Raw genomic sequence first — 144,179 nt, forward strand, 5'->3', positions numbered from 1 at the left:
AGAAAGACAAATTCCAAATAATATCCCTAAAGCCATGACAAGTATATATGAAAACAATCAAATACAAATAAGATTAAATCACGAGCTCTCATATACGAGAGAGATAAACCAAGGGGTCCGACAGGGATGTCTCCTCTCAGCATAATATCTGCTTAAATGAAACAATAATAAAATGGAATAAACATTTACATCAAGGAATTAAACTTTCTCCTACAGTAAACTTAAACACTCTCCTCTTTGCCGAAGACCAAATAATAATTACAAATTCTGAAGATAACTTACAGAAAGCTATTTTAGATCTAAATGAGATATCCAAAGATTAGGGTATGAATATCAACAGAAAAATCAAAAACCATGGCCTTTAAAGGACAAGATCCAGCAAGAACTAAAATAGTATTAGATAACAAGATCTTAGAACAGGTGAATTCATTTAACTACCTAGGATGTATGATCACATATGAAAATGAAAAAGATATAAACGTAAAAATTGCAAAATATTTAAAAATAACAGGCGTAATTAACTCTATATTTAAACCAAACCTTGTTCAAAAACAAACCAGACTAAAAGTATACAATACATTAGCCCCACCAGTCTTAATGTATGGAAGCGAAATCTGGACAATAAAACAAAAAGACAAACAATGATTAACAACACCAGAGATGAAGTTTATGAGAAAAACTGCAAAGTATACCCTATTTGATCACAAAAGGAACGAAGAAATAATGGAAGCATTAAACCAAGAACCAGTAATAAAAAAAATTAAAAAATATAAACATAAATGGATGGAACACGTTCAAAGAATGAAAACAGAAAGATTTTCAAAACAAGCCTAAAAGTACAAGCCATTAGGAGGAAGAAAACCAGGACGTCCTCTTAAACGATTCAACGATGACTTCTAAGGCCGGAACAGGTCATGCTAGGCCTAAATCTCCTTGATATGCATCATGAAGAAGAAGAAGAAGAAGAAGAAGAAGAAGAAGAAGAAGAAGAAGAAGAAGAAGAAGAAGAAGAAGATGATGATGATGATGATGATGATGATGATGATGATGATGATGATTAGACGTCTACGTCCAAAGACTCATCGAGGGAGGGCACCTGCTCTACAACTGTCTCCGCCACTCAATCCACCAAATGACCGCAAGTACACCAACGCCATCTACCACCGACCACCACCACCACCACTAGTTTTTCCAAGCTTAAACTGTTTAAAAATAAAATGATTTGCGAACAGCAATGTCCCAAAAAAAATAGGTTGGTCTAGCAACTATGTCGATAGAGGCGGCATTGCTTATAATTTAAATTTAGAAGAACTTATAAACCGTTTTATGGTGCGATATCCCTTAGAATAAACATTTGATTACTATTATTATGTAATCGATTTGCATTAATGTTTCTCTTGTAATAAAAACAAAATAGCAATTGGAGATTTTCTTATATTTTTGTCATATAATCCATCTGGAGCGGTATTCAGTTGTTTGCCTCAGGGCGCGATCTAATCTGGCGACGGCCCTGCGTATGATATACTCATTATTTCTTTAAGTAAAGATGATCATTTGAGATCACGGTGCCATTTTTCCAAAAATACTGCTTTTTTTTTATTATTCTACAAGCACTTTGTGGCCAAAAAAATCCTTCGATGTTGAATTGATAATGTGAAATATAAACTGAACTGCATCGCTAGTATGGATAATAAACTACCGTTTAACTGTTCAAAATTCTGAAATATTTTGATATTAAGAGAGAGAGAGAGAGAGAGAGAGAGAGAGAGAGAGAGAGAGAGAGAGAGAGAGAGAGAGAAGTCCGCTGCTAATAAGAGTGGGCTCTGTTTACACTAAGAGAATGCGATTAATAAAATATGCATTTAACCTTAGGGAACTGCAAATGAAAGGGCGTCTTCTTCAAAGGAATTTGAATATTTTCTTTGAGTTCCATTTCAGTGCAAATGAGACTTGATTTTCTCAAACGATGAATAATTCAGTACAAATACTCACAGTCAGTATTGATAGCTGCCTGTGAATTGCTGTATTCGATATTCTCAGTAATATCGGCATGTGGGTAGTGACTGTTGCCACACACAGCTGGGAGCGTGAAGCTTTTGCCTTTCCGAAGATAAAGTGAGTAATAGGATGCAGAGAAGGTGGACGTCCTTGCTGCTGAAACAACTTCAGACATGGAACTGAAAAAAAGATAGGTATCATCGCACTTGTGAATAGATTTGAGTAAATCGTTAGGGAATAAATGCGAATCTCTGGGAATTCTGAATTAACAATTATACGTAGAAAACAGGGATCAATGAGTGTAGATATTCAGCCTTTCCAAAAACGCATTATGTTTTTCCTACTAAATATCATTAACTATAGTTAGTGCCTGACAAGTTAATGATATATATGTACATATATTTGGGAAATAGCAGAACTACACGTATTACTATTTATAGCTTCATCTTCAGAAGGATGCTTAGATGAACCAGGTTGACCCCTTTTTCTATCTCTCTTTTTTTAGTGGACCAACATTCGTATAAGTGGAAATACTTCTCATCAGCTTTATACTCACTATGGTACATTAATTTTGATATTCAATGTAGTTTGGAAGAAAGAAAGCACAACTGATATTTCCATGAAGAGAAGTCTCACGTTGCATATTTACATAAATTCGATGTTAAATTTCATTACTGAAACTGAAGAACTACTACCAGTGACATCTTCATCGATGACTGTATTTAAGTTAATAGTCACTGTAAGAAAAGAATATACAGCATGCAATATAACTTATATATAACCAGGATAATGATACGTTTTTCGACTTTCAATTTTCATAATGTAAACGATGCCAACAGTAGGCGGAAATAAACTTACAGAACTTTCAATTTCTTTGCTACAAGAAAAAATAGCCCAATTTTGTAGAATTATTCGAAGTTAGTGAATAATTGATCATTGTTTGAAGAAGGAAAAGAAAGACAGGCGTAATATATCGCATTTCTTATATTCTGGGAAAAACTAACGATTAGTATATTGCAAATAATAAAGATGGAACTAATATGAACAAACAAAAGAGTCGTAGATTGGTTATTGTTTCGTCGAGATGTTTGCAGTGATTGCACAATATAAAGATCATCAAGTTTAATACGAGTAGGAAGAAAATTTGTTATTTACATAGGCAAAGTGTAACATAATTATATTGCACTATCATTCTATGATAGTGGTTGTATTCTTATGCATAACAGGAAAAAAAAAAAAAAAAAGCAAAAACCCGTAACAAAAAGGAACGAAGAAACTATTAATAGTTGTCGCTAGTACCTTTACTTTAATTGTGAACATATTTTAATAATGTCGTGTTGTTTTTATGATTACTTTGTATGTGTAATATGTGGCATATATTTTATGAATTTTACTTGAATTGTTTCCTTTTGAAATTCAGTGTTTTCCAAATTTGCCGCCAAATGATTTGTAGTCTTCTGAGTTGGGTTGCATTCGTTCCCACTCTTACATGTGGGGCACTTCGATCACCATGTGACGTCACTTCTGGTATCATTCAATCGTACCGTCCATTAGGTCATGTGATTTCGTTTATATATATATATATATATATATTATGCGAATTCATTTTTACTCGGTTGGAATATTATGAAAAAGTTTTAATGACTGTTACCGAGAGATAAAAAGATTACAAATATATTTAAAAAGATACTACTAGTTTACTAGTTTCGTTGAATAGATTAACATCCTCAGGTATCACAATCAAAGAAATATATACAAAAATTACAGAGACTTAAAATTGTAATAACAGAACAAGTATAAAAAGACAGTAGCGTGTTTGAAAAACAAATGCGAGTATGAGTTCCAAACAAACGTATACTACGCACTATCGCGAGTGCGCCAGTACTGAACAGAAGCAACGTATGCATCAGAGAGATTGTAACTCAAGCTGTTGTTGATATGAAAGGAATCCAGAGAAATTTCCCTGGATTCGACAATCTTTCTTTCGAGATCATCGTAGCACACATGGATGCTAGAAGTTTGAGTCCAGTTTACAATGTGTTGGCGACCTTCGTCTGAGTTAGCTGAAAAGAGAACGTGGCTAGAGAGAGCGCCAGCTCTAGTCCTGTTATATAGGAGATATCTCTACGGTGTTCATCCAAACGTAGAAGGATGGATTTGGCAGTCTGCCCATAGTATGGCTTTCCACAATCACACAAAATCTTGTACACTCCTGGATTTTAATTCTTAATTATAATGTAGAAAGTATTTTTACCTTGGGTATAAATATGTTAAAGATACCAAGCAATTTTAAACCTGGTTTTACTCCATTTCCCAAGTAAGCAAACAGACTAAAAGTCAAGTTTGCACCTGCAATTGATGCAAGTCTAACCGATCCCACAGGTAGTGCAGGACCAGTGCAACTCGTGGCAAAGGTGGAACAAGCTCCGATCACTAATCTTAATATTTACCCTTAATGCCAAAACACATCTCCAAGAAGGGGATGTATGATGTTTTGTATTAAAGGCAAGGGGCCACTACCCAGACCGGTTTCGACCTTCATTGAGGTCTCGTCAGTGGGAGCTAGGCTAGAAATACCAAGATTTAGTAATACAGAGCTTGTAAGTATTTCACCAAAACGAGTTACCATAAGGTGTTTTAACCTTATAAAATAAAAATCTCTGGAGGAGATATAAATATAGAAAGTATTTTTACCTTGGGTATAAATATGTTAAAGATACCAAGTAATTTTAAACCTGGTTTTACTCCATTTCCCGAGTAAGCAAACAGACTAAAAGTCAAGTTTGCGCCTGCAATTGATGCAAGTCTAACTGATCCCACAGGTAGTGCAGGACCAAATAACTCAATAAAGGTCGAAACCGGTCTGGGTAGTGGCCCCTTGCCTTTAATACAAAACATCATACATCCCCTTCTTGGAGATGTGTTTTGGCATTAAGGGTAAATATTAAGATTAGTGATCGGAGCTTGTTCCACCTTTGCCACGAGTTGCCCTGGTCCTGCACTACCTGTGGGATCGGTTAGACTTGCATCAATTGCAGGTGCAAACTTGACTTTTAGTCTGTTTGCTTACTTGGGAAATGGAGTAAAACCAGGTTTAAAATTGCTTGGTATCTTTAACATATATATATATATTCATCATCATCATGCGTATCAAGGATTTAGGCCTAGCATGGCCTATTTTCCGGACTTAGAGGTCATCGTTGAATCGTTTAAGAAGACGTCCTGGTTTTCTTCTTCCTAATGGCTTGTACTTTAAGGCTTATTTTGGTAATCTTTCTGTTTTCATTCCTTGAACGTGTTCCATCTATTTTTGTTCCATCTATTTATGTTTATATTTTTTTAATTTTTTCTATTACTAGTTCTTGGTTTAATTCTTTCATAATTCCTTAATTTCTTTGTTATCAAATAGGGTATAATTTGCAGTTTTTCCCATAAACTTCATTTCTGCTGTTGTTAATCTTTGTTTGTCTTTTTGTTTTATTGTCCAGATTTCGCTTTCATACATTAAGACTGGTAGGGATAATGTATCGTATTGTATGCTATTGTAAAAAGTGTTGTATACTTTTAGTCTGATTTGTTTTTGAACAAGGTTTGGTTTAAATATAGAGTTAATTACACCTGTTAATTTTAAATATTTTGCAATTTTTACTTTTATATCTTTTCCATTTTCATATGTGATCATACATCCTAAGTAGTTAAATGAATTCACCTGTTCTATGATCTTGTTATCTATTACTATTTTAGTTCTTGCTGGATCTTCTCCTTTAAATGCCTTGGTTTTTAATTTTTCTGTTGATATTATCATACCATAATCTTTGGATATCTCATTTAGATCTAAAATAGCTTTCTGTAAATTATTTTCAGAATTTGTAATTATTATTTGGTCGTCGGCAAAGAGGAGAGTGTTTAAGTTTACTGTAGGAGAAAGTTTAATTCCTTGATGTAAATGTTTATTCCATTTAATTATTGTTTCATTTAAGCAGATATTATGCTGAGAGGGGACATCCCCGTCGGACCCCTTGGTTTATCTCTCTCGTATATGAGAGCTCGTGATTTAATCTTATTTGTATTTGATTGTTTTCATATATACTTGTCATGGCTTTAGGGATATTATTTGGAATTTGTCTTTCTTTTAATATGTTAAATAATGTTTCTTTTAACTTTCTCAAATGCTTTTTCAAAGTCAATAAATGCAATATGTGTTTCTAAATTCTACTCTCTTGTTTTCTCTATTATTAATTTTAGGCAAAAGGCCGGGTCTATACATGATCATCCTTTTCTAAATCCATTCTGTACTTCTAAAATAAAGTTTTCGGAATATTTCATTAGTTTGCTATTTAAGATTCTGCTATATATTTTGTAACAGGAATTTAGTATACTGATACCGCTATAGTTTTAGGGTCATCTCTATTACCTTTTTTAAAGATAGGAATCACAATTGCTTTTTTCCATTCTATTGGGGGGATACCAGTTGAGTAAATTTTATTTAAAAATAATAAGTCTTTCTTTGAATCTTGTTCCTGCGTATTTATATAGTTCTGAACCTTGGTTATCTTCTCCAGGTGATTTTCCGTTTCTTGTTTCTTTCAGGCTGATTTCTAATTCTTCTTTAGTTATTTCATTTTCATTTTCGTTAATTGTTTGCCAGTTGTCTTTTTTTTTAGATATTTATCTGTCCACAATTGTGTGTAGTAATTTAGAAATTCTTCGCATAATGTATTGCAGTATACATCTCCTAGTGAGATGTGTTTCACCTTATAAAAAAGACTAAGAATAGTGATCAGATCTTTATCCACCTTTACAATGAGTTTCCATGGTGTTGCACCACCTTTAGACTTGAACTATGTTCAGGAGCAAACTTAACTGTTTGCTTACTTGGGATTAGGAGTAAAATAACGTAGTGTATAAAATTACTTGGTAACCCTAATATATATTATTCCCAAGGTCAAAAACTATTTACATCTATATCTCCTCCAGAGATTCTTTCAAAATAAAAAACACCTTGTAGCAACTTATATAGGTAAAGTTGATAAGGATCTGTATTACTAAATCCGAAAAATACCCTTGGAGGGTATGGATGGCAATGCTGTAGCCAATGAAGTTCTAACTGAGGCTCGGTTATTGTAGTTGCCCTCCTGTCATGATCAGAGCTTTAATAGCTCAATAACACCTTATCCCTACACTGTCCTCTACAGATAACGGGGAAGATGAAAAGCATTCTTGCTTTCCCCCTTTAAGCCAGTCCTTATAAGGACTAACTTTGGTATTTAAGGTCTAGCTACTCACTGAGGAGACCTCAAAAAAGGTTGAAACCGGTCTGGGTAGTGACCCATCCCATAATGTATTGCAGTATACATCTCTTAGTGAGATGTACTTTACATTATAGAAAATACTAAGAATAGTGATCAGATCTTTACCCACCTTTACAATGAGTTGCCCTAGTGTTGCACCACCTTTAGACTTGAAGAAAATAACCAAGTGTATATAAAATTACTTGGTAACCCTAATATATATATATATATATATATGAAAGAATGATCATTGACTCGGTTAACATACATATATTTTTAAAACGAATTGAATGACTAAAACCGAAATTTAAGTAAAAAGGTTTAAATGTTAAAACACGACTAGTTTCGGCTTGTAGCAACCTTCATCAGGTGACATTACATAAGAAAGAAAAAAGAAAAAACACTAAAACACTGAAGTTTAAATAAACTAAGAATAACATAGATAGTCTCTATACATAATTAACATTAAAACGTTGTGGTTGTATTTAAAGCTGTTCTTTAATGTCAATTGTGTACAGAGACTCTCTATGTTGTTCATAGTTTATTTAAGCTTCAGTGTTTTAGTGTTTTTTCTTTCTTTTATAATGTCACCTGATGAAGGCTATTACAAGTCGAAACTAGTCGTATTTTAATATTAAAACATTTTTTCTTAAATCTCGGTTTGAGTCATCCAATTCTTTTTAAAAAATATATATATATATGTTAAAGATACCAAGTTATTTTAAACCTGGTTTTACTCCATTTCCCAAGTAAGCAAACAGACAAGTAAGTCAAGTTTGCGCCTGCAAGTATTGCAAGTCATGGTAAAATACTTATAAGCTCTGTATTACTAAAATCATGATATTTCTAAGCCTGGCTCCCACTGATGAAACCTCAATAAAGGTCGAAACCGGTATGGGTAGTGGCCCCTTGCCTTTAATATATAGCATCATACATCTCCTCCAGAAGATGTGCTTTGCATTAAGGGTAAATATTAAGAATAGTGATCAGAGCTTATCCACCTTTGCCACGAGTTGCCTTGACTTACACTACGTGCGGAGTCACCCTGACTTGCAATACTTGCAGGCGCAAACTTGACTTACTTGTCTGTTTACTTACTTGGGAAATGGAGTAAAACCAGGTTTAAAATAACTTGGTATCGTTAACATTTATTATACCCAAGGTAAAATACTTTCTACATATATATAGAGAGAGAAAGTATTTATATATATATAAATTCACCGAACACTCAGATTTTAAGAAAAATTTTAATTTTGCAAGAAAATAAGTAAAATAATTAAACTCTAACTTTACCTAATAATTTTTACTTGTTCATATGTTACTAATAAGTTCATTAATGCGCTTAGACATGGATTCTGCTAATTTAAAACATATTTTTCTTATTTCTGCATCTCGCAACCATACTTTTATGATGTTAAATTATCCTTTCTATCACAATTTCATTTTCCAAGTCTCTTTTTCACTAAGGTCCACAAATTTTCTATTGGATTAATGTTAATAATGTTATCTGGCCACTGAAGCAAGTGGATATTGTGCTTTTTGAGGAACTCTTTCACTTTTTTAAAGTGTGGCACGAAGCGAGATCCTGTTGGAAGATGACTTCTTTCTCTTTCTGGACCTGTGGGACCACTCATTTCTCCAATACTTTTATGTATTGGTCACTTTTCATCATACCGTCAACACGTACAAGTGATCCTGGGCCGTCATGTGTAAAACAACTCCAGAACATCTTTTTAACTAAGCGTTTAAGAGCTTGTTGAAGGTTGGCATGAGAAGTCTTCTGAGCCACTAATTTGATGTACACCATGCATCCACGTTAGAGTGTGGAGTTTTTTTCTCTCTCTCTTTCTGTGTTGTCTGTTAGCAGCGAATAGAATAATAATCTGTCTTAACTGTTGAAATTGTATTCTGTATGTTTTCGTACGTCATAAGGGTAGCTAGCAGAGGCGTATTTGTGCAATGTGATATTCCTAAAGAAATGATGCTAAATCTTGAATCTCATTCTTTTTGGCTTTCACTGTGCATTATTCATTTGATATGTCTTCTGATCTGCTAATTCTGAAAATAACTCTTTGATTTCTTATACTTGAAGCTTGCATTTAAACAATTCAAACGATGAAGTCATCTTTCACGGTGCATTTAATACTCCAACTTCAGCTCTCTTTCTCCAATTCCGTTCACCAGACCTGAAAAAAAACTGAAGTTTTTGCTGTAAGTAATGAACTAATGCAAATTATTCACTCACCAAGGGGAAAAAAATAGGCATTTCTCAGCTCAACCAACGCTCTACATATTTTCTAAATCAGTTCTTCTTCCGAATATATGCCTGGGAAAGGTGTGTCCTGGGTTCGATTCTCGTCGCCGACATGAGGAGCTTAAGGATCTTTCTCAGCCATAGTCAAGTAGCCGGTGTTGGGAGTGGACAGCAGGGTTCCCCCCCTCCTCCAGTTTATCTGGAGTTTTTCATCCTGCAAAACCGGTTTGCAAGCAAGGAAACCGGTCCTATGAACGCACGCTGCTACAGTCAAAAATACACCCCCCCCTCAGCGGCAGGCTCGCCGAGGCCAGCCTGGGGGTTGCACTAACAAAGTCGTATCTATGTAACACGGGGAGTCTGCAATGGAAGCGGGAAAAACGCGCAGAGGAAGAAGTTCTTATTCCGAATACAAACGCTGTTGAGTCACTTCTTCCCTCAGACCTTAATCTGTACAAGGTTCGTGTCCAGTAAATCCAGTTCATCTCTCTCTCTCTCTCTCTCTCTCTCTCTCTCTCTCCTTCAGTGACTCTTACGCTCGTGTCGTTTGGCATTCCGCAGCGGAATCTGGAATAATAACTTTCATAGCTTCTCCTTTTCACAATCGGACTACATTTTGTTCTGCACTACATTCAAAATTCCTACCCAGTAGGTGAGCCATGATTTCCAACAAATGTACTAAGGTAGTTCAAAAATAAATTAAATTAAATAAAATAAAGCAAAATATCGCAGGTAACTTGAGACAAAAACTCCAGCTTCAATCCCAATCTTCGCAGAAGACCAAACAAAAACAACTATAAAACATCCGTAAAAATATCCAAATAACTTATTTCTTGACACCGTGTCTTCTGATCCCTCCCTTCTCCAAGGACACAACTTTTTTTTCATACGCGCTCCCATTTTGCTTTTGATAACTCTATAGTTAAAACACCTGAAGACCAACCTAACCTTTCTGGCATCAATATTTCCCTCTAATTCTTGCATAGATGACTAAAGCGATCGCCTATACCAAGAATAATCCATCAGTCTTTCTGACAATGGCCAAAAAATCATCCGAAGAATCTTGAACAGCCTAGACATCAGAAAGAGCTCTTTCTCTGATGAACAACCCCAGCTGTACTTAAGAGACGCACTCCGGAATCATATATCATCTCTACATCCTGTCATAATTTATCCTGATCCTGTATCATAATCACTTTGTTATCATCTACATGCGTCATATGATCTCTACATGCTATTGCTTCTTAGCTATGATGTTCCCAAAATCATGGAAGCTAGCCAATATTCAACCCACTAAAATAATTATAATTAAATTAAATTAAAATACATACAAATAATAATAAATATCTCATTAACTGCAGACTTATTTCTCTGAACTAAATAATGGAGAATATCATAGGTCATCAACCTCTTCATTACCTTTAAACCGTTAATGTTAATCAGTAACCACCAGTAGGGTTTAATGTACTCAAGAATCATCGCGAATCAGCTTGCCCACAACATCTTCTTTGAGCTGTTCACTTGATGTCTCCAAGGTATTTGAATAGGATGTGGAATGTAGAGCTGATCAGTAAATTGCCAGTTTATGGACTGCATTCCACCATTTGTAAGTGGAAGGCACGTTTTATCTCTCTCTGGTCGTTCATTAGATATTATGGTGGACTGAATTCTCACTTCTGATTTCCCGAACAAAGCAGATGTTGTGAGGCTTTCTTTATAACCATTATCCTCTTTCTCATACACGAAGTAACCCTCTTACACCGAGTTAGAATCCTATCTATAGTTTTTCTAATAACAGTGCAATCTGTTCATGCTACACATTTGACAAACTTTGCAGTGCGCAAACATCCCAATCTTCAAAATCTTTTACAATCAGTGCCCTAAACACTGTGTGTCGAAACAAAGTCACCTTAGTTTTTTTTTACATCTGATGTCATTTTGACGCTATATGGTCAATCGCGTACTTCATTATGTTTTTGAGAGTGAAATTTGAGAGCGACCTTACCACTTCTACTACAAGTGGTAAGGTCGCAGATGCCCTTTCCACAAGGAGTAGTACGGTAATAATAAACATCCATACCCCTACCCTGGCGGGATTCGAACCAACAGCCTCTTAGCTAAAGAGCGGATACACTGACCACTCCGCCAATCAGGTCGGTTCTAGCCACCTGAAAGGCTATCAAAAAAAAAAAAAAAAGTCCTGTCGTGTTTTTCGCAGAAAAATATCTAATCCAGCTTCCGTTACTCTTCATGATACCCAGCTCATCATGCAAGACCAGACTTCCCTCCCTCTCTCTCTCTCTCTCTCTCTCTAACGTACGTTGGACTGACATTTACCTTAAGTCTTTTCTAACAAAAAAAAAAAAACATCACTTCTGTAGCTTCCTCACTTTCCAAAAAACTTGGCTTGGTGTCCTTCTCCAATCAAGATCATGCTTTTTTTCCTGTCCATTTACTATATACAAATCTCAAATCCACTCAGCCTTAAAATGTTGTTCTTACATTTGGATGGTGCACCAAAAACTTCCATAAAATTTCATGATAATGTACAAAAGAGAAGAGCTCAGCTAATCGACGGTCTTATCTCTTGCGAACTCATTCATTCCAGTCACAGTGTCACAGACATCGGTTTCTTCTTTGTTCTTTTTCTACAGGTTCTTCCATGGACACTTCTCCATAGAGAAAATACCCACTTACTCCCATTTCTGCTATTTTATTACACTTCACTTGCTAACTCACCTGACTTGCTTCTTCTATTCCTCTCTTATCCAAAATACATCATCTACCATGAAGTATTCAACAAGGAATAGAAGTTAAAGCTGTTCAAAAAGAATATCAAGGGATTTCGGTATGATTTGCTGTCTTGTCTGTCTATGCCAGAGGAATAATGAAGTATTGTGGGTTTCTTATTCCCAGAATGTTGGACCAAATGAGGTTTATGGGAATATGACTGCACTCGTATATGACTATACGAAAGACGATGGGCCTTACCTTCCAATAATTGATGTGTTTTTGAACAATATCGGCTCTGTGGCCTGGAGTTCATTTAGTGGAAACACGTCAAACTGCAAAACATATTGATTATTTTGGATATCATCATGCAAAACGGTAAGCATGGCGAATTCAGTATTTGCATGAGCGTGCAGTTATGCAGTTAGGAAGTCGGCTATGATTCAATTTCTGTCTCTAATTCACGGCAGTATGATCCGTGGTCCAAGATTCTCAAGCAGGTCAACTTTTACGTATGGTTAATGACCATGCTTGATGTGCTCGCACTACTAATTTACCGTTAACAAACATTTCCCTCTCTCACACACAGTAGCCAAATACCGATAAATCTGAATTTAGCGTAGCATTTTAAGGAAACAACATTTCGCAATAGTGCATTGTTCCGTAAATCAGGTGTGCCGTGAATTCTACACAAGTAAAGTACATTTTCGTCACCTGTAAGACAATAATGGGAAATACACATTAAAAATCGATTCTCGTTTGTACATTTTAAATGTTCTTATTACTATAGTATGAGAAATCAAAATATTGGCAAGTAATTTTAAAAATGATTTATTTTGAATATGATGGTATGTTTCTATAAAATATATTATAAACACAACTGTGCTCGAAGTTGATACTGGGAGATAATAGATATCGTACTCAGGTTAATACATTTGCAAATCCACGAATTTCGAAACATTTCAGAACTTTCAAGTAACTTGTAACGAAATGCTCTTCCACATCTATCAGAATTTGCGTATGCGTGTGTTGGTAAGGTGTCATTAAGAGACAAACTATTCAGTTGAATGAATTATTTATTGCTGTTTCCGCTATTGTTTTCTATAATACATTTAGTTGTTAAGCTAGCCTAACCGTTTCATGAGATAAAGGATTATTATAGTTCTACACTTACAGACTGACAGAGCCATTTCGAGTGGCACGTAGCCATTACGATCTGCTCTATCCAAGAACTGCTATTGAACTCTGATACAAAGGTTCCTTTAATGCATTCTCACTGTTCTTTTGTCTCTCCTGCTTCGTAAGTAGCAACTATTGAGCTATCAGATTGATCCTTTGTTCTAGTTCTACATTAAGACACAAAGTAAAGACTAGACATAGGACTGCGCGTAATTCACTTAACTGGATCGCTAAGTATACAGAAAGGATGTTTTGAACCAACAAGACAAGTGGTTGCGTCGAGAAAGAGAGAAATGAGAGAGAGAGAGAGGGGGGAAGGCATTTTGAACAGATTAAATGGCACAAAAAGATGAATTGTCCAAATGCTCTCTAATACGTTTTATCTGACTATAAATGAATTGTCGATTTAATATTCACTCCTTTTTTCTTCCTGTATACAAAAAATAATAAGAATTAGAATGTAATAATCGCAGAAATAAGTAATCATTTGGTGTTCAGATTTTTGCTATCCCCCGTGCTACTGAGTAAATTTCCTATCGGATTCCAAATTTTTAATTTCGATTATCCAAGATTTCTTCAATCGCGTAAATGTGATATTATCGAGTAGAAACCAATGCTTACAGTTTTGCATCATGATGATTCAAAAGCATCAATATATTTTGCAGTTTGGTGTTGGTTGACACCAATCAGATTCATCGCTCTTTTAGTGATGACATTTTCAATGTAGAATCTTAAATGCAGGATTAAATTTTTATCTTAAAAAATTGAAGAAATTAGATGATAGTAATGAAGGAAGTGGTTCTAATTTATACTAGCCATAATATTAGCCTTTGAATGCCTTGTCAGGATTATATTCTTACAGAAGACCTGAATCAGTTTGAAATATAGTGAAGAGCGAAAAATCTCTTTAACAGAGAGCTTAAAAGTTCTTTCAAATATCTTTGAAAAGAGATCCGAGGTCGCAGCTTAAGTGAGGTATTGTGCAACACTACCAATGCTTAATGCTCCGTTTCAGGAATTCTTTCTATTATTAATTAAATATGTTTCCCATGTGTGTCACTTCCAGACACTCATCCACTTCTCCATTCCTTGCAAAGCTGCTTGCAGCTTATGCACACGCAAAAGGCTGTTTTGTATGCTATAACGAATAAACAGCATCAGCAGGAAGGAAGAACCGAAGTTTATTCCCAAGACTTCTTTTGCAGCAGCAGCATGCATTCGATTATCCATGAATAATAACAGCCTGGATAATAATAAAATAGCTTTCGCATTTAAAAATTAATTAAAACTGTTCCAAATAGTTCCCAAAGCACAATTTCTCAATTTTTGCTATGTTGATGTGCACCACGAGACCTGGCTACATAAATTATTATTCAAGATTTTTTTCTTCTTTTTATGCTTACTAGACTTTTATCTGAAGCTAGGCAGAGAAGATGTACATAAGTCTGGCAATTGCTGCTTCAGCGCCTTCAATCTCTTACGAAACAATAACAACGACATGTTGATAAATTATTTAATGATGTCTTATAAGAAGGAGATAGATCCTGGTACAGAAAGATTAATGACCCCTCTGGTGACTATAGCTCGGCAGCGGGGTTGTACTGCGTTCACAATTTGCCGTCAACGTTGGAATTTTAAATATTTAATGTCCTTTACGGGTTTGTCGAAAGCGAGTTGGGGTGAAATTTATTCGGTGTTGTAATCATCAACATGTACGCCACGGAGTATCTCTGACAATGTTGATGAGACGTGTACAGCAGAAAAGTTGAGTGGAAGGGGGAGAGGGAGTGAATGGAATTAGATATTGGTTTTGTGAACTCTTCGCATACCATAGTGCTTCACGAAGTTTTACTTGAGAAAAGTAACGATTTCCAATGCTTTCTAATCAGAGGATACTTAATGAGTTTGTTTTGCATACAAGGTAATAATTAAAACGTATGTGAAAGAACTCAGAACGATTTCAGTACTAATATAAAAGTTCGCTACCGGACGCTCAAACAGTCCTCAGCTTAGAACGTCTTGCAAACTCTTGGATTTCCTAAGCATGATTCATTTGGTTAAATTTCTTATTGAAGACATGAAGTGTTTTGAGAGAGAAAGAGAGAGAGAGCGAGAGAGCATGGTTTCTAGAGCAAAATTTCCCAATGAGTTAACTGCACCCATCCATAGCACTGTGGTGTTACAGCTTTCTGAACATTAATGAGTGGAATTATAAAAATATATAGAAAAGTCTCTAATTTGATTCTTATAATCTACGCAATCAATGATGTACTCGCATCATTGATAATAATCAATGATGCGAGTACATCATTGAATATATTAATATGAATAATGCCGAAACGATTCCTGTAACTTTTCATATTCTCAGTCTAGTTTCGTACTAGAGAAGTTTAGCGATCTTTCCTTCTTCAAAAGATCATTAAAGGAATAAATAGATATATACCAGTACATTACAATAGTTGCTTCAGCTGCATTAAATTGTTTGAGGAAAAGCCGCTTAAGCAGTACAGAACTAATATTAATAGCAACACATTCTAATCGTGAGATCAGATGGGATTTAGTGTGTCATATTGAGAAGAATTTCAAGATTCATTTGCACTTCAGTGCACATTGAAGTAAACTGTTCTCTTAGTATTAAATTTAACAATGCTATATAAATAGGAATATCGATATGAATTGTTTAATTAGCATCTCCTGAATGAATTGAAAGGCGGTGCTAATGTATTCCCAGCAGATCAATCGCTATAGATGAAGCATTTTGTTGGGAAAGATCTGGGATGATGGAATCATTTCTAGGACGCGAAAACGTTTATCAGGGCGTTCGAACTGAAGGTAAGTTAGCCGGTCTCATACCGAGGTGGAAGAGTTTTCCCTCCCGGAGACTGAGATTTTTTTTTATTTTTCATAAAAACGTTTCTCTCGCATGGTTCCTTTCTGATCGTTCACCGTGTATGAGAATAATTGGCTTTCCTGCTTAAATTCTCTACTAATGTTCAATCAAAAAAACAACAAAATTCCAATTAAAATACCCATGAAAAACAGAAAAAAATTCAACCAAAAAACACAGAAAACAACAAAAATGAAAAAAAAAAAAAACAAACACCAATATTGATTCTTACTAAAAAAAAATGTTTCAGTACCCACTTCACGAACCTCCGTGGCCTAAACAGCTATATAAACGATATGCACCATCACCTACAGTCAGCTAAACCGGAATTACTCTAGTTACCAGAACCCAAACAGATAACCTCAATAACCACTGTCCACCATAACTACCTAAGCCACACATTACGTAGTTCTTTCCGCCACATGAGCGAAAGTTGCGCATTTATCCAAACTGACATAATATGCAGGGATTGCAAAACCTCGAATCCCCCCCCTCTGTTTGATCCCCTTTGGCTCAAAATTTTGCTAGCAAACAAACTTGCCATTTTCATATGCAGTCTCTATAGCTCCAGACTCCGTTCACTACTCGGGTCTTTTCAACTGTCTCTCTCTCTCTTTAAAGCTCGACGTTTTACAGTGGAAATATCCCAACAATGTGGTCATCTTTCTTGGGACGTTCAACGTCCATAACTCAAATTAGCTTCCCTTCTCTAACTTCATCATCAAGCAGGAAGGGATATCGATGTGTTTGCCATTAGCATCGACCTATCATAAACAGTCATTCTTCATAACAGAATACCTGACAACCTTATCCAATTTCCCAACACACTGGATCTCTTCGTAACAAGTTCCACTTCCAAGTATTCTGCAGATGCTAGTAACTCTTGGTAACTCAAAACGCAATTTCATACAATCCTCTTTTGCCATAGAACAACCTTCACCCACCAGTTCTTAGTTTCCTCCTGTCCTGTGGCACTACAAGGGTGTCAAAGGGGACGACGTCCATGATTTATATTCCTCCTTCTCATGGTCTGAATACTGCTTTAGTTCTCCTGATCTAAACACCTGAGTCGAATAACAGAAATCATCCCCACAAGAAGGAAAGTCTTCATCTCTTATTTTACTCCAAATTCACAACCAAGATTGAAGCCATGGTTCCGAAAAAAGTGTGTCAAAACAGTAAAAGAAAAATCCTCTGCATACCACGAATGACTCAAGACTAAAACTCCAGCTGCTCACTTCGCTTATATTGCAGCTTGCATGAGCTGTAAGAATCATCATCAAATCCAAATCATACTTTTAAAGGGCAAAATGCTGCAAAGTGGCCTTCAGTCCAAATGGCAGTATCTCTTTCTAGTCCCCCACCAAGGTCATTGGGGCTCAACTTTTGCCCATCCCGCCCAGGTTTCCACCATACTCACATGGAATGGTACCGTAACCACTTCAACTAAAGAAAAGGCTGACTTGTTGCCATCACTCATCCTTTCCAATTTCTTCATTGATACTCTGCGCAAAGTTCTCTCCACTCTACCAAACACTGCTCTCTTCATGGCATTGATAGTCTTCCACCAGAAAGAAATCCGAAGAATACTTAATAACCTGAACACAAAAGAACAAGGTATCTGATCCTGATGGTATCCCACATACCATGTTAAAACTTGTGCCCCAGAACTAACATTATTCCTCTTCGGTCTAGCCTATTGAACGTGCATCTACTCTACAACAAAGAAACAGGTTTACATCCAGCTCGTCCCAAAGAAAGGTGATAAAAGTCAACCTACTAACTACCATCTGCCTGTTCTCACTTTTTCTATGTTCTCTCAAAACATTATGGAGAAAATTATCAATAACCAACTCCTGAACCGCCTAGAGACCTACAAACTAATCAGTCACCAGATAGGGATTCCGCCATTAGCGATCTACAACCGATCATCTAGTTTTCACTACGCACCTCCGCCATGGAAAAATTTATAGAAACTCACATAGTTGCTCTGGACATTTCAAAATCATTTCATAGAGCTTGGCCCTACTTAGCAAATTGGTATCATATGGTGCAAGAGGATCACCAACTTTCTCTCTGATCGCTCATTGCATGTCATGGTAGAGTTGTCCTCTTCTCGGATTTCCCCACTAATTCAGGAGTATATCAGAGTTCCGTTCTTTCACCCACTCTCTGTCTCTTGTATATAAATGGCCTGTTCTCGCAGGATTACAGTTGTATCCATAGTTTTGCCGACGAAATAATACCTTATTCCTTCTTTTCATTTCACACCTTATAGTGCTCAAGTATTAGAATCTCCTGAACTCCTAGCTATATCTCAATAGGGCATGGACATACTTGTAACTTCAATGCAACCAAAAATTGTCTTATCTGATCTCTCGTAAGAAATAGCTCGCATCCTTCTCCCTTAATTTAATAATACCCAGAAATGAAAACATAATTTCCTGATACAAACGCATTTCCACCATATCTTCTGCATTCGCCAAACATTTGGATGCTAACATTAATCCCAAATCCCAAATCTGCCCAACCTGAGAATATTGCTGTCATATTTGGGATGGTGCACCAAAATCCTCTCTAAGAATTGTTGGATTCTTTCCAAAAGAGGGATATCCTTAATTAACGATTCTTTTTTCACGTATCCACTTCAATCTCTCTCTCTCTCTCTCACAGACGTTCAGTTTCTGCCGTGTGCATCTTCTACAGATACTTTCATGGACAGTGTTCTGCTGAATTTGCCACTATCGTTAGAACAAAATCGTTAGATTCAAAATCGTTAGAACACGAGTTACTACTAATGAACTCACTTTTAAAGTCCATCTTGAAACTCACCAAACCAATTTCACTGCGTCCTATTTCATTCAATCTACGTCTGTTCTTTGGAAAATCCTCTCCCAAGAATCCTTCCCCAAAGAATACAACCTTCAGTTATTCTAAAGAAATGTAAACAGATTCCTCCTCTCTTCTTAATCTCTTGCCTACACATACGACACTGATATGCTATAGGTCTTGTGACCTTTCGTTTCGTTTCTCTCTCTCTCTCTCTCTCTCTCTCTCTCTCTCTCTCTCTCTCTCTCTCTCTACTTCCTCGCACACTATTGACTCTCAATGTGATGTATGCGCTTTCAACGACAACACATCATCTAGTACGTTTGATACTTATCTGAATCGAAAACTCCACACTAGTATGGATGTAAATACAAGAAGAAATAACTTACGATCACGTCACTCAGACTGACTATACTGTACAATACCACTACTAGTAGAAGTTATCCTATTTATTTATACATGTTACTTTCATCTTTTATGGAAGTTCTTGGATTGTTCCATACACTGATTTTCGGATTTGTAAACAGTAATTATTTGTACACATTAAATATATGTATTGAAAGGAAATGCGATTTTATCTACTCAGACAGCCAACTAAAACTTACACTGTTTCACTACAAGAATTGAAGGAATTCTTTACTTTACAAATATGCAACTTAATTTAATTCTGATTTCTTTTCCACATTGAACAATGGTGGAATTAAATGTAAATATTTCTGCGGTACTATGTGTTTGTGTATTTCACTATTTATGAATACAGTTTATTATTGTTATCAAGCAATTCACAAAATTCTAATGTCAATGAAGAAGAGAAACTTTCATAAAATGCAATTAGGAAACTATTATTTCAGAGGAATGTAAGCCGAGGGTCCACCAGTCATAGTTTAATACGGCTGGTTTGTCGTACTTGTGGGATGCAAGGTCTGATTTTTATTTCCGTTTAGGAAGTAAAATTCAGACCTACATTATGGAAGTTCTTGGATTGTTCCATACACTGATTTGGGGATTTGTAAAAGTAAATATTTGTACACATTAAATATATGTATTGAAAGGAAATACGATTTTAACTACTCAGACAGCCAACAAAAACTTACATTGTTTCACTACAAGAATTAAAGTAATCTTCACAGGACACACTACGATGTGAATTACTTATCCTCCTCAATGCCTTATCTGGAGGAATTTCAAAGAATCAAAGAATCAAGTTACATGCCCTCAACTTACCCTGAAGAGAAACCAAGGCCTTATCCTACACGCTACTTGAAAGTCTTTCATACGACTATGCCCTGCACCTACGCTAGCAATCATCTAAATGCTATATGCAACAATATGCGTGACTTCCAGTATGCTGGACAATTCGTGTGGTTTCATCGGAAATCACCTAACATGATTTTTAAATAACTGTATTTTGCAAGTTTCGCCAAAGGGGCTGTTCGGCTTCTTCAGGGCTTGTAACGGTAAGAGGAAACTGAAAGTGGCTAGTACAGAGAAATGGAGTAACACTATCGTATTGTTTATTTAAAGAGAGTAATACTCTCTTTAAATAAAACTGTTTCTTGGGAACCATCGAATTCCGTTTCATTTCTCACTAAACATAAGGGAATTTTCATATTTTGGTTTCTGTATTATCCTATTGCATTTCCATATTTCGTTATTATGCACGTTATTGTTATTTCGGACGAGATATCACTGAAATATTTAGTTGAAAGATTATTTGGTCTCTCCCTCTCTCTCTCTCTCTCTCTCTCTCTCTCTCTCTCTCTCTCTCTCTCTCTCTCTCTCTCTTAACTTCAGAAGTTAATTTGCGGATCATAATTCTGCTATTCTCTTCACAAATCTCAGCCGGAGCTGGTGGTTAATCGAATGTAGTCCTTCGAGGATTACAAATTTTATTTCAGGAGATTTTATTTCCGAAATCCAAACATTTCTTTGTGATTGAGCATTTATTTGCTGAGTATTTAAAATACTTCTTACGCCGATTTTAATTTCGGTATAGATAAAACTGGTGTACTACAGAACGAAAAGAATTTCCTAAATACTTCGTAATGCCAATAATTTATTTTAAAAAATGTTAACATTTATAACCTTAACGACAACAGAATTTTCTTTCATTTATCATTCAGATGTTTATCTCCATGTGATTTCGCATATAATCACTTCACATAAATTCCATTCGAATGGCACGAAACCTTTGTATCACAATAAGGAAATAATTCACACGATGGGGAAGTCAAGATGGAAGTCCTTTGAACGAAAGATATAAAATCGTATACATTCAGTTATCCTTTGATCGTCAGTTTTCTCATTTGCCCCGCAGCCTTTTTCTGTAAATCTTAACGCTTTCACTTTTCTACCTGATTTAGTAACAAGAATCCCTATTTTGTGCGACTTTAGAGATATCCCTTCCCTTTTTTGCTCCCTCTCACAACAAGCTTAGCATTGAAGCAATTTCGTGTAAAAGCTACCGAAGTTATATGACTGAACCTCTCGCATCGTCTTCTATCAAACTAGGCAATTGGATTCCTGAAGCAAATTGTTATTACCATCTTTACAAAATGTATCAAGCACGAAGCTCTCTCTCCTGAAGAAAGCGAAAACTCTCCCGTCAAGCAAACTCAGACCTGGCTACTTATAATAACTAGCCCCAGTGATGCAGGTATTAGGACCGTCAGTCAACCATGGTGCACATGAGGTAGAAAATGACGCAAAACCTGACGTTGATGACTTCCATTGGGATTTACGTGCACTTATTGACAGCCAAAGTACGGCTTTCCAATTTCATAGGGAAAAAAAAGGTCATTAGATTATGCTTGGCACCTAAATACCTGCGGCATTTCAAGGTAAAATGAGTATGTTTTGATTGCAATTCCTATGAATTCCTGTGTTTGCCATTTAATAAAAAAAGTGTAAGAAATTCCTTGTTCACTCATTCTTATCGTAGCTGCAACAAGTGAGAAAATATTATCTCAGAGATCTTTAGATTAAAAAAAAAATCTCCCATGACTTAAATTTATTTAGTTAGTGCACCATTCATATCTTACTATGATACTTGAAAATAAATTTTCATTACTATTTTCCCACAGATCGACCAATATTTTCATTATGTGTAATTATGCATTTTACAAAATGTGTTTTGAAGAAACTATTTTGGAAATAATTACAAACTAAAAAATAAAAATAGAAATAAAAAATCCTTTAACGTCATTTATTCCTTACAGGAGAAGGCGGAATTTCTTTATCCCTAACTGACTGTCTGGAAGATTGGTTGGCAGCCAACCTCTGCCATGAACCTTCAATTATTTTAGGAATCGACAGAAAAAAAAATGGCCTAAACAAGTTTCACTAGTCGGTGCCTTGTAGTAAATGCCGTTTCTACAGTCTACACATGCTCTTTGATCTTTTTATTTTTATAATTAATTTCTAAATTTATCCAGAGAAATTTAAATAAGTAACACAAATATCGGAAACAATCAAAATGCTTTCCTTGAGTATTGCAGAGTAACATTACGCATTATCCCAACGGGTGTATATCTGGAGGTTTTTCCCCTATGTACTGTGGGCATATGATACAGTTTGTCTATTTTTTTGTCACTAAAGATATCCAAAAAAAAAAAAAAAGAGAAAAGAAAAGAAACAGAATTCAAGATTTCCCCAGAGTAATTAGCAAAAATTATAAAATCAAAACTTTCATTAAATACGTGTGTTCAGAGATGAGCTATTACATTCAGAAACAGTTCGCGCAGTTTACTTCTGTGACTGATCCGACGAAAACGAAAATTGAAACAGGCAATCTGTTACAGCTAATATCCGAAGTACCAAATTTCAGCTAAATCCACTTAGTCTAGATTGGAGTTTAACATGTTTACGAACGGACAATTAAGCAGATTTGACTGTTCAGTCAAAAACCAAACGAAATTAAGTGTTTAAGCGTTTTGAGAAACGCGAATGAAACGATCGTCTTATGAGAAATTTAAAATTTACGATGTATACATTTCTAAAATAATAAAATTGAGAAAACAGATTATTATTTTCCGTAGTTAGTAATCAGAAAGAAATATTTCTAAAATATGTTACATTTTACTGAGTTTAACTGTTCTAACAAGACTTACGCTTCTACAGTTACAGAAAGAAAGTGAGACCCAGAAAAAGAATGTAAAGTGTGAGGAGTTGCATGGCTAAATTAATTTCAATAAAGTTTGTGCTTGCTTACTTGATGGGATCTTCTGGAGATTTGCGACAGATTCTAACTAGAGTACAATTATAAAGTAAAAGATTGCCTAGACAGAAGCAAGCATTGCAAACAACGATTTTTTCCCTGTTACTTGGGTTCTAACATCGGGACTACTTTAAGGGCCCTCTATCGTGTTTCCTTTCCCAATCTACTTCATTTCTCTCTCTCTCTCTCTCTCTCTCTCTCTCTCTCTCTCTCTCTCTCTCTCTCTCTCTCTCTCTCTCTCTCTCTCCCCACACACACACAACTGGAAACGTAAGCCTTAGATTAAAGGCACCCGCCCTGTTCTTATGTTGACCTTCCACTAAGTAAGCTTAGAGTTTAAAGAGTCTGGTGTCAGAAAAGAGTCGTCTGTCTTTGTAACTCGACATCTCAAGCAAGTGGAGAAATCCCCGAACACTCATTTATTCCTGTGATCTGAGGAGAGTTATCTTACTTTCTTTGAGTTGGAGAGAAATAATATAAAAATACGTTTTTATTAAGCTATTCTCGTCTTCTAAGAAAAGGCGATCAATTAGTCACTCACTGTCACCATGATTCACTTTTAATAAGTGTCATGAAAGAATATGAAGACCATAAATCATTCGAACTGCGAACAAGTTCGTCCACCGTAGGACCATCAGGTTTGGCTGTGTTGGCTTATATTTTATTCTGGTTCATTACACGAGATATTTGTCAGGCTATATTCTGGGAATAATAGCAGAAAGCCTCTTGCTGTCATTACTCTTTATTGATTTTCGAGCTGCAAAAGCGAAGGCGGATGGTAGCTAACTATTTGTGATATTACATAAAAATATGATGTTTTGGGATTGTTGATACTTGCTTCTATTTTCATCCCTTCATTTTCAGTTTGTTAGAAAGGAGACCTTGAAGATCCATTTCTGTCACTTCATTTACTTTCGAGATTACTATTTGCGCTTCCAAGAGAGAACATAAAAAAATCGCCTTATTGCTTTGCTGTGGCATATTTTGGATTATTCTTGTCATAGTATTTTTTATTCTGTTTGTTGACACGTTGATATTGACTACGTTTGTTTTCATCTTTATTTATGTCGCTATATATGGCTTAAGTAGAAACAGCGCATTTTTTTCAGTGTGAGGAATCAATAATAAAAGTTCGTTATTACCATCTCAGGAATTACCATCTCCGCCTGTTTAACAGTGTGGATGTCTTTGTGCTAAAATCTTCATAATCTTTCAATATCTGTCCACTTCTTATTCCGCGATTACAGTCTGATAATTATTTTTTTCCAAACGGCCATGAAATAATAACGGATCCGTCATCAATCAGAAAATTTAGGGACAACTTTTGCTCTTTTGGTTTATCTCCCTTTTATTTATTTTTATGGAAATATTATCCATGAAAAGGTTGTAAAAATATAATATAATATTATCATGAACAGACTATGGCTTAGATAATGCAGGAGCCCTGCTCAAAAGAGCAAACGTGGTCCTTTTTTAAAACCATTTCAAGCTTCTAATAAGCATGGGGATTGTAGGACATGAATTTCATAATTTGATCTCGATCACGTTGAATGATGAAATTCATGTACAACATAAAGGTTTCAAATCACAGGTCTTCAAAATATCATAATAAAACTAATTAAAATCATGTTATTATATTATATTAGAGACATGGAAGCGGACCAAAAGCAGGAAGCTAAATTAAATAGTTTTCAAACTACTTGTCTGCGTAAAACGTTAAAAATATTTTGTTTTCAACTTATAACAATCAGGGCCGACTCTACCGACAGTACAAGCCGTGCATTTGCACGAGGCAACAAGTTTTTGTGGGGCGGAAAATTTCGTATAAACTATATGAAAATAAGGAAGAAGGAGCGGCAAAATATGTTACTGAACGGGGCGGCAAAATTCCTAGAGGCGGCCCTCATAACAATTGAAGGAAGCCTGAGGTATCTGGAAGGGACTGATCTCGGCTTAATGTTCTATGAGGAAAAGGATAAGTAAGTACAACAATGCCAACATACTGTTAGACTGACTATAGTGCCGCCTGAGGTCAATACTACTACTACTACTACTACTACTACTACTACTACTACTACTAATAATAATAATAATAATAATAATAATACATTCAGAAACATAGTTATTCCAAATTAAAAAATGCGACGTTCCGCGATGTATTATCATTGCTTTGAAAATATAAAGTAACTAAACTAAAGTAAACTAAACTTTTTTAAAGTTTAGAAAATTTTAAAATCTTAGATTTTAAAGCTAAGATAGCAATATTAGTCATTCAATATTGTCAAGTTTCACCATGAGAACCAATTAATTTTTTCTGTTTTGTTCTAAAGTTTCCAAAACTCCTTTATTCTAAGAGTATTCCATGCCTCCACATTCTCCAACCAACACGTGTGTTATGCCAATATATTTCATGCCCAGAAAGTTTTAGTAACCAATTTAAGTTGCGGAAACCGTGTTGTAGACTGATCTTGGATAAAACGAATTTTGATTAACAAGAGGTCAGTTCAGTTGGACGCTACTCTTCCTGTATTTTACAAACTAGTTTTTGCATTGCATGCTTCTTTCGGCTAATTAGAATACATAAAAATAGTTTTGCAATGCGGCATCCTTTTTTTACATTCTATAAAAAAGGTGTGATTTATATTTTTCTTCCTAGACCTGGGACATAAAATTTCAGTTATGTTTTTAATTTAAAGTTAAATTCAATATTTTGTCTCTGGGTAGCAATAATCAAAATGTCGACATCTTAGCAGCTTGAATGAACTTACTCGAAGATTTTTAAGTCTGAAATTAAATAATTCTGCATTAGTACAAACGTCTTTTGCAAACTGTCTTGTAATAAGAATTACGTAGATTGAATTCATTATGTACTGGATGAGTTTATCATTCTCTCTCTCTCTCTATCTCTCTCTCTCTCTTCTATATATATATATATATATAAATACATATATATATATGTGTGTGTGTGTGTGTCTTTTCCTTTGGCCATAGGAAAGTAAATGATGGACACGTTGTGAAAAAAGCATTTTTTATAGAATGGTGATGGGCTTGATGGCAAGAGCTTGGATCACATAACTAAACATAATGGTTAACGATTATTAGAATTCTTCAGATTTTTTAACTTGACTGAAAGGTATCTGCTGTGGACACGCGGTGATCTTGGAGCTCATCGGAACAGAGATGACTGAAATATATTCGTTTAAGCCAGTGGATTATTTAGTATGAAGAAGGCATTTTTCACCTTCATGTGAATCCACATGCTTCTTTTATTAGAGAATCGCGCTAAAGGTTGTAAAACCTATAGTACATTAGTACAGCGGGTAGACTAGGTGCAGTTTATTTATTTTTTTATTTTATTTTTATTTTTTAACATTATCCGGAAACCCTGCATGGAATAGACCGGACATGGAATTATTTTCGAGCCACGTGAGGCCTTAAATAAGGGGAATGACAGCCTCTCACAGTGCGATGAAATTCATCGCCCATCTAAAGACATCCTTACACGCCGGAATCGAACCATAGGCTGTCAGCTGGAAAGCCGATACAATAACTATTCGTTTAAAATATCCACTTGGTTAGTCCACTTGGCGGATGAATGTAAATGTAAATTTATAGATGTTTTCTGAAATGACAACTCCCATATTTTCAAATTCTGATCAATCTGTCACCGTAAACTGGAATGTTTTCAGGAAGGCAAAAGCATCTTTTTAAACTATATATTTAGCAAATCTTGCAAAATGTCAATTCACTTTCTCACATAAATCTGGCTTAGGAGCGTAGACAAATCCTATTAGCTCTGTCATGTCTTTTTGTCCGTCCTGAAAGAATAACCCAAGAACGAACTGATTAACAGATTTAGATGGAGCAATATTTAATAATTTGAGAAATAGTTGTTAAGAATTTTAATTTTCAATAAAGGAATTTTATTAATTTAATTAAAATTGGTCGCACAATAACGACTATCTTTAATTTAATTAAATAAACTAAACGTTTAATTTAATTATTAATCTTTAGTAACAACTGTTATTAATTGTGGTTTTTTAAATGTGTCTACAGAATAATAATCACTTTCCGTGAACGTAATCTCGCACTCTTTTTTGCCATTTGTGTATAAAGTAAAAGACATTAAGCAACTTACCTTAATATCACGAACGTGTCTGCAACATTGCATTTTATATGTTATTTACCAACTAGTTTATAAACGAGCCACGAAAGTTGTGGAACACATTACCAGCGTAGGACTAAAGATTATATAATCCACAAACAGCTTTAGAAACCAAATATGATGCATTTGAAGCCACTAAAGCTCTCTAACATGCTGGTTGGTGTCTTACACCTGAATAACAGTCGTCTACTATTAGACATCGGCAAACATCCATGTCACAGTGAAATTCAACCCACAACCAATTGGTCACAAAACGGAGATTCTAGACTCGTGTCCACTCATATCGCCATTTAAATAAATATAGCACTTGTTACTAAAGCTTAACACAAACTTTTCCGACTTTTTCTTTTTCAAAAGCAGTGGGTCGAGTCACTTCTATGAAGAGGGATTCGTTTAGTGAGCTTTCTTTAGCAAAACTAAATTTGGAGAAAAAAAATGCATTGTATTTAGGTATTTTGTGACAGTAACGAAACTGGTTGTTTCAGGGTTATTAAAAGCGTAAAGACACATTAATAAGATAAGATGGAGAGTTTGCTCATGCTTCATCGAGATTATGCTGTCATGAAGCAGCAGGTGGTGTCATGCCACTAATCAATCATCTGCGGCATCTGAGTAATATGGTGAAGCTTCAAAAAAAAAAAAAAAAATACACGCCACCTTCAGTGACACTGATGTTTTATCTATCCAAGTCTCCTACCGGAAGCCATAAATGTCCTTTGTACTTTCTTTCCGATCGCCGACGTGAAACTTTGTCAAATATGTTTTACGCACGAAGTTGCGGTACGCTTCATGTAGCGGCATTGTAGTGTACAAGAATATATTTCAAACTGTAGAACAAGCATTTTGTTTCGGGAAGATAGCTTCGTAAAACTCGTCATTTTTGGTTTGTATATAAACCGGGATAGTGACAAAGAACTCAGAAGAGTAATGCAAACAGTAAATAACATGATGGTTTGGTATATTGCAGATGGTGACTTATCTGTTGGTTTGTCTCGTGGGCCATAAGAAAAGAAATACCTGGTCGTAAGTATTACGTTATTACAAAGAGAAAGAGAGAAATATTAGAAATATTCACACCGAATAATAGTATAAGTCTTGATAAAGTGTGCATGCGGTTTGAAGGCACGTGAAAGTGAACGCACTAATAAAACAGAATTCACGAATATTAAATAAAGATAAAAGAAAATATATGAAATTAAAGGTATAGAAGTGTATAAAATGCCTTATAAAATACAGGTGCTTTTTAATGAATTAATGAAAATAAACTGAAATTTCTCTGAAAACTGTAGATTTTAGAAGAATTCTGATATTCTAGAACATCTGTAAGATTGTTGGCATAAAACACTAATACATGCCACACTTAAGTCAGTTGAAATGAGGCTTGCTAACAATTAGTGACCCTCTATAAATTGTATATCCACAAAGGTACTTATTGATTTCTAGTTTCAAACATGACAGAACAAAAACTAACTGACTCTTGTTTCAAAAGCTAATGCAAATAAATGAATAGAAATGAAAGCAGTCGCTGTCTGATTTTATTTAAAACTAAATTATAACAATGCATTTGATGGAAAAGTTCGAGCTATTGTAAACAAAGAAAAAAAATGCGCTCGAGTGGGCCGAATTTAGTGCCATAAGGCAATGAACGACTTAAGTCAGATGCCAATTTAATTAACCGGATCTCAATTGAAGTATAAAATACAATAATGTTTCTCTTATGACAGCAATCAGTTGTTTACATAGACACTTGGTATTTATAAGTAAACTTTCATTGTTTTGTATAAAAGCCAATTTCAATTAATCGCTTTTCGTTGAACTTCAAAAACAAAACAACTACAATAACAAAAAAGTCCTGGAAGTGCTTGCTTTGTGTAGTGATTGATATCTTTTAAATCATTTATATAAATTATAATTTTCATACAAGTTGTTCTTTCGTTCCGTTATTTTGCTAACACGATCGGAGTGTATATGAAATTTAAAAAATTTAAGCGTTGACGAAAAGTTCCATAAATGTGTATTCGCCTTGCGAAAGGAGGCGAAATTTTTCATTTCGCTTCATTAGTCTGGCATTCGAACAAAGAACTGTAAAACCTCACTGCTTTACCACTAAATTCAGATTTCGCTGTTTCAAAGGAGACAATTAAGGAATAAAATTTATGGAGAAATGTTAGAATAGAAACTGTTAAATTATTAATCTAGCTAAATTTCGGTTGGTATTATTTCAATTCCTTGAACCTCCTGTGTGTTAACAAGTTGTGTAAAAGAAATAAATATGTTAGATACAGACGTACATCCAAAATATGCATTAATTATTCATCATAGAAAATTTGATTTATTCCAACGGCGAGGAAAACAAAAATTCTTCTTTGTTAAGATTAGCTTGTTTATATGCAGTACAAAGAAAACATACATACTAGAAGACCCGTCTATCGACCGGCAGAATTTAGTACATCTAGTAGTGAACGCTATTACCAGTTAGTCTGCATCTACAAAATATGTAAACTACGTAGACGTGTTAATTCTTCGATCCAAATGTTTCTGAAGAAGACAAACATGATCAATTTAAATTCCACAAACAAGACACAACAAATAATAAAAAAAAAGAAATGTATTTATTTTATTGGTGAAGTTTTGATATCGCATTGCGCATAGCAAAATTTTGTGGGATCGCTGTTCTCATCTGTTTGCAGTTTATAGTTTAATATAAATATATAGCGAAGAATAAAAATACGAGAAGACAAAAGCGAAATCAACCTTCTGGAATTTAAAATAGATTGCGCTGAAAACCATTCGGAGGCACGTGAAAGAATTTAGAAAAGGGAAAATATAATAAACTAGAATTCTGTGTTGTGTTTCATACAAATAAATCTTAGCTGGAATTAGGAAACATCTCGGCGAAGTAAAAGCGTCGGCGATGGGCAGATGTAGAGACTGGCCACTTACAAATTTCCAAACAGTTACAACTAAATGAGTGTACAATTCTTCCTTTGAGAAATGACAAAGAGTAAGGAAGTAAGTATTGGTCTTACAAGTGCTTAAAGCCAATGATATGCTCAGATTGACCTTCATGATCATAATTTTAGAGTAAGGTGTTAAGTCTTATATCGAAAATAGTAACTTATTACACTTATTAGAAACCTGATAGGCAGTTAATCCTATCAACATAGCTTTCATGTCTGTTAATTGCGTGTGTTCTTCTGTCTGGTTTGCCTGTTTTGCGAGATCAAAAACACGAATTTCCTGGAAACAAAATCCTTCACCATCCGTATGAGATCCGCTAACTCCCCTTAAGTCGAAAAGAACTGATAAAGGTTTTCGCATCCTAGACGAGATTTGAACTCCGCTCTTTCCAACCAAAGGGATTGTTGAAACAGACTGAGCTACGGCAGCTGTTGGCAAGTTTATTAATCAGATAAAAGTTAGTCCTTCTGTTTTAGAGTTCTAAGGTGCATATGCATAATACATATACAAGTTTAACATTCAGAATAATGATTGTTCTGATATTCTTAGTGAAAATGGGGGTGGAAGTATCTGTCCCTTTTCTTAAAAATATTTTTACCACTATCTAACAATATGCTATCACTGGTAGAAAAATTCCTTACAAATAGGCAAATACTCCAAAAATGAAAATGATCCTTCAGTTTGGTATACACAGGAACTCTCGGTAAGGGAAACGAAATTCCCCGATTGACTCCTCCCCCCCGCACACTGCATATGCTGCAGAAGCATATTATACGGTATCTATTTTATCCATGCAATGTTCTAAAGAAACAGAAAATTGATGTATCGTTGGAAGGTATGTAATAGAGACCGAATAGAAAAAAGCAGTTCTGTTGCTTTCACAGCACCAGAGGAACTCGGTAATCTCCGTGGGATAACTTTATCTTCATATATCTTCACTAACTGCTAATCATAACCCAAACTTGACATGTTTGGGAAGGCCAAAGGTACTCTGTTATAGCTTTATCAAGTGTCACTCTTCATACCGATGACCTTGTGTCAGAAACACGTGCATCCTTTCAGAAATCTACAATCTCCGTAAAGTTCAGATCGGAGAGAAAATATTTTCAACTCTTTCTTGGCAGTATTCGTATGGCGGTGTAATTTTCTTGCATATCACATCATTTTTCGTACTGCACACAAAAGCTTGCCTGAAAGAATATCGATTTGTATCCTTCCCCACTTCCACAAGTCTCTTTTCAGATTGAATGGAAACCATTTGAAGCAGAAGAGATTTACAGTTATGAATGCAGGAGTAATTCTAGTTTTATGCTCTATTTTTTAAAACGCGTGGGCAAAGGTAGAACTAGGTATTTGGTCCTTGAAGCAAATATATTCAATGCACTGCTGCTAATTATTAAACTAAAGCAAATTATTTAAATTATATTTAAGGAACTTGTTATATATTACATTATATTATTATACTTTTAAAATTATTAATAATTTGAATTATATTTCATATTTGAGATTTGTTCTATTTATAACAGATCAAAAATGTTTGGAGAAATTACAAATATAAAAACGTTTGTTTTTGTATTTGGAATTTAAGTATTTTTGTTGTATTTGTAACTTTATGTGTTTGTAATTTGTATTTGTGGAGAATAATGCTGAGTTACTCTTCAGGCTTTCTTTAAATATTTTATTATACACTAATATTTTTAAATAATCCAGTTTGAGAAATATAGCATTTACTTTTAAAAAATATTATGATAACGCAATTATTCTGTAAAACCTAGGTTTCTCCTTGCTTGAATCAACTGAATTTCGTAAATATTTCAATAAATATATATATCTAATTTTTAATAACTTGATATTTTAAATTTCAGTAAAGTATCGTGAACTCTGTATGACGAATTCGACGTACATTAGATGAATCTGAAATCTTCTTTCTTCCTCCTTTAAAAAGGTGGGGAGGAGGAGGTTCAGATCCATTCTTTATAACTATCTGAATAGTGGAATATTACATAATATTATAGTTCAAAAAAACATTGTTAAGTAACTCGCTCCTAGGTATATGTTATGAAATGTGTTCAGAACAAATCCTGCCTGAATGGGTATTTCAGTCTCAATCATGCATTCGTAATTATGGCAATCTAAGACGTGTCTCTATTAAGTCAAGCATTTATCTGTAGCGTCATTCTGGTCAGTGAGAGCGAATAAAAGTGAACCAGTTTTCTTTTTAGGAAATTTAAGCCAAGGACTTGCTGTGCAGCCTCTGTTTACTCTATCCGGCTAAGAAGAGTAAACATGATTTGTATGGCTGCTGGTATTAAGATTTTCACAAGTACGGAGCAACTGTTTTAAAATTTGCAAATTCTAAAATATTTGCAAATAAGAAAATGCTCTGTAGGTGGTGCATAAACCTGAGTGGTACTACCAATGACTTAAAAAAGAACTGCATTATATCTGTAAACGAAGCAAAACTCCATCTTCTCTTATTTATCACAAAAAAGTGATAAAAATTAGATCCTCTGTTGGTCTAGTGGTTATCATATCTGCTCTGCAACCAGCAGACTGCGGCTTCGAATAGGCTTGTGTGTGATTGTCTTTAAACGGTAGACGAATTTCATCGTCACTCTGAGACCACCGCATTGAAGTGGTTTGAGAACTTTGTGCGTTTAATCTTTAGAACAGGGGTTCAGGACTATCCAAAAATGTTTTTTTTTTAAATAATAAATGAATGAAATAAAAATGACAAAAAAATCATTAGCGACCCCCTAGTACTCTGGGTACCGTTGCACAGTTTTATAGAATGTATTATAGGTTTCGTACCGTTCATCGGGAGACACATAAAAAGAAGAGAGATTTATTTTGTGTTACCAACACTTAGTTCTCTCTTGTATATCACTTTCATCACTTTTACAGTTATTGCTGAAATTTCCACAAAGTTTAAAAATATCGAGTTCAGTCTACGAAGTGGTTTTTCTGAATTTGTGGTTACAATTCTGTCAGTCCTGTCTGTGAGTGCTAACTCAGATTTGACAGAAATAGTTAAGGAAACGTTCTCTCCTTCTGCGCAAAATTAGTTTTTCCAGTATCGAATATGATTCTTTTACAAGTAAATCGGTTATGTCTCTGAAGTGTTTTTTTACTATAAGAGGAACTAATTTTCTTTGGTTTACAGAAACCTCCCTTCATAAAAAGGGTAACTTTCACCTTAATTAAATTAATATTCTAAAAAAAATTAATTTAGATATGGGACTTGTTAAATAGCAGCTCTAGAGTTAACAAATATATCATTAAATTTACTTCCTCACCATCCACTATGCTGAATTTTAGATTACTACATGATTGATTTTATTTTTTAAAAGTATCTTTTTATATATTTTATAAAATATATAAAAATATATATATTTTATAAAAATATATAATATAAAATGTATAAAAAGATATAATATATATATATATATATATATATATATATATATATATATATATATATATATATATATATATATATATATATATATATAATATAATTTTTATAAAATTTTATAAAATATATTTTAAAAAGTCAGCCATAGGATAGATAAAGATTTCAATGCAATGTTTCAAATAATTTTTATTAATGCATTTTCAATTAATAAGTCCCGTAAAATTTGCATTAATTAAGGTAAAGATAATACAAGAATTATTTCATTTAGAAGACTTGTTCCTATCTGCTCATCTTAATTTTTCAGCATTCCTTAAAAAGAAAGAATATTTTTCAGAGCTGAGAAAAGAAAAAAAAAGTCAGAACGATGATAGACCGACAGGACATTCTTCCACCTTCTCTCTCTCTCTCTCTCTCCCTCCAGAAACGTGTTCCTTATTACAACCTGCTATCGACTCCACTACTCTATCATCACATATCCCATCACTGTTGCCTGCTAATTAGCTGTTTGGGAAAGAAGTTCACACTTGGTAGACAGCAACCGCAAAAACACGTTATTAATGCTTGGTTATGAAAAACAACAACAAAAAAAGGACTAACATCTTCTATCTTTCTTTCATACCTTATCGCCACCTAATAGCTATTCCTTAGGAACGGCTATTAGGTGGCGATAACGTACAAAATATAAGGAACAAAACCAAGCAGAAGCTTACTAATATAAGGAAACTATTCCATTGGTCTTATTTTCTATCACAGTGATCACCTTTTAAAACTCCTTTTTCGCTTGGAAACTCAATTAATTGAGTTTCAAGTCGTTTTTTATGCCATCTAACGTTTGTATACAAAGGTTATAAAAAATACTTTGTATACAGTACCCTTGAAAATTAGTGAATGAAACTGGACAGAAAACGGATTCTGAAATTATTTTCCTGGACGTTTAACGTTTTATTATTCTAATTCTGTGAGTATAAAATAAACTAAATATATAGAATAGAGGCCAATAATTATAGAAACAATCCAAGATAATCATAAGAATAAGTTTCATTTTTACGTTTTTCTCTTCCGAGTATGGAATTCCCAATGTCACTTTTCTATTTATCGTAGAAATGGATCACAAATACAAACTACTGCCACATTGCTGGCCATTGAATTGGTCGACTAACTGGTTATTTCATTCGACAAACCATGCAGTATTGTGATTAATTGATTATCTGATAACTTGAACCCAAAGATATAACTACGTGTGCACTGCAGACAGTTTATTTATTGATATTTGTAACATGAAGTTTATACGGTCTAGGCGTTTTGAAGATACCTGAGACTAAAATGGATCGATTTAAACCAGACTTCGAGGGATTTCACTAATTTTTTAAGAAGATTCCAAATATCAATCTTTACTAAATTCAATCCACCCAAAGCAAAATTGGTACACAGAAACACCACAGTTTGTTGAAGAACAAATGGAAACGAATAGGCTTATACGCTCAGTTGCGTCTGTTGCGAACGCATCTAAAAAATTTACTTATTTTAATTACATATATGATAAAGAATTAAGTCACTCCCAACACTCACCGGCCACTAAATTAGAAACCTTTATGCAGATAGGCGTAAACGCCACTTACGCAGCGTTTATGCAACATATTCGGTCACGTGCTTCACCACTGGTTCTAGATAACTATTTAAGAATGCTGCTGGTCAGTAATCGTCAATAGTATTGATCGCAATACAAAGGAAAGGTTCTTTCGGAGTTCGATAAAGGACTTATTGCGGTTGCCCGTCTAGCTGGAACCATAATTATGAAAAACAGTTGACTGGTTTCTCAAAAACTTAACATATCCCAGGTATTTAATTAGCGTAAAAATAACTCACATTGCTTGTCAAAGAGGTGTCACTGTGATGCTAAGAGAGTGTGTCACAAACGAAATCACTGTCGTCTGAGAAAGCTTGTACGGACAAACAGAACTTCCCGTGTGCAGCAATTGATCGAAAAATTTAATAAACGATATTCATATCTAACCGAACTATGCGCAGGGAATTGAAGATAGTCAGTGTTAGCAGTCGCATTACTATACGGAAAACACTGATTCTGGGAAGAACTGGAAAGTTTGTCTGCAGTGGTGTCAGGAACACCGTGACTGGACACTGGAAGACTGGAAAAAAGTTGTGGTCCGACTAGTCACGGTACACCTTGTTCTCTACGGAAGGTAGGCAGTTTAAATTAAGTAGGTAGTTTTATTTTCACTTCCAGAACCTTCAACTTAAGGTTCTGGAAGTGATGTCATGGTGTGAGGCATGTTCTATTACTCGAAGCGGGTCCCGTGATATTGATGGAACTGCTGGTGTCCTCCAAGTAATATCTGAATATTCTTGCGGATCAAGTCCATCCTGCAAAGTTGACTTCTCATCCAGCAGTGGTTCAGCGACTTCCATCATCTTCCCTGGCCTCCATAGCAGATCCCGGAGCAAATTCCTCTTCTGACAAATGTGAACCAGTTGAAGGACTGTCTGGTAAACCTGGTAGTAGACGTACATGCAATCTAACACCTTGTGGAATCTGTGACAGACCGCATATATGCTATAATTCGGGCTAATGGACGTTAAACACGGTATTAAATAAAAATTTCCAATTCAGTGGCAGGTATGTGTATATAAGCATACTCATAGGTTGCTTTTGGTCGTAACAACGACTGAAATGGTTGTAACAACCATTGTCGGGTGTTATAAAATGCTGTTGGTATTCGAAATCTCGGTTTTTTTTTTTGTTTCTTTTTCTTTTCTTTTTTTAAAGTCGAACATTTTTATACTTGTTTTTTTGGTTAGTTCTCTTAAATTTACTTTTGCTAATTTCTGATTACTTTTGAAATTTTAAATTATTCCAATCAGTAGTAAAATGATAATCTTTTACTTAATATGCGCTGAGGAAAATCGCCTAAAAGCCGCTTGAACTTTTTATACTGTAACTGTGCAATCCCTGCTTTACATAACTAGCTATTTAGAAAATGAATATCTCAAGAAAATTAATAGTTCTTATGTTTTTTTCTACAAAACAAAATCCAAAATTAATGGATTTTAATTCCCTGAGGGTCTTTTGTAAGTTAGAAAACCCTGAAGGCATTTTCATAGACGAATTCATTGCTTTAAATCTTATAAATGAGTTCTCTGCTTCTCTTATTAAAGTAATCTCACCAAATGCCAGTGTTTACGTTGGTTGGCTGAAAAACATTCTGCTATTAGTTGACAGCTCAATCAATGAATGCGATTAAATGAACGTTATCCTGGGAAAAGCCTTTTTTTTCTTCTCCTCTCACTTAAATTCGATTTGTTATTTTCAGTGTCAATCATTCTTGAAGCCTCAAGAAAATTCATTGCACTCTTCAGTTGAGAGATGTGTAAAATGCCAGTCATCACTGTTAGTATCTCTGTAAACATTTTTATTATGTCCTTTGGAGCTACTTTCGTGAGTAGGAAAATTGAAGTTGGACTTCAAGAGGCTCGCCATAGAATGACAGAATGACAGTCTTTAACTATGTTTTCATAATTTTTAATTTATGTTTTCAAGAATGTGTCGTAATATTATACTAGCAGCAGACCTAAAGTTACCCTATGTCAGTTTTTACGACATTTTTATCTTATAGTTCTACCGCTATAACATAAACATTCTACAGAAATTATGTCATATTCTTTAATAATACGACTGCAACCTGAACCGATATTTCAATGATGTAAAGCACTTTCATTGTGATGATGAAGATCTTCAGTCATTAAGGAAAAATAATCTCCTAGATATACAGAAAAATTATGCACTTTTACTTCCGTAATTCTTCAAGTATTTAAATCTCAATATCAATATAAAGTAGTACTACACACTAAACAGTATCATATTTTTTTATACTTCGATTATTGCTTTTCAAGGTTCACTTCCTCAAATTTTATTATCTAACAACACAAACAACCTATTTAATTGCTCAATATTCGCAATTAACAACAACTTTAAAGTGTACCAATCATCTGAGACAATCATAAAATACTGTGTTGTGCAATATCATTCTTATTTCGAGTGTCATCATTCAGAATTGCACAGTCGAACGAAGAAAAGTTTTTGAATTGCCTTACAGATTTTGTAACATACATATTGTTTGGGATCGTGTTTTCTAATTTTGTTACTAACATTAGCCATATCGAATCCAAAACTGAGATGTCTGACAAAGTTTAAAATCAAAAATACCAAATTTCGTTAATACGAAATGTCTATTTACTGGACTTGAAAACGTTCCATTTGATTTTAGAGCAGGTCTTCGTGGTATTTAGCCCTTAGCACATTTACGGTAGTATGCGAGATTTACAATCTTTCATGGGTGGAATTCGCATAAGACAAAGGAAAAAAAGAGCTGTTTATCCAAAGCTAAATCGTTATATGAATAAAGCACTTTAGAAGCACACATAAAATGAGACGTCAGCATGTAATTAGATATTAATTATAGATTAGATTTATTCTGGAATTTAAAGTGGTTCTGAAATTCCTAACATCCAAGATTATTTTCTGCGTTGCCAAATCACTTTTCTCCATAATATGCAGGAATTTACTGAACAGGAATTTTGTACTACTCCGTGCCAAAGGCTTTTACGTAATAAGGAGCGCCTGCTCGATGAACGCCGAGTTTAGTTTGTGGCACCTACTTCCGAGAGCTTTTAGTGTCCTGGCGACATTGCTCTATTCTTTCAGAGCGATCTCGCGTGATTCACTACAGAAACTTTTCCTCGGTAACTTAAATATCGCAAATGAAGAAAGTGTAACGGAGGCTTCCAGAAAGTGTCAGTAATTTTTCTTGTCTGAGACGAGTGAGAAAATGCTGTCTTAAATTTCCTTTAGGCATTGGTTGAAAAACTGTGAATTTAATAAACCATTTTTAAAGGGACATTCGGTGAGAATTCAGATTGTCTTTCACCAGGAAACTGACGTCCAGCTAGGTTGGTGAAGTCATGAACTCTACGAATTACTTATGGGGGGGGGGGGGATGAGAATAAAATACGTTCAAACATCTCTGTTTTTGAGGAAAAATGGCAAGCGCAGAAGAAACGTCAACGCCTTAAGTCCACAAAACGACGCCGACTAAATTTTCTTAAAACATTAAAAAAAAAAAAGTTAGCAGCTGTTAAGTCGTATTGTTGATCCCCAGTAGCTGACAAAACACATTTTGTTATAATTATCTTTTTGTGGTGTTATTACACTGATAAAATAACACGTATACGCTGCTATAATATGGTCTTATTACACCAGTATGTCTAATATATGCTCATTTACTTAGTTAATCAACTCATGTAATCATCTGCCATTTACGGATCCTGGAACCGAGCAGAAGCCCAACAGCACTACCAGAATATCTCAGAATAGGAGAGAGGTTTGTGAAAGTGTTTAGGTCGGAAACGATTTGCGTCACCTAATATAAATCTATTATCTTACTTATCGAAGGAATGACGGAGCTTGAGAGCATCAAGAACAGCGGAACTGAATTAAACCTTCTCTCAGTCAGTACTAAATGTATGCTCTCTTTCTTATCTCACCCTGTACCGACGATTCACCCTTGTTGGAAGGATTCAAATCCCGTCCAGGGCTGAAGAATTTTTATAAGAGTTTTTGAGTAAAAGGTGTCAGGATTGTTGAATTATCATGTGGAAGTGGTGGGTTTCTCCTTTCATAAAATCAAGATTTTCATCCCCAAAATAGATAAACCCACCAGAAGAAGCAAGTTATTAATAGACATAATAATATACTAGCATCAATGTTTTCGTTACTTCAACCACAATTCCAGACAGTCAATTGTAAATGTGCGAGATCCTTACAACCAATTATGGAAGAGATTCACATAAAAAAAAGAGAAGTGGAAATCACCAAACAGTCACAATAAAATGTACCTGATATAGTTGATGATAAGCACATGTCATATATATATAAATATATATCAGTGGCATCGCGTGGCAATTTAGGTTGGGTGTGCTGTCGTGTGGCTTATGCCAGTGCTTTCCCAAACTTACGGATGTAAAGGCCCCTTTGGAAAAATTAAAATATTTCACGGCTCCCATCGAAAAAAAAAATCGTAATACAGACATATATTATTATAATATTTATTGTATTTATATTCAATACAAAACATATACAATAATGCAAAAATCAAATGCAAATATTAATTTTTAGCATCTTACATACGCATTTGACATGGCACATTATCTTATATTTTTATATAGATATATTCTTTTGTACATTTGCAGTACAAATGATAAATTTGTTTTCATTATTTCACGGGCCCCTGAACAAAACTAACGGCCAAAACTAACAAAACTAAAGTTTGGCAAGCGCTGGCTTATGCAATGCCCGCTACAAAATTCACGTCAAGTTGACCCTATGATTGCATTGTTATTGATGTATGAAAGTTTTAAGAGTGCATAGTGGATCTTAATTGGTCCAATACAATCAATTGTAGGATAACTTTGAATACTTCAATTTATCAATTAATATACTTTTAAATATGGAAATCATAATCAAATGAACGATAGCTATGCTTCACTTCGTGATTACACTTCGTGGTGAGATTAGATTATCATTGGCAAATACTAGAGTGAGACGGATAATTTGAATTTTGATACGATTTTTAAATACAGCCATATAATACGCACAAAAATAGGAAAAAGTAATCACTTGGGAAATTATTATTTTTCCGGATTGAACCAGAGAAAGGCTGAAATAACTTTTACTTATTTATGAACTCCTTCGTTTTACTTATTTATGACAAGTTCTGACCTCCTTCGACTATAATCAATCATACCATCCGGAAAGCTCTAGTAGAAAACGGGACATTCAGTACATCGCCAACACTGCTTCCATTGTAAATATGAGCACGAATGTTAGAAATTATTTATAGAAAATTACTTGTCTATATTGGTGTCCTAAACAAGTCAGTTCACACTTCACGCACGCAAAACAGGTGAAACTCAGAAAACAAACACAGCAACTCATGACAAATAACAACGTTCTGGATTGGTAGACAAAATAGCCAATCACAGACACTGATTTCTAGGTCTATTGCCTCAATGCTCACCCTTCCTCGTCTTCTGGGCGGCTTAAAACCCGCTGCGTCAACTGCACGTCTGATCAAAGCTATATGAATTTTTGACCGCAGACCCGGGCTATTAACGTGAATGTGATGCGATTTTTATGCGTCGAAAAGTGTCCTCTTCATGAAGTATTAGAATTAGTATACTGTCTTTAATTTTAGGAATCATGTGAAGCCAAGAAACAATTAGGGGAGTGTTTAACTGGAATAAATGCAAAAATATAATATCGGTAATAGTGCTATTCCGAGATGTGCACGGCACACCTAGCACACCCTGAATATTAGCCCCTAATGATCATTAACTCGGTTAACATACATATTTTTATAAAGAATTGAATGACTAGAACCGATATTTAAGTAAAAAGGTTTTAATATAAAAACACGACTAGTTTCGGCTTGTAACAGCCTTCATCAGGACATCAGGATATCAGGATATCAGGTGACATTATGTCACCTGATAATGTCACCTGATGAAGGCTGTTACAAGCTGTTATAATCTGTATACAATAATTTATTTATTTATGTATAGAGACTCTCTATGTTGTTCATAGTTTTTTTTAAACCTTCACTGTTTAGTATTTTTTCTTTTTTTCTTTCTTTTATAATGTCACCTGATGAAGGCTGTTACAAGCCGAAACTAGTCGTGTTTTTATATTAAAACCTTTTTACTTCTAGGTTCTAGTCATTCAATTCTTTATATATATATATATATATATATATATATATATATCAAAGAATTCAGGACTGCGTAAAGTCAGTTAATGATCTCAAGTGTTTAAGTGATATCTGCCATATTTAGAGTTTTATCGCAGTAAGGATAAGGATGCATTTAGATAAATTTGACTCGCATACCGCGTTACTCAATAAACATGATTTTTTTATTTCCTCTTTTCATAAAAGTTGACTATAATCGATCCAAATAAGCATTACGCTTTAAAAGGTATTTGAATTCTCAATCAAACTCTAATGCATTCGTTACACCTCCGTTTTCAAGCAGCATTGAATATAAAAGAGCAAGAAGCGTTCAAATATTAAAAGAATGAGACGGATGATGCGTGTATTGCTGATAAACTGTAGAGAAATTTGGTTTCCAGTTGATATTTCAGTGAAATTTTACATTTTATTTCAAAGTGAATTGAAATTGATTTATTTAAGATCAGTGGGGATCCAACAATCAAGAAAATGGGATATGAATTTCACTATAGTGCATTCACAGATTTAAACCAAAGAAATTTACAATAATGGTGGCAAACTCCTAAAATTATTATTATTATTTGATACCTCCCTGGAGTGTAAGGACTCATCGAGCGTGGGCACCTGCTCTACAACTACGTCTCCACCATTCAATCACCAACTGGCCGCAACTACACCAACGCCATCTACCGCGGACCACCACTGATATTTCCACAGACAATCACAAACATCCATGCCCACGCCTGGATACGAACCCGCAGCCTTTTAGCTGGAGAGCGGATACGCTATCCACTCGGCCAACTAAGCCTTCTTAGATAATCAAATAGATAAACAAAGTCTGAGGGGTTGAAAATTATCCCTCACTGTAGATAGCACTCCTTCTGTATGAATTTAGGAAGTTGATGGCATGGAATAATATCCTTTATGCACTCAAATGAGTGCATAATGAACATTAATTAAGATACGCGAATAAGCTGCCGTAATTAGACTGCCCAACAACTGTGGAAGCTATCTTGAAACCATGTATATTATACGCGCTTTACCATGTTTGGTAGACAAAAGGTATTAGAGCACTCGTTTTCGAATAAGAAGGGTATCCAAAAATTAACTGAACTGTGTGAAGTGTTTTCCGAACTTTTGATATATTTTTTTTTGGGGGGGGGGGGGCAAGCAAGTTGTAGATAACAGCTTTACTTCCCTTGGGGATGAAAATGTTCAAATATCAAATTTAATCTCATTAATTGCAGGGAAATCCTGTGAACATTATTATACTTACAGTGTGTGTCTGAAATTCATTCACATAATTTAAATTATGCAAATAATTAAAATTATTATTTGCTAGGGAATATACCAGCAAGAATCCTAACTTTAATTTCCAGGCTATTTAAAGTGCCGTTAAGCAAATTTATTAGGCGCCATAAATTGCGAGTTAGTGAGTTGTAGACATATGCATGTCGACAATAAAATTATTACTGTCCCTGTTATAAAACTTTACCACTTACAACCAGGTAGATAATAATTAAAGGTTTAGGCAGAAGTAACAAAATGATGTTCTATTTATTTTCAGTCACAGTTTTGATAACACTTGTCTGTTTATTTAGAAGCATCAATCCAAAAATTTGAATTGTCTAAGTTTAGCTCAGAGCCATTCGAGAAACTTTACTCTGAAAATCAAGCACAGATAATTAACATAATTTAACATTTTAAGACTCCTTAAGAGTGTTGACAGAAGAAAGCTGAAATACTTGGGAAACATTGAAAAAACGTAAGGAGGACTTGTGAAAATAGTAATAGAAGGCAAAGTCTCTGGAGAAAGGGAAAGAGGAATGCCTTCATTGAGATGGGTGGATGGATGGTGTGTCTAGAGTGACTGGTCTTCAGAGATTTGAACCCTCCAGAAAGGAATACAACAGGAACACCTGGTGAGGAATGGTTACTCTGAGGAGCGGAGTAACCATACGGTATCATGATATCCAATGAACTCATGAAGACAGTGGCTTAGCTAGGGAGGTGCGGAGGGGGAGATCCGACACGGGCGGCACTTTTCACGTGAGACACAACTTTATTTTTCGACGATTCTTCTATTTATGTTAACTTAGTAATTTTATCACTTAATTAATAATTAGCTTTCAACAACTATACTTACAACTAAAATAAACATAAACACAGTGTTTTAAATTCTTTCGCTAAGTCGTTTTGACTTTTTGTAATTTTTTGGTGTGTATTGAGATGGTGGAAAACTCAGGGACCTCCCCGGGCGGCAACAGCTCTAGCTACGCCACTTCATGAAGGGAAATAATGCATATGGCAAATATAATTAATCTTGCAGCTCTTATATTAATCGAAATGTGTGATGTATTATTTTGATGCGTTTGTGTTCTTTGGATATTTTCATACTTAGTAAATGTATTGACATATTTTGGATAAAATATTTACTTATTTGTAAAACTTATTAAATGAAAAGAAACAGAACACACTGAAAATGTTCAATGAATTATCATATCAAAAAATGACGTTCATAATGGAAACAGATGGTTATAATGATGGGCTGCTTTCAAGTTATGACTATACATCTTTCATGATCTAAAACTGTTCATATATTTGTGGGTTTTGCATATAAATCTCAAATACCATTGATTTATTTCCACTTATTCTGTTTTTCATCTCAAATTAGAATGAGCTACTCCAAAGATAAATCATTTTGTGCGACCACGCTATGCCCTTTCTAAATTGGCAGGGTATGCTTGGGTTGCTTACTTTTCTCTTCGATATAAATTAAAATGTTTTGTTTAGTTGTTGAAGATGACGCCAAAGTTTTGATTCCATGCAATCATCTTGATTATTAAAGTGGATGGCGTATCTGCTCACTAGGCTATGGCTAGTGAGCAGATACGCCAGATAGGCTGTGGATTCGAATGTTGACTGTGGCAATGGTATTGTGAATATCTCTACAAGTTGGCAGATGATTTCATTCATTGGTGTCAGCCACAACCTTATTTGTCGGAGATCTCATGTGGCTTGAAAAGAAACGTCATATTTGTTATCTGGAATAGGGTACCTGGTTCATCGATCTCTTAGCCCAACCGACAGTATAGTCACCCTCAGGTGCGTAATACACTATAATATTGCCTATTTAGTAACATCATTTATCAATGATATACATAATACACCCTTCATAATGAGCAAACACAAATTTAATTTTTTTTTTCGTTATGATATTTTAAATTCATTGATAATTTGGTTTAGTCTGCGATTAGTGACGTGGAATCCAAATCCAATAAAGAATGGGAATTCTATTTGAGAACCGCACTTGTTCTCGAACTGTCTGTTTTTGAACGAACACCAACCAACTTTTCCAAGATAATATTTCGTTACTGAACGAATACATAGGTTAATGTGTTCTGTAGAAAGCTTCCCGTATTGAGACCACATGTTTTAAGATAAATAACAAGTTTAATAAAATAAATAAATATAACCGTACAAGTGTTGTCAGACTTGCATCGTCAGGAATAGCAAATGTTATACACAAACAAATACTAGGAACAATCAATTACACGTATTAGATGTTATCAGAACTTCGCAATTGGCACGTTTTTTTTTTTATTCGTGTGGGGTTACCCCCCCCCCCATTCCTCGACTGCCCCTTAGGACTGGTTGAGCCCTCCTAATGAGGGATTAAGTATGTATTTTTAACTGTAGAAGCGTGTGTTCACGAGACCGGTTTGCCTGTTCTGGAGTACGAAAATCCTGTGTTTCCTGGTGAACAGGATTTTCGTAACAGAAAAACTCTCTACCTCGGTATGAGACCGGCTAACTCACCTTTAGTCGGAAGAAACCAGATAATGGTTCCTCACGTCATGGGCGGGAATCGAACCCAGGTCTTTCCGACCAAAGAGCTTCGTCTATACCGACTGAGCTACGGAGGTTCATATACAAATAAGTAACGAGAATAAAAAAAAACAAACGTTAAATTAAATTTTTAAATTTGTATTTATCTAAACACATGTGGACTCAATAACGGAAGCTTTCTACAAAATATTTCATTCTACTTCTCTCTTTTAAGCCCGGCTAACTCACCTTTAGGCTAACTTACGTTGATCACTGTAAAATGACCATGAAAAACTTCATTAGAGAATCTTTAATCGTTGGTTCTCCCTCCCTCCGTAAAAATGTTTTTTTGTAGTTATTTTATAAATACATGAGATCACACACGATTCATGAATATATTATGTGGTCTTCTCACACGTCTCATTTAATTTTCTGAAACTCCAAAATATTTCTAACAGAGAGGCGTGAGTCATATGGACTGTTATTTTAAATATGTTTACTTTCACGCATATCAATAAGTCTATAAATGAATGTTTATTTCTTAATGTGATCGGTGGAATTTGCAGAAATTAAACTTCGTCTACAGTACTAATTTCAAACTTGGTGTTCATAGATTTAAAAGCTGCATCGCTTAAACAGGTAAGCTTGTTTAAAGAAACTTTTAAAAAAATCACTTGTTTACCACACATACACTATAAGTAATCTTTTAGCGCTGTACTTTTAGTATTAAAAGTACAGTATATCCTTCGGTTTGAGATTTCAGATATCGAAAATAGCATTTTCCCATTTTTTGAATTGTGCTGGAATCTCATCACCTAAACTAGTATTTTGTAAACATATTTATGTCTGATTCTTATAAATGTGGCTGCAGCAATTTTAAAACGTTAAAGAAGGTGGAGAAGAGTGGGAAAGCTACTTCAAAAGTGTTGATATTGACTGAAGAAAGAAATGAATTCTACAAGTTTAGAGGAATCACGAAATAGAAATTCTCCAGTACATTAAAGAAAAGTGATCGCAACAATACGATCGCTGTTAAAAGGCTGCCTCGCGTTTACTGTGAAAGCGATGGTTGTCAGCAGTGTTTGTTTTGAAGAAGTCTTTCCTCTTTTTACCTTACAATTTTATGCAGAATTAAAGCATGCTTTTAACCCTGTTTAACTGCCCTCAAAAATAAATTAAAGGTGAAGCTTGAGGTTTAATTAGAAATGAAAGTTTCGACTCTTAAACACAACTTGCATAAAATTAAGATAGTTGGTGAAATTGCGTTTACTCATGAGAAAGTAGAGTACTGGGTGTGAGGAAATCCCTTTGCTCGCTAACCTTTTGCAGATCCGGGAACAGGCGCTCATCTTCGCTTGCTGTTAATTTCTGTGCGTTGGCTCTACTGCTCTGTGACGCTACTTATGAGTCACCCTTTGATCCTCAACTCTTCTGTATCACAGTCATTCCATTTTCTCTTTCGTTGTAAATACCTTGGTTTAATTCCAGTCTAAGAGGTGGAAAATAGGCTTTCATTTTCAACTGAAGGCGAGCTAGTTGTTCTCAAACGGATGTTGCACAGTTTTTTATCTGCAAAACAGGAAAACCACCGAAAACCACATATGAAATTAGTAGACAATACACAGTTTTCTGTTATAGCTTTAGTCACTTCATTCGTAATTTCAAACTATTCAATTTAATCCAAATCTAGATGCGATGTTTTCATCATCGTAATATACAGTACATGAAATTGTGCTATGTATATTTCAGAAAGAGTTTTGCATAAAAACACACTACTGAGAGAGCTGCTTTAGGCTACAACAAGCAATGAGTAAATTAATCTTACCACTACATTATCGGAGCTATTTCACCGTCTGTTTTGACTGAAAAGATTCAAAACCTTGCAACCAAAGCAGGAAACAATCCCCACCCCCGTATCTCTCTCTCTCTCTCTCTCTCTCTCTCTGTGTGTGTGTGTGTGTGTGTGTGTGTGTGTGTGTGTGTGTGTGTGTGTGTGTGTGTGTGTGTGTGTGTGTGTGTGTGTGTGTGTGTGTGTGTGTGTGTGTGTGTGTGTGTGTGTGTGTGTGTGTGTGTGTGTGTGTGTGGTGAGAGCTTGCATTAATTTTGAAGAGTATAATATTCAATTGAATAATGCAGTTTGACAAATTAACAATACTTATTTAAGTAAGCATTACTACTCCGGCTATAAAAATGTTTATGTAAATATGAAGTACGAGATGTAGTATTAATGAAGAGAAATATTCTTGATTATTTATTGCAGCAATGTCGTCAGTTAGTTCGAGAGAAAAATGCATAATTCAAAGTAACTCCCAAGGGAAAATGCATTTTTTGCATTGGCACAAAACTGAAGACAGATAAAAAAAAGCTTGCTATAAAGAGAGTGGCTGCCTTTAGGGTAAAAGAAATGCTAAAATAGAGAGAGAGAGAGAGAGAAGGAAGTCGGTTGCTGAAAGAAATCTAACACAGTATTCTTATGTTGAATATCAGTACAAGACTACCTTTACTTCAATTTATCCTATTTGAAGTATCATTTTTTGTAATACTCAGTATATTTCTTCACCGGTAATAAATTGACTGTAAATGAAATATACCTGCTTTTGTGCTGTTAATGTAAACGCTGTGGTATAAATATCCAAACCATTTTACTTACTTTTATCTGAATCCTACGTAATAAATATTGCAAACCTATCGCACATTTTCAAGCCATTTTTTTAGGTCTCTAATAAACGAATTGGCACTCCATACCTGGCGACGAAATTTATCTACTACACAAGATATTCACAAATATGCATCTCGTTAATGAAATTTGAACGTACTGATTGGAGAGCGGAAGTACTATCTACATTACCAAGCCGCTCGAAATTTATTGATATTATTTATGAATAACTCCTCAGGGGCTCACTTTAGTGAGTACGGGCGTGGCAAACCAGAGGTACCTGATGCTGGACCATGCCTTACTTCATGTAATATACATCTGTTATATTATCTGTAGACTGGTCCCTCCTCTTCCTCCCTTGCTTCTTTCTTTCTTCTCTTCTTGCTCCTTCCCCCGAATGCTATTAGAGTATTCGAGGGGAATCTTTCCTATTTTGCTGTGTCATTTCATCTTGTGCTAACAGGACATTATCAAACACTGTAACATGATCAGGCCATCAAAAAATGTTCATACCGCATCGTCCGTCGCACGGGTTACCAAGGGACGTTCGGGTTTTAGGCAGAGGGACCCGTTCGAAAAATATGTTACAGTCTCCCTTAGACACCACTCCTCAGCATTCTGCTAGAGAAAACTTCATCAATGGGACCGCTACTCGTTTGGGGAGGTGTTTAGGGGCAGCGCAAAGAAATGGTTCTGCAAAAGGACGGAAATGGCAACGACAACGGCACCAGACTATGGCTTTACGCAACAGGAACATCTTCTCTCTGACAGGGAAGGAGTTGGAACTGGTTGAGGAAGCCAAGTGCTACCGGCTAGATTTAGTCGGGCTTTCTTCAACCAAGAGGAGAGGCTCTGGAACTCTCGACCTGGATAAGGGGTGGAAGCTCTACTCCTCTGGTGTGAGCCCGACAATGTCTGCTCAGGCGGGTGTGGGGATACTCACAAGCCCCCAGCTGTCAGACTGTGTTGCTGAGTGGATCCCATTGGGGAGACGGGTATGTGTGTTAAGGTTTCAGATGAAAAACCATGATTTGGCTGTGGTGCAAGCCTATGCACATAATCTGGAGTCAGAATACTCTGCCTTCCTAGAGGAAGTGGATGCTGCTTTTGACAGGGTGGCAGACATGGAATCAGTCCTGCTATTGGGTGACTTCAATGCACATGTTGGAACAGATGACCAGACATGGAGGGGTGTGGTTTGGTGGAACGGTGCCCCTGACCATAACGCGAATGGGTTGAAATTATTGGATTTCAGCTTGTCCATAATGAATACCTTCTTCCAGCACCGAGAAGTCCATAAGTATATCTGGTACAGGGATACACTAGAACAAAGGTCTCTGATTGACTTCTTTATAGTCTCAGCAGACCTATTTTCCTCAGTGTTAGACGTTCGTGTGAGAATAGGGGCAGAACTGTCAACTGACCACCACCTTGTTGTGTGCACTCTACGTCTTCAGAAACCAGATGCTACCATCATCGCTGGTAGGCCTAAGCAGCTATACCGCGTGAAATGGGAGAGATTGGAAAATGAGGTTGTGAGGAAGAATTTTGCAGATGACATTTCCTCCAGGTTCAAATAGATTCCCAAGCATACTGCAGATGTTGAGGAGGAATGGAAGCTGTTCAGAACAGCTGTCACTGCCTCTGCACTCTCATGGTGTGGCAGAAAGCGGCTCGGCGTGGCAACGGGCAGTGAGAATAGGACACCTTGGTGGAACCAAAAAGTCCGAAAAACTGTCCGGGCAAAAAAGGAGTCCTACCTAACATGGCTTAGAGTCAGGTCACCTGAGATGCGTTTGCGGTATGCTGAGGCACGAAAAGCTGCTGCTAAGGCAGTAAAGACAGCAAAGCAGAAGGCTTGAGAATCCTTTGGAGAAAGATTAGACTCATCCTATGCAAATGCAAACAAAGTATTCTGGCAGACCATCCGCCGCCTTCGAGGGAGGAAATCGTGCACAGCAAGGGCAATTAAAGCCTCTGATGGTGCACTTTTAACAACCGAGAAGGATATCCTCCACAGATGGAGGGAATACTTTGAGAGCCTTCTTAACCCAGGTGGCCCCGCAGTTGTGACATCCAAGAGGTGCAGATCGGGGCAATGACTAGTCTCACAGCAGAAGAGGTCCGTTTAGCAATAAAATCGCTAAAATCGGGCAAGGCTGCTGGCGATGATGAAATTCGGCCCGAAATGCTAAAAGCCTTAAATCGAGACGGTGTTCTCTGGCTGACTCGAGTGTGTCAGGCTGCTTGGATATCTGGGCGAGCACCAAAGCAATGGCAGATAGGCATAATAATACCAGTCTTTAAGAAGGGAGACCAGAAGGATTGCAGTAACTATCGTGGCATCTCTCTGCTCAGCCTGCCTGGGAAAGTGTATGCTAAGTGCTTGGAAAGACGGTGCAGGAGCATAGTTGAGTCAAAGTTCAATGAAGAACAATGTGGCTTTCGTCCTGGTAGAAGCACAAGTGACCAAATCTTCACTTTAAGGCAAGTCTTTGAGAAATCTTGGGAATATGCCAAGAATGTCTACACATGTTTTGTGGACTTGGAGAAGGCATATGACCGGGTTCCTCGGGATAAGCTTTGGCAAGTAGTACAGGAGTAGGGAGTGGATGGTCAACTATTAGCTGCCATCACTTGTATGAATCCCCAGAGTTTTGTGTCAGGGTAAACAGCACAAAGTCTGAACTTTTCACAGTCTCCGTTGGCCTCCGTCAAGGGTATGTTCTGTCACCCCTCCTTTTCATAATATTTATGGACTGGATTGATAGGCACATCCGAGGCAGTGAGTGTGTCAGAATTGGAAAATGTAGCATTGGACGTCTGCTTTTTGCAGATGACCTAGTTCTGCTTAGCTCTTCCACAGATGACCTCCAGTGGACCCTGGATAGGTTTGTAGCTGTTTGTGCAGACGCCGGAATGAAGATCAGTGTGGCCAAAACTGAAACATTTGTGGTCTCAAGACAACCATCCCAGTGCAGTCTAAATGTAAGTGGAGTCCCAATGAGGCAGGTGGAGAAGTTTAAATACCTTGGGTCCATAATCACGAATGATGGAAAATGGGACGTAGAGCTAGATACTCGAATTGGCTTAGCAAGCTCAATATTGCGGGAGCTTGGCCGTTCGGTAGTATGGAAGCGGGAGTTAAGCCAGAAGTGAAAGATGGCTGTCTTCAATACACTCTATGTCCCGAACCTCACCTATGGTCATGAGAGTTGGGTAATGACCGAAAGAATGCGGACACGAATCCAAGCGGCTGAAATGAGTTCCTTCGAGGAGTTGCGGGGCTGACAAGACGTAACAGAGTCAGAAGCGATGCAATTCGGGAAACCCTCAATACTCAACCGCTGCTTCTCAGTGTTGAGAGATTACAGTTACGTTGGTACAGGAACCTGGTCAGAATGCCACAAGAGTGGCTCCCACAGCAGGCCCTCTTTACCAAGCCAGAGGGTGGGAGGCCACGTGGAAGGCCAAGGACTCGCTGGATAGATTATATCCAAAACCTTGGGTGGACACGTTAGGGAATCCCACCAGAACACCTGAGCTTGGTGGCAGAGGATCGTGACCACTGGAAGTTCTTCTTGCAGCTGTTGCCCCCACAACCCAATTAGGAAGAGGTGGGCCTTGAAGATGTATGTATGTATGTATTTATGAATAACTCCTTTTAAGTCATGTGATTTCTCCAGAATGACACAAACCCATCTGTCATTCTTACTTGGCTAAGAGTGACAGAACACCTGTGCAACATCTGTGCAACAAATTTCTCTTTCATTGCAAAGTAGAATTTGAGTCCACTGTTATCCACTGCGGATCACACTTACAAATAATACATGACCTACCAACATTACACGGAGCATAAAACGCTGTTATAACAGAATATTCGACCTACTTTTTTAAAGAAAATCATGGAGGTGTTGAAGACTACAGCTAAGTACGTAAAAGTTTAACGTACGCATTACAGTTTAGCATATTAATATTAATTGGTCTCCATAGCTCAAGCAGCAACGATGATTCCTAGGTGGAAAAAAAAAAGAAGAAAAAAGACCGCTATATGTGGTATTTTAAATTGAACGTGTATTAACGTCTCATAAGGAAACAAAACACTCCACCTGAATTTCCATTTTTTAAATTCCAGGAGTTCACTTTTCGCTGATTTGTTTTTTCCGAAGGTCCTCATTAGTAATAACTTGAGACGACCACATTTGAATTGAGACACTAAGGAAAAAAGTGGCTACTGTGAGAAATTGTGGAGAAATAGGAAGATGGTTCCAGACAATAAGAGGCACGAGACAAGTTGACCAAATATCCCCCAGCGTCTTTATCAGCTTTTGAAAAGAACAATGGATGTCATAAGGGATAATATAAGAGGAATTTCAATTCAAGAATGTGTAATTTACGATTTGCAGACGATGTAGTCATTATTAAAAAGATGCAGAGAAACTAGAAGGAACAGTGATGAAATTAACACATAATACAAATGCACATCCCTAGGGAGTAACTTCATCATCATCATCATCCTTTTATGCTTGTCAAGGATTTAGGCTTGTGTGGCCTGTTCCAGCCTTAGAATCATCGTTGAATCTCTTAAGAGGAAATCCTGGTTTTCTTTTTCCTAATGGTTTTAAATTTAAGTCTTGTTTTGGTAATCTTTCTGTTTTCATTCTTTCAACGTGTTCCATCCATTTATGTTTATATTTTCAATTTTTCTATTACTGATTCCTGGTTTAATTCTTTCATAATGTCTTCATTTCTTTTGTGATCAAATAGGGTATACTTCGCAGTTTTTCTCATAAACTTCATTTCTGCTGTTATTAGTCTTTGTTTGTCTTTTTGTTTATTGCCCAGATTTCACTTTAATACAATAGGACTGGTAGGGCTAAAATATATATATATATATATATATATACTTGGGCAGCAAGAAGATGGAAATCAATATCAGATTACTTTATCCTAAATGAAAGCCATCAAAGTTCTCTTTAGATGTTAGAGTCCATAGAGGATATGAAATAAGTAGTGAATATTTCCTCGTTAAAATAAAATTAAGATTACCACCTAAATGGCTTTAAAAAAATGTGAGTAACGTGACGTACGATTTAGACTGCTAAAAAAGTTCTGATCTCGGATAACAAAAGCGAAATTAAACCGAAATTTCCATAATTTCCGTAATTTCCAAAATTTCCGAAATTTCCAATTTCCAAAAGCGAAATTTCCATATCTTGGCTATTGCCAAGATATGGAAAAGTAAACCAGTGAGCCTTCGTATGAAGTTGAGACTGTTGGAAACTTGCATATTCACAAGCGCTCTCTATGGTTGTGAAACATCGGTAATGGTCAAAAACTCTGTGAGACGAATATTGGCTTTCAAAAATACAAGTTATAGAAAGCTTCTTCATAGAAGCTTTCTATAACTTGTTGCATTGGATGCAAAAAGTAACAAATAAAAAACTGTATAGTAAAGTAAAGTGCAAAAAGAATGTAATGCATAAAATAATTCTAAGGAAACTAATCGGAGCAAATCTGCAGAATGGATAATAGTAGATAAATCAACACCTTGATGCTAAGTACAATGGGCGGTATAAACGATGTGAAAGAATGGACGCATAGCGTGGAAAGAGTTTGAATAATTTCAGTCACCTGGTAATGAACGGAGAGAGTGACAAAGAATAGTGAAACAAGCATGAGACACCAACGAGCATTAGGCCCATGGGCAATGATGAGGATATTCGAAGTATACTATGATGATAACGGTTAATGAATGCTCGTAACTTACATTGTATTTACTTTGAAACAACCTATGTTTCGCATCCATAAAAAGTTATTAAAATTTTTAATTTTTATCTCAGTGAATATTTTTCATTTTCTTTAACTGCTAAATTTAGCACTAGAACCTCTTGCCTTTTGAATCTCTATATCCACATCTCTAGATGCTCCCTCATCTGCAAATAAAAAGCTACTGAGATATGTAAAATTTGAAACTATTTCAATTTTATCATTTTCGATTGTACTTGGTTCAATGTTATTCACACTGATTCTCAATAGTTTCGTTTTGTTTGTATTTCGTTTCAAACTAACTTTTCTCGGTAAGCAATTAGATCTACATTATCTTGCATAATCTAGATGACCCAAAGTTTATTTATTTTCTGTAAAATTCCTCTAGTTATGTTTCCATTTTTATCTGTTTTAGAGTTTAATTTAGCACCAGTATGAATAATAAGAGAGTAGATAGCTTTGTTGTACTCGTGATACAGTTTGGAAATGCTGCGACAAATATTCTTCATGTAACACGTGACATTGGAATTTATCATAACCTTCCTTTATTTCGGTTATCATCTTCTGTGACATTTCTTCTTTTGAAATTCACTCCAGATGCCCTCCTTGGAAATGTAATTGAAGGTTTTCTTCGTAATCATCATATAATAAATATAAAGGAGAGTTAAATCTGTTCGATCTAAAACCAGACTGCTGTCTTTTCATTCCCCATTTAAAATATTTAAAATTCTTAAATAGATAATTTTATGAATAATATTTGCTAACACTACATGGTTGGTTTATGCTCCTCCAATTATTACAATTTTCCCAATCGCTTTTCTTTGATATTTTTGTATTATTCCTGCATTTCATGACTAAGTAATAATGTTCATTGTTGAGATTATATTTGGTCATTCAAACACATAATTAAAATGAAATATATATTGATCTTTAATTGACCATGATTTATAAACATCTAATGCCAACAAGTTTCGCCAACGGGGCTATTCGGCTTCTTCAGGACTTATAACGGTAAGAGAAAACTCAAAGTGGCTAGTACAGAGAAAATGGAGTAACACTATCGTATAAATTAAAAATTAAAACAGAACGCGTAACATTACATGCATCGATCGTGTTGTGTTCGTCACTGTTGTGAGAGCACGCTCTGTAGTTTTGAGCGAAATTAAATTCTGGCAGATTGACCGATCTTATTAACGTTTTCCATATGTCAGCTTTTATTATTCCCTGGTTTCTGTTAAGATTTCTCCAGAACGGAGGACTACTAGCTTCCTTGAAATTTCTGCAACGGACGTCTTCTTCTATACAAGGCATGGAGCAGCTATCCCAATCAATCAATGCTAGACCTGAGTTGTCTGTTCTGTTGTTATTAACATCTCCTATATGTTCTTTTTTTCGGATTTCGAGGCTTCTTGACGTTTAGATATATATAGTTTAGACCACAAGTACATGGGATGTTGTACACTCCACAGGGAACAGATCTGTCCCTCCAAAAGCATTAATGTCTTTTGGTGATCTTAAAACGTGACGTAAAAGGTGATCTTGACCGATTTGAACTCAACTCTGATGGTGAAAGGCTTAAAAGGTTTCGCGATCTTTTACGACACTGTACCGCGTAAGGAATAACTATGGATCATCTGTATTGAGTGATGGTAGACTGTTTTTGTTGTGGGGGTTTTCTATGAAGAATCTTGTAGACTAAATTCTTTGGATAGCTATTTTTTATTAATGTCTCTGATATATGATTAAGTTCATCATAGAGTTCTTTTTCTTCTGAAAAAGAACTCTATGATGTTCGTGGCTCTATTTTTGAGCATATGTATTATGCTGAGCTTCTGGGAAATATGGTGAGTTGATTTGAAATGAAGGTAGCGACCAGTGTGTGTTGGTTTGCAGTAGACTGTTAGTTTGATATGTCCATCTGCTAGTTTCTTGATTAGGGTATCCAAAAATGGTAGTTGATTATCTTTTTTCAGTTCCAAAGTGAATTGTATTTTTTGATGGAAAGAATTAATTTTGGTTAAAAAGTCCAGAAGAGCTGTTTTTGTATCCCTCCAAATTATGAAGACATCGTCTACATACCTCCACCACACTAAAGGTTTTTGAGTCTAATTTAGAGAGATGTCTGTTTCTAGCTTTTACATGAACAGATCTGCACAGGGCGGTGAAAGCGGACTGCCCATAGTTAAGACATTTAGTTGCTCACATATCGTTTCATTCCATTTGAAATATTTATATTTGAGGCAATGATGGAAAAAGGTAAGTAGGAGAGTCTATATGTTATATACTATGAAGTAAATTTTAAAATAATATTAGGGAAACTACTGTCTCTTAGAACATAAATCAGCTTAATAGAAGACCTAAAATTCACTTAACTAGATTATGACTAACATGACACAACACAGATCTACAACAAATGATATAATTTTAAAAGCCATTATATTAACATGGCTTAATGATTCAAGTGTTATTCTTCTTTTATTTGGTGTATTTAAAATGTCATATACCTAAAATAGTATGCCAAACTACAAAGTAACCTAGTAAAATAAAACATTTATTGATAGGAATCATATACGAGATTATTTTAATAGTGTAAATGATTGCACACTCTGTTGCTAGATGTCTTCTATCCTGAAATTTTGGAATATGAAAAACTTCAGCTGGATTGGTTACTGACCATCCACCGCCTAGTATGTTGGTGGTGGAAGTGCCACCCAAAGGCCTCCAAACGTCTACTTGGTTGCACAAGTTACGGGGTTAACCAGAAAAGATGGTGATGACGACGACGAAGATGAACTGTACTGTTTACTTCACTGTAATCTCATATAAAGACGTTTCCTAAAGACTTCGTCTTGCTCATACAAGACTTTTGTCCAACTTATTATTATTAACTTCCATTAGAGTCCTTAATTGTTTCTCCACGACTCTGTAATATATCTAACAAGGAATTCTGATGAGAGAAATTCTTCGATGAGTAATCTGCAATTCCCTCCCCCTCCTCTGGTTACTTGGTATTAAGTTACACCTTATCAGTCTTCTGGGATATTTTTAAAGGGAACCTGTTTCACGCTTCACTCAAAATTCTGAGCAAAATTTTTTTCCTGTCTAGCCCATAATGGCCATGCTCTGTTGCCTTGTCTAATATCATTTACTTAACCGTTTCCTTCAAATCCTCCAGTATAATCTAATTATTTCCTTATCTTTTTCATTCTCATTCTCTTCTACTTACTCCTGACCATAGCTGGAATCTAATAATTCAGATAAATATTAATTTCATTTTCCCATTATTTCTTTCCCAAGATGATAAATATGAAAGGATATATCTCTCCGTTTCGTATAGTATTTAACATTTTTAAAATAGTTCTGGTTTTTCCTACTATTTTCTTACATCTATACCCTAAAAATTCCTATATGTGTATTTTTTTTAATTATCTCTTACCTTTCGATCTCCAGACCTTCTCTGTTGCAATATTAAGACTTATTTACAACTCGTCTAATTTTATACAAGGCGTTCTCAATAACTCTTGGTTTGACGATTCCTCATTTCTCGATCACTTCTTTAAATTTATCTTATAGTATTTATTTTATACTTTTTTTATTCAATATACCATATTTAAATCTACCCTTTTGTTCTTTCGGATGCTCCATCCTATTTTTAATTTTTACACCATTCACCATGCATTTTGATCATTATGATGATTTTCTGCAAGACCAAAGGATAATTGTCACTACCAATTACTTGCAGAAAATGAACAATATCACTGCACTATTATATAATGCGGTCAAAGACATTATTTTCACCAATTTTCTAATGTAAACTTCTGTATATTCAGAAGTTCTATCTATTCTGCTCTTAGTTGACCAAATAGACAGCACACTTTCGTTTTTCACTAATGTGACTTAAGTTCCAATCCATGGATATTAGCGAATATCCTTTGGTGCTATGAATTCTGTCACCTTGTGTGGAACTACATCTGCTTTACTTATTGGACGGCTGAAGTGGCTTGAAAAGCCTTGCTCCAGAGACCAAACACACGAGCAGGTTTGGCGTCTTGTCTCTACATCAGGTTTCCGGATTATGTAGCCCTTACCACCCATGGTAGCAATGTTACCATGCCATCGAAAAAGTTGAAGATTACATTTACCTTGGATAGTTAATAAAAATGAATAACGACATATCAAATGAAATAGCAAAGAGAAAGAGAGCTTATTGTATGACCTTCAGCAAAATAAAATCCACAACTACCAACCGAAACATAGATAAAGAAATAAGAGCCCATCTTTTCAATAGTCACAGCCTACCAGCACTAGCTTACGGCAGTGAAACATTGAACACAACTTTAAAAGAAGAACAAAAGCTTAATAATAACGCAACTTACAATAGAAAGAAGAACAAAAGCTTAATAATAACGCAACTTACAATAGAAAGAAGAATTTGTAAAATAAATAAATAGACAATTTAAAGACACACAGAAACCATGAAAATCTGCACTCAGAGATGTAATAAAAGCAATGTACAATAGCAAATATAGATGAGCAGGACATCTCGCCAGAATGAGAGACAACAGATGGACAGTCAGAGTAACAAATTGGTACCCGAGAGAAGCCAAAAGGAAACCTGGAAGACCGGCTTTAAGGTGGGAAGACCCAATAATCAAGAAAGTTGGAAGAAAATGGAGAAGCCTCAAGATATAAATAGTTGGACTCTTTACGACCTACAGTCATGGAGCAATCCGGACTGAAATCAAAAGTCCATCAAGGTAGAAATGTACAGTATTATAAATTTACAATGTTTCAATCTTTACATAATTTTTACGTAAAACTTATAAAAATTCATATTTCTCATAGTAAAGTCATTAGCAATTCAGCACTGCAGCAGTATTATTCCACTGTTACTCTGAGTTCTCCACGGTTTTCCTGTCACATTCTTCCATTTCAAGAGGTTATTACCCCTCTTCCGTTGAATTGCTCTCCAGGAATCATAATTTCTCGAGAAAACTAATACATTATTTTTTGAAGGACATGAAATTCTTCTTCAATTCGTCCTTTCATCTTCACTAAAGTCAGTTTTCATTTAATTCAGTCTAACGTTTGATTTTATTATTTTGATATTTCCTAATAAGACGTCAAACTTCATGCTGTCGTCCTCTCTAGTTTGCTAACATCACTGTAAAGAAGAAAGCAGTCATCTAGTTTTTTTCTTCTGTAAAGATGCTAGGGGACTTTCATGATTGTAAACAAAAACAATTCATGTTCATAAGTATTCTATTGTAGCGCAGCATTTTTCTGTTCCTTTATAATCAGATTTCTATTATTGTTCTTCACCTTACACTGATAATTTTTAAAAATACATAAAATGAAATATCTCTGATTTATAAATTTTAATTTTTGCTGTTGCATGGTTCATTTTTTGCTGTTGTTTAAAATCATCCTCTAGTTTCTTGCAGTGCGATATTTTTCTTTCTATCTGTTATTTATTCCTATAAAGTGCACCCTGGGCTTCTTTTTAACTAGTTATAAGTTCCACTTTTCCCATCTGAGACCTCATATTTCTTTTTAAAAGAGAAAAAATATCATTTTCCATAATGCTCACCAATTGGAAACTAAAAGTTTCGGTCAGATTATTTTCAAATATTCAAGGGACTGTGTTGCATGACAGGGTCTTCTCCTCATATGCGGCAGTCTCTTGAATATTTGAAAATAATCTGACCGAAACGTTTGGTTTCGAATTGCTGAGCATTACGGAAAATGATATTTTTCCGTACCCGATGCTTCTATCTGATGATCTGGAAGGCTACTTTCTTACTATTATGAGTCCTCCGGCATGCACAAAATCCTTACCTCTTTCACCAATGGGCTTGGGACTTGCTATGGTACAGAAGTAACTTGTTTTATTTCCCTATTTCTTTTCTTTTCTTTTCTTTTCTTTTCTTTCTTTTTTTTTGTTTCGATTTTTGTGTAAAATGATACCTAGATCTCATCTTCCGTTTTTTACAGCCAAATAATTTCTTCTTTTTTTTTTAAAAAAAAAAAAGCTTTCATATTGCCACGTAAAGCGTTTATTGCTCGATAATATCAGGATTTAACCTAATACTTTACCTTTACCCTTATAGATAAATGACTTGGCTTTCATGAACCTGAATATTATTAATAAGATAGGACAGTTTCCTATCTCTGTTGGTCTGCTATTTGTCAGTCACGTTTATTTTATAGCCAGCGTGCGTATTTTCCATATAAAAATCACTGCCACATCCGTCTGAAATGGCTAAGTTTATAGTTTATCTTTTGAAAGATCTGTAAATGCAAATTTTGCTCTATCAGATATGTATAGGGGACCATCCTTTTTTTTTTTTGCGGTTGTATTTCCAAGGTATGGCTATTCGCATCCAAATACCAGATCAATCTTTAGTGCATGTTTAACTGTTTTGACTCTTAAGAGCACGCAGTTCATTCCAGTAACCAGAATGTCATCCTAAGTATACTTCTGTTTGTGTCTCTGTTTTCCATTTACTAGCGATTATGTAATTCATATTTTCATTAATATTGCTTATAACATCATGTGACATCCGCAAACGTAATCGTTCCGAACAAATACTTTCTTCATTTGAAACTTTCCTGACTTTGTTGCTTTCAAAATTATTGGAAACGAGAATTTAGAGTCGAAGAACAAGTTGGGTAACGTCATAAGTATATGTTGAGAAACAAATTTTTCAATTAAGATTAAGAATTATGTATTGCCACTACAGGAATGTCTATAGATATGGCCATCGTATAAAAAGTGAGTAGAGAGGCTTTGATTGAGTTTAGGGATCAAAGGTATTGCACATAAATCCCGAACGAGAGAAAAATGTAATTTTCCGTGTTGGTCGGGAAAGTTAATTAAGGTACGCCCAAAAACGTTCTTTAATATATTAATAACAAAATCGAGAGGAGAGAAACTGCGTGAAAAATACGTTGTTAATAAAGGAGTCACGTGATGACATTTTGCCAAAGAAAAATATGATGCGCTGAAAAGGTTAATAATTCTGTGACTTCTTATCCCTTAAGGGACAGAACATAAATCAGGGCAATATTTCCATGCTTCTTGCAGAAATAATGCTAATACTATCTGTCTCCTGCTGGCAAAAGTTAACTGCTACTTCTGTGGAATCTTTTACGAACGAGCGATTAAACGGCTTCTTAAAATAATTGTTTACGTAATGTAACAAACTTATCGCCACCATTGATTGTCTCCCCATGACAGCCATATGAAGATCAATTAAGGATTTATGATGCCGAAATTGCAAAAGGCTGATTAAAATCCCAGCAGCTATAACATCTTTAATGATTAATGAAGGAAAAAGCCTGAGGGCATCGACTTGGCATTGAACATTATTAAAAGGACGGATAATAAATATTCATTTATTTGGTATAAAAAGTAAGAAAATTACGATTTCATTTTGAGACTAAAAGTTTCGAAAGCCATCGATAAATTAACTCCTTAGCATGAACTGTTTACTATTGTTTGACTAAAACACCAAAAAATTCCAACATTATCCGCACATAATCGTATTATATCGTTATGGTAAATTAAACCTTAATTAAAATTAATTTAATTAATTAAATCCTTAATTAAACGAAGTGATTTGTCTTTTTCATTTAATAGTATTTTCTTTATATGAGTTTGTTTGTTTCATTTTTCGAGCATTCTGACAGAAATTCGCGTGGGTGTGGGTGAGCTTCTTATGTTCGCATAAGTACCTTGTGCCAACTGATATTGAAAAAAATAATGGAGTAAGTTTATTTGCTTTTATTAGCCAGTCCCAATATCATCCAATAAATCAACCACGTCTTCTCTTCATTCTGTGCGCTTTCTCAGGGTTGTATAATATTGGTCGCCAGATAATGTGAGAGCCCATTTGAACTTATGTGCAGACTATCTCCTAGAAACTTCAAGCCAAATAATAGCTTAGCAGCTCAACTTAATGCAATGTAATTGTCGGCAATCGGACGTGTTGGTGTTAATGCATCAGAAATTGTCGCTCTGCGAATAGTTCAAGGAAAAAAGTGATCTAGAGAAAAACGGTGTGTTAGAAGAGCAAGAAAACATTCAGTAGCCAACAACAACTTCTTAACTGGAGAAAGTAATGATGCGATCGGTCTATCAAGAATCATATCGTCTAACAGATGACCAACAATCGCTGGAACTGCAGAGAAATACAAGACTCATTTGCAAATTTTTCATTCTCAGTTTCTTAAATACCAAATGCCTGCACCTGTGTTCCTATTCCCCATTGTTTCCATAACTGCTAATTTATTATGTTTATTTTTTGTTTTGTTTTTGTTGAAATGAAACTCTACTGCGCTAAACACACCGCGTGTTTAGATTTTGTTTAACAATAAACAAACAATCTCGCAGAGTTCCGTTCACGGACTGAAACAAACTGAATAATGCGCCCATTAGTAAACCAGTTTTGTCACTCTGCACTCTTACACACTTGAAACTGTAAAAGTGACTTAAATAGCAAGTGAAAGAAATCGAAAACGTGATACTGCAACATATTTAGGATAAAAAGTTGAAAAATGTGTACTAGTGTAAGATTTTTTCTATCTAAAGTTATCTTCTGAAATGATTCTTAAACTAGACAATGTTACGAACATTATATTTCGAGTAGATACAAACCGTTTTGTATTCTAAGCCGGGACGGAACCTCTCAAACTACACTGATACCTCTAATTTCTTTAAACAAAATAAATTAATACGCATAGTAAATATAGAGATATCTCAGTGAAATTCAAATACACTCATTTAAATATCTTATAACAGTTATGCATCTATAGGATACTATCATGATCATCCTCTCTTCATCTTCGCTTTCGTGTTAGGCTCAACGGTCTGTCACAGCCGCCAAGTAACTTGGCATCCAATAAATCAGGTGCTGCTTATAATAGTGTTAATCCTATCTGCAGTATCTTATGTGGCTGTAATTTTCGTGTGTTCTTCTGACTTTGCGTGTTTTGCAGGATGGAAATCCCAAGTTCGCATAAGCCCTTATAAATATTCTCCGCCTTCTAGACTGGATCCGAAGATTATAAGGGCTTTCCAACCAAAAACCTTCATCTATACCTGTAAACTATGAATGCTCAGTCGATTCTATACAATACTACTGTTCTTAAAATATGATAATCAATATATAAACATCAGAAGAGATACCTCTGCAGAATGGCGGATAGGAAATGCGTAATGATAAAACACAAAATGAAATAATAGATAAACATTATACTTATTTTCCCCAAAAAGTTTAATAGCCCACCATTTTAATAAGAAACGAAGACAACATAAAAAAAAATACCGGAATCTGATCAGGAAGTACTCGAAGAATACTGATTAAAGCAGCCATAATATTGGATTGGTTGATATGCTGTATTTTATTCCTGTTTGTTAATATTTGTTTGTTGCTTCCTACTGTTATGTTTTGAGCTACTGGTGCTATGCGTAATGTTTGTTATATGATTTGTAGCTAGGATGAACTTATGCTCTTAGATTCTACATATTTCTTTGAAATAGTTCTGAAAATTTTTATGAAGGCGTAAACTGAAGTTGGGCACAGGAACATCAACGCTGACATAAGAAATGGGGAAAAGAAGTCGCCTGTTCTGGTGAAACCTAGGTGCAGTTACTTGACTCGTCCAGAAAACCAAGGTATGGTGACTATAGCATGAACTAAAGGAACCATCATGTCAGGTTGCAACTTTTCAGGCTGGCTTGTTGTGATGCTGAAGTGTTTTTCGTGTACGTTAGCTTCACCGATACCAGTGAAGCGTAATCATTCCACAACCTACTCGAGCACTGTTGGAGGCAACGTATGTCTTAATTTTCGGTTTAATGGCAACAGCACTTTCAGAAAATTAATTTGTCATATCTCAATGCACAGATGAAATGGTGTCTGAAGGATCAGAATGACCTTACATCGGACTCTTCTTAATCGAAATGAGTATGTGTGGGAGAAGTTGCCATGTGCTATTCAAAACTGCTGAAATCGAGATGGGATACTGACTCATGACAGATGCAGGGGATCAGAATCTGACAAAACAAAACAAAAAAATGAATCGCATGCTTTATTTAAGTTACATGGGGCGCACACGTTAGAGTTAATAAGTAATAATACGATCGTTTCGGGAACACCACTTCTCATCCAGTGGGTATTTCTCTATTCTTCTCTATCAGTTTATTTAATCGTCAAAGAAGTTGAGATAAATCCAAACAATCCTGCCTAATTTTGTTACTACGCTCTAATTCTGAATGAATACATGCCGTGCATTTTAAAAGGATACACGTCTTACAAACATGTGAATAGTTATTTATGTATTTCGTATTTGCATCATCGTGAGTTGGAAGCTCATTGATATTCTCACCTGTCGATGTTGAAAGAAAGACATCAACCTTGCAAAAATCTCCAAATAAAAGTTGTTTTGAATCGCAAAAGAATTTTTCTAAGACAATCAAGATGTGAAAACTTCTTTGTAAAATACACCACGGTTCATTCTTATCTTTTCTTTTGTGAGTTGTTTGCCCGTAAACTTTCCACATTTCTAGTGAGTGAGCAGTTTATCTCAGCGAGCAAGCAATCATTGGTCAAAGACAAGACATATGTACACGTTAACACTGCCCAACGCATCGGCAGATGAGCGTAAAATTTAATATTGTTACCTACGTTCCGCATGATTTTTAGTCAAGTTTCAGATCACGTGGTCGCCATGTTAACGGCATAGAAAGATTTACTTTCATTATTGACTTCCAGTCTACCGTGCTCGTCTTATGCTTTTACAGAGGATGAAGTTTAATCTTTCCACCTCTTTCTTTCACTGTTGACAGTGACCTTTTGTTCTTCGCATTTTCGCGCTTGTGCAGGCTTTACTTTCATCCTGTTAAGACAAGCGACGCATCTTACACTGATTCTAGATCTCTCGGCATGACTTCTTTTCTCCTTTTGCCTTCAGTCTCATGGTCGGCTTGTTTCTAACACTAGTTTCACGTCGGACACACGGATGGGAGATCACAGACGTGGAAAAATGAGCCGTGTATACAGATGCGTGGTCACACACTTAGAATGGTGAGGAAATTATCCGTTTCGGTTATGAACTTTATTTGCTGTCAATTCTTTCGTCAGTTTTTAGATGAATAGATTGGAAAGCCTGGATGAATTGGGTGTATCATTTCTAATGTGATATCCAAATAAATTAATTACGTAAGGGAATGAGTTGGGCAAGAACAGGCAAGCTTTTGTTTTGATCGGGTTCATTTCCTTTTAGACTTCTGGGCAGCGATTCGATTTCAACAGTTGAAGAGTGATTTACTAATGCAGTGGCTGCGTGTTAATTAAGGCTAAAATCATTTCTAACATTTTATTTAATTTTTATGTGGCTTCCACTTGTAAACCTTTCATTATGGTATAGTACTTTCGTACTAAGGTGAGCTAAGGATTTTTATTCCCTATTTTTTTGATTGTGTATATGTTGCTGGGAGGTGGTCTCACACCGAGCGATGAAATTCATCTCCAACTTACAGAATGATTCGTCTCGTTGGAAAATTCAACCTCCTTACTTCAAATTTGAATTATTGAACAGGATAAAGATTAAATAAATTTTCACATTTGACGTCCGTAGACGACGTTTGGTCACTTCCGTACCTCACATGGTTTTAGCAATGATATCGTCGTCTAGAATAAGTGGTAGGATCGCAGATTCCCTTTCCACACAAAGTTTGTAGGACAATCCATTCCCATGGCGGGATTCGAACCCATGGCCACTCGGCCAACCAGGCCGGATAAAAATTAAGTCAAGCAATTCCTCGAAGTTTTCCTGGAAACAGAATATTCAGATTATGTTTGGTCAGGAAAAGGATTGAATTAAATCTATAAAACATAAAAATAAAATTTAAAAAGGCATTCATTTAATTTAATAAATTGGTATTTTAATGCTAATAATTTACATTTGATCCACACATTTACATCAATTCATTACCTAAAATAATTTAATCAAATATAATAATTTACATTATTTCACACATTTAATGAATGTGTGAATTGATGATGCATTTTATATTACAGGAATTATATTATGGTACATATTATAGTACATTTGGGTTATGCCAAATTCCTATGATCCCTTTGCCTACTAAATGAATCATGTGGATAACAGAATATTAAATAAATAGAATTTAATTGGTGTTGTAATTAAAATATACACACATCATTTTATATTCTATTTCGGGCTCAAAAGTTAGCAATTTTCGAGAACAGGCGCAGCTCAGTATTCACAATCTAATCTTTGATGAGCTGTTTCCGATCACTGAAACTGTAACTAAGCGAAACCAAGCGAAGAAATGTATTCAGTCATTTATTTCAAAGTCAATGCCAGAATAATAAAAAGTTAAAAAATATCCATTGAAATACTTCAGATCGAAAAAATATAATAAAGGGTTAAAGTACAACAAGATCGTGTGATTGAGCAGAAGTATTCTAAATTACTGACTTGCCTGTATCTAATAGATTGCTTGCCTAAAGTAGTGAATTTTAGACCATTCATTTTATAATAAGCTGGTGTCACCGTTTACATAAATTTGGCGTAATGTGCAATATGGCAACCTCCAGTCAAAATAAAACAATGGACACATGCTCCTTCACAGATTCATTTTTGTGTTACAGAGTAAAAAATGCTTGCAATTGTCGTGCGGTACATTTCAGAGTTCAGCTGGTTGATTACAATAGTACTGCTTTCCATAAAGAATGAATTGTGCAAAATTTCTTTGCTGACATCATTTGAATTTTTCTTTTGCCACAATGATTTGTTTTCTCAGCCATGAGTTATCTATAAGCTACTAAAGATTTCAGAGTGAAAATGCTACTAACTGGGCAGTCAGTTTGAAAACTGGGAAGAATTGTAGACCCACCCGGTAGCATATGAGCGTCATATGTAGTCTAAGGATAAGATAATCAGAGAATCTTGCTCTAAATACAAGCATGAGCCAAAACATCATGACCGCTACCTAGTAGCGGATTGGATCCTTTGGAAGATATAACCGCTTGCACATGCAGGCATTCTGAGATATTCTGAACCAAGAAAATAGAATAACGTCCAGTAGATCAGCGACCAAGAATGGCGCTAAGATCTACGTGCTGATGGTGCTTCTCGTGATCCCACAAATGTTCGATGTGATTCAAATCAGGAAAATTAATTAGGCAGTCGAGGTAGCACATGAGTGTTTGAATGTGATTTCGAACCATGCTTGCACAATGAGAACCTTGTGACATGAGAAGTTATCTTGCTGAAAGAGCTCAGATCCTTCCGGCCACATTACCATGTAGGGTACCTGGCCCGAAACATTCGCCCATACCAAGATATAGTCACAACCGGCCTGTTTCTTCTAACCGCGCAGGTCGGTTGCCTGGAAACAGGCTAGGTAATCATAATGCTTTTGCTCCTCAGTGTGTACTTTTGCATGATACTTTTACTTTTGGCACATGACCACATCGAGATTCGAACTACAACTTGCAGATCGGAAAGGGAAGAAGCTATCAACTCGATCGACCACACGAGCATTAGCTTATTACCGAGCATCTAACTGTAATGCACATTGTTAACCGTTGTATGGCTTTACTGAGAGTGTTCAAGAATATTGCTTGTGAATTCCAGAAAATTGTGACATCACTATCCCCAGAAGACTGTGTTGTGAACCTTGAGATGCCACCTTTCTAACGATATTGGTTCAAAATGCTGTTAGAAATATTGCTGACGAATAACATTTTTCAATACACGAAGCCACACTTATACGCTTTGCTGTGTTTACCACACCTTGTTGTAAGTGTTAGATGAATTTATGCCCCACTACATCTTTGGCCTGAAAAACGAGAATCAATACAAGCCGTCCTTTGAAGTTGCCATATTCAAGCTAATAATTCAGTAAGAAAAGTGACCATTGAAACTCAGATGCCTCACATGTGTAACCGAAGCCCCTCTGGTTTATAGATGCGACTGCATTCAACAGCGGAACGGCCAAAATAATAATGATAAATAAATAAATAAAATATTAAAAATAAATAAATAATAAAAGGCATTTCGATAATGTCTTACATATCTTTGAAACGTTTTTTTTTGTAGTTTCATTTATAATATCCTCTGAAGCATGAACGAAAAACGGTTTACATGTTCACTTCATACTTCTTGACAAATATGAATTTTTTTTTCTTTAACCATCATCAGAAGTCCAATCTCTTCTGTATTTATATTTCTTCATCTGGTAGAAGAAAAAAGTACAGCTTGTATTATCTTTACATTGCAAAGATAATATAAACACTGAATATGCATAAAAATATTTTGTATGTATGAAGTAATTAGTTTGAAAATTTGTGTTAATGAATTAACTAGCGAAGAGAGAACAATTGCATCAAATATCCCAGAATGAACAAATGATGACCAGATTTAACTGAGGTAGAAAAATCTATCAGAAATCTGAAATATCGAAGGACATGCAGTGTGCATCATATTCGATTATAAATACCCTTAACGGCTACACTGTGAATTCAGAAGGATTGGTCAAAACGTTGAGTCCCCAGAAGTCGTAACTATCTTGAAGTAGCCATAAAAAAAGTAAAATAAAGTAAGTGAGAACTACTGGAAGTCAATGCCAAGTGCTCTAAGTAAAATTCATGCATACATACTTGAAAAGAAACTACAAAAATGCAGGACAACAGCTTCGGAAAGAACAAACTAGCATCACGAAAAATAGAGATAGCAATTTGTATTTTATACTTTATAATTATACTTTTTACTTTATAGTTTAAAACAGATATTTGAGAAATCTTGTGAATATAACAAGGATCTCTATTCAAGTTTTATAGATTTGGAAAAAAACATATGATACGGATTCAAAAGAAAAATTCTTTAAAACACAATCAAATGCAATATATAGGGCTGTGTGTGTGTTTGTGTGTGTGTGTGTGTGTGTGTATGTGTGTGTGTGTGTGTTCAAACTAATTACTTCATACATACAAAATATTTTTATACATATTCAGTGTTTATGTTATCTTTGTAATGTAAACATTCTGCGTATAATTTTTTTTAGTTTTAGAATGTGCGTGTGCATGTGTGTGTGTGTGTGTGCGTGCGCGTTGTTTTTCATTCAAGAATTCACTGAGGTGGAAGGCCGTATGGTAAGTTAGTTAAAGAGAACTGGAGAATATTGTTCTGCAGAACAATGGTTCACACGCAAGAATAACAAGAAAAGGTACAAAACAGGTCGATTGATGATGCAGTTGTCAGTACCTTAGAAGAAGGAAATGAATTTGAAAAGTAGTATTGGAGACTTGAAAAATGAAAAATTTATTTGGATGAAAATTGTTGTTAGGAATCTATCAATAGCGAAAATTTTTGTTATTATTATTATTTGGCTCCCGATATTATCTTGTACATTTCAAGAAATGATATGCAAATTAAATCAGAAAAACGACAACAAATTTCCTATCCTACTACATTGTTCTGTAGAGTCCGGGATAAACAGATTAATAATAATAATAATATTATTATTATTATTATTATTATTATTATTATTATTATTATTATTAACAAACAACAAAGAGAACAGCCCACACTTACACGGGCAGCAAGAATAGAACACAACATATTTAAGCTGAAACATTTATGCCACTACACAGTCATGTTAAAACATTACTTCAGTCCAACCTACAGAGTAACCAGAGCAACCTATCAGAGATATAACAAGACGACAGTCAACAAACTATATAACATACAAGGGTGGTCTAAAAAGTTCTCGGCCTAAAAATGAAAAACGAATTTATAATTTCAATTTTTTTTTCAACATAATCTCCCTTAAGACTAATACATTTATTCCAGGGATGCTCCAGCGCTATTATCCCGTCAATGTAGTGGCTCTCAGTAAGATTTGCAAAACATCCCTCTACAGCTTCAATCATCTCTTGATTAGAAGAAAAACGTTGACCAGCGAGGTTTTAGTTTTGGGAAGAGACAGAAGTCAGATGGAGCCAAATCTAGGGAATAGGGTGGATGTTTCCAACAATTCATAGGGCAGATTCCTTAATTTTCGCATTGACAAAACACCCTTGTGGGCAGGTGCATTGTCCTGATGAAAGATAATCTTTTTCTTCTGGGTTTTTTCTCACGAATTTTTTCGCCTAGTCTGGTTAAAAGATCGGAATAATATTTCCCGGTTATTGTTTTACCCTTTTCACGATAATTAATAAACAAAATGCCTTTAGCATCCCAAAACACCGATGCCATGACATTTCCTGCTGATGGAACCGAGTTTGTCTTCTTTGGCGCTGAGCAATCAGCTTCTGGTCCCTGTTTTGACTGCTGTTGGGATTTTGGTGCGTAATGGTGAATCCAAGTCTTATCCATAGTAATAAATGGACTCACAAAATTAGTTTTATTCTTGTTGAAACGCTCCAAACACTGTTCAGAGATTTTCATGAAGCGAGTGCGTTTTTGATCTGCTGTCAGCAAGCGCGGCACTCATCTTGCGCAAAGTTTTTTATTTGCAATTCTTCATGCAAAATATATCCTACACATTCTTTTGAAATGCCTATAGTCTCAGTAATTTCACGCACATTGACTCGCCGGTCATCCAACACCATATCGTTCACTTGATCAACGATTTCTGGTGTTGTTACACTTTTTATACGTCCTTCACGTGGATCATATTTAAGGCTAGTACGGCTACGTTTATACTCGGCAGCCTATTTACACACACACACACACACACTCAAACCTATAACAAACCCCTCTCAACACACCATTATAAGGATTATACACACACACATGTACACAGGGTGGTGTTCAAAATTCCACATACAAATTTTAAGGGGCGGTAGAGAACAGCAAAATCAAACATATTCACATAGGAAAGCATGACAGGAAACGCCACCTGAAGGTACTAACAGGGACACAAAGATACAAAAATAATACAAGGCAGTATGTAGTGTAAAACAGTGCTTCCCAAACTTATGGAGCCAAGGCCCCCTTTGGAAAAATTAAAATATTTCACGGCCCTCATCGAAAAAAAAATCGTAATAGAGACATGTATTATAATATTTATTGCATTTATATTCAAGATTTTGCGTTTGTAATCTTTTTTGTGATTCTTATCAATACCTTTGTGAACCAACACCAATGTGTGATTTTTTACATTAAAATATAAGAGAAAAAAAAAGAAATAATAAATAATAAAAATTAAATCGTTTCTTTTAAGCTTAAAAAAATCTACTTAGTCTTAAAATATTTTAAATTTGTTTTCATTATATTACGGCCCCCTCAACAAAACTTGCGGCTCCCAAGGGGACTGCGGCCCAAAGTTTGGGAAGCGCTGGTGTAAAAAACTTTATTAGGCGTAACTGAACAGTTCAATAGTAGTTAGATACATAATATGGTTTCACATCAGGTGCTCAAGGTTACGACCATTAGCAATGATGAATGCCTGACACCGACGAAGCATTGATTGCCGTACATTTTCGAAAATATCTGGAGTTTCCCGGATATTAGCAGCGGCGATCGCGATCCTTGCCACGAGGTCCACGTCAGAGGCACAGGCGTTTCGTGCACCATGTCTTTAAGGATCCCACACAGAAAGAAATCAATGCTCGATAAATCAGGTGAGCGTAGGGTCCATGCAACTGGTCCACCACGTCCAATCCATCGATCCCCAAACGACCTGTCCAAATACTGATGCACAGAAATGCCAAAATGGGCTGGAGTCCCGTCGTGTTGGAACCACATCTGCCGACGTACAGTCATTGGAACATTGATCAATAAATTCGGCAGACCTTCTTCCAGAAAGGTCTGATACTTCTTGGAGTCCAGTCGGGGTAGTAACAGGTATGGGGAGACTAAACAGTCAGCGACGATACCCGCCCATACTTTAATGACGAAGCGTTGTTGTGCAGCATGTGATCGCACAGCGTGTGGGTTCTCATGGACCCACACATGAGCATTGTGGTGATTGAAGACCCCTTCGCGGGTAAATGAAGCTTCACCCATGAACAAAACACAAGTTGGAAAGTCCGAGTCTGCTGCACGTTTCTGCAGAAACCACTGCGCGAATTCCATACGTCGAGGATAATCTTCGGCCATCAGTAACTGGACCCGTTGCAGATGAAATGGATGTAAGGAGTCAGAGTGCAAAATGCGCAGTACACTGGATCAAGATACTCCTATAGCAGAGACAACGGCACATGTGCTTGTCTCTGGATTATTGTCCATCGCATGCAACACCTCCTCTTCCATGGCGAGATTTCGCGTCGATCATGGCCTCCCACTTTCATGCCTGCGATCCTGAATTATCCATAGTCACACAAATTCTGATGCAAATGCGCAAGCATTTGATGATGCCCTACACGTCTGTTTGGGTACCTTTTGCGATACATTCGTACAGCGGTTCGTCCATTACCGTCAGCTAACCCGTAAAGGAGGTGCGTGTCTGCCATCTGAGCGTTCGTAAAACGACGCATGTTCTTCATACGACGTCGAAAGCTTGAATGAGGAAACCCCAATTGCTTACCTGGAGCGCTGGTGGCGCCACCTATCACTTTCGGGTGGCGTTTCCAGCCATGCTTTCCTATGTGAATATGGTTGATTTTGATGTTCTCTACCTCCCCTCAAAGTTTGTACGTGGAATTTTGAACCACCCTACATAGACGTTTCCAAGCACATACATATAAACAGTTAAATCAACACCTGGCTTAAGACGGGTATTGAAACAAAACTACGAAACCACCGCCATCTGTTATCTTCCTCAGATATGCTCTGCAGAAGTTTCGAGGTAGAACGCAGAAATTCTTCCCAAACAAAAAAAGTATTATTATGATTAATGATTCAAAAATATAGCAATGTTAAAAAGTAAAATGAATCCATTCAGCATTCCGATAACAAGGAAATAAAATGTAAATATAATTTGTGAAAGATTGAAATATAAATGTAAATGACAAAATGCAGAAAAGAATTATGTGTATAAAATTATTCCACATCCAATATCATCAATAACTCAGCCATGGGATCCTTAGCGGTCTCATGGAAGTTCCAAGCCTGGATGGAGGAGGGTCGGTCAGATGAATGTCGATGCTATGGCCGTAAAAAAAAAAAAAAAAAAAAACTGTTTGTTATCTGATGCCTATACGATGCCTATACGATGCCTATACGATCAACAGCTAAAACATGCCGGCTCGGACGTCGCCTGCATGAACAAAGTCCGCGATACCAATCGAGCGATCAGGATTAGATCGAAAAGTGGGATACCGAAAGGAAACAGAAAGTGAAACTAACAGAACTATTATCAGTAGGAACATGGAATGCACAGACACTTTGGATGTTAGGAAAACTAGAATTACTTCGGAGGAAATGAAGAGATATCGGTGTGATATACTTGGACTGGCAGAGATTCGATGGACATCATCAGGACAGATAAATGGATGCGAAGTCATATGGTCAGGGCATGACACCAAGCATGAAGCAGGAGTTGGTTTCCTTCTTAACAAGAAAGCTAGAAAGGCACTGTTAGGCTACAAACCAGTCAGTGAACTAATCATAGTAGCAAGATTTCAGGCAAAACCATTTAATACATTTAATATATTAAAATCATTAAAACCTAATAATTATATGACGAGCCAAAGGCTTCAATTCGGCGACATGAACTTATTTAAATTAAGGGATATTACCAGGGATATTACCATTATCTATATTCGGCATGAAACTCTTTGAGTTTCTTATTCGGCTAAGAAACAATATGGGATGTAATATCCCTTAACTTAAATAAAATCACTAAAACCACTTAATATATCAGTAGTCCGGATATATGCACCCACATCTGACAGCACAGATGAGGATATTGACTTATTTAACAAAGATCTGACAGCGACAATAGAAACAATACCAAAGCAAGATGTACTAATTATTGAAGGAGATTGGAATGCTGAAGTCGGAATATATAATGATGGTTGGGAAAGAGTTATGGGAAAATATGGTTTCGGAGAAAGAAATGAACGACGTGAAAAAAAATGTTAGACTTTGCAGCGGACCACGAGATGATGATCTGTAGCACAAGATTCTAACAAAAGAACTGTTGAAAATGGACGTGGCGATCAAATGATGGGAAAACCAAGAACATGATCGATGTGATTACGATTAAAAGAAGATGGATAACATCAGTACAACAGTGTTGAACTTTCCAGGCAGCAGATATAGATTCTGATCATAGTTAAGTGATTGTAAACATCAAGTTTAAATTAAAGAGGAAAAAAGGTACAGAACAGTGTTAGAAGAGAAACTTAAAAGTGTTGACAAAGAACAAAATTCGAATCTAATAGCGAAAGGAGTAATGAAGGCGATAGAAGATGCAGTTGAAGAGACAGTACCAGAAGAAGAGAAGATCAAGAAGAAGTGGATTAGACAAGAAACACTGAAGTTAGTACAGGAGAAGAGAATGTTGAAGATAAGAAGGAATAAATCAGAACAAATAGAGGAGTAATGTAGAAGAAAGTATAATGAGGTGAAAAAGCAGTCAGGATGGATAAGATGAAATGGTTGGAAGCCCAATGCAATAATACAGAACAGCAATATGGAGAGTATAAAACTAGGGAGGTGTACAAATTGATTAGAACCATTAATAGAAGGTGGCAAAACCAAAACAGACCACAATTAGAGATGAAAAAATAAAGTATTGATGAATAAAGAAAAAATTATACAGCGGTGGACAAGATACTGTAGTGAGTTATATGAATAAAACTAGATTTAGATAGTGTTGGGAAACTGATTGAAGAATTGAAGTAGATATCACCACCAGGTAATGAGTACGAGAAGACAATTGGAAGCATACCTTGCAGACAAGTAAGCAGGATTTAGAAAAGATAGAACTACAATTCTACAGATTTTGACAATGCGGTTATTAGTAGAAAAGCCAGGAGGAAAAACAAAAAACATATATACTTGCTTGGTTGATTTTCAGAAGGCATTTGGCATATTCGACCAGAAAGTGACATTAGCACTGCTAGAATCGTATGGAGTTGACAACTAATAGCCATATTAAAAGATGTTTTTAAGAATGCAACGACAGTAGTTAGAAGAGGTGAGGATTTGGAAAAATTGTTTAAAACAAGCAGAGGTACTAGAAAGAGGGATCCAATATCACCAAGCATTTTCATCGCACATTTAGGAAGAGCAACGGATAAAATGAAGGAAGATACGGAAGGAATATCAGTACATGGGATGAGAATTAACAATCTCAGATGACATTGTTATTATTGAAGAAGACGAAAGAGAACTACAAAAAACACTGAAACTGTTAAATGCGGAAGGAAAGAGATTTGGACTTGTTATGAACTTGAAAAAAAACAAAACCAATAAAATTTGGTGAGAAGAACATGAAACAAAAGATACAAGTGGAATGGAATTGATATAGAAAATGTAGAACAATTCATATATTTGGGAAGTAAAATGACGTATGATTTGGACTGTAAAAAAGAAATAAAGATCAGGATTGCAAAGGGAAGAACAAATCTGAAGGCCATGGATAACATCTGGAAAAGTGAAGTGATCAGCCTGCAAACCAAACTAAGAGTACTGGAAATATGCATCTTCAGCGGTGTACTGTACGGATCTGAAACTTGGGTAATAAATAAGGAATAAAGAAAAAGAATTTGGGGATGATTTGAAAGAACTTTTTGCAGGAAGATTCTAAGAACAGGATGGTTACAGAAAATCACAAATGAAGAGCTCTATCGGCAGATACAACGAAAGGAGAATCTAATGCAGAAGATTGTACAACGAAGCTGCGATTATTTGGACACATCTACAGAGTGAGACATTCATGTTTGTTATTATGGATGGTGTAAAAAGAAGAGGTATACCATACAGAGAATGGATAGACCACATAAAGGACTGGTGTGGAATGGATGTACAGAAACTGCGACACTGTGCACTGGACAAAGAAAGGTGGAAAAAGATAGTGAAGGAGGCATGGACACCAACGGACAGTGAGCCCATAGTTCGTGATGATAATCATGAATATCGTTAATAAGAAAAATAGCTCTCTCTCTTAAAACATTAAATGGATCATTGTAAATATATATGGAAAAAATGTAAAATACATTGTTAGTATTATTACTTATACACATTTAAATAAGATATTCACTTAACATTATATACTGAATATTTGTAGTGAACAAAAATGTAATAGTAATACTTCAATTGTATATTTGAAAATAATCTGTATATGCGAAGATGATAATAAACTTTGTCAAAAAAAAAAATAATGATGACGATGATGCAGACTCTAATTAAGAACTGGTGTGATATTTATGAAATTAAGGTGAAAATAAGTCATTTTAGTTTCATTAAACATTTTTAAGTTCTTTTTTCTCTTTCTGTGAAATGTGATAAAATAGTTTGAAATTTTACATTTCATTATTAAGAATGAATAATATTATCATTACGCTGCGTGTTGATAGGATCGTGTATTATCATCACGCAGCGTCTTCAGGATTTAAACTTTATTTCTGGATTCGCTCAACGATCAACAGGGAGTGTTTAACTCAGAAAGCTGTGTGACAAAGGCTTAAAGAGAAATAGTAGTCCACAACCACACCGTCATGCAAATTCCCATCCTCTATACTGGCGGCCAATATTTTATTCATTTATTCATTTTTGGCAGGCGACTGGTCACGATTGAACGGTAGATGAAGTTATAACGGTGAGTGATACCTGGTACTATACTTTCCGACGACGACAACAACAACAACAACAACAGAGCGTTCATTACACTTGCCCGTCAGCCAGAAAAATAAATGTACTCTGTTTTGATATTGAAAGTGTGATTGGAATTTTGTGGAAAACTTTGAGTGAGAAAGTTACATTAATCACATTAGGTAAACTATTATTGTGTGACTTAACTGAGAGAGAGAAAGAGACAGAGACTATAATCTCTGCTGATTGATAGCATCTGATTTTAGCTAATGGAGGATATTCACTCACTTTTCCAGTTTTCAATTATGATTACTATCACAAGAGGAGTGAAATCCGGAATTTATTTTCTTTAATAATTGTAGTATCCATAAATTGCATGCATTACGTGTGAGGCCTTGTGCGGTTATTCTTCAATCATATGAAAATTCTGCGAGAGATGCACAAGTATTAATTTTACTGAGAGCTGGACAGAAGGAGCAACTGTTTCGTGACTCAATCATCACGTGACTGGCCGATACAAGTCTTTCACATTAATTGTGTATAAATATAGTTTTGAATTCTGTCTTTTAAAGTCAACTGAAAATTAAGAAGAATCTAAGTAACAAGCAAGACAGACATTCGTTCCATTGAAAAAGGCGCCGAATTATTTTTCTTCACTAAATTTATTTAGGCTAAGAGTAAGTAGATTCATATTATTCATAAATATTTTTCTTTATATTTAATGGCCGATTCATAAATCAGGTAACTTAAATAGTCTCATGATATCCAGATTATTTAACATTTAGCCCGCCATATACTGTAAGTGTACGATCTTTTGTGTGGAATTCACCTTATTTATTTTTAATTAAATAAAGAAATCCTACTATAATTTGATTAAGAAATATACAGAGGGCTTGGCTGGACACTTTAATTTTTTTAAAGATGTTTTTCACTAAAATATGATAAAAGAATCAGGAAGATTAGTTCTTACTTATAACTTCGATGATAGATCGTTCTTTTTTGGTGGTAATAAGCTGAAGAGTGGGGTTGGCCGAGTGGATGGCATTCTCACTCACAACTGGCTGTAACTTTGAATCGCACTGCAGGCAAGGATGTTTGTGAAGTCTCGATGTCGTAGATACTTTTCCTCGCCCAGTATGAGAAGACTACGCCATTTATTGGATGCCGGAAGAGTCTTAAAATACCAAGTTTGCTCTCTGGTGTATGGTTTAGACGATTTAATCCTTACATGCTGCTAAAGAAGTGCAATTAAGTTTCAAGATTTTCGTGGATGAGTATTCATATAAAAACCGAATTGGAGATTTTAGGAAACGGGATAGGATCGGATTAGGATAAGTGTATAATCCATGGAAGTAGATCTAAAGTTTATTTATTATTTAATATCATACGAGTATTTATTTACTGATAATAGCTTACAGATATATAAATGAGGTAGGAAAGACTTTCTTACAAACAATTTATAAATAATCAGTTATGTAAATTTTTAAACTACTGTTTAACTTATTTAAGTTAAGGGATATTACATCCCATATTGTTTCTTAGCCGAATAAGAAACTCAAAGAGTTTCATGCCGAATATAGTAGAAACTATATAAAGTTCGGCGATTCCGAGCGTAAGCAAATACCTGGATAGTACAGCAACTATCCAGGTATTTGCTTACGCTTGAAATCGCCGAACTTTATATAGTTTCTATATTTGGCTAAGAAACAATATGGGATGTAATATCTCTTAACTTAAATAAGTTATGTCGCCGAATTGAAGCCTTTGGCTCTTCATATATTTAGTACTGTTTAGCTTTTTATTATTTATTATTGAAATTTGTAATTAAACTCCATATTTCATAATTAAATAACGAAATTAAAATACATGGGAGGATATATATATATATATATATATATATGTGTGTGTGTGTATATATATATATATATATAATTAATAAATAATCTGGAATGTGTGTGTGTGTGTGTGTGTGTGTGTGTGTGTGTGTGTGTGTGTGTGTGTGTGTGTGTGTGTGTGTGTGTGTGTGTGTGTGTGTGTGTGTGTGTGTGTGTGTGTGTGTGTCTTCTTCTTCTTCTTCACGCATTAGATGTAATATCTGTTGCGACCAAGACTTCATCTTCTTTAATAGTATCTTTTTCTAGGTCTTCCTGTTCTTCTCTTCTTCTTTGGTTTCCAATTATAGACTTGTTTTATTATTCTATCTTCACTTCTTTCTCCACATGTTCAATCCATTTTATTCTTCGTGTTGCAACCCAATTGTTTATTGCTTGTATTTCACATTGTTTTCTTATATCTGTATTTTTTTATTTTATCTAGTCTAGTTTTATTTACTATTTTTCTTAATATATTCATTTCACCTGTATTTAGCATTTGTCTTGTTTTTGTAGTGTCTGGTCTTGTTTCTGCATTATATGTCATAACAGGCCTGATTACTGCTTTATAAATTCCGGTTTTTGTCTCTTCTCTAAGATGTTTATTTTTCCATATTGTTTCATTAAGCATTCTGATATTCTTGCAGCTTTTGCAACTTGTTCTCTGACTTCTAAATGTCGCCTTCATTTCCAGTTCAGTCGTATATTTAAATATTTGTAATTCTAAGATGAAAAGCCAAACGGCTATTTTTTTCTGGCGAGGTTGATAAATTAAGGGGATAAAAATCCCTTATTGTTTTTCAGCCAGTTTCGCATACTGGCTGAAAAACAATAAGGGATTTTTATCCCCTTAATTCATAGTTGTAATTCGTTTTTTATTTGTTCAATAATAGCATCTTCCAATTCTAATTTGCATCTTTGTAGTTCTTGTCATATTGTCATAAATATAGTTTTTGATATCTTCATATTATGTAATTTTGCTGCTTTATTAAATGTATGTAGTAATATTTGTAGCTGAGTTTCATTGTCTGCAATTAATAGTACATCATCCGCATAACATATAGTTCTTATTATTCTACTATTTATTTTCACTTCTGTATTTTTTATTTTATAACTTGTTGTATTATTTCATCCATTATTATATTGAATATTATTGGACTTAAAGAGTTTCCTTTTCTAATGCAGTTACTAATTTTATCTCTTTACTTATGTTTCCTTGTGTTTTTATTATACAGCTATTATTATCATAAATTTCTTTAATTATTTGTATTATGTTTTCCGATGCTTTTCTTCTCTGCAATATTTCTATTACATCTTGAATTAATATTCTGTCGAATGCTTTTTCCCGATCTATAAAGCATATAAATAGTTTCTTATTGTATTATATTGTTTTCTCTATTTATTGTCTGATTATGAATATCGCACCTGTACATGATTTATCTTCTCTGAACCCTTGTTGTTCATCTAATAGATTAATTTCCTTTGTTATTTTATTATTTAGGATTCTTGATAGTACTTTTAATGGGTATTTAATAAATTTATCCCTCTATAATTTTCTGCATTTTTATCTCCTTTTTTTAAATATTGCTATTGTTATACTTTTTTTTTCAATTCTACCGGAATCTTTTTTTGTATTTATTATTTGGTTGTGTAGTATATTTAAACTCTGAATTATAATTTCTTTACCATTTTTTAATAATTCATTATTGATATTATCTAGTCCTGGTGATTTTCTATTTTTCATTTTTTTAATTGTATTTTCACTTTCTGTTATTTCAATTTTCGTTTCTGTTGTATTTATTTCTTCTTGATTTGTTTGTGTAACTAATTCTACTTTTGTTTCAACTGTTTGACTATAAAAGTTTTTAAAATAATTTTCTAATTCCTCTATTTCTACTTATTGGGATACATTCTGTTTCTTCCTTCTTTTTTGTATTAATAAATCTCCATGTTTGTTTCTGTATACAATAGAAATCATGTTCAAGTTCTTTTGTATATGATTCCCAAAATTGATTTTTGCTTTCTGTTTTCTTTTGATTAACTTTATTTTTTATTTCTTTATATTTCTTTATATTCGTTCTAATTATCTGTTGTTTTCATTCGTAGATATTTTTGATATTTTTATTCTTTTCTTTTGTTAATATTTTTATTTCTTCGTTAAACCATAAAGTCCATCTTATTGATTTTGTTATACTTTTTTTTTTTTACTCCGAATACTTCTGTTGCTATTTCAGTTAAATTTGGTTTAAAAATCTTTCAATTATCTTCTATATGTTGTTCACTGCTTAATGGGTTATCTTGAAACTTTTGTTTTAATCTATTATAGTATAATGTTTTTATACTTTCTTCTTTTAATAATTCTACTTTAAATTTTATTTCGATATTGTGTTGGTTTTCTTTAAATTTTATTTTCACCCATTTCTTGTAAAGTCTTAATTCACATATTAACACATTATGATCACTTCTAATTTCTGCTGATGGTAACACTCTAACATCTTCTATTTCTTATTGGTGTATTACTTTATTAAATATAATATAATCTATTATTGATTCCTCTCCTCTTGTGTTTCCAAAAGTTATTTTGTGGTGTTTTTATGCTGATAAAATGTATTCATTATTTTTAACTTATTCTCTGCACAGAATTGTATCAATGTTTCTCCATTATTGTTTATTGTTTCTTCATTAAATCTTTGCATAATTCCATTTAATGGTATATTTCCTATTCTTGCATTTAAGTCTCCCATTATAATTAATTTTTCATTTGGTTTTATTTCTTGTATTATTGGTTGTAAGTCCTCATAAAAAGCTTCTGTTTTTTTTTTCTTTCTTCTTCTGGGGAATATACTGTAATTATATTTATTTTACCTCTATCTGTTTTTATCCTAACTGTTAATATTCTTTCGTTTATATATTTATATTCGTCTATATTTTCGTTTTAACTCTTTATGTATTACTATTCCTACTCCGGCTTCGGCCTCTATTTTGATTGCTCAGTTCTTGAGAACTCTTTATACCTTCATTCAATACCTTGAAAGTCTACAGCAGAGGCACTTCCCTTAAGAACAGAGTAAGTTTTTGCAGACACTAACTAGATCCAAGACTGGTGGAAGATTTTTTTTTTTTGTCTTCCGCTGAGGTTAGTGTACACTGCTTGTAGTGGAACCAAAGCTGTGTCTATCTTGAATAACCATTGACTATATAATAGCGTCTGTAAATTAAAAAAAAAAAAAAAAATTGAAGTACTATTACAGTCAGTGTTTTTCACCTATATAGTATGTATCTTAATTTGTTAGTAATAGATTGAATATGGATTTTACATTGTAGATTTCAGTTGACAATGACTGCATTAATTTTCTAGGTTACAAAAATCGGAATAGAATTCAATTCGCAAAAGTCTCTTTGTCTTCCTTTAAGTTCAAAAAGGATAAATTTATCATAGTTTGTAAGAATTCGTTTTAATTTTAGTTTTGCATAACCATTCGCGTAGGCTTAATAGGTCAGATTCCATGTCTCTCTTTAAGCTTGACTTATCGCCTTGAGAGAAAAAAATCATTCATCTAGATGATTAGGTTCTTCCTTCCAAAGGGAAGGAACCTAATAGTTAGAAGGCTAAATCAGAAAAAAAAGATGAGACCCAGGTATTGTGAATTTAAGTAGCTGGTCTCCACTCGAGGTATTGTTTATTTGAATTGCTGTTTTCTAAGCATGATTGAAACCATAGCACAATCCTCCCCCCAACTATATACGCTAATTCCTATTATGTGCAGGTTCTTAATAAATAGACATGATTGATATTATCAACTTCTGTCTGTGCGTCTATAAAAATCGCTACTGTTTTAATCGTTGTTAATATTCTTATAAATGTGTTCAGATTCAAAATTATCTGCAAGTTTATGCAGTGTGTCGCTGTTCAGGAAATCCATAATTTGACTGAGTAAATTTAAGTTTAAAAAATGACCATCACTTTTGGTTTCTCTTTCAAGCAGCTTTGGACACAAAACTTATAACATAGAAATTAGTCCATGGTTATTGTAATTGTTAATATTGCCTTTATTAATAATATACAGTATAACAATTTCTGATAGAAACATGGTTTCTATCAGAAATCTCGGATCCAGCGGTAAAGGCTTGAGAATCATCAGTTGGATAATGTGCCACATAGGTAATGCTATTTAAAGAGAATATAATCATTCCATTTAATGTAGTTAATGCCTAATTGCTGCACAGTAGTATATATAGACATTGTCTACAAATCGTATAACTCTGATTTCTCTTTGATCTGAGGTCCAGAGGCTCTCGGTTTGAATGGTGAACGACAAGTACATGGAAAGAGATTGCAGATCAAAGAGAAATCAGAGTTATATGATTTGAGACGAAGCCCTTTGGTCGAAAAGACCTGGATTCGATTCCCGTGCATGTCCCGAGGCACCTTTATGTGGTCTCTTTCGACGAAAGGTGAGTTAGCCGGTCTCATACGGATGTAGGGGATTTTTCACCCCGAAAACTCGGGTTTTTCGTCCCCCAGAACAGGCAAACCTACCCCGCGAACACAGACGGATTACAATCAGGAATACTTAAGACACAGCCACAGGCTTGATTACTCAGTTATATGCCAGTCCCGAGCGCGGATAAAATGAGGTAGTGAGATGGTGCCCTACATCGCTGTAAAAAAGTGACACACGGGCGTTGTGTCATCATACGCTAAATAAATAAAATAACCAACGAGCGAACAGATAATATTGTTTGCAGTAAAAATAAAAAATGAAAAAAACGGAAGAAAGCGTTGTCACAGCCATTTTACTGTAAGTCCCTGATCAAAAGAAAATTAGACCCCTATGTCCTACACATTTGAAAAAATAGTGTATATGAAAAAATAGTGTATAGTGATTATATGAGACGTTTCATATAAAGAATTTCTAGTTCTCGAGTACTCATGTATAAGAATATAAAAAATAAAAATTGTAGCAAATATTTTTTGTTGTGTCTTAATGCTCTTCTTGCTTTGCGATAAGAGAGAGAAATGTCTGAAGTTTAATGTTGACCATTCGGTCAAGATACATTGGAGGAAGACTTTATTAAGACTAAGAGTCAGAACAATATAATTTTCGTAGTTCAATTACTCCAAGTTGCATCCTCGAATCGCAGCTTAAAGTTTGTGAAGTGCAGACAGACACACAGAAACTGAAGAAAATTCCTATTTCTCCGAATCCTCGACAACGTTCTTATCGTTTCTTTATCAAATAAAAAAAAAAAACTTATTCCAACATAGTATACAAGACAGTTGAGATATTTTTATGGGTGATGAGTCTTTATGTTTCCCTTGAACTGTGTTGTGCATTTGTATGCGAAAGAGGATGCCTCGGGATATTCTTCAAAAGTATTTCAAGTCTCGTTAGAAATTGTACTTTTGACTTCTCTTCTTCATAGCTAGTAATAACGTCATTCAACCTAACCTACGGTTTGCTGAAACGTCCGATAAACAGAAGCTGGTTATCAATGAAATTAATTATGCTTCAAGTTGTAGTTTTTAGGAAAGGAACTACATTTTTATGTGAATCCCACCAGTGAAAGACTGAAACCAATAGATCGTTCCCTGAGCTCAGAATTAGATAATTCAAGTTGCTTGCAGTTGCAGCTGGGGTGGAAGGGGTAGTGAAGCTCAATACATAGCCTCTCCCACTCAAATGTCAACCTCACCTTCTCGTGGTCCATCCTGTTCTAAAAGTACAAACGAGACACTGGCGACCCTATAACCCTAACACCCTAACATAGTAAATGCTGTCAGATCTGCTTGTCCAGAGGCGTTAGGTAGCAGCCCTACCACAGGACTTACCCAGCGACAGCGTAGTAACCTGCCCTGGGGAATTTTAAATACTTTCAAGTCTCATCAAAAGAAAAGCCGGACGGACTACCAGGGAAAAGATCACAATTCAGGAAACGGTAAACGAAATTGGAAAAAGGAACACATAATGAAGATTGCACCATGGAATGTGAGAAGCATTGCACACAAAGAAGAAGAACTTGATAAACAACTAAACCAAGCTAACATAAAGATATGTACAGTAACAGAAACAAAAAAAAAAGAATAAAGGTACAAAAGAAACAGAGAACTATATACAAATCTACAGTGGGATAAAAAAAGAAGAAAGAGCAAAAGCAGGTATAATGATTATGGTGCATAAATCCCTAAAGAACAATACTGCATATTACAACCATTTGAATGAAAGACTAATAGAAATTAGACTCAAGACATTAAGAGGCCACATAACAATAATTGGTGGTGCATATGCACCAGAAGGGGGAAAAAAGAAGACAGCAATATATTTTATAAAGAATTACAGAATGCCACAGATAAAACAAACAAAACTGACTATTTACTACTAGCAGGAGATTTAAATGCCAGAATAGGAAATAAAAAATACAAAACAAACATAGGTGAATTTGGTGAAGATACATGTAATCAAAATGGTCGCAGACTGCGCGATTTTGTCATTTATAATAATATGAGAATAATGAATTCAGGGTTTAAACGCAAGAAATACCTAAATATACTTGGTCAGTCACAGGATACAAATCAGTAATTGACTACGTTATCGCAAATTTTAAATTATCAGAGTTAATTTTAGACGTAAGAGCATATCGAGGCTTTGAATTAAACTCTGATCATTATATGGTATCAGCAAAAATTCGATTTAAACCAAAGTTGCCGAAAATACATAAAATTGAAAATTCTTACCAGTCAAGCTACAAAATTTATTCATTACAGGATCCCCAAGTTAGACAACAATATCAAAAATGCACAAACTTAAAAACAGAAACCACACATGAATCAAGTGATTCATGTGTGGTTTCAACAAGTAACATAGAAGATGAATGGGAAAATTTGAAACAAATGCTCACAAAAGCAGCAACAGAAACCTTAGGAATAAAGCGCAAATGGATTAGAAAAAGAAAACTATGAGACTGGAACAAAGAAATAGAAAATATAATAAAAAACAAAAAAGGACAGTTATCAGAAATGGCTAAATTCCAAAACAATAGAAGCAGAAATAGCGTATGAAAGAAACACTGCAATTGCAAACGAAAAGTAAGGAAAAAACATAGAGAGAGAGAGAGAGAGAGAGAGAGAGATGGAACAATTTCGTAACAGAATTGGAAAAGGATTTATTTAAGCTACAACCCAAAATCTATAAAGTAATAAAATACATGAATAAAGAAATAAAAGAAAAGATAAAAATACATCTCATCTGTCCAAAATCTCTCTGGACAGATGAGAACAATGAAATAAAATTTTATAAAACAAAGAATGACCTAACAGAAAATATCACAATGTTAGAACTGAAAAAAAGAATAAAAAGATGAAAAATAGGAAAGCACCAGGAGAAGACAATATAAATATAGAACTATACAAAAATGCAGGTGAAAAATTTAATCAGACTTCTGAAATTTTTTAATATGGTTTGGATGCCTGGAAATATTCCTAACTCTTGGAAAAGATCGCTGGTTATTCCAATCTATAAAAAAGGAAATAAAGAAGATTGCAATAACTATAGCGGAATTAGTCTGCTGAATACAGGATATTCTTTAACCAATATTAAAAGAGAAGCTAAGCAGTATTGTAGAGAACAAACTACTAGAAGAAACAAAATGGTTTCCGAAAAGGCCGATCCTGTGTAGATCCATTTTTTACTCTAAAATTATTAATAGAAAAGAGAAGAGAATTTCAAAAAGAAAGACACGTTTCTTTGATTTGATTTTTTATGATTATAAAAAAGCCTTTGACAAAATTAGTAGACAAAAACTGTTTAAAATATTAACAGATTTAAACATTCCAAACCAACTTTTACAGTCCATTCAAGAAATATATTCAGAAAATAAAATAGCAGTTAAATTATCATATCTCAGAATGGAAAGATATGTCAAGACGGGTACGACAAGGCTGTACCCTCTCAAAACCTATATAGGTTTATTCAATATATATATATATATATATATATATATAAAATATATATAAAATATATATAAAATTATAACAATCTGGAAACAGTATAACCCATTTGGTATAAAAATAATTCCACAAATGAAGATAGATACACTACTACTTGCAGATGATCAAATAGTATTAGCTACAGCAGAAGATGGTTTACAAAGATCTTTTAAAATCATTAAATGATATCTCAAAACAACATACTATGACAATATCTAAAGAAAAAAAAAATAATGGCATTCAAAGGAGAAAATCCAATAAGAAGTAAAATAGTGATAGATAATAAAATATTAGAACAAGTAAATACTTTCAGATACTTGGGATGTGATTTATCACACGAAGAAGAAAAAGACATAGACACCAAAATATCAAACTTTGTCAGAGTAAATGGTATAATAAATAATATATTTAAGCCATCCCTAGTAAAAAAACACACTAGAATCAGACTATATAATGTCTTGTAAAAACCAACTCTACTATACCGAAGCGAAACATGGACCATAAAATGAAAATATGAAAAACGAATTCAAACAGCATAAATGAAATTTTTCAGAAAAACAGCTGGATTTACAAAGTGGGACCATAAAACAAATGAAGAAATCTTACAACCTCTGAAAGTAAAACCAATTAACTACTACATAAGACAGTATAAACAAAAATGGCTAGAACATTTAAATCGAATGGACAACAGCAGACTACCAAAAATGTTATATAGATACAAAATAAGTGGGGGGAAAAGAATCGGAAGACTAAGAAAGAGATGGCATGAGACCGGAAAAGGCCACTTGGCCTAAAATCCACGTTAAGAAGAAGAAGTTGCTTGCTCAAGATCCCATTCATGGAATTTTCAAGCAACTTCCGTTCCTCCAATCAGCAGTGTGATAGTCTCACAGCAGCAGTAAGGAAATTAATCTATCATCATTAGACAATCTCAAACATCCATGCCCCCGGTGGATTCAAACCCACTGTCTTTGGTTGGAGAGCTGGTATGCTTTCCACTAGACCAACCAGACAGCCAATACGAGGCTAATCCAACGAATAATGGCACTAATAACAGAAGCAATTATTTGTAAGAAAACCCTATAATTCGACGAATGAACTGTCTTTCATTAGTCGAATAACGTGCTCGCTTAGTAATCCGAAATCCAATATGTCGTGTATGACAGCGATGATGTCAATTTACATTTTGACTTAAAATGTGATACATGCATTTGAAATGTAATATTTGTCGCTTGAGGATTTCGTCTTTTTGTTCTCTTTATTGTCACTTAGGATTTCAGGCTTTTTTTTTTTTTTGAGTTTGATAACAGATACTTAGACATGCAATTATTAGCAGTTATTTAATTTTGAAATCAAGTTAAGCGATAATATATATATATATATATATATATATATATATATATATATATATATATATATATATATATATATATATATATATATATATATATATATATATATATATGGTTATATGGCAATAAGGTTAACACTTTCGTTGCCAAGCTGAAAATTGGAATTTCGTGTGGTGGCCAAATTTTTTTTATTTTTTTATTTAGTAAGCGACGTCCACGCGATAACGCGCGATCGGCCGTTTGGTGAGAACTCGCATCGCGCGATATCGCGTGATTGGCAATGAACGTGTTAAAACACCTTATGGTAATTTGTTCTGGTAAAATACTTATAAGCTCTGTATTACTAAATCTTGGTATTTCTAGCCTGGCTCCCACTGATGAGACCTCAATAAAGGTCTAAACCGGTCTGGGTAGTGGCTCCTTGACTTTAATACAAAGCATCATACATCTCCTCTAGGAGATGTGCTTTGCATTAAGGGTAAATATTAAGATTAGTGATCAGAGCCTATTATATTTTTACCATGAGTTGCCTTGGTCTTGCACTACGTGTAGGATCAGCTAGACTTGCAACACTTGCAGGCGCAAACTTGACTTCTTTGTCTGTTTGCTTACTTGGGAAATGGAGTAAAACCAGGTTTAAAATAGCTTGGTATCTTTAACGTGTATATATATATATATATATATATATATATATATATATGGAAGTTCTTCAATTATCTGGAATTACACGCTATTACTAAGCAGTCTGGATTATGGACTGCACCACTGTGAAACTTTTATACAACCATATTTCTGCATTTTGTATTAAGTATCATCTTTTCTTGAGCACACGACCTTGTTTCTAAACTGTGATTAAAAGAGTCAGTCCTGTAAAGTATAAAAGTTTCACAGTGGTGCAGTGCACTACTGTCTGTAAACCCTGAGGATCGTTTGCATTATTTATTGTCATTTACTCTACTTGCTATCTACAATTCAGTCATTTGTTTTCCTTCATTATCTCAAATAATGATATGCACTCCTGATATCGTTTTCAAGAATATTAAAACCAGACATCTAAAATACACTTATCTTCAATTTTATATAAATTTTCTGACTTTTATGATATCTGATTCATTACGTGTTACATGTCCTCCCTCTCTAAGATTTCGTACAGTCTCCAGACTATTTTGCTAACGTTATCATATTTATCTTTTACACATATGCCAAATAACTTTTAATTATCTATATTTCCACATAGTTTTCCTATACTCTAAAGAGCATATAGTATAGTAGCTTATTTGGAAAGAAACATTTTATATGAATTCTAATTTTCATGAACTACTTCTTTAATTTCCATTGATCAACATCGAGTTTATCTTTGCAAACAAATTCATGTTTCCTCGCTGAATTAGTTAATGCTTTCTTCACATTTTGCCAAATTACTTATAAATGTCGATTCTCATTTTGGCGACCACATATATTTAATTAATTAATTAATCTAAATTTTATTAACACCGAATAAGTTGTACAAATGATCATTTTGAATGATTATATGCAGCATCTTTGATTTTTCTTAGGTCAAAAACCTATTTATTAGAACAAAACTCTTATAATCTGATTGATATCTGCTGTAAGTGGAGTTAATCAAGTTTAGCCCTTCAAACGAGACTGCCGTCTGTTTAAATTAGGATACATGATACAAAATACGTACATTGAATGCTATTTTATGGTTAACTAAATTCTGAATGATATTCCACTTTTTTAGAAGTCCATATTTTCATTAATAAAACCCGCTACTCTAACCATTTTCTGAAGTTTTAAACATACCTGTGCTTGGTTTTATTATTGAGTATTTGCATACTTTATGACAAAAGAAAATGCCACTGATAATTGTGCCGGCTGCACGCCTTACATACATACATAAAACGTCTGGATCCGTAAGTCTTCATACATAACAGCTAGTATAAGCACGTTTTCATGAGTAATAGCGGCGTTGCTTCAATATGTGATTACCCATCTTTTATGGCGCCTGATCTTGACTCATGTACATTTTATTGTGTAGTTACATGATTCTTCCGGATATAAGTTTTTTTATGACTGTCTCACGCACGAAAGGTTGGAACATTTAGCACCATATAGAATGAGCTGATTATTAGAGAATACAGGATTCTACTCTAGAGACATTCTACATCAAGCAACTCCATACCCAATAAGCAAGGTAACAGTGGTCCTGTACAGAATGATAAAAATCACTTATCATTTGAACACGTTCATATATTTCACAGTGGAATTTGAACGCCACAATCTATTGGTTGAAAAACAGATGCCTGATCAAGCCACCCAATCTTCTGATTTATCGAAATATTGAATATTTTGTTGGTTGATGGAGGAAGCCAGACAGGTTTTTAAATTTAGTCGCATGTTTAGCGTTCCGATATAGCCTAGTATAGCATAATATGTGCTGCCCTTAAGAATACTCTAACATGGTAGTTTTTTTTTTTAATTGATTGTGCAGTCAACAACAACAGGATTTAAACGGGCACATCCTCCAGCAATAGTTCGCGGGTCCAAATTTGATTTATTTAAGTATTGCTAATGAGAATTCATTAATAATAATTAAAATAATTTTTAATAATTTTAATTTTGTTGCTTCAGAATAAAATTAACAATTAGATGTCAGTCGTCTAATTTTTGAACTAACTTTTCTAAATGCATATAAGTAGTAGTTTCACTTTTATTTTGCCTACCCCTTTCTTAATATGTATACTCATTACATACTGTTTTTATTTAAATATTCTCTCGTCTTTTAAAACAAAAAGAAATTCCCTATTTGTTAGTTGTTACAAGAACAGCTTAAAATAAAAAACCGAAATAAAAAACCAGTGAAATAAAAAAACAGTGAAAAATAGGAACATATTTAACAGAAGAGAGAGAGATTTAGAAATATGACTTTCATTCGCACAATGTATCTTTCTAACTGAAAGAACAGAAGTTAATACTTGAATGAAGGGGAGATATGTTATTTGATTCAAGTATTAATTTCTGTTTTAACTTCTTTCTTAATCTTTTAAATATTAAGAAATTGAGGCGTTAGTTCACAACAACGAACTTTTCTAATAGCAAAATAAATCCTGCAGAGAATGCGTTGGTGAAAGAGATAAAAGTTTCGTTATGTAGAAAACTTTCTCTGTAATTAAAGACGAAGAGAAAGAAATGTGTCGTGGAAGAATGCATCCTACCTTCTGATTAATAGGCCTAATTGGTTAGGGTACATAATATTCATACAGTTCAAATAACTCTGAAGAGTTTATAAATACTATAGTTTCTGATCACAAAACTAATTTGAAGAACGCCATCACTTCAGTCCAAATTACATTGGATATAACCATCATCATCGTCATCGTAATCAGTTGTCCAAAAAAGCCCTTAACTGCTCATGAGCTTTAAATTATCCTTGGTTTCATAACCATAATTATAGGATAAAGTGGTTAGCTCTGTATTTATAAGTATACTTTATATGCAAATCGTGCATGATCTCCTAGTCCGTTTGCCCGATTGCGAGATGAATAACTCGAGTTTTCAAGAGGGATAAAACCCTTCTACCTCTGAATGAGACCAGCCAACCAACTTTCAGTTGAAAAGCCATGAAAGTTCTTTACGTCTTAGGATTCGAATTCATGACTTTTCAACCAATAGGTATCGCCGAAACTGACTGATATTTCGAGCTAGGAAATGAAGTGTATTTTTCGATAACATGTAAGGTTATCATAATAGTTGATCGTTCGACGGATAACATGAATTTCAGTTTTATACCTTTTAATCTCAATTTGATGTGACGTATATGTGAAGTAGAATTTCGGTTTAGAAAACATTTTAGATCAAAATAATCAGAGAGTAAACAGTTTTTTTTTTCTATTCGCTTGTGGCTGTCCAGCAAGCAGCTTCAACAGCATTGATCATATACAGTTCTACGCAAATTTGATTATACTGGCTAAGGAAATAAATGAAAATAAGATCTTATAGCGGGGTATTTATAGTTTTCTAATTTTATTTTTTGTATTAGGACAAGTAGCATACTGGAGCAATACATGGGAAGTTTTTGTTGTTGATGATGTTGATTAACGCAGCCAGATGCTTCGGTAACACAGAAGCAACTTGTTTTAGCAACTTTTGCAGAGTTGCAGTCACTGTATCCAGCAAGTCAATATATTCGTAGTGCGTAATTGAATATATGGACGAAGGAAGCGCTGTTGTTGAGGTTCCTACAGTTTACATAGTAATCAATGAAGAAAGAAAAAAAGGAAACAGAAACTTAAATTATGATATTGGTAAATGCAACAGGCAAAGTGTATAAGATAAGAGCGAAGCAATTGTGGTGAAATTCGTCTTTGGTAGGTTTGAAATACTTCTTCTTCATAACATTAACTCGATGATTCGAATGGACGGCATTTGAAGAAAAGCAATCTAACCGTTATAACTCTTACTTCTTCAGATATCTACTACTGGGAATTCTTCAACGAGTTATTTTTTAACAAAATATTTTTTCCGTTCTCTATAAAAGTATAAAAAGGTATTAGTAATTTATATTTTCCACCTTTGGAATTCTACAAGCATACACATTTTTAAACATTTTAATCAGATCAAAAACACAGGCCTAAACATCAAAACATACTGCGCTTTACTCATTTTGATGCAGTGTTTCAAAAAAAAAATGTTTTCAGTCACGTAAGGATTTTTACATAACAAACATGAAAATATGACTGATGTTTATTTATTTTCTCAAAATTTATGCAACTACTAGAGAGGAAAATTGGAGGAAATTCAGAAAAGTTCTTTTCTTAGCTACACTCAAATGCAGATGATATGATTTTCTTCCTGCAGAACATATTACCTTTATTTTCTTCTCAATATATATATATATATATATATATATATATATATATATATATAGAGAGAGAGAGAGAGAGAGAGAGAGAGAGAGAGAGAGAGAGAGAGAGAGAGAGAGAGAGAGGAGATAGCCTGTGAAGAACGTCAATGAGTCTGTATAAATTATACTCTTTAGGTAGCAGTTTTCTTTTATATGCACAAGTGCAAGCTGAATGGCATACAACTCTGCTCTATAATTACTGCAGTCAAGTGTGATCTGGTTGGATATAGTAATGTCAGGAAACATGGCAGCATAGCCAACGCAGGTATCAGTTCTTGAACCATAGCACACAGCACCCCACTCTGATTTCTTCCCCAAGAAATCAGAGTGGGGTGCTGTGTGTGCATTAAATAATTGCAGGTGGACAGATGATGGAGTATTTGTCTTCTGTAGCTTACAAAGTGAGAGGTTGCAGGATGGAGGAGTGCAAACTTGTCATGGAGTGATGATGTTATGTTTTGTGTAGGCAAAGTTGTCCAGGTAAATGTATCTGTCATTATTCGCACAAGTATAATGTGTTCATGATTCCTCTGCCTCAATCCCTTCTTTGGATCGTTTGTTTCCATCAGTCATCACGCAGAAAGATTTGTAGTGAACGCATTACTGAAATAATTCTTATTGGTATGAAACCTTGAAAGGTTTCACTCCCCACTTCACTTAAATTCTCGTATTTTATCTAAGACTGGGTGTTCGATAAATGTGCCAACGTTGTACAAGAGAATAATCAAGCATAACTCGACCGGCGGTTTAAAAAACCTCGATCTTGCTTTTCGTTTTAAAATAAAGCTCGAATTTTTTAATAAACTCCACAATAGAAAGGTTTCAATTCTCATAGCAGATCAACAACATTTTCAGGCAAGGGACCAATACTGTTAATATGTTTGCTGACTAGCTGGGTCTTTGTCTTTGGGGAACATAAAGTGAAGGATGGGTGTTCCAAAGAATACAGGTAAATATATTAAAGGCAAGAGACAGAAATTGGTTCGGTAGGTTTAAAAAGCTGGGCAATAAATTAATGTTGACCATTACCTACTCGTTTTTACACAGTCTTAGAAGAAAATTCAGGAAGCACGGTAGCCAATACAGGATAACATTGTTCGCTGTCCACCTATATAAGAGACCTAATGCAGGCACGTTTATGAGAGAGAGAGAGAGAGAGATTGGAGTAAAACTATGAGATGGAAGAGGTGAGGAGAGGAATTAATCAGATTGTCCTCAATGCCCTCTTCTGAATAGACTAAGCATTCTTAGGAAGGTTTTTGTTTGACCACTTTATATATGCATAGAGGTAGTCCAAAGTTGTAGTATTTGTGATTCATGTAGTGTTAAAAATTCCAAGGGTGAGAAGTAGTGACTTTAGCGGAAAAGGACCCCTAGTGTTTTTGAGCAAAGAGGGTATGCATGTTTGTGCTGATATATGGTTGTGCTAGGAAAGGGATAGATATTGGTTGTACATCTGGGGAGTATCAAAAGTTAAGGGAAGTGAAATAAGATCTTTTTTGGAAAATAATGTAGAGCTATGATTTTGTACCGCTGAAGTTCGTAGGTCATATTTACTTGCCTCGCAGAACAATGGTAAGGAGATTAGTGTTAAATTCTTTATTATGGACGATTTTGAACACGATGAATGCGCTATGAGATTTGTCAAATGAAGAAAATGTTGGTGTTCTTTTTGTTTGGAATTATGGTAGAAACAATAATGGCCTCGAAGACAAAGCATTGTCTCTATTAATTGTGTGTTCTTCGGCCTCCTGCTGAAAAGCCGTTATAAACGAATAAGAGAAGTTTTTTGATTTCATCAAAAAAATGTTGCAAGCAAAATATCAACACAAACAAATGCTGAATTTGAAAAAGCCAAAAACACGAAACTTTGCACGAGTGCTTGCCAAAACTATTGGCCGTAATTCTTGTCCAATTCTGCTTCCTCTTTGCACTCGTATGATTCTTTTGCATCGTTAAACACTGAAAATCCAATTATTTAACTCAAATTCTGCGTATGCGACACTGGTAACTGTTCCCTGCTATTTTAAACAAACATTATTCAATACTCCTTTGAATCTTTGCCAAACAGTATTCCAATACGTCACCTGGTTGTGAACGCATTTCTTTGGTTGTTTTGAAAGTTTGTACTCTGTTGTGTATCGTTTTTTTTTATTCTCTGATATTCTTCTAATATCTATCCTGTGACTTTGCCACTAAATTACAGTCCAATTACACTCACTTCCTTTTTCCCCCCTCTAACTTAGTTGATAAAATTATTAACAGTTACCTTCTATGCTGTATTGAACTGATACTGAAAAAGTGATTTTTATTATGAATTTCACCACTGTCGATCAACAAGAGTTTTTGCTATATTATCTACCTTTGAACAATTGGCATGGAAAAAGTCTGGGAACCTTGTGAGACTGCTCTTGGTATTTCTACGGAATTTGTTCGGGGTTTTGTGCAAAAGTCTATTAAGTACACCTCTATCGTATAATCTGTTTTCTAGCTTCTATAACTGGATTGTAGCTTTCTGCTTGGACACAAAGTATGTATAATGGGGAACCTCGAGCCGTTTTAGGCTGCATACTGTAGATAGATAATTTATTAATATAATTTATAATGTACAATTCTGCAGCGCTTAGAATCGTTATATTATATGAATTTCCCTTAGAAGTGATTTTACAGTTGAAAAAGCAACGTATTTAAGTAGAGATTGTATTTTTTTTAAACAGTCATATATATATCTGTGGATTATCAGTAAAAACAGATATAATAGGCGTATGCATTTTGTGGAGCATACCTGGAAGTTTTCATTTGATTTTGATTATTCTAACAAGCAATTGTCACAGCGCTTTTTGCTCTTTAGAATCACGCAATATTCTAACCAGACTGTAATAATTTTTCATTTCTTGTTATGGCTGTAAATTCGTGTGGACGAACACCTTTCCTGTGGTGACATCGGCTTCCACTGTTTCAAAACAAATTCCACGATTTTCTCAGCCATATCCACTACCAAGAAGTGCTCGATTCACGACAGACTTGCAGGAAATGTTTCTTTAGAGAATTTTTGCCTTTATAGAACTACAAGAGTTTATTTTTCTTGCACTTTTTTGAATGATTTTCTAAACATATTCGTGGTGGAAAAATTCTATAAAATTCTAACAAATGCTGGTATGTCCACCTTCTCTTTCTATTCGTGTAGACATTTTATTCTGGCAGGACGTCACAATGGCGCACCAAGAAATTTCTGTGCACGTTTCGTTTATAGCGAATTTTTCTTTTCTAATGTGACGATCGATAACACACCTACGGTTATGCTAGAAAAAGGGAGTTTGTGATGTTGAAAGAAAGTGGCGAAATATAGCTCAGAGTTTGATGTACTTCTTTGATATTGTTATAAAACTCATGCATTATTTTCCATGTTTGTGTTGTTCACGTCTTTCTTACGCGCACCAAATGTATTAACAGTTTTACTCCTTGTTTACTTTTAATAATGAATACTGAACTGATTTACAAACATCTAACCTAATCTAATACTAAACCAATATTCGATGTATTTGCTGTTTATTTCTCTTCTCTTCTCTTCACGACCTTCCTTTTGAGCCATTCATTTTTAAATAGATCTAGCCACTGACTAGATCTATTTAAAAAAAAAATAGTATTAATTTCTGAAGCAGAAATACTTTAGCCATTATATACAAAATTCAATTTATCTTCTTTGTTATCAATGAAAGACTTTACAATGTTCTTTAAATAATTAAACAACATATCAATTAGCTTCTCTTTGTTTCACTGGTGAGCCCTGCTCAGTGACTTATTTTCTGGCCACCCTTTAAAAGCGAATATATATAATTAATTTGTGTAATTTATAATTCTCTTTCAATATTTCAATTCATATAAAATGTGTTACTTTTATTTCATTATATTTTCATACTTATAATTGCATATATAATATTTCTGTTTTTAATAATGAATATTCAAAGCGTGGCCTATCACTTTCGCGTTCTAAACTAGGTTCGTAGTTTGAAAATGTTTCCTTTTTAAAGCAGAGATTCTCGGTTTATTTAATCTGCGATGACATAAATGCGCAATAGATATGTTATTTTTGACCATGAAAAATTAATAAAGAAAATAATGCCTTAATAATAAGAAGAAAAAGAAGAAGAAGAGTTTTTGCTGAAACGTAAGATATTAGCTGTTTTCAAAAGAAGTATCATACTTGTCACAACTTTCCATTATCTTTTCTTTTTCGAAAAATTTGCAAAATTATCTAGCTATTTGTATCTATTGCGAAGAAGAAAAAGACATAGACACTAAAAATATCAAACTTTGTCAAAGTAAATGGCATAATAAATAATATATTTAAGCCATCCCTGGTACAAAAACACACTAGAATCAGACTATATAATGTCTTGTCAAAACCATCTCTACTATACGGAAGCGAAACATGGACAGGAAAGATGAAAAACGAATCCAAACAGCAGAAATGAAGAAAAACAGCTGGATATACCAAGTGGGACCACAAAACAAATGAAGAAATCTTACAATCCCTAAAAATAAAACCAATTAATTACTACATAAGACAGTATAAACAAAAATGGCTAGAACATTTAAATCGAATGGACAACAGCAGACTACCAAAAATATTATACAGATACAAAATAAGTGGAAAAAGAAGAATTGGAAGACCAAGGAAGAGATGGCATGAGACCGGAACATGCCACATGGCCTATATTCCATGTTAGGAAGAAGTGATCAAGCTATTTGTTTAAATCAAAGACTTAAATTTTTAGATCTCATGCTTTCAGCATTAACTGATTTCATGCTGATTGGCACTCTACAAACTCGTGTGTTTTTTCATTCTAATCAGCGTGCAAACTGCCAGAGAATATACGCAGCTTACAGACCATAATGCTGTTTTTCAAAGACAGCTTCTCTGGATTAAACACTATCAACCAATCTCAGGCTCTCAGCCGCCGATATATCAATTAAATCACAAATTGGTTCTTTTCATATATGCCATTCCCTAAACTATGAAACTGAACAAAAAATATATGATTTACTATTTTCTTCATTTTTATTTCTTTGTTTCACTACATAGCATATGAGAAAAATATAGGAAAGAACAAAACCGATGCTAAAGAAAGAAAGAAAGCACTTTCATACAGCGAGAACAATACGCGTCAGTTGTGAAGACTTACTTCGAATCTAAGTAAGTAAAGTATAATTTACTCGGTATTATAAGGAGTAGAAAGATATTTCACCACGTAAACAAATTAATCCACTCAATAAAAGAGATTAAGCAGCTGGAAAATTAATGCTCTTAAAGCAAATTATGGTGTTAGTTGTCTGTATTTAATCTTTACCAATGAAACAAAGAAGAAAAACACAAATCACTAGATATCTTACTATCTAGTTATTAGATATCTTACTATCTTATATAAGGAACGTTGTGAACAGGTGTCCCATAATTATTACTTCTTCTAGCCAGACTCAAACGGTGGAGATAAGGGAGTTCACCAGAAACGTATGCCGATGAACTTACACAACTGACAGAACAGATATCACTCGTCTGTAGCATAGGGAATTAATTCTAAATAAGCCCTTTCTTTCTCTAAAATATTTAACTTGATTCGTTATACACCACTCATTTCCTGTATATATGTGGTTCGTTCATCTGCTTACGTACCAAGGAATATGCCTTGAAAGGCTAACATTTAAAATCATTGGGATAGCTGAAAATATTCACTTTCTGCATCAGCCTTGGTGAATATGGGTAACGGACGGCATTCAGATGTATCCCCTGTAATTAAAGATCAAGGAATTAACTTTAAAAAAAAAACTTAAAAATCAAGCAAATTTGAAAGACCGGAATAATGAAAACATGTTCTAACATAAAGTTACACCTTTTTCCTAGCAGTAAAAGAAACTAAACATAAATAATGTCCACCATAATAGCGGGAACATTGCATTTTTCCAGTAGCATTTCGGCATAGAGGACATAATAATGAATATTTAATGAAGGTTCGGTGAATTAATTTCACTTAATTTCGCGAATGCTACAGCTCTTTTCCATTAGTCATGCGCCATACACGAATAAATCCAATTAATCAGATGCTCTTTTGAGGTAATCGCGATGGTAATTTACAAATCTTCTAACCTGACTTGAATTGCATTAATTCGTCTATTTCCATATATATGAGGAGTGTTTGTTAAGAATAAATCCATCATAAATAAATATTTTCGGGATAAGTAATTTCTTTCTTGTCAAAATATTTCTCAGATTTATTTACTTTTTGAAGAGTGAAGAGGTTTCCCAAGACTCTAACTGGATGGATTTCACTGAAATTGGTATTTCGAACCCTTGCACAAATTTATCACGCACTCACGTAGCAGTTTGTGTTTCAATTCCTTCACCGTTTGCAAGGTCAAAACATTTCGAAATTATATATAATAATAAGTTTGTATTAGCCGGTTAGAATTTAACAAAATTTGCTATAATAGAAATAATAAAGCATATTGGGAGATGGAACTAGGCTCCCCTCTCCAACCAAGGACAAAATTCCATTTAACACAAAATTTTAATTATGTGAAAGGGTACTTAAAAAACACATACCTGGTTATGTAATTTTGAAATTAAACTTGATGAGCTGAGAGGTAAAATAAGAGAAAATGTGTGGAAAATGAAGCTGTATAATGTGAAGTTAACTAGATACATTCAATAGCCAAAAACGAAGCATGAACATTATCGGTGAACATAGAATATGATGCGTGGGATGGACTAGAGATTTGAATTAAAAGAACGAAAACGAAAAATTTGTAAAACTAAAGATTACAGAATAAACACAAAATAATAATAATAATAATAATAATAATAATAATAATAATAATAATAATAATAATAATAATAATAAACCACTTAAGTATATACAGCGAACCAATTAATCCGGACACTCCCATTTTAATAAAAAAATTTAATTTTGCAAGAAAATAAAAATCTTTACCTAATAATTTATGTGCTCCTCTGTTCCAGGTATTCATTAATTCGCTTAGGAATGGACTCCTCTATCAACGCAGAACACATTTTTCTTTTTTCTGCATCTTGAAACTATACTTTTATAATGGACTGTATTAAGTTCATATCAAAATTTAATTTTCCAAGTCTCTTTTTCACTTTGGCCCAAAATTTTTTTCTATTGGGTTAATATCAGGAGAGTTACCTCGCCATTGAAGCAGTTGTATGTTGTGATATTTGAGGAACTCTCACCTTTTTTTGAAGTGTGGCATAGAGAGAATCCAGCATTGGAAAGATGAGTTCTTTGTCTTTCTGGATCTGTGTGACCACTCTTTTCTCCAATATTTTTATGTATCGGTCGCTTTTCATCATACAGTCCACAGGCTCAAGTGATCCTTGACCATCTGTGTAAAATAACCCCAGAACATCTTTTTTTAACTGAACGTTTAGGAGCTTGTTGAAGGTTGGCAGGAAGTCTTCTCAGCCACTGATTTGCGAACATAGGGAACTCGCTCTCCTTGAACAAGGAAAGGCTCTCATCTGAGAATATGACATTCTTCTACTTCTCAGCAGTCCAAGCTTTGTGGGCTTTTGCCTATTGGAGCCTCATTTTTTTGCATAGCCTTCATCAACAGTTTCTTTTTTGGTCAGTGGGCAGTCCGCCCTGCTTTCAACAATCTTTGACGGACTGTCATGTCTAAACATTAATCCCTGCAGTTGCCAAGTCTCCATTTAAGTCTACAGCAGACAGTCTTGGATCCTGTCTCGCTAAACCTCTTTAAAGTCGCATTAACAGTATCCAATCCAACACCATACTCATTGGCAATTTTTCTTTGAGTCGTGGATGTGTGCTGAGAAAGAGTACATATTTTTGAACGCTTTCTTGGAGATGTATCCGTTTTATAGCTAAACAAATTGAATGAAACACTACGAATGTCAACATATTTATACTATTAAAAGCACACAACGCTGTTAATAAACATCGAGGCTACAGTTAAAACACGCAGCACTCAACCAAAATAGTGAGCTAAACCAAAACCGAAAATAGTAAGCTGAAACCAGAAACAAAATTATTACTACCTGAAACAAAAACCAAAAATCTGACGAAAATTCGGCTTGTTCTGATTAATATTTCGCTATTGTACAAGACCAGCAGCATAATGTTGTGCTAATAGTTTTGTAGGAAAACGTTATCAGATTGTGAATAGCTCAAAACTTAATTTTAATTAAAAATCTCTAGTTCGTTCCATACATATTTATTAACATTTTATAGTTCATATATTTCATATTTATCAAAGTATTTAATAATAAATAATCCAAAGAAAAATGAAAATATAGAACCTTAAAGAAGTATTTTGAGAAATCGACATGGAAGGGAGCGGACGTGTCCAAGGTCGCTCTTGCCTAAAGTTGGATATTGTGCAGTCTAATACTTCAATCAACTTCAAGTTTTATACCTGCATTAATCATAAGCACGTGATCTATCGCGTTATAAAATTAGTTTTTTGAATTTGCGAAGCTAGGCAAGTTATTTTAATTTATTTTAATTTTCATTGTTCCTTGGTTATTGCTACAACGGTATTCCCTCGAGTGCCAGGAAATTGTGATAGCTTGCGTTTCCTCCGATTCGCTGAAGCAATGGCCAGTAAAGGCTCAAGCAACCCAAATATATCACCAAGTATAGCTCCGCACATATTACTACTACCGAGACGACGACCACCGCGCATACAAACGTAGAGCTAACCAACCGCGTTTCCCGCGACAACGGAATAGTAATTTTCTCAATCGAAAATACCCCACTAGAAAAGTACCTAGACGCAGCAGCGCAGCCTGTTCCACCAAAATATGTAGCTCACATTTCAAGAGTTGCTCAAACCGTACAAATGTAGTTTAACAATGCATCTTGGTCTAAGACATTAATAGAAAAGGGAATGAACATCGGAGCATGCCATGTGATGTCTCACCAATCGCGCTAGCTCCCAGGAAAGTAACAGTGTCAAATGTCCCACCGCAAATAAGTCATCAAATGCTTCGCGGATTACTGTGAAAAATACAGCGCAGTGACAGGTAGCATCCGAACACTACGGACCTCTACAACTAGGCCTGAATTCGCTCAAATGAAGAGCTTTAGAAGACAGGCTCTAGTGCACTTTGGCGACAACACAATCGGCTCCATACCTAAAATAATCAACACGGAAACAGATGGAATACCCTGCACCTTTTATATTACTGTCGCTGCTCAGAGCTTTTACTGTCGCGAAGAAGGTCGTGTAAGGAAGCTATGCCCGTACATACCCAAAAATGAGAGACCAGTTAACAATACTACCAACCCTAGCGGATCAGAAAACCAGAAGCAGCAAACAACAACCCCAACAAACAGAGCATTCCTAACAAACCACAAAAGTCTCGTGGAAACCATTCGCAGTCAAGTACCAAGGAGACAAAATCAAGTGTGGCACTAACGAAACCCAACGTTGGGAAGAACTTCTACCAACATCGATTAAAGGCAATCCTAGAGAAAAGGAAACAGAAAACAGACAACTAACCAACTCTGATAAAGATAAAAATAACGAAGAGGAGCAAGAAACGAAAACGGAAAAATAGCCAAAAGACGAACCAGCGCAGTTGCAACAGGTAATCTTTGCCTCCAAACATTCCGGAACCCTCCCAACAGCCTGTAGGGGGGGGGGGAATGAAGAGATCGAGCTTCTTGAGTCCTCAGATGATGAAGAGGAAACCGGAAATGCAGGTCTTCCTCACACTGAAGGCCTACTTAAAATGAGAAGCTTCAGAGCTTTCTTAAAAAAGTTCGATGCTCTTCACAAAAACTGCTCACAGCATATGACTACACCGCCGCATCAATGGCCTTATCACATAGCTGAAAGAATTAAGAACCGTTCTTGCAGGAAAAAGAGGAAGAAAAACCATCAATCTCAGGAAAAGAATATACTACCTGATCAACGGGCTTGAATTCCAGAGGCAGCATAACTATCCGTAAAACAAGTGAGGATTACTCCACCAAAAAAATTAAACCATAAAATTATGAGCACCTCAGTAAACCTTCTCTCACTAAACGCTATAGGATGTTCCACACACTGCAAAACAGGCTTGTCTGCAGCATATCCTTCCTCGCCGGCCAGAAATAGTCATGCTGCAGGAAACTAATTTGCATTGCAACAGCAAAGCTTCAGATCAACACTGGGGGAACTGGCCACATACCATGCACCACTGTCCTGCCATACAACTTCATCGATCAGGAGTCATCATTGGAATTCGCCAAAACAGCGCCCTAGAATTAGGAATAATCGATACCTTTTCTGGGTGTGCAATATGTGCCCTCATTACAATTCAGACAGGAAAGAAAATACATATTATTGATATATACATGCTACAAAGCGAACAGCTTGCAGTGCAGGTACTAGAGTTCGTCCTAAACCACATCAGCAAGGTCTATGATCACCTCATACTGGCAGGGGATTTCAACTGCACTCTGGATCCTGCAATGGACAGTCAACAATGCCAAGAACATCGCCACTCACTAGCCCAGCTTTTCCAGGATCTAATAAATGACTACGAGCTGACTGATACCTTCAGAGACTTGCACCCACATGAGAAAGTGTTCTCCTGGAGGGCCAAAGGTGGTCCTACCGTGTCCTATGCCAGGCACGGCTCGATAGATGCTACACATCTATGCACACAATACCCTATGTAAGGAGAGTCACATACCATCCATCTCATGCATCAGACCATGATTCTATCCTTCTGAGCATTTGCATTCCTGGACACACCAGACACAAAGGAGGAGCATACTGGATATTAAATAACAGAATACAGAATATCTCAGAACCTCCAAATACTATATCGAAACTGTCATCAGAGATATACCTACTTCCCAATCAATTTCCGAGTGGTGGTCACTCTTTAAATCCATAGTTAGGGTATTTACCCAGAAATATAGTCACCAGAAGAATTTGAACAAGCATTCAGTCCTTAAATATCTGCAAAAACAACAACAACAATCGCATCATCCGGAATCTGAGGGATACCAGTCCCTAGAAGTCACCATACGCTCACACCTAGAGCATTCTGCAAGAGGAGCACTAATACGAGCACGACTCAAACACATTAACTTCGCAGATGCACCCACAAAATATTTCTTCTCACGGAAAAAAACGCCAACGAGAGTGCACCACTATATCTGCTATAACAACAGATAGTGGAAACATCATAGAAAATCATGACGAAATCTTCTTATATATACCTTGCAGTACTACAAAAATATATACCAAGCAAACCCAACATCTATGGATGCCACGAATATAATTCTCTCCGATGTGAAAAGACTCTCGCCAGCAACAAGGCATAACATAGAACTCCCCATCACGCTAGACGATTTGACAACTGCCTGCACCTCCTTACCTAAAGATAAATCTCCTCGCGTAGATGGGCTCACCACTGAATATTGCCAGTCCTCCTGGGAACAGCTTGGATCTATCCTCTACAGAGTATATGTCGACGCCAATCCCAATAGCTTCCCACTCAATATGACAACATCTGTTATTAAACTTATTCCAAAGAAAGGAGACGCAACGAAATTAGAAAACTGGAGACCTATTTCCATCATAAACACCGACTTTAAAATAATATCAAAAGCCATTGCCAACAAACTTAAAACCGCTCTGAACGAAATAATAAACAGGCATCAGAGCTATTCCATCCCTGGACGATCTATCCACGAAAACTTACACCTCATAAGGGATCTCATAAGCATAGCCAACAACAAGAGCAGTTATTTAGTGTTTCCCAGTTCTTGTCCACATAAGAGGGCGTGTTTCCTAGGCAAATCCCCAGGTATTTGTTTCCCTCTGCGGACCTCATAAGCATAGCCAACAGCAACAACAGTGAAACAATGGGACTTGTAAACACTAGACCAAGAAAAAGCTTTCGACCGCATTGAACACCTATACCTATTCAGCTACTTGAAAACCTTCGATTTTGGCTCAGGCATCTTTCATTCTATTAAAGACACGTCTGGATGAAATTAAACAACAGACTTATCCTAACTGTACCATACAGCAGAGGTGTTAAACGAGGCTGTCCACTATCCGGTCTTCTTTACACAATTCCCACTGAGCCCTTTTTGTGTAGATTAAGCATGCTGCTTAGGGTATACCGTCCTAAACATTACTACCAAACCATAACCTTGACAGCATATGCTGATGATGTTACAATTATAGTCCGCAAAGAAGAGGATTTCCATAACATACAATCAGCATACCAATAATACCAAGCAGCCTCAGGAGCCAAACTAAACGCACCTAAAACACGGGACTGTGGTGTGGCAAATGAAAAACCGAACTGATTCCCCAATGTCTGGTCACTGGTCCGCAGAGGGAAACAAATACCTGGGGATTTACCTAGGAAACACGCCCTCTTATGTGGACAAGAACTGGGAAACACTAAATAAACGTTTGAAGCAAGTACTGGGAAAGTGGGCATCAATACGAGCCTCTGTTTCCAGAAGAGGGAGAAAAATAATTGTCAACCAAATAGCCACCAGTGTCCTTTGGCATACACTAAATATTCTCACGCTACCAGTGCAATTCATCAAACAAATAAAGTCAACCATCTATCCATTCATATGGAACAAAACAAACTGGCTTTCCTACTCTAAGCTACGTACTTCTCTCAAAGATGGAGGACAAAACTTGACCTCCATTGGCAACAGGATAACAACGTTCCGCACTCGATTTCTCCTTAATAACCTACAACAGGAAATAGCACACAAATGCACCACTGATATATTTTTACTGCTGCCACTAGAGGTCTCTCTCCACAACCTTAAGAATGACAGCAGCGCACGTGCCAGTGAATCTAACAAACTTCTACAAAGATGCCCTTCGAAGATGGAAGAAACTAAACCTCCAGTACACAGTGAAGACAGCATCCCTTCCTGAAAACCTCATGGAACCCATCTTCCACAACACGATGGTAAGAAATCCGATCACTCAGAAAGAGATTTTCTTTCCTTCATGGAGCTGGCCAGGAGTGAGGATCTTGGGTGACATTCTTTCTCCGAGCCTTACCTAGCTCTTTCCAAAATCGCTCGAAAACCTGGAATACGGAAATCAGGCTGAGCAGATACACACTGTAAAGGTCGCTTTTCAAGCCGCTATGCCTGATAGTATAACGGAAGAGGGGCTTAGCCCTCTTAACTTAGAAGATCAGGTGCCTATCTCTCTGATAAAAACTAGTAATTCATGGAAGAAACTTACATCCAGCAACACCAACAAAATCTACAGCACTCTAACACAACAGTCGAACCAAAGCACTTCATTGGAAAATCCTACATCATCCCACCAAACACTATTTCAATGGGACCTACTATATCGCACAAGAGCCATCAAACCCGACGCAGATATTCAGTGGAGAATGTGGCACAACGTATTACCCACTCCAACTATATTACAAAAATTTAACTCAGATGTCTCAGATAGCTGCCTGTTCTGCTACCGATCAGGAACAGTCCAGCATATCTACTTGGAATGCCCAGTCAACATCCAATTAATCAGTTTGTCTCTGGAAACGGTCGCTCTCACCTGTGGTAGTCTTCATACAGAAGAGGAGTATTTCAATCTCGTCTATGCAGAGTCAAATAAGCATTCATTCTGCAATTACCTCTTCATCACTGCGAAAGCGATAATATACAGCTTCTACCTCAGACATACAAGACCAAACAGCACAGCAACTTTACAGAGAGAGGCAGCTGACCAACTCCTTGCAGCCTTCAAACAAAAGGAGAAGTCGGATCCTACACAAGCATCACCACCGCAGGCAAAACAACCACTTAGATCTTTTCCACCAAAAGATCTAAGTTGATTCTGTGGCTGAGCAGGGCGACGGCATCATAGTCCACTTTTCACCATAGAAGTGACATCATCCCCACCCCCAAAAAAAGAAAGGGGTAAAAGAAGGATTTTTTGTACTTAACAGTGCGAATATTAATCAGCTGTCACTCTCATGTAAATAGATTATATTTTCCTATAGTAACTGTTACGTTCTTCCACATACATGTCTTATTTTATGTTCTTATACAGCATCATGTATAAGAACACAACTGATATTTCGATGTAACATACCTCAACAAGAGCATGAGCATGTAACCTCTCTGCCTGACTGCATAGAACCAAAAACAGGTTAATCCTGTACATAACATTGTTATGTTTACAATAAATAAAAATAAAAATATCTATCTATAAAGGAATGTGGAGAACCAACCAGGGCTTCTGACCTAATATCCAATCCTCACCTTCTCGTGGTGCACCCTGTTAGGTATCTACATGGATGCTGAACGAACGAGGATGAGCTAGCAATTTGGGATTTAGCCGACCAAATTGTATTCTTATTGGCTTTAACCACAATATTAAATGATAGTACAACATGATAGAATTTCATGCTGGCTGGGGCGTTGCCCGGTTAAACAAGGCCCCCGTTGTTTTCGCCAGGGAACCAGGGCGAACAGCGAAAAGTCAGCTACTGGAACAAATCCTAAAACACACCCCAACTCAATATCACCAGAATTAAAGATCGGTACTATCAACATAAGAAGTCTGAATATCAACGAAATGGAGCTAGCTGAGGAATTAGATAAGTACTAGATCGACATAAGAGGGGTGACTGAAACAAAAAAGACCAAAATTGGTGAGATCTTTCTGAGCAATAAATACAAAATATTATATTCAGGCAATGACAATCAAGAAAAAGGACTAGCCATAGTATTCAACACAAAATACGAGGCTAATCTTCTTGAATGGCAGGCAGCCTCAAGCAGATTGATGTGGCCAAATATCAGAATGGTGAACTGGACAATGAGACTTGTTTGTGCCTATGGTCCCACAGAAGGTTCTCCTAATGTAGAAGTGGAGGAATTTTTTGAGGCTTTAGAGAAAGCAACTGACCCAATGAAAAATGAAAAGTTGGTCCTTGTTGGGGATCTAAATAGCAGAGTAGGAAATGATTGTCAGACATTCAAAACTATTTTGAGAAAATTTGGAGAAAAGAGCAAAGCTAATAATAATAGAAAATTCTTGTTGGATTTCTGCTCAGGACATGGACTGGTTATTACTAGCACCATGTTCCAACATACAAATGTGCACAAATTCACATGGAGAGAAGAGGCAAGGGATAAGAGAAATCTCATTGACTATGTCATTGTTGATAGTGATGTTTTCTCTCTGGTGTAGGACACTAGAATGTACAGAGGATTTGAAATTAAAACTGATCACCATTTAGTCTTAAGCAGGATAAAATTGAATTTCATGTTGAAAAGAAGGACATGTAAGAAAGTTCTAAAACAAATAAAAGTTGAGCAGCTCTCATATGTGAACTGTAGACTAAAATATACAAACATTATTCAAGAAAAAATGAAAGAGTTTGAGAACAGGAATCAAACCTTGGAGATTCAGTGGCAAGCTCTGAAGAAAACATTGATTGATTCTGCCAAAGAGGCATGTGCTGAGGTTGTCTGCAAGGATAGAAAAATTAGAACTCCCTGGTGGACATAGGAAGTTAAAGAGGCAGTGAAGGAAAAGAAGAAAGCATATCAAAAGTTCCTATTAAATAAGTCAGCTTGTGCTCTTAGAGAATACAGAGACAAATGTAAGAAAGCTAAAAACTGTGTAAAACTATCTAAACAAGAGTCATGGGAAGACTTTGGTAAGGACATAGAAAATAAATATCAAGAAGGGGGCAAGATATTCTGGAGGTTATTGAAGAAGGAATTAGAGATGATAAAGGTGATATGAAAACTGGAGAAAAAGATATCCTTGAAATATGGAGTAATTACTTTAAAAAATTGCTAAATGAAACTAGCAGTGATGACAGCACAGTGATAAAAACACTGACCAGGCATGCAATCAGGAATACACATCCATACTTTTGAAGTAGAAAAAGCCATCAAAAGTCTGAAATGTGGAAAAGACAGCTGGAGTAGATGATATCAGACCAGAAATGCTCACGTATGGAGGTATAAAAGTTTTACAGTGGCTACACTGCATAGTTCAGAGGGCCTGGACAGAAAGACGAATTCCAGATGATTGGAGTCGAGCTCGCATAGTATCCATATATAAAAAGGGAAATAAAACTTAATGTGAGAATTACAGAGGCATAATCTTACCAGGAACACTCAGTAGAGTGTTCCTTGTAAGATTATGCCAATATAGTTGAGAAACGGTTGAGAAGGATTGTGGAAGAGAAGCTTGGTGAGGAACAAGCTGGATTCAGGCCAAATAGAGGCTGTCAGGATCAGATCTTCACTTTATGACAAATAGTTGAAAAGTCATGGGAATATTACAAAGATCTCTATTTAATTTTGTAGATCTGGAAAAAACATATGACAAGGTGCCCAGAGAGAAGCTATTCAAAATGCTACAGTTGTATGGTGTCAGTGGATCATTATATCAAGCAATACTTAGTCTTTATTTGAGTTGTAAGTCAGCAGTTAGAATTGAAGGAAGTACAGGGAGATGGTTTGATGCTAAATCTGGTGTAAGACATGAATATACATTATCACCTCTGTTATTCATTATCTATATGGATTACATTATGAAGGAAAGTGGTATTAAACTGATATCAAAATTGGAGATGTTAATGTCAGCTCCTTGCTTTATGCGGATGATGTTATACTTTTGAATAAATCCGCTACAAGTCTGCAAGATTCTGACTAAATTGAATAACTGTTGTGATAGATATGGTATGAAGGTCAGCAATAACAAGACAGAGATAATGAAAATAAGCAGAAGCATTGGAAATATCAGCTGCATTGTGAATGGAGAACCTATAAAAGAAGTAAAACCTTTCAGCTACTTAGGCACGATTTTTAGTGAAGATGGTAAATTAAAAATGGTAATAACAACAGAATCAACAAATCTGGTATGATAGGAAGTCAACTGAATAAATTTATATGGAATAAGAGAGAAATTAGTCAAAACACTAAATTAGCTGCATACAAGACAGTGTTCAAACCAGTTTTAACTTATGGATCTGAGAGCTGGGTCAGAAGTAAAACACTTGACCAAAGACCAGAGAACGCAGATATGAGAATCCTGAGAAAGATTAGGGGCGTGAACAGATGGCATCAATGGCAATATCATATTAAAAACGAGGATATTAGGAAAGAACTTGACATTGTCAGCATCCAGGAATGCGTTAGCAGAGCTAATCTCAGGTGGTATGGTCACTTAAACAGAATGGGCGAGGAAAGATTAGCAAAACAAGTGTTCACTGCCAGGTTGGTAGGAAAACCTCCCAGAGGAAGACCAAGATATAGGTGGATTGATACGGTAAAAAGTGCCTTAGAAGATAGAAAGGAAGAGCAAAAGGAAGAGCAAAGTTCACCGGAGCTATGTACATGGAAAACAGGTCAGTCAATTCAAAATCTTACGCTAATGTTGTATCTAATGGAAATATCCTATCGTCCCCCAAAACACTGATCTCACACACGAACGCTTCATCAGCCAGCAATAAAATGATTAACGCAAAAATAACTACCACTGTTACGAACGTCATTTCCCGAGAAAATGGGATTGTTAATTTCGCCACCAAAGAAAACATCCCATTAGAAGATTATCTGACGGCGATCGCCAAAATTGTGCCAGCAAAAAACATTACTGACGCTTCCCGCGTAGCTGGAACTGTGCAGGTATATTTTAGCCATAACTCATGGGCACAAACGGTACTGCAAAAAGGAGTCGATATTGGCGATTATCACTTCGAAGCAGCCCCAATAGCACTGGCCCCAACAAAAGTAACAGTATCAAATGTTCCCCCTGAAATTCCTCATCAACTCATCGGATCCATGTTATCAAGATACGGTTCGGTGACAGGAAAAATACGCACATTGTCAGCAGCCACGAGGAAGCCCGATTTTGCCCATGTCAAAAGCTTTCGAAGGCAGGCATTAATGCATTTTCCAAACAATGACGCACTACACGACCTCCCAAAATTAATCAACACGGACATAAACGGAATAACCTATACTTTCTACTTATCTTCCTCATAACAGTGCTTCTTCTGTCATGAAGATGGTCACATTAGGAAACAATGCCCCTATATTACCAACAGTTCATCAACAAACATCCCAGCCCAGAATAGTAAACCAGTTGAACAGAATAACATCGCACATGAAGAAATTCAAAGCATAGGAAAAAGTAAACCAAAAATTCTCTCCTCATCACAAACTTCAGAGGAAAGAAAATCCCGACTGAAAAAGACAACGCTCACGTCGCTCTTGAACGCCTGCCAAGTAATGAGATCCAAGGCTCAGAAAACGAAGTCTCACAACACGAAAACACTGATCCTCCCAACAGAGGTGACAAGGACGAACTAATTAACAGCAATCCCCAGACCCAGCAACCAGAATCACCAACCCAGCCTCCCATAAATTCAAAACTTCACCCTACAGAAGAAACTACTCAAAATGACCTTTCATCACCTGCAGCCAGCCAAGGAGATACAGAGTTCCCAGATGATGAGGAAACTGTATTTCCGCATGACGACCTAGAAGAAGAGGAAGCTGAGGGCGAACTTCCTCACACTGAGGGTCCCCTAACCATGAAGCAGCTGTCATCCTTCATACAGAAAGTGCGAGGCTCTCCTCACAAACTAACTATAGCCCTTAAATACACCACAAGAATCCCGGAACTAATATCTCAACTTCAGGACCTACACTCGAAACTGAAATGTAAAAAGAGCAGAGCAGAGGTTAACAGGAGTAAGCGAATCTACTACCTAATTAATGGTCTACAAACACAGTACCAGGACCAATATTAGATTAAACTTAAAATCAAACTTTCATAAATCATAATATCTATAAGCCTTTTCTCTCTCAATGCAAGAGGATGTGCCTCTGCTCTACGCAACAGAATAGTCTTTGACCAGGTACAAAAATATCATATAGACCTAATACTAATGCAAGAAACAAACATCAACTCCTCATCCAATTTATCCAGAAGATGGGCAGAGTGGCCTTATGACTTACAGCACTCTGCAACCCAACAACATCATGGAGCAGGAGTTAGCTTAGGTGTACATCATAGATCTCACTACAAACTAAAAGTGATTGCTGATATACCAGGATATGCCTTGTATGCTCACATAATAGCACCCAACCATAATACTCTGCATGTGTTCAACATCTACATACCACAGCAGGATGCTCTGGCATCACAAATCCTGGATTTCGTTCAAAACCATCTGTCTAGTATAGACCAAGAACATGTCATAATAGCGGGAGACTTTAATTGCACTCTTGATCAAGAAAAAGACAGACTTCAGTGTGCTGAACATCGTAGCCAATTAATAAACAAACTTCAAACACTGGTAAACGATAATGAACTCATCGACGTCTTCTGGCATCAAGATCCTGATAAGAAATCCTACACATGGAGGTCAGCAATCACAGCGACAAATAGGCCACTCTACCAAGCACGACTGGAGAGATACTACATTTCCAAACATACATTGCCTCTAGTCAGAAACATCTCACACATCCCTTCCTACATTTCAGATCATTGTTTCGTCAAGCTGCAACTTTCATTATCCTTGGAAGCATCCAAATCAGGAAGTGCCTACTGGATCTTCAACAATACTCTCCTGAAAGATCCAGATTATATAATAAACACTCAGACTTTAATAACCAACCTCACTCACTCGAAAGTGGATACAGAACCAATGAAAACATGGTGGCCCCACCTAAAATCACGAATAAAATCCTTTACGCAGATCTACAGTCACCAGAAAAATCAACAGAAGAACATTAGAAACAGACAACTTGAAGAACAGCTCAAGTATCTCCCAGAAGAAAGCCCTGAACATCATTCTGCCTTCAAAGCCATGCAAAGACAGGCAGAATTATCTGCAAAAGGTGCCCTACTTAGATCGCGGCATACACAAATAAATCTTTCAGACGCCCCCACAAAATATTTTTTCTCTTTGGAAAAAAAATGCCAGGCAGCAAATTCCATCTCTGCTATCAGACTTCAAGATGACAGCATCACAGAAGATCCAAGAAAAATCACCTCTGAAATCCTACAATACTACAAGAATGCATATAGTACTGCAGGAACATCCCATCATGCCATTCACGAAATACTGAAAGAAACAAAAAAAACTCTGCAACAGATCGGAACCACTTAGAAAAGAAAATCACGCTACATGAACTGAAAACCGCATGCACATCCTTGCCAAAGAACAAATCTCCTGGCCTTGATGGTCCCACGTCAGAGTTTTTCCAAGTCTTCTGGAATCAACTCGGACCACTTCTCCTCGAAACACTGCAAGAAGCCTACATCAATGGCCTCCCACAATCCGTCACGACCTCAGTAGCACGATTGATACCAAAGAAGGGAGACCACACGGATATCCGAAACTGACGTCCAATCTCCCTAATTAATACCGATTGCAAAATAATTTCCAAAGTTATAGCAAACCGAATAAAGCCAACACTGCTTGAAGTTATTGGCCAACATCAAATGTACTCTGTCCCAGGAAGATCAATACATGATAACCTCCATTTAATAAGAGACCTCATCCACATCGCAAACAGCCAACATGAAGACCTAGCACTCGTCAGCCTTGATCAGGAGAAGGCTTTCGACAGGGTAGAGCACGAATACCTTTATGAAGTTCTAAAGGCATTTGGCTATGGTCCTCTCATCATTGAAACAGTGAAAATGCTTTACAGAGATGCACACTTCTGTTTAAAAATCAACAACAGGCTCACTCGCACTTTGTCATACTCTCGAGGGATCAAGCAAGGATGTCCCCTCTCTGGTCAATTATACACACTGGCCATAGAACCCTTCTTAAAAAGAATACACGACACCATCATCTCCAAACGAACCAGAATAATAGAACCACATCAAAAAATTACCTTATCAGCATATGCCGATGACGTCTCTGTAATAGTACGAAATGAAGAAGAAATGACAGTAACTGAGGAAGCACACAGACTATATGCACAAGCCTCAGGGGCCAAATTAAATTCTGCCAAAACCACGGGGTTGTGGTCAGGCAGATGGAAGTCTAGAAATGATTCTCCGATCGAATGTACCTGGTCAAGCGAAGGACAAAGATACTTAGGTGTGCACCTTGGCAACACCAAAATATATAACACACTGAACTGGACACAGCTGCACAATCGTTTTAAACAGGTGCTAGGTAAATGGAACAGCGTTCGTTCCATGTCTTCACTTAGAGGAAGAGTACTAATAGTTAACCAGATGGCTGCGAGTGTCTTATGGCATACCCTCAAAGTACTCACACCTCCTGAAGAATTTCTCTACCACATTCAAAAGGAAATCAAACGTTTCCTCTGGAACAAAACGCACTGGACAACATACCCTCAACTCTGCAAGCCACTCAGCAAGGGAGGTCAAGGCCTGATTTCCCTTGAAAACAAGATTCGATCCTTCAGGATAATCCTCCTCCTAAAGACATTTCAATGCAATCACACTTATGTAACCACCTTCGATTACATCACGAAAGCATCCACCAGAGGACTTACACTTTCCACAATCCTCCGAATGGCCAGTCCTGCACCATTTCCTCCTAAACTACCTCCTTTTTACAAAGATGCTCTACAGCGATGGAAAAACACAGGACTCCATCACACACTCACAGGATCAACAGAGTCAGCTGTACTTACAGAACCACTATTTTCAAACAAAAACATCACAAGTCTCACAACTGGCCAGCCTTTTCTTTTCCCTACATGGAACTGGGCAGGAATAAGAGTCATAGGAGACCGGAGACCTCCTAACCCACACCTAAAGTGGAAAGCATTCACAAGCCTACCAATAAATAACCCAAAAACTGAAAAGCAATATCAACAGCTGCAAGCCTCCATTATAAAAGCTAATCCAGATATCGCTACACCTCAGGAAATCCGTATTCCCTCTAGAAACTGCTCGGGGCCAATATTTCATCTTGTACAATCTGAAGCCTCACTTCCAATTCTTCCCTCCAACTACAAGAAAATATACCACTTCCTCATGTCAGTGTCCCCATCCTCACCATTCTTATATTCAGCCTTAACACTCTCATCTACAAGGCTGCATATACCACACAGTTTTCAGTGGGATCTGCCATATAAATCAAAATGTGCCAAACCAGATTCCGAAATACAGTGGAGACTATGGCATAACATCTTGCCAACTCCTTCAAAGCTCTACAAATTTAAGCTAAGAGAAACGGATCTGTGTCCATTCTGTGACGTTTCAGGCACCTTGGAACACACATATCTGACCTGTCCCGCAAACAAAGCGATGATCACCTACGTCCTGAATACTGCCTCCAACACCTGTAACTACGCAAACAGCCAAGAAGACTACTGGAATTTAGTTCACACAGAAGAAAACAGACACCGAATATGCAATTTCCTCTTCATCTGCGCTAAGTCCGTCAACTACAGCTTCTACCTAAAACAGACAAGAAATAACCAGCACCCATCCATTACTGAAACTGCACAAACCCTCATGTATATCCTCCGTCGGAAACTAAAAAGCAGGCTTTTATTGGAAGTTGAATACTTCAAAGAAACAAGAACTGTCTCGAAATTCATAGAGGAGTGGAATCCAACTGGTACCCTCTTCTGGATTGACGACGACAATGTGCTTCATCTGAAAGATAACTCAGACTGAAACTGAACTGGAAACTTTGATTTCATTTATTGCATTCTCCATTGTATACCCGAAAGGAAAATGTTTTTTCTTTCTCTGTAATATATATATATATACTTATAATATGTAAATAGTTGTTGTTACCTACCTCTAATGTAAATTTTAAACAAGTTGAATAAAAAAAAATCTATCTATCTACAGTATATATATATATATTTAGATATATATACTGAGAGAGATATTTTTTAAAGAATAAATATTCAATGACTTTAAACCGAGATAAAATATTAAGTTTTAATGAGAATGATACAACTAGTTTCAGCCTTTTACAGCTTCCTTCAGGTATCAACTAAATGTAGGATATAATAACAAAAATTTAAGTTACAAAAAACTGAGAATTACAGGCAAAAAATGTAACACATAATTGACACAAAAACGTTGTATTTTTCAAGTTGTTCTATCTAACGCGCTATTGTTCGTTGCGTGCTTGCGAGTTCTCGTGAACGCCAGCATTGAACAACTGCAGCATGGCTATCAGGGATGTTGTAACTCAAATTGCTATTCAAATGTTCAGGATTAAGGAGGATTTCCTTGGATTCCAAGATTTTCCTCTCAAACTCATCACAGCAACGAAAAATGGTTTCGGATTTATCCCAGCAAACCGAGTGACTATGTAGATCATCATGAGGATTGTTTGAGAAAAGAACATGACTGGATAGTGCAGATGCATGTGATCTTTTATAGGAGATGTCTCTCTTATTCTCTTCTATTATCCTGAGTTACAACATCCCTGATAGCCATGCTGCAGTTGTTCAATACTGGCGTTCAAGAGAACTCGCAAGCACGCATGCAACGAACAATAGCGCGTTAGATAGAGCAACTTGAAAAATACAACGTTTTTGTGTCTGTCAATTATGTGTTGCATTTTTTGCCAGTAATTCTCAGTTTTTTGTAACTTCAATTTTTATTATTATATTCTACATTTAGTGGATACCTGAAGAAGGCTGTAAAAGGCTGAAACTAGTTGTATCATTCTCATTAAAACTTAATATTTTATCTCGGTTTAAAGTCATTGAATATTTATTCTTTAAAATGTACCATTACATTTAATGTACCATTAAATGTACATAATATATATATGTTATTTTTTTATTTTATTTAACTTGATAAAATATACATTGATAGATAGGCAACAAAAAGACTATTTACGTATTATAAGTATATATATTACAGAGAAAAAAAAAAGTTTTCCTTTCGGATATACAATAGAAAATACAATGAAAGAGTTAACATTACAGTTCAGTATCTCTCTTAGTTATTCTTCTGGTGAAGTGTGTCGTCGTCGTAAGCCATCCAGAACAGGGTGCCAGTTGGATTTCACTCCTCTATGAAATTCGCAATAGTTCTTGTTTCTTTGTAATAATTAAGTTACAGTGAAAGCCTGCTTTGTAGTTTCCGACATAGGCTATACATGAGGGTTTGTATCGATTTCCCTTCATCTGCGGCCGTCATCTGCAGCTGCTACCTAAAACACACAAAAAATAAGGAAATTGCATATTATGTGTCTGTTCTCTTCTGTTTGGACTAAATTCCAGAAATCTCAATCATCCAAAATGCCGTTTTGCAATAGCCTTCTTGCATAATGACATATTTTCATTTTGACTGAACCCAAATATATTGGGTTGAACACAATATACCATTCTGTGATATATTGTGTTCAAGTGATGATTATAAAGTTGTAGATGGATTAGAGTAAGACCATCTCTATCCTGTTTTTGGACATGAGAACTGGATTTGAGAAGAATAGCCAGCACACGGTACTAATAATTCCGGGTTAGAATGTATATGTGTAGAGAGATAATATATAGACATACAAATACTGAATAATTTCCTAATCCATATGCTTCTCATTGCTGTTTTATAATCCATATGCTTTATAATCCATATGCTGCTTTATTCCCATTCTTTTCCACATCTATCTCCATTGTGAAAACAGTTCATATTAAAAAATAATTAGCATGTATGCCCATGAACTTCATAAGAATTACAGAATGTTTATACTCCTGTATAAACTTTCTCAAAATGTTATTAATGACTTCTTTAATTTAGGAAAATTTATGTTCGAACGTTGTCTACTTAATTATGCGTAATCATCACTCACTGCTTCCTATAAATATCCAAGGCATAGGAACTTAAAGTGCAAGGACTCTCAAAATTAATTGTCCAGACATAAATTCTAATTAATAAATACCCCTTAATAATACGTAATTGTGAATGAAAGTTTCTCGCGAACGAAAGACTGCTGATGATTGTGGCTTCCAAAATTCCAAAAGTCCAGAGATGGATGATTGAGCATATGCATCATTCTGCACGCCTTTCCACTATGTTGGAATGTATTTCTCGAAGGAACTGGTAGTAGACGAGCAAATCCAGATGCGATCGTACTATTTATTTAATCATTCTTTTCGTCTCAGTCTATGTAGTAGGTAGGTAGCATAAATTTAAAATACTGAGATTCTGGCTTTCACCATTTTCGAAAGGGCTTTCCAGTTGTTTATGTCGATGTGACATTTCTTTGCATTTCCCTTATACTTGAAATGCTTCTTTGGGCTTTCGCCAGTTCTTTGACTCTTCTTCAGTTCCTAAATCTGTTTTGAAAGGTTGATCTGAAATGCGAGTGATTTGATCGTTCGAGAGAAGTTGGTAGTGGATTATCATTTGCTGAATGCTTGTGCACTTAACTTTAATCAAACTGCTGATTTGAATGCGCTATTCTTTCCAGCAAATTTTAAGAATTCTACGAAAGCAATATTCCGGAATTTTCAGGTAACTGTGGTATTTTTATGTGACTCTCACCCACAAAAAGTTGCTAGGAAATGTCCATCTTTCGCAACCATATAGTAAAGCATAAAAAGTAGGTCCATGTCCTTAAGCAAAAAAAGCGCTTTAGATATTGCAAACGACAGTGAATTTTCTAATGAGTGGAGCATTTCCTGAGAGAATGTGGAAAATGTTTAATATTTTCCACGATCAGGATCACTCTATCTAGTTGAATGAAAGTTACTTACTCTGAATCAGCTGGCTCTTTGATGGTTATTAATAGATAGTATAGAAAGGGTGATTCCTAAAAATACCGACACTATTCTTATGTATATACTCGTATTTATTTCAGAATCATAGAATAAGTAAGTAAAAAAATAGCGGCAGAAATTCATTTCATGAGAACGAACTTTATTATATTAGTATTTAAAAAGGTTCGGCATGATTCAACGTTGACTGGATTTAAATCGCTTGACAGTAAAAGTTTCAGCCATCGGGAGTGCATGTACCTTCAAGTGCAATGGAATAATTTGTTTATTCCATTACACTTGTTTAGCCGCTAATATACATGTTTTCCTAATTAAAAATGTATAATCAGTTTCTATTTCTTAGTAAGCAAGGCAAACACTGGTATCAGAATTAAAAAGAATAAATAAGCTATTCTAGGTATTTAGCAAGAGCACGCTCTGCTGCTAAAGAAAATAAGTTGCGATGCACTGTTTGGAAGAAAAAAATAAGCAAAACCGGAATTTTAACAAGCCGTAAGTAGTCTCTCTCTCTCACTCTCTCTCTCCAAATTAAAATTTCATCAACTGAAGAAGTGAGAAAGTAATACACTGGGGAAACAAAGGGAAGAATGTTTGGCAGCTTATTGTAGTTCTCTCATTAAAATACTTGTACAAAAACTATTTAAAATGTTTGTAAAATATTTACAGTGCTCTCTTAGAAGGGAAATTAGAATTTTTATTTTTGGCAGCGAGGATTGTGAAGAATTCAATCAATAAAAATGTGAACGAAAGTAAACATTTCTTAGAAACGGGTGCACACACACACTCGAAGGTTGCTTGCACGGTTAAAGAGCATCGTAAGCATGATGAAAAGAAGTGGAGGCGGTAGCTTTCTGCATGTACATAATAACAGAAGGGTCTATGCAATCTACGCATTTCTGAAAGAATTACTTTTAATGAAAAATGTGATTTAAAATTCTGAATCCTCTTCCAGCTCCTGCTAAAGGTAGATTATGGGATACGGGTGGATTAATTCAGCTAGAAAGAAAGTTACTGAAAGATACTAACTCTGTAATCAAATTCCTGATCTCGTTACAAATGATGTAGTTGGAGGAAGCGCCAGTCAGGTTAGAATTTTTAATTGATTTGCAGTCCACCCATTGATATAAAAATACCAAACTAGAGAAATATCAGTTAAGCTAGTGAATTCTTTGAGCATGAATAAGTCCATAGATCCAGTAAATCTCAATCTCTTGCTAATAGTGCTTATGTTGCGGATGAAGAAAATTCTGAGAAACTAACACAGACAAAGAAATCTGCTCGCCTATATTTCAACATGGCTAATTTATTTGCATTTTAATGCAGCGAAATAGTTTTCAAGAAACATTTAATTTGAGTTAATGGTGCACTGCAACAAGTAATATATCCATAATTTATTGCGGGGTGTAAAATATTTCCACCCCACCCTATCAAATTCGAACAAACGTATTATTCCTATAAGGATAAAATATGAAAACTGCTATTTCTTTATGTTAATCTCACCTTAGATGGAATTCACGTAAAACATGTTTGTATCTTCAGGTTGGAAACCTATTGTATATGAGAATCATAACAGTTTAAGGTCTAGATAATCTAATTCCTCTGTCTGTTAATCTAGAGACAAACATAAAGTTCATCTTTCACCAAATATCCGTACCTGCAGTGGGATTCGAACCCAAGCTAATTTGTTGGACCAACTAGACAGTCAGTTTGATTGTGGTATTAAAAAAGTATAATGTTATTTATTTTACTTGCCCCACGTGATCGTGTATTCTCATATATTTTACCGTTGCAAAAAAAAAAAAATAAATAAATAAATAAATAATAATAAATTAATTAATTAATAAAATAAAATAAAATAAAATAAAATACATAAAAACCACATTTTGAAGAAAATTAATCAAAATGTTGATCTCGGTTATTTTCTATGAATTTGTTTCCACCGTGCAGAAATTTTCCCAAGACGTAACATCACTCTTGTAATCGTGAAGATCTACAGTTAATAAGAGAAATGTTGTGAAAATGTTGTGCACTGTTTATTCTTATTATTATACGCACTCTAAAATAGTATTTAGTTTTAACTCAAGCAAGAGATCTGATTAATAATTTAGTTTCATATTTTAAGTCGTTATAATTGATAATATCTTAGCGTCTTTGTTTTTCTCTTCAGTTAAAATTACCTAACAAGATTTCCACTGATTTTACAAGTGCTTGTGCTTTTCACTGGCAACAGGATACAATAAGATATGGCTGAAATGTGGTTTTCCGTTAGCACTCACATAACAACTTATCTGGGTCATTCAGACAAGTCGTGCCTCGCGTTGCCAGAATAAAGAAGGCATTCTCTGGGTACTCGCAAACTCGGTCCTGGATCATATCTGTATCCACTTTACAGAAAATTCCAAAGTTCTTCCACGTTCCCTTTCCGATTATCTTCTTTTCAGTTTCTGTTTCTGATCGTCTAATATCTCTCCATATTTGTTTCGCTGAAACTTTCTTGTTCAAGTTAGTTCAAGTTGTTCGCCATATAAGCTGCAGATGTAGCGAAAAATTTGTTCCAAAACATGCGTAGTTAAGATGGAATTGAATTTTACTTTCACACGTATGGATTACCGATGCAGCAAAGAGAGAGATATGGCATCGATCGCTACATACATACATGCAGGAGTCTCAGCTTCAAATATGAAGAGTACCCTTGCCTAATAAACGGTGCGGTTTCTCTTTTCCATACGTCTTTTTTTTTAATATTACATATATTACATTATAATATTATTATAATATTATAAGATTATATTTTAATATTAATATTACATAACTCTGCTTTCAAAATTAATATGAGCCAAGGCTTGATTTCGGTTTCTGTTGTTAAATTGGACAGAAATTTAAGAGAAAGCTATTTAGAAGTTTTAAAGATCACAAAAGAAACTTTTCCTTTTACGATCCTTAAACAGAAGCTCGTATTTTATTTAGTAAAGCCATGCTTCATTCTCTTAATTTTCCTGTATCTAAATATAAAGCTTCTTCCCTCTCAAAACGAATGCAAATCTGGTGATAACTAAAAAGTATAAACGTTCGCATTATTAATAAGCCATCATTCTACTTTCCTTTGTTTCTGAGAATATATTGTAAAATATCACTAAAAAATTAAATGAGAAGTTTGATTATCATCAGATAAATTATAGAAACAAGCTGGGGAAAACAGCTATGGATTCTCCTATCTCGTACTCAGTCAGAAACAGCTTGATTTTGAAATAAAGACCTTTCGAATCCCATCGAGGTTAAATGAAGAACTTTAAAGAGCTTTCATTTCATTTGAAGGTGAGTTCGACGGTCTCATATAGAGTGGATACGCTATTCCACTGAGGATATCCTATTTCTATCCCAGACTAACTTGACTGAGGAACGCACGTTTAAGAGACATAAACTCAGTGGCCTCTTGCTTTTTTCTGACCATAATTCAAATCCAACCTACATTCTAACCTCGTCTATTCCAACTACTACGTGGGGGACTACACTTAGCTCACCTTGAATTCCATTATTCCTAAACTTCTTTATGTATATGCCATGATGAAGTTTATATATATATTTTTTTTCATCGGAGTTATTTCCAATCGAAACTAGATGCATTTTTTGCATAGGATGCAAAATGCACCATATTATCCACTTTACTTTGTAAGTGGAACTCAATAACTGTTTTCTTTCTAGATTTTCTCATGCAAATGGATGGCATGTGACGTTCTCCGTCTCCACAAATAAAATCTACACAGAAAGATACATCAGTAAGTTTTACCATTTCATGAATATATATATATATATATATATATATATATTTTTTTTTAAATAGATTTAATGACTTAAAAAGCGAGATTACTTATAAAGATTTAATAAGATTAATACAACTAGTTTCGGCTTATAATAACCTTCATCAGGTATTCTTAAAGGAAGAGAATAGTAATAAACATTAAAGTATCTAAAAACTTCAAAATACAGGTAAAAAATCGCCACACATAAATGATACATAAAAAACGTTGTATTTTTTCAAGTTGTTCTAACAGGCTTGCCATTGTTTATTGCAAGTATGCGTGCAGACTCACGTGAACGCCAATATTGAATAACTGCAGCATGGCTATCTGGAATGTTATAACTCAAATTGTTGTTTAAGTGGACAGGATTCAGAAGGATTTCCCTTGATTCTATAATTTTTCTCTCAAACTCATCATCAGAGCGAAAAATATTTTCTGATCTATCCCAGCAAACTTTGTTGATCATCATTAGGATTATTTGAAAAAAGAACATGACTGGATAACGCAGTTTGCATGTGATCTTTTCTAAGATATGTCTCTTTTATGCTCTTCTATACGTTGCTCAACAGATTTGTTAGTTTGTCCAAAATAAGGGATATTGCAATCGCACCATAATTTATATTCACCTGGATATTTTAGGTTGTGATGAGAAGGTTTTGGATGGCTGATTAGAGAACGGATTTTTGGAAGGGTGGTGAAGAACGTCTTGATGTTATATTTTTTAAGGACTTTTGCTAATTTGTTAGAGACTGTGCTAATGTATGGGATGGAGATGCTGCCTTTAAAATTAATAATTTCTGTGGTGCACTGTCTTGGAGGACCCAGAAGAAATTTCTTAATCGTTTTTTCAGAGTAACCATTTTGTTTAAAGATAAGAAAGAGTTGATTTATTTCTTTTTGTAGTTCATCTTGTTCATTCAAGAGAGAGCGTGCTCTGTGTCCTAAGGTAGATATAGTTCCAAGTTTTTGTGGTGGAAAATGATGAGAAAGATTATGCAGATATCTATTGGTATGAGTAGGTTTTCTGTACATAGAGATTTTTAAACTTTCAGAGCAACGTGTAAGCATGACATCCAGGAAAGGCAAGGAGTTATTATTTTCTAGATCAGCAGTAAATTTTACATTAGGATGTTGGATGTTAAGATGATTAAGAAAAGCTATGAGAGATGTGTGCCCGTGATTCCAAACAATGAAAATATCATCAACATATCTTTTCCAAACTTTCGGTTTAAATGAGAAGGAAGATATGGCTTTCGTTTCAAAATCTTCAAGGAAGATGTTAGCTAGAACTGGGGACAAAGGATTGCCCATTGCCAGGCCTTGTTTTTGTTGGTAAATGGAGTTATGATATTTGAAGTAACCAGAATGAATGCAATGTTTTAATAAAGCAAACATTTTTTTGGATAATTTGTCCTTTAGTAATGTAAGTACCTCATCTGTAGGAACGTTAGTAAACACAGATATAATGTCAAACTTGCTAGAATGTCATTTTCATTGATGCAAATATCTTTTATATGCGAAACAAAATCTGTGGTGTTTTTGATGAAAGATGAAGATTTATTGGAGAAACACTTGAGGTACTTTGCTAGATATTTTGAAAGTTTATATGTAGGTGAATCAATTCCTTCCACAATTGGGCGAAGAGGGATGTTTTCTTTATGAATTTTGGGAACTCCATAGATGTGTGGGATAAGAGGATGTAGAGAGCGTAAAGAGAGGCGAACATTATGAGGAAGTTCACTTGCAGTCTTTAACAAGTTGTTTGTACGGTTTTGCACTGTCTTGGAAATCTCTCTTGTTCAGTCAAGAGAGAGCAAGCTCTCTCTTGAATGAACAAGATGAACTACAAAAAGAAAAAATCAACTCTCTCTCTCTTACCTTTAAACAAAATGGTTACTCTGAAAAAACGATTAAGAAATTTCTTCTGGATCCTCCAAGACAGTGCACCACAGAAATTATTAATTTTAAAGGCAGCATCTCCATCCCATACATTAGCACAGTCTCTAACAAATTAGCAAAAGTCCTTAAAAAATATAACATCAAGACGTTCTTCACCACCCTTCCAAAAATCCGTTCTCTAATCAGCCATCCAAAACCTTCTCCTCACAACCTAAAATATCCAGGTGTATATAAATTATGGTGCGATTGCAATATCCCTTATTTTGGACAAACTAACAAATCTGTTGAGCAACGTATAGAAGAGCATAAAAGAGACATCTCTTAGAAAAGATCACATGCAACTGCGTTATCCAGTCATGTTCTTTTTTTCAAATAATCCTAATGATGATCAACAAAGCCACTCCGTTTGCTTGGATAGATCAGAAAATATTTTTCGCTCTGATGATGAGTTTGAGAGAAAAATTATAGAATCAAGGGAAATCCTTCTGAATCCTGTCCACTTAAACAACAATTTGAGTAATAACATTCCAGATAGCCATGCTGCAGTTTTTCAATATTGGCGTTCACGTGAGTCTGCACGCATACTTGCAATAAACAATGGCACGCCTGTTAGAACAACTTGAAGAAATACAACGTTTTTTATGTATCAATTATGTGTGGCGATTTTTGACCTGTATTTTCAAGTTTTTAGATATTTTAATGTTTATTACTATTCTCTTCCTTTAAGAATACCTGATGAAGGCTATTATAAGCCGAAGCTAGTTGTATTAATCTTATTAAATCTTTATAAGTAATCTCGGTTTTTAAGTCATTAAATCTATTTTTAAAAATGTATCACAACAACCGAGTTGAAGCATATAATCATATATTATAATGCTTTAAAAAATATATATATATGATGCTAAAACAGATGCTTAATGGAAATTAAACATCTTATTTTAGATAAGAAGGTTTGACAAGAAATACTGGCTTTCTACATTAAATGCTTTTTTAATATTCAGAATCTATTTGGTCAAAACGGCTAGTTTAAAATACGCAGTCCATCAAAATGTGGACATGATTTCTCAATGATCCTGCATACGTGGACCAAATTTAACACGATAGTCCATTTCCATCTAACTTACTTTTCCAAACGCACTCCCAAGTGAATATCAGCTATTAATTTATTCACATACAGTTTATACGGCATTTTATTCTCCAGTATTTCTTTACAAGCAATTGTAAATATTTCTTTACTGAAAATTTTCTCAAATATTTCTTTACATTTCTTTACAAGTGCATTTTAAATATTTGACCTCATTTGCATCAAAATCTCTCAGATTTTATTTGCTTTCTCTCTCTTTTTCTAATTTGCAAATAATTCGCTTCGTCTTTTAAGCTAGATAAGTTGTTCGCATGCTTACTTACTTCGAATATTCCTTATCTTCTTTTCCTCTCAAATAAGTTAATTATGAAGTATATTTTCTGATGCAGATCTAGAACATTTTTAGTTAATTTTAATTGCTTTGTCAAACTAAACAAATCAAATTTCAAAGGCAAAATAAATATGTAAAGTCATAATTACAAAGATGACCGTGTTATATTTGAAATGGCTGATTACAATCAGAAGGTTTACGATTTCAGTTTCTTGGTTACCAGAGTTGGAGCTTTTGATTTAGCTCATGAGGATTATATACTCTGCGGAAAGGAAATACCAAAATGCACAGATCTTTAGCAAGATCTCCCACAAGTGATATCCTGAGGCACTCGCCTCATCCGTCGACTCGATCTAACACTCGTCTCCAGTCGATTGCAAATCTAATCCACAGTTTTGGTAATGATAAGTTCCTATATTTTTTACGTCTCGTGTTGCAAAAAAAGTTAACGGTGCTGACTGATAAAATTTAAAATAAAATAAAGCCGAAAAATATCATCCTTTAATTTCTTTTATACTGGTGTCCAAATTTTGCTGTTTAGAATAATTTTATCTGAAAAATGTTTCCATTTATATTAAAATTTATACCATAAACATGTACAGATGTAAAACATGTGCATTGAAATTTGTTTTGTATTTCTCGCCAGATGTCATTATTCGATTGTAAAGTATTGGTTGCCAGGTTATTGGTTATCTTCTCTGACATTAAAAGACTAACCGAGAAATTTTTCTAATAGGTTTCTGTTGTTGTGAACTAAAGCACTTAAATAATCGATGATGTACGGATTCACCAGGTCTCTTTCTCAATCATTTTTTTTTTGATAGATTCGATATCTGAAGATATGCCTCCACCACCTCTGTTCTTCTGAAATCTTATGTTTTTAATGATCCGTTCTAAGTTATGGTAGATATCTTTGGCAGTAGAGGAGACTAAAATATTAATTTTACTAGAAAAGTAACTAAAAGTACCAGATCTTTACTTCCGTTAATAATCATTTACATTTTTAAAATAGTAGTGGATGTATATTTTCTCAGTAAACATAAATAAATTAATTACCCATATCGTACAAAACACTGAATGTCAATAGTGTGATGAAGAATGAAATATTTCTATTTACAATCGGCTAAAAGTTTTTCAAATGTGGGAAGAACGGCATTTATTATATTCTATCCACTAGTGACGTCATACTTAGAGAAAAATCCATGTATGACAAGTTTGCTATTTCTCAACATAGCAAACTTTGCTCAACATACAGGAAACTGACAGAATGAACGAATAACCAGCATCAATAACGTTCATTAATAACTAGCAACGTGGAATGAACGGTATTATCAAAATGGTATAATTTCAAAAAATAAAAATAAAATAAATTAAATAAAGCTTGTAAAAATTAACAACATAACTAAAATACTGAAACGCCTCATATTTTTTTCCTTTCCATATACTACAAGAAAATCTCCTTTGATTGCTCTGACATACCAACACTGCTCTCTCTTAGAATATCTGTTAGAATACGCGCAACAATAATAAAAAGAATCAAAGTAAAACAGTCACAGTTGTATGGCCATGTTATAAAATGCTTACTAAAATGGTTTGTTTCCTCAAATTCTCCAAATCAGAAGAGTAAAAAAAAAAAAACAAGAGTAAAAGTTCACGATGCTGACTGATAAAATTTAAAATAAAATAAAGCTACTAGAACTTGCTTTCCTAAGTTAGAAATAAAGTAAAAGAAACACCTAAATTGCCTTGAGCTAACTATAATTTCTCCGAAAAGAAAAAAAAAACAAGCAGTCAGCAGTCCATCACTCTATCCTTTTTTCAGAAAAAAAAAAATATATATATATATATATATATTAAATCAGCTGGGAAGAATATTAAATCGGCTGGGAAGACCTAGAAGGAAATAGATAGAAAACATCAAAAGTATAAGTGGTTCGAACTCAAATAACTTGATTGCAGATAGATTGGAACAGAAAGGCTTCTACCATCCTCTGGAACGGTATTCTGCTTCAACATTTGCTAGACAGACATGGGCCTACTATTAATGTTTTGCTGTCTTCCTGCTTTTCAAACCAACTTAAGTGATAGTTCACTAAATGTCCATCAAACTATTTGACATTTCTGATCATCATAAGTAAGAATTATAGTTCCGGAACAGTTGAACAGTCGAATGACAGTTATCATTTCCAATGTTGAATGAATAGTCATAAAGAATAGTTAAAGTGTCTGAATACTTGAATAACAGAGTTCATTATTTTAAATTAGGTGCGCAGTCAAAACGTCTATTTCTTCACCATTTGGATTTCTTGTAGTAGAAACCAGGCCCTGCTACTAGAACATAATTTGATCTAAGAATCTAAGAATGAATCACTGTTGTAGCACTGTAGTTACACATTATCTTAAGAAAGTTGCGATGCCCACATGAAGTGTGTTTTCAGATTCATTCGCTTAGCGGCAAGGAGACAAGATATCGCTTTCCTGGGAGTTTTTATAAATCGACATGTCCTTCAATGCAGGCTGTCCACTTACTCAGATGTTCAACTTTTCTTCCATGTCCACTGAAATGTCTCAAATCATTTTTCACCCGTTTGACATGTGCTGTCATTATCTCCAGTCGCGGCATTTTCCAAATGGATTACGAGAAAAGCGGCATCATTGAAGGTGTGAATATTCTTCGCAGAATTGTCCGGTGGCACGTGCTCTGCTAGCTATACGATGCAGTGAATGACATAGACGCTATCACCACGCTTACTGCACTGAGGTTTGACGTTAACGGCTTGACAAGCCTCGGGATAGAGACGCAGTCCTACAACTGACCTTTCTACCTGCGTCACGATAGTGATAAAAGGAAATAGCTGGCAACTGTCATCCGGATAAGAAGAGAGAGAAACAGATAGCGGAAATGAAGACACAACAAATGCGACCTTCTGCTGAAGCGGCACGAAATAATCTGACAAATACTTACAGCACCTTACACATTGGCAAAAATAGATCTTAAGCTACTAGAAATTGCTTTCCTAAGTTAGAAAGAAAGTAAAAGAAACATCTAAATTGCCTTGAGCTAACTATAATTTCTCCTTGGAGGAAAAGAAAAAAAAAACAAGCAGTCAACAGCCCATCACTCTATCCTTTTTTTAGAAAAATGAGAACTCGTGTATATATATATATATATATATATATATATATATATATATATATATATATATATGTGTGTGTGTGTGTGTGTAGAAAGTATTTTACCTTGGGTATAATAAATGGCTTGGCATCTTAAAATAGCTTGGCATCTTTAACATTATATATATATATATATTGCAATTTTTAATGTATTTTGGAACAGTCAACTTAACTCAGTAAGTATAGATGACGCCCGGATTTGATTCCCGTCTAAGAAGCGAAGAACCTTTAGGCTTTTGAACTAGAGATGAGTTAGCTGGTCTCATATCAGGATGGTAAGGTTTTCCTCCCGTAAATGAAGTTTTTCATCCTTCAAACTGGCCAGAAGAATACGCGCAATTTGCATACAATGCAGATGGGATTAAACATCCTATCATATGCAATATCATATTTGTAAGAGAGCCAAGTTGTACGGCCGTGACAGGTCATTAAGCCTGAAATGAAAGGATAGGATATACAATATGGTGGGAAATGGCATGTTAGCAGTTTGATATCTGCATTCAAGAGAAAGAAAAGGAGGGAAAAGCGGGAATATCAGACTTACGTGACATAATAAATCCAGGCTTCTTCTGTGAAGGGTAATTCATTATATGCTGTCTCCCAAAATACTTAGAAATGTCCGAATGTAAATACTGTTCCATTTAAGCAGATTTCTTATGGGATGCTTCAGCCGCTCCGAGAGAATTCTCCTTCTTTTTAATTAATGTCTGATATACTAAATATATTAAACGATCAGTGCCGTATCCATTCATAAATCATGATCACAAAATACAAGAATGGATAATTTAAAAATTAGTAAATAAATAAATATTAAAATAATAACTCTACATGGCTAGTTATTAGAAGTTCTTCGCTATTTGGGTCTTCATGCCGCCACAATGCACGACTTGCCTTGAATGTCTAAAATGTGACAGAATTGATGTTTAGCCAATCAGAGTCTGGGTGTATGCTTAACTTCGGTGAGGTATACTTTGTTTCTGCCAGTCAAAATTAGTCTACATCTTCGTGTTAGTGGTTCACTTTTTTTTTTTTTAGATCTCAATTTATGCATAATCAGCAAGCATTTAACTCATGAGAGTTAATTATGAGAGTCATTGGTTCACTCTTAGCATATTGCCTAGGGATGAACCAAAGTAGGTTGGGTGATGTAACGTCCACATTAATCGGAGGAATGGCCAAAACTCTGATACTTTCACCAGTAGATGGAATTTCAACTCTTGGTTAGTAACACAACTTCGGTTATTGGAGACTGGAAATATCCAACAACCATTTCTGTTTCCGAATCAAATTCCAGTTAAAATTTTTTCCATGTTTCACAATATTCGTTATGAATGATGCTTTCAGAGTTATGTTAAAATATTATGGGGAGAGCCAGCATTACTTATTTTAGAGCAGGAAGTTTTAAAACGGTTAGTCCGCAGATCAGCAGATAATCAGCTATCCAACATATCGCAGATCAGCAGACTATATAGTCTGCTGATCTGCGGACTAACCGTTTTAAAACTTCCTGCTCTAAAATAAGTAATGCTGGCTCTCCCCATAATATTTTAACATAACTCTGAAAGCATCATTCATAACGAATATTGCGAAACATGGAAAAAATTTTAACTGGAACTTTGATCCGGAAACAGAAATGGTTATTGGATATTTCCAGTCTCCGATAACCGAAGTTGTGTTACTAACCAAGAGCTGAAATTCTTGTTTCCATCTACTGGTGGTAGTATCAGAGTTTTGGCCATTCCTCCGATTATAACGAGATTAATAGTAAACTGAGGGGTTCTTAGGAGACATTCAGATCAACTTGTAATAAATTGCTGTCAATTTTCTGCTAGTGGTATTGGCAGTAGAACTGTTAGTGGAATATGAGGAAGGAATTCACTACAAAGGCAACGATTTATTGAAAAGTTAAGGCGAAAGTTTTAGTATGTATGAGGTAGCACAGTATGGATTACTGTTTATTCCGTCTCTCTTTTTCTCTTTCTCTCTTCTGCCAATTTAAACTTATCCGCATAAGTAGAAAAAATAAAATAAAATAAAATAAACACAAACAACTTAAGACTTTCGGGGTCTACTTCGCAATGCACTGGGTCTCGGTTTGAATCTCAGTGCTATCTACTTCATCTCTAATCTGCAAAATCACGCTGTGTTTCTTAACAGATAATCAACTATCCATCTTCAATCACAATTCAACTCGTTCTTCTCTGTTACATTCTTCTTATTTTCATGTGTTCAATAAAATGTGACGTCTACCGATGTATATCCGATGTCATAGAGTGCCCAGTACAGAACTCTTTCCCCTTCGCAAAAAACCGTTACTTTTTTCTCCTGGTACAGTATTTTCTAATAGCAGTCTACTTGGAAATTTTATGTGAACATCTCTGAAATGTCAGGCATTTGCCATTATCCGTACACTTAAATAAATTGTTCACATGCTTACAAAAATAACAGGAGATGCTATGCACTCTGGATTGTTTCATCACAACAATACTGTTGATCATCTTGTGGATACTGCTTATCCTCGAAGCGATTTAGATCGTATCTAAATTGATTTTTTTTCCTCCAAGGAGCAATAGCCATTCAGAAATTCTGATTTATGTTGTCTGGTATTATAAAAATACCATGTGGGATGATCTTTTTATTTTTATTCATTTCCTTTTAAATGATTGTTTCCATTCATTAGGAAAACTATTCATTAAGGTAAGGTGACATTTATTCCACATTCTAATATAAATATCTGTTCTTATCTAGGTTTCATTTGTAGCTCTTTAAGAAGTAAGACTATGGTAAGGTTATTGTACTATCTTACTTATCTGTGATAAGATATGCTTTTCTAATTGGAAAAATTAATTATTTTTGCCTAGATGACTATTTACGCGTTCTAATATGTCAATTTTCTTGTAGTATTAGACCTTCAATAAAATTTAAGTTCTTTTTATTATGATTTATTAAACATAACTTTTATTATTTTATTCATTAGCAAATAACAAATGCCAGGCTAAGGTATTAATTCCTTTAATTTAATAAGTGCATTTGGAAATTTTTAAAGAAAAATATGCATTGAAATTAAAAATGTGATAATAATAATTTTAGCGTTGTATCTCAACATATTTTATCTTAAAATATTTAACAATGCAACAACATAAATAAATAAATACAATTCATTCGAAAAAATTATTTTATCTTAAAATTACTAAAGAGTTACCTCTTTAGTAATTTTAATCTAAAAGTCTAATCAAAAATTTTAAAATGGTTTCTTTAAAAACATAGACAGTCATTTGCGAGTTCTTTACCTGATTATAAATAAACATTAAACATTCGTATTAAAGGCTCTTTCTCATTCAACATACGTTGACGGAATGGTTTCAGTGTGTGGAATAAATTCAGGATATTTTAACGTTCTGTTTCTTATTTTCTGGAATAATAGCAGTTCTGATGTTTAAATCCATAAAAGCAGGCCGAATCCCGGGATCCCAACTTCTTTGTTAAGAAGAGCAATGAAGCCAATCTCATTTGGCGTAGATCGAAACTTTCAACTGTTTCTACCTTAACTGAAACTTGATGCGAGAACTTTTGAAAAAAAAAAAAAAGTTTATTATTTTCTTCTCGTTCTTGGAATGATGAACTTGATAATGTTTTCTTATCATTCCAAACTTAAAATATTTAATGTTCCTCTTTTGCTATTGAAAAAAAAAATCTTGCTGTTCTTGATATCAATTCATCTCCTATCCTAATGAAATATTTTTATTCTACTGGGTTGATACCATAACGTTTATCCTAAATCTTGTAATTTAACTGGTATTAATGAGAGAGAAATATCTCTAATATCGAATTACAGCCCTATGTACTGCTGGTACTTAAATTCTTTCAAAGTAATCGAAAAATCTCTTACTGAAAATATCTTATGACACCTGGAAATCTCTAAACTAATAAATTCTCTCTAATATTGATTCCACTACTTACTATCAGACAGCAGGGAATGAATCTTCCTGTTTATGTCACATTTGCCTGGAGATATGTCACTGGAAAAATCTGAATATACTCAAGTGGTGTCTTTTGATATTCTTTGAACATTTGATCATGTTTGGCACAAAGGCGTATTAAGAAATATCCCATATTATGGTCTATCTTCTGACCATTGCTACTGGAACGCCACCTTTCTATCTGTTAGTACACTAACTTCTTTCCTTTGATCTTTGTCCTTGAACTTCTGCGACCAATGCTAAAAACATGCGAATCTTATCTTTCACCTATTCTTTCCTTCTGTAAAGCAACGATCCTCCTCCACTTTGATTACAAATCCATGCCGCACTTTGGCTGATTACAATGCATTTAATGCATCTTTCTCATTTGACAAGCCTTGCACTACACAAATGAAGACACTTCTAGATTATCTAATTCTACCACTCTTAAGGGCTGATCCTCGAGTCATTCTTCAAAGAAACATTTTTTTCTGACAAACTTCTTAACTTCAACGTTGGAAATCTTGGTCTTATTTCTCGAAAGAGAGCATTTTTATTTGACGATATCTACTTCTCTGAGTACGCTGAAAATTTCCCTCTTGAGATAACTGCAATATCTGATCATCTTTGAAATAACGTGGTTATCGCAAGTATTTCTTATGATGGCGTTTATCCTAAGCAACACTTATGCATAATCCGTTCAGCTTAGCCATTATTTTACTTTTTGAGCACTTATTAACCTTATACAAATCACAAATCCAAATATTGAAGACTGTTTTCTTATTGGAAGTGGTTTCCTTAGAAAATTCTTTACCTGGTATATATAAGTGGACCCAATAAAGCTAAGGAGAGATCCACCTATCATCAATTCACTTTACTCACTTTCATGCAAAGATTCAATTTCTATAAGTACTCCTCCTGTAGATATTTCCATAACATTCCTCTTCAGAACTGGTATTAATAGCTAGCTCCTCGCTTCCTCATGAGATATGTGCATTAACATTTTGTCTCCATTCGACAGAGTTATATTCCTAACTAAAAGAGCAAATTTTGCTCCTTCTCGTTCATTATCTCCACTGTTACCATTTGGCTTTTTTTGTGTTTGTTTCCGTAAGAACACGACCTGCCGAACTGCAGATCCAATTTTAGCAGGTTTCATTTTCTTTTTCAACTTTACTTTGGCTATCCACAGTATCAATATAATATAGGTTGGATATCTTCACTTAGATTTGGTCACTCAAGAAAAATGCAAGTGCCAGTCCTTTTTAAGATGTTTCTTTGACTCGATATTCAATGTACTATTTCAGATATTATGTAGATGCTGTTAACCCGCATGCCCACATACCCACATTATTAAAATATGCTCTGTCATAGATGCCTTTCATCGCCTAATGAAACACCACTGTTCTGCTTGCTGGAGGCATAAAGAAGTTTCTGTCCATATTATTCAATATGCTGTTATTAATGACTTGGGGAGCCAGCGCTTCCACCATCTGAGGGTACAAACTGAGGGTACAACACTAAATCAGTTTCTGCATGCTGGCTACTAGATAATAGATGGGAATGAACCTGATGGTAACACATCTACTGGAGGCTTTCAGATGAGTTGGCAAATAATCCTGGTACTGCTTACTCTTCCGGATCGTGCCTGGAAGGAGTCGGTTATAGCAGCACTCACTCATTGTGTATGAGTTATCTGCATAAGTCTCCTCACACCTCAGCTAAATGTCCCTAGTATTTAAATTTCCTGCATTAACTGTACCATGAAAGACAACCAAACAAATGCTAGCGTCGCTGGTGATGCAAAAAGATCAAAAATAACAAAAAACAAAAAGTCGCAAAACATTAAAAATACTTTAAAGACATCAAACACATACCCAAAAACCAAAATAACCCCAAAATTTTATCTAATTAAAACATTTCAGTAACCATTTCTCCAACATCCGGCACATCAGTACAAACATTAATAGCATCCACCACCGCCAAACATTGAAACCCCAAATGGCATCCTCTGCGACTATAGTCCACCTTAACTATCTCAAGTACATCTTGCATGATGTCTTCCACAAAAAAAAAACGATGGAACATGCGCCTCTGTTGATTCAGGCAATCCTTACCAGCAGTTATTACACCTGGAATCTCTACTTTTCTACCTCCTCTGGTTCAACATTTCTTTACTAACTTTATGATATCAGTTGCAATCCTTACCGCTCTTCTAATTCAGGCGACTATACTGATCCGTTTGATTATTTATCTCTAAAAAGTGCTTTCATACAGTCTAATTACTCAGTAGTGAAGATATGAGAATATCTTCACTATGAAACTTTAGCGTTCGTAGCACAAACTGACTCTTCTTCTATAAGCTTCACAAGCTAGAAGGCAAGTCAAAGCATTCGCTCTGGATTATGATTATGATCTAGAGAAATAATTAACCTATCAAGTAGAATAACAGAAATTCTTCATCATTCTTCCACAATCCCGACTTCTCCTTAAACAGGCACTTCATATACACTGTATATGTTTGCTCTCCTCTTGAAACTTCTGCTGTAATCCTATCCATGTATCCTTTTCCACAGATCGAACTCTTCCAGCCAATCTCAGCCTCCTCCCCTATGGCACTACCACGGTACCAACTGGTTCAACTTCCGAGATTTCTACACCTTTTCTATGATCAAACTTCTTCAGTCTTCTGATCCAAATATCTACTCTGAACTAATAACAGAAATAATCCTTACTAGAATGAGGGCCTTCATTCCCCACTCCACTGAAAACCCTTGACCTATATCCAAATTCGGTTCTCCAAAAATTATGTTTCAGTAGTTCATGATAATAATACAGCATATGTTCATCGGCTCAAACGTCCCAAACTCGTCCTTCAGTAAGACCTGTTGGTATTATTCTTTTCCTCCAACTCTTGCCTTCAAAATTCCATACTGGTCTTGCCAAAAAACTCTCCTGTTCCAGATGATATCCCTCAGCTGTGCTGTCAACTTGTGCTCCATAATTAACACCAGTCCTATATCGCCTATATAGCCTGTCCTAGTCATTTGGCATCTATTCATCAGCATGGTAGATAGCTTTTATCTTGCTAAAAGCTATCTACTAAAAAAGGAGATAAAAGTCATGTATCAAACTATCCATTGCTCTTACCTCAGTATTCTCGAAAGGGATGACCTCCATCACTTTCGAGATCACCACTATGGATTTCGCCATTCTTATTTTATCTCCTCGCTAACCTTATACATTCTTGGACACAGGCCATGGAAAGAAGTGGAGAAGTTTATGTGATCGAAGGCATTTGAACGCATCTTGCATCGAGGCCTTCTCAATAAGCAATCATCTGGTGACTTTGCTCCTACGCTTTGTGACTAGATTGCTAGCTTCCACCTTCGTCATTCTTTAAGTGTCATGGTGGATTGGTTCCTCTCATGAAATTTCTTTATCGATGCTAGAATTCCCCAGGGCTCTGTGCCATCGCCGACATTCTTCAGCCATTACATCAATAACCTGTTATTTCTCACTTCAAATCCTATTAAGAGTTTTGCTAATGATACTATACTCTCTATTCTGCTTCTTCATTTGAGAAGCCCTGTAGTTCTCAAATGACTAAAGTTTCAAGTTTTGCAATGAACAATGTCTTAAACACTAATTTCCTCACCATTCTCAGGTGTGATGAAGGCGATTAAGTAAATTTCATTGCTATTAAAACACCGTCTTGTTTGTTATTCGAAAGAGAGAACTTTTGATATCTTCGGATATCCTTTCACGATCAATTTTCCCTTCTTGGAGAAGTTTATGTGAAGTTCATGGCATAAATATATCACATCAATATCCTAAGCCTCTAAAAAAATTGGTATTCTTTTCGTTCAAAATACTACGTCTCTACTGCTCAACTCCTAACTCTATACACTATAAATCTCAAACCGACCAACCTGAGAATATTGATCTCACATTTAGCGTGCTGCAAATAATATCTAAGAATTCTTGATTTTATACGGAAGAAGACAATTCGCCTAACAGGTGACCCTTCTCACAGACTCCCCTGTCCCTTATGGGTCACTTTCCCATAGATGCTTTGCTTTTACATTGTGCTTTTTATATGTACTTCCACGATTTGCTCCGCTAAATTGACATTCCTCCGCTTTCCTGTAATTAAAAGCAGTCACTGATTAATATGGGATTCAATTTAGAAGAATTGGTGGTATGAGCAGGAACACACGGAATGCTTGAACATGCTATTCAAACTATGTTTGCGCAATGCGCGCCTTGCGACATGGCGCGTCATCTTGGTGAAAGAGTCCAGATCCATCGGGCCACATATTCACGATGTCGGGAAACACCAGGTCCGAAACAATCCCCAGTTAAGAAGTAGGGGTGAATGGTGAATTATTAGGAATGAGAAAACCCAGTAATGTCCACGAGAACTATCCCTATATACCAAGATTCCGCCATTAACGGCCTGTTTCTGGCAAACTGTGAAGTGTAGTCGTCTGGTTGGCCAGAAACAGACTGAGTATAGTCATAATGTTTTGGCTTTTGAGTCTAATTCAAGTTTTTAAATTATCATATATATAGTAATAAAATAATCAATAAGATGCAAAATGTAAATTAAATTTGTAGCTAGATACTATATGAAACTGTAAATTTCTAATACTCCACGGCAACACCCGTATCACTTCATCAGATACATTCGATTTTCTTTAATCCTTTTAAGGAAAATCGAATGTGCGAGTACATTATATAGTGTATAATGTACTCGCAAACTGTTCGATAACTAGAAAATAAAAGACAGAAAAACATTAGTAGCAAGGCGATCCGCAATGATATTTCATCATATTACATGGATTCCTTTTAAGCTCTCGTTTTCTCAACGCTTTATGTGAAAAAGGTTTAGTGTCTTCTACGTGAAACGATTTCTTATCACAGAAAAATCGAAATCAATAAGGAGACCATTTTCTCCACAATCAAGATTATCATGGCAGGACTTACTGATAGCAGCCCGTTTCTATCCATCATTAATAAGTCTAAATGGGAACACACACACACACACACACACACACACACACACACACACACACACACACACACACACACACACACACAAAGAGAGAGAGAGAGAGAGATGCGCTCTTTGGGCTTGCTGAGGGAATTTATTGCTGTGTAGCAGATGTGGCTTTGGTAAGTTATAAAAAGAGAGATTAATCAATTGTTAAATCTGTCAACAAAACCTGGCATATAAATGTTTATGAAGAAGAAATCGATTGGGAAACTTTTTCACGAACTGTTACCATAGTGTGTTCATGGCATTTCCTGCGGAGTTAAATGTTTCCTTCAAGTTAAATCACATTTTTTTTAAAACCGCAATAATTTCTCCTCCATCTTGTATAAAGAGACGGAAGGAAACCGCAAGTGAGCCTGAAGTGTAGAATGACACCTTCCGTTATCTGGTAATTTTCATCAAAGGAACGTGAAAAATGTATGTTCAAAAGGGAGTACTGTCGACATAACTAAAATGATAAATAGTATTCTCAAAAGAAAGCAAATAAATAAATAAAATAAAGCCCGCATGCACGTTATCTACACCCAGATGTCAGAAACAAATATAATAAATACATAGAGTTTGGACCGGAATCATAAACATTGAAAAGGTTTATATACATATATTTCTTTTTCTGAATTATGCATTTTCTTCGGCGTAATCGATAAATAATATGCTTGGGTCTCTTCATAACACTGAAGCAAAATCTCTTCATTCCTGGAAAATAATTTCTGAAACTGTCCAAATTTCTTATAGTCTCCGTCAACTTTTGAAATAAAGTTTGTTTCTTTTTTTTAATAATATCTTGTTATTTTCTTCCCAGATAGACTTGTATTCCGCAAACGTCACATGATTTGATCACCAATACAACTGTCAACCAATATCATAACCTAAATCTCCAAAATATCAGCTATTTCCATCTTTTCTATATCTGACACTTGCAGCCTAAAAAAATCTCCTCAAGATATTTCTTTTGATGGGAATATTATCTCCGAACATCGAAAACTAAAGGCATTTTCTTGCCTCATCCCGAGACCTTTCTGAAGGAAGAACAGATAACGCAATAAGCAACATAATACAGTGATGAATTAAGATAAAATAGAGACCATTAAGTGTTGAGAAATGACAGCTGTGGTGTCGTTTCTCCACGATATTGAAAACTTACTGTGCTAACAGGTGATAAAACTGAACACGCAGGACAAGGGAAAATTGAATTGCAATCGTAATGGTAAAATAGAGCTTGGAGTACATGAAAACATTTTACTCGATGGGCATACAGTTATCTCACAGATTTCTTCAACGATGACATCTGGAGATTGGATCAAAACTGTGTTAGTTGTTCTTCCTCTGAAAGAAATCGGTTCTTCGTTGAATTTGTCAGCTTGATTTGTGGATAAAAATCACTTCTCATTCAAAATAATTGCGATGTACTTTCACGAATCTGGGTGTTATTTTGATGAAAAAGAGATCTATGGATTAACCTTTCTTATTTGATGTGAAATAACTTGCGTACTTGCTAATTCGAGGTATTTAATTCCTTGCAACGATGACTAAAAACTGGATATTCTTAAATTTGTGAGATATTCAACAAATTGTCAAATTTCTTAAGGGCAGCTTATAGCAAACTCTACATTAATATCTTTCTTGCCATATAACTATTAATTGATCATGCTAAGAAATTACTACCACCCTATTATCAATTTAAAAAAAAATAATGACTACTCTATAATCTATAGATCAGATTGTACAAAAAATACAAAAGGATCTGTGTTAAATTCCACTTAGATAAGATGTTTTTGAGTAGCAGGAATGTCAAAAATGATATTTCAAGAAATTAAAAATGTTCTTTTTTATTTCAATTTGAAATATCAATTTGTTAACCAGGCTATATAATGGTGTTACATACAGAAAATGAAACTTTTCTTATTTGGCCTCAGAGGGCGTCACGATCAATTTTGTGAATTATTATTTTTTTTTTAAGTGAAATAACATTTAATACATACAGCTATTTCTGATTGGTTACTGGTGAAGATTGAAGTGCTCCCTCAGTCTTCAAAAGTTAGCTAAAACGGCCTCGCCTACTGCCTATAGGGAATGAAAGGCGTCAGCGGATTTATTTATTTTATCTGAGGTACACATAACAAAATTATAACAAGACAGAACTAATTATTATTTTTTAATATTTGTTTATCTGTTTATTTATTTGTCGTAATTATATATATATATATATATATATCTCATCTCATCTCATCTCATCTTCTTTATACCCTCTTTTACCTTGCGGTGTCGAGGATCCATTGATCATCGGACCTCAATCCGTTTACAGGATAAGGTGGTCAGCCATATGCCCCGGTATATCCTATGGCCTGTAGTGTTAAGTTCTCAAGGCCAGTTTGTCTGCTTTGCAGGATGAAAAACCCCAGAATAAACTGGGGAAAAAACCCTGCTGTCCACGCCCAAGACTGGCTAACTTGGCTATGGCTGAGGAAGATCCTTCAGCTCCTCACGTCACCAACGGGAATCGAACCGTCGATTCCCGTTGGTGACGGGATATATATATATATATATATATATATATATATATTTTAATTATTATTTATAATAATAAGATATAATAATATATATTATTATATATTAATTATTATTTATAATAATAAGATATAATAATATATATTATTATATATTAATTCTTGTTTTATATATATAAATATATATATATATATATATATATATATATATTTATAGAAAGCTTTTTTTTTTAACTTGGGTATAATATGTATTCAAGATACCAAGTAATTTTATATAAACTTGATTTTTAATCCTATTTCCCAAGTGAGCAAACAGACAAGTAAGTCAAGTTTGCGCCTGCAAGTCTGAGGCAACTCATGGTAGTGCCACTCTAGGCAACTCATGGTAAAGGTGGATTTACCTTTATGCTCTATTTATTAAGCTGTGATCACTTTCCTTAGTATTTTTTCCCTTAATGTAAAACACATTCTCTTGCGGGGATGTATGATGTTATGCATTAAAAGCAATGGCCACTACCCATACCGATTTCGACCTTTATTGAGGTCTCGTAAGTGGGAACCAGACCTGACAATGCTGAGGTTGAAGTAATGCAGAGCTCCGGTCTGATCTGGTCAGGTCTGGCTCCCACTATAGTGCAAGTCTGAGGCAACTCATGGTAGTGCCACTCTAGGCAACTCATGGTAAAGGTGGATTAAGCTCTGATCACTTTCCTTAGTATTTTTTCCCTTAATGTGAAGCACATTCCCTTGCGGAGATGTATGATACTATGCATTAAAGGCAATGGTCACTACCCATACCGGTTTCGACCTTTATTGAGGTCTCGATACGAGACCTCAATAAAGTGGCACTACCATGAGTTGCCTCAGACTTGCACTATGTGCAGGTGCAAACTTGACTTACTTATCAGTTTGCTCACATGGGAAATAGGATTAAAAAACCAAGTTTATATAAAATTATTTGGTATCTTGAATATATATATATATAAATTATATATTAATCCTTGTTTATTACTATTATTTTTTTATGGTATTAGAAACAATTTATCGTTAACAATAGTTTTATGGCTATTTGTTAATAAGTTCTTATATAATATATTCGTTGTCTTTGATTACAAAGAAAGTCTTTTTCTTTTAAGTTTGAGATTAATCAAATGCACACTTCACGGTAACCATACCTTCGAAATGTTACAACTTATAGCAGATTTAAGGATTGTATGTTGTATGTCAGACACCTTACGTTGAAAACCAAAACTAAAGTCAAACATAGGTTTTGTGTTATTTCAGACATCCACTAACCTAGGTAGTGCCACTACTAATATATAGCAAAATAATTACAATAAATAAATAAATAATAAAATAATAACTATTAGTTCTGTCTTATTCATCAATAAAAACCATCAGTTTCACAAATGCCAATCATTGGAATTCGATGTCAGTGGCAAATGGAAGATATCAATTCGTTCAAGAACTTATTTTAAATATATTAACAAAACTGCATCAATAACTAATTTTTTAGGTTCTCATTACCTCCTGCCGACAGTTGGAGATCTGGAGGAGGTAGTATGCTATCACCAAGACGACGCTTCTTTGTATACATGATTTTTTTTCCTTCCATGTATGGCTTCTTATCAGTGTTGTTTACATGACCTATTTGCAAAGTGCTGTAATAAACATAGGAAGTTCCTCAACAGCAGCATCGCATGCAATTAATATTTTAATAGAATCTTCCTCTCACCGCGAATCATGTGATACATTTGGGGATGCTGATGTTTTCTATTTTTCAGAGCAAGTGTGCTCAGAGGAGTAATGCTGAATGCCTTCCTGGGAAACACGCAATGTGCATTATTTATTCTGGGCGTCGCTATCAGTGCGAGATCTTGTGATCAATACTTTCCAGTGCATTCTGTTGGAAACAGATGGGTTGAAATAAAGGAAATAGAAGCTGCTGTTTGTGGCTTACATCTGCGCAGCTCTTTATATTACGGTAATTTGCATTCTTGGAGAACGTATGCATTCATTTGGCACCATTACATGCAGAAAATTACAGGTAACAGCACATTCGTCAACTCCTTTTGCGGCGAGAAGTATTGATTCTGTGGAGTTTGATTATCTAATTATCGACTGTTTTTGTTTTCAAGACAGGTGTAGAACAAGTAGACAGTAAGCAGGAAAGCTTCGCTTACTGCGCACCTAAACGAGCGATCCTACTGAAAAAAAAACAAAAAAACGAGAGTTAAAAATAATTATCTTTTATCGCCAATACAATTCTGTACTGCGTAATAGATGCTTAAACATCTTTTCAGTTAAAAGGCACTTTTGAATGGATGAAATGTGACTCAATTAAGGCAAAATTTCCTATATTAATTACATATTTAGTAGCTGTATGCACGTTTTTCACATATTTTAAATGAAAGGCTACACGCCATGTTGCATTGCTTTATGTGCACCGTTTGTCAGTATTTTGCGCTGTACAGTCCATTCAGTCGTAAAAAACAGAATTTGAAAACTTCCGGTGGAATTTAATAGACTGTTACTCAGGAAGAAAAACTGGTATCTTACTTGTTACTTGGAGAAATCTTAGCTAAGGTAATTCTTGTTTCTAAAAGATTTCAGATCCGTAAGCATCATTAACTTAAAATTGCATACTTATTATTAATTACTTTTTATTAATATATACACCTGACTAATCGACTTCATTATTGAGTTAGTAAGAATCATGCAATTTACTTTACTCCGTTTTGATATTATGACTATTTATCAATTTAATCATGGAAACCTAATAATGTGTTCAATTTCAGAACTTCTGTTATAATTTGGCTACATGGTAATGGATTTGTGCATCTGATTCTTTGTGTGTCGCTCATTAAAAGAAATGATAAAATCACCACATTATATCGACAAAATAAATTCGCAGCAGCCATTTTATCTTAAAATTCTGATGTGATTTATTAATGTGCTCCAGAAATTGTATAACAGCGACTTTAATTATTTGTTTGCATACGTATTTCACTATATGGAGGAAATGGGAGCATCATTTTATGACACCTCCTTCGATTGAATATTGACATGTAGCCAATAACTGAGTAACTTGCTTCGTATTTCAGTACATTTCGCAACTGACCTAGACGGAAAAATTCTTATTGGTCCAATTACAAGAACAATGGAATTGACAGGATGAATGAGTTGTAGAATTCAAAGACTATGGTGAATAAGATTCGATGCTTCATTCACTGAAAATAACTTTCATTTATGAGCTCGTTTTCTTCAAGGTTATTGGAAATGTAGCAGTCTTCTTGTAAAATATCTCTGATCTTAAGCTACCTCACATAGGAAAATAATCATACCCATAATATATGCAGAGAAGATTATAATAGCAAGATATATTTTGGCAAGACTGGGCTTGTGGTAGATTACAAGTCATTTGTTTATATTTTCTAAGTTTTGAATCTATTTCTACTTCATTTTGTACTTCGTTTACTTTTCTACGTGAATCAAGAAAAAGTGTGATCGATTTGATCCATGCAGCTTAAAATATGCGAAATATTTGTCTACAACAGACATGTTCTATCTGATGTTTGTTAGGGGACATATTACGTATTTATGTAAAGCGAACAGCATGAATATTCATTGTTCGAACTGTATACTGTATATCAAGGAAATCAAGCGAAGTGTTTCTCTAAAATAAAATCGGAGATTTTATTTTAGGGAAACACTTCGCTTGATTCGCAGCAGAAAAAACATGAATAAAATTGAAGTCAAATGCA

This window comes from Typopeltis vanoorti, chromosome 8, assembly GCF_054136105.1.
Source record: "Typopeltis vanoorti isolate ZY-2024b chromosome 8, IOZ_Tvanoo_1.0, whole genome shotgun sequence".
Classification (NCBI taxonomy): domain Eukaryota; kingdom Metazoa; phylum Arthropoda; class Arachnida; order Uropygi; family Thelyphonidae; genus Typopeltis; species Typopeltis vanoorti.